General features: G+C 32.7%; 5 protein-coding genes across 12 annotated transcripts; 2 read left to right on the forward strand and 3 right to left on the reverse strand.

Annotated features, from left to right (window-relative positions):
* Positions 1-2079: 2079 nt before the first annotated feature.
* Positions 2080-34361, reverse strand: LOC134229395 (collagen alpha-1(XIII) chain-like). Of its 7 annotated transcripts, none has more exons than XM_062711137.1 (26): positions 33358-34359; positions 32726-32810; positions 21912-21928; positions 21784-21801; positions 19551-19577; positions 19377-19412; positions 19223-19285; positions 18812-18871; positions 18660-18689; positions 15202-15318; positions 14753-14779; positions 14633-14659; positions 13814-13900; positions 13045-13116; positions 10688-10801; positions 9904-9963; positions 6583-6672; positions 6302-6352; positions 6167-6199; positions 6008-6043; positions 5671-5706; positions 4683-4727; positions 4164-4226; positions 2947-3018; positions 2793-2837; positions 2081-2370 (listed from the first exon to the last, which is right to left on the reverse strand). In XM_062711137.1, exons 1-26 carry the CDS (start codon positions 33610-33612, stop codon positions 2233-2235), a joined length of 1704 nt encoding a protein of 567 aa, XP_062567121.1. In that variant the 5' UTR covers positions 33613-34359; the 3' UTR covers positions 2081-2232. The 7 variants fall into 7 exon arrangements, with proteins under 7 accessions (XP_062567126.1, XP_062567121.1, XP_062567124.1 ...); XM_062711138.1 differs by lacking the exon at positions 13814-13900 and adding an exon at positions 14151-14228 and having other exon boundaries at positions 2088-2370; positions 33358-34349; XM_062711142.1 differs by lacking the exon at positions 4164-4226 and having other exon boundaries at positions 2080-2370; positions 33358-34361.
* A 13569-nt stretch (positions 34362-47930) lies between these two features.
* On the forward strand, positions 47931-53424 carry LOC134229397 (ER lumen protein-retaining receptor 2). 2 transcript variants are annotated; one of them, XM_062711145.1, is made up of 5 exons: positions 47931-48109; positions 50851-51110; positions 51483-51735; positions 52115-52190; positions 52883-53424. In XM_062711145.1, exons 1-4 carry the CDS (start codon positions 48019-48021, stop codon positions 52183-52185), a joined length of 675 nt encoding a protein of 224 aa, XP_062567129.1. In that variant the 5' UTR covers positions 47931-48018; the 3' UTR covers positions 52186-52190; positions 52883-53424. The 2 variants fall into 2 exon arrangements, with proteins under 2 accessions (XP_062567129.1, XP_062567130.1); XM_062711146.1 differs by lacking the exon at positions 52115-52190 and having other exon boundaries at positions 47933-48109.
* Positions 53425-56152: 2728 nt separating this feature from the next.
* Positions 56153-78248, reverse strand: LOC134229399 (calcium uniporter protein, mitochondrial-like). Its single transcript, XM_062711148.1, has 7 exons — positions 78126-78248; positions 74047-74095; positions 69320-69499; positions 66769-66876; positions 61491-61651; positions 61116-61319; positions 56153-59019 (listed from the first exon to the last, which is right to left on the reverse strand). Exons 1-7 carry the CDS (start codon positions 78216-78218, stop codon positions 58822-58824), a joined length of 993 nt encoding a protein of 330 aa, XP_062567132.1. The 5' UTR covers positions 78219-78248; the 3' UTR covers positions 56153-58821.
* A 35-nt stretch (positions 78249-78283) lies between these two features.
* LOC134229398 (phenylalanine--tRNA ligase alpha subunit-like) lies at positions 78284-88641 on the forward strand. The gene is made up of 12 exons (XM_062711147.1): positions 78284-78421; positions 79854-79991; positions 81261-81362; positions 81987-82105; positions 82260-82352; positions 82708-82836; positions 83185-83300; positions 83934-84018; positions 85252-85351; positions 86166-86412; positions 87963-88077; positions 88447-88641. Exons 1-12 carry the CDS (start codon positions 78284-78286, stop codon positions 88550-88552), a joined length of 1488 nt encoding a protein of 495 aa, XP_062567131.1. The 3' UTR covers positions 88553-88641.
* Positions 88642-91532: 2891 nt separating this feature from the next.
* Positions 91533-101549, reverse strand: LOC134229400 (PDZ domain-containing protein GIPC1-like). Its single transcript, XM_062711149.1, has 5 exons — positions 101139-101549; positions 98071-98440; positions 97010-97110; positions 95200-95281; positions 91533-94503 (listed from the first exon to the last, which is right to left on the reverse strand). Exons 1-5 carry the CDS (start codon positions 101439-101441, stop codon positions 94316-94318), a joined length of 1044 nt encoding a protein of 347 aa, XP_062567133.1. The 5' UTR covers positions 101442-101549; the 3' UTR covers positions 91533-94315.
* Positions 101550-102133: the final 584 nt, after the last annotated feature.

Below are 102133 nucleotides of genomic sequence, written 5' to 3' on the forward strand. Positions count from 1 at the left end.
TTATGTTATTGAAGATGCGTGTTATATACAGGGGAAATGTTGGTTAAAATATGTACTTGTAAACAAGCGACTGTTTTGCATGCCTTCCTAAGTTTACTTTTAATTATCATTATGTAGTTAAGCTGCTAGTAAGATGGGATCAAAGACGTCTTTTCGACAATTATCCCACTTGTGACTGTAATAATTGCTCTTGTTTTGCTTGTTTTTAGAAAAATGAGTGACCTATGACATTCCAAGTACATTTCACACCCTCTGATATAATTTACTAACTACCGTATAACTGGTTTTTAATGCGGGTGCAAATTTTTGCGATTTAATCCTGAAATAGGTATATTTATTTTTTGCGATTTTAATTTTTGCGATTTTACTTTGACAATAAAGTCTATTTTTATTGAATTTTATAACAGACATTTTTTTTTTAAAGTCTATTTTTATTTTTTATTGAACAAACCAAAGCAATTTAAAATACAGGCACTGTTACAATCATTGCTTTTATCAATTAAGGAACTCAATAGGAAAAATGTCAAAATAGACCTTAATAGAATCTGTGCTAAGAATGTAATCATTCACAAAATACATTAAATATATAAGTATATCATTAACTTTCTTGTACATATATTTAGAATTCTTTCATGTTGAATACGATGTTAAAATAACCATATATCATAAATATGGAAAACAATCATATTTATATTAAAAACTAATGTCTATATATATATTTCTTTGAATATGAAATCTACAAATTTGAATTTCTTTGGTAAAATATATGTATGTATAAAATTTTATTTTGAATGTCTGAAATTAGTGGGATCCAATATAAAGAAATGAATTGAAAACAGTAATAAAATGTATTCATGTTTACTTTGAAAAAATGAAAATGATTTGTTAAAAACAGAAATACAAAATTATGATGATAGAACAATAATATTTTAAAAGTATCTGTAGTATATCGTGAAAATCCGGGTTTGATGGCTAACTATACTTCAGAGAGAGAGAGAGAGAGAGAGAGAGAGAGAGAGAGAGAGAGGGAGAGAGAGAGAGAGAGAGAATTCAAACAGATATAGAAAAAAAACATTTTTTTTTTGGTATCCTTGATTAAATTGCAAATGAATATATTAAAACAAATTGGCAGTTTTTTTTTTACATGCATTTACAAAGCGGGGATTCATGTTTTGAACTCAGAGTTTCAATTTTAAATCTGATAAATCGATTTCTCTTTTTGTCTGCGATAATAACAGGGTAAGTGAACATTTGTCAAAACAAAATTTTAAAAATATTTGAAAACATCTCAGGTGATATAACAATTGTTTACAATTACAATGAACCACAAATCGCCACTTTCTGACAGTGCGGTATTGATTTCCAAACATTCCGATTAATTTATAACAAATTTTAATTTTAAAACGAAATCTAATCTAACATAACTTAAACCAATAGGTAAGGATGTCAACTTCAATATGTAATAAATTAAAACCTTAACTGAATCACTTTTAGCAGTATATCTATATAAAATCAGAAACCATAGGTTGACTCATATGAAATATATTTAACATAAGTTTGACTTAGTGCCTAGCTTAGTTTGCTTTATGTTACGGTTTAAGACAACTTATGTGCCTTACAGGTTTATAATTATCAAAAGAAACCATTAAATCCAAAAACTTAGCAAGCTTTATGTTATTGAACACTGGTGAAGGTTCCAATACAAGCCGCGGAATAGCCAAACCGACAATTGTTGGTTTCATATAAATAAATCTTGAAATACAATGTAAGAACAAATAAATTTTGCATCTTTAGGAATTCGTTTTATTTTTAATTATCATTGCTGTTGATATAAGTATATTATATGTAAAATACGATGAAAACGTGCAATGGCATTATTTACATATATCCGGTATCTTGTGATTGATAATGAAAATTGGATTTTTTTGTATTTTTTTTAGAAAAATGATTAAGACTTATGAGAATTCCAAAAATAGCACACCCTCTAGAAAAATCCAGTTATACTATAGGTTCTTCGAAAAAAAAGCAATATTTACTTGAGAACGGTTTTGTGAGGTTCATAACAAAAAACATTTTTCTAAGTATTCACTGAAAACACTTCAAGCATTTCTGTAGAGCTATCCAGAATTTGTACATCTTACAATATTGACAACAAATCGTAATAAAGAGATGCCATGCAATACTTAAATGAATTATTATCAAAAGAAGATTTCAAAACAAGAAAATAAAGTCTTAGACTGTAGATTGGGTAACACCATGCACGGTTTTGTGGAGCATGCATGTTACCTTTGTATAATACTGAATACCACAACCAGGTAATGGGAGACCGTTCTCACCAACAGGACACGGGGCATCTAGACCTGGCATACCCTGACCATGCAAAACCATGACCAATTAGCATGTATATATGTCACAAATACAACTTTTGGGACACAACACAAAATGACAATAACAACAAAAATCGACAGATATTATGACAACAAACATAAAAAAAATATCACAGTAAGGTAGTTTTTAATATTTTATTTTCACAAATATCTATTCGCTTAAATATATATATTTTTTCCAACATGACTGTTTAAAGTTCAACATTTTATTTAAAAAAAACTGTAAATTTTAGTTATAAGACGAATATAGCCTATGAACTATTAATAGCAAAAACTGCTATACCTGGGTATTTATATTCAACTTTTAAATTTGACCTATACAATCATATATTTCAATATTCTTTCCTACGTAGATTATGCCTTTCTGAAATAATGTAAAGGAAATAGAAAATGACAAAATATTACCTGTATTCCTTTCATTCCTCGTTTGCCCCTTCTTCCCCTATCCCCCTAAATAATAGAATGCACACTGGGATTTTTTGTACAATGCAACAAATACGGGATTCAAAACATTAACAAGAAAACCTATCGAGCACATTCACGCGGTTATCGTTCCTACCTTTTCTCCTTTCTGACATGTACATGCAGCCTCACCCACCGTGTTCAGAGGCCCGGGGGGACCTGGCGGGCCCTGAAAAAAGGGGGTACAAAAATAATCATATTTGGATAAAAATCAATTATATACCGTATAACGGGTTTCCTGGCAGGTGTAAAATTTGGCGCAATTTATTTTAGCGGACACAGGGTTTCAACTCTTTGCAGATGAACACAAAGAAGAGAATAGAATATTTTAGCGATTAATATTTTAGCGGGCTACCATAAAAACGCCAAAATAAGCCAAAATTAGCACCCCGCTAAAATAACCTGCTATACGGTATTTTTTGCAGATATTTCACAGAGTAAAGATTTACAGATCAAAATGACAATTTTAATCACTTAATACTTGTAAACAGTCAAAATTCTTAGTTAGAAAATTTAAAAAATCGAATTGTAAGGATTCCTTTTCAAGTACAAATTAGTTAAAGATTAAACTTTGCCATGTATTTCTTGAACAGTAATTCATATTGTAGGATTAGTGATGCATATATATGTCGTAATAATAATACAGCATAAAAATAAATATAATTGTGTTGAAAGTTGCAAATAATAAAAAAAATATTTCTTCAGCCAATAAATCAATGATCTGTGCTTTTAAAGAATGCCAACAAAAACCTGGAAAAATAAAAAGATCATGCATATTAGCAAGCATATTAACCACACGTGAACTATGCATCACACAGTATTCAATACACTTGCACTGATCCTATACAGTTTTAAAATTTTAAAACATGTCAAAAGTCATTTTGGCTGAATTAAAAAAAAATATTAAATTATTATTTTATATTTTAAAGGTTTCAAACATTAAAAGATGTGATAATAAAAATGCTTTAATCAATTACAGTGGAGCTTTAGATCCATTTACTTGAGACAAACAGAAATGAAGTTATATAATTTGTATTATCTACTGCAATTAAGATACATTAATGTGTTCTGACTATTAATTCCAAATTAAAAAAAATTACCATATCAGTAAGAATTTTAAGAATTTGAAAACGTGCTGTAACTACTCAGTTTTAATGGTGCTTAAAATAAATTTGTCAATTCCATGCATGGTATCATCAAAGCGTTTTTAAAACAGTCAACCCTTGAAACATCGCATTTTCTCTCCTGTTAACAGAGATATTTGAATGCTGATGCATTAAGGATGGACTGTATCATCAAACTCAGAGAACTCACCATCGGGCCTTGTAGACCTCTATCACCAATCTCTCCTTTTTCCCCTTGTGGCCCAAATCGCCCCTATGTTAATCAATTACACATAAAATCTTACCATTACACACCTAACTGTTATAACTACATTTTATTGGAAGAGTACCTAAAGCAATCATTTTATTGCTAACTCTTATTAAGCCTTTTTCAGAATGGACTACGTTTCTAATAAATACTTGCATAGGATACTTGCAACTACAAGGATTTCTTCAGCTAGAACACGATGGAGGATTGAAGTTATTGAATAACATTCATTAAAGGTCCACGTGTTGCAGAGTCATTATACATAAACATGTATCATTTGACATCCACGTGTTTGTAGCAAAGGAACTACAACATCAAATTTTCTAGCCATTCAAAACATTGAAGCCATAAAGCAACAATGAAGCTGGGGCCCTTCTTAGCAATAAATTTTTACATAAACCTGTCAATGCATAAACCTACAATTTACTTTAAAACAATTGTCTTCAAACAGAGAGAACTTACTGGTAACCCCATTGGTCCCATCTGTCCATCCTCGCCCTTTTCTCCCTATGATGAACGAAAATGAAACATGAAAGAGAAGCAATAAAATTTAAAAATCTACAATCGAAAAATAAATACATCAGACTTTATTCAATTTCCAGAAATAAAAATATTCATTTTTGTTCTTTCAGACCAAATAAAAAAAATAAAATATTATCATTTGCAAATATTTTTCTTAGATGAACCTACTGAAGGGAATGTATGTTCAATTCTGTGTGAACTTATTTGGCGGTCAGAGGTCATATCGCTACCGAATCACTCGGCGAGATGATATCTTGTTTACATATATTTCTGTCTGGATTCGGAACTATCAAGTTAAAAGCGATGACAAAGAGAAATTATTGAACATAGAGATATTTTTCATTCAACAGATGTTCAATAGATTGTCGGTGTGAAGAACGTTTTAAATACTATGATTAAACTAAAATCGCACTTTAGTAAATTAAAACAGGAGATATCCCCGCTTTTGACTTCAGATATATTAAGATTTCATAAAATAGTATGATTGTTATCAGTAGGGAGCATTGTTCTTACATTATAAACAAAGAATTCGACTGCTGAACATCATTGTAAATATTCAAATGTTGGAGCGAGACGAACTTTCAAGACCAAACAACTTCTAAGTCATTGTGCATCACAACATAAAATACGGCGGCCCGATAGTGTGATAAATGCAGTTTTACTCGGAATTTATTCATCTTAAATGTACATATAAGTGATAAAGAACAATGTTAAAAAGTTAAGTGGGAAATGAACTGTTGGTACGTGATCAATCTACTGAGAAGCCCTTCGGGCTTAACAGGATTTGATCACGTGACTAAGTTCATTTCCCACAGAACTTTTTAACATTGTTGTTTATTTCTTAAATAAACTTCGTTATACCTATCGAAGACAATGACATCGATTTTAAAATGTTCATTATTGAATAGGAGATTACATTTCTACTTACCATTTCTCCTTTTGGACCCTCTGGACCTTTTTCACCCTAAAATTGAATAATTGAAAGAAATCTGTCATTCTTACAAACAAATTGCATTACATTGAATATACATGGGATTGAAATTGCATTTGAAGTGATAAATGATTGGTTTGGTTTTTTACTACTCTTTTGATGCTCACTCCTTCATGGCACCTGATCCCACCTCTGATGTTTTGGATGTCCATGTTTGCTCAGTGCTCCTATTTTGTATTGTTTTATGGACTTTTGATCTTGAATACTGTTCGTTATCTCTATCTGTTTCATGCTTTTATGCAAGTAGTTACAATGTAACAATAGTAAAGCCAACCTTTATCCCTGGTCTTCCCTGTAAACCTACTGGTCCCTGTAGTAAAATGGATAGTATTAAACATATTACACAATTACTTTTTATTGAAATTGAAAAATGTTTAAAATTAAGGGGTTTTTTTGTGTCGCCATGTGGTAAATATTAAATAAAGAATTAAACCTGTGGACCAGGGGGTCCTGGTGGTCCGGGAATCTGGAAAAAAGAAGAGAAGATTTGGATTTATGCTGAATTCAAAAATAAATTAACTTGGTTTAGAGTTGATGTTACACAAACACAACAAATGGAACAACTTACAACTCGAGTAACTCCTTTCAAGTCCGAGCTGTTTATTATGCTTGTATCCCCCTAAAATAAAAAAAATACATATATAGTTATATTACCATGACACATTTACATCCCGTTTCTCTTTTCCCTCTATCACAAAAAATTTACAAACATCATGTTTTAACGAGGCAGTTTTTTTTAATTCAAATTATTTTCAAATCAAGTCTAAGATAAGATTTTAATTAAGTTTCATTCTTCATTAGGTTAACCATAGTTTGAAAATGTCGTAACACATTATTGGCAGTGCTTACTGGTGGGCCCGGTAGTCCTGGGGGACCTATCTGTCCGTCACGTCCCGGGGGTCCCTCGGGACCCTGATCTCCCTTGTCGCCTTTCTCCCCCTAAAAATGGATAGTGTTTTATAACTTACTTCATTATTTATGGACAAAAAAATTCCAGAAATATATTTATTAATATCCTAGATAAAGCAATATATATTCGACAGTAATGTGACAATTACAAACAGTGCTCAAAAATTCAATTCAAGCAATAAACATTCTGAGCAGAACCAACAAGGGCATCTAAAATAGAGGAAGGATCAGGTGCCATAGAAGAGTAAGCATCCCCTAATCATCACGTCACACCTGTCCGCTGCATAATCCATTCCTTGCCACGATCGGATACACGGAAAATTTTGTGTAAAAAAAACAATAGTTAAATATTCATGAAAGGCGTCAGTCAACACTTGTCATATTATATTTAATTTATTGAACAAGGTCATTGTATTAGCCAGAGAATCTGCAAAAGGTTGTCTTTAAACGAGATATAGTTGACATCCTCGTATCATCAATAAATAAGGTAAAGATGACTGTGGTCCACCTAAAATAACTTATAATCGATACAAATCTGTACACAGACCATAAGCACGTACCCCCTGGAAATTCCAGAGGTAGTATAGGGCACCTTTTTGGAACTTACTTGTCAATAACTTGCCTTGATATAGAAATTGTTCGTATATGTAGAAGTAAGTCTTGCGTTTGAGGTAAACTCAGAGACATACACTCCCTATGCATATTTAATTATATAATGCGACATAAATAAGGAAAATTGAGATAGAAAAGTTGGTATGACTTTTATAATAAAGCCATCAATACCAAAATTATTTTACTCTGAAACATAACTGTTATTTTATAAAACGTCATCAATATATCTAAATGTTGAACGAAATGCCAGAGGAATATCTTTTCTTTACATTGAGACGTTCTTCACAATAAATTCTGCTTCATATGAAAACAAAAGCAGGTTTGTTAATAACAGATGTTATTAGTACCCATGGGAATCTCTAGATCTGATATCTCAAAAAACACATGGATAATGTCAATGAGAAACACAGCCTTGGAGTACTTGTACGTAGAATCAAAGTAATTACACAAAATAAATGTTTGAAGATGACCAAGGACAAAATATGCAAGTTCAAGAGTTCGATTTTTAGAAAGTATTTATTTATGATTTCAAAGTGAAATGGTTGTATTAAGTGTTGATACTATTGATGTTGGTAAAAATTGCTGATTTTAAATTTTCCTTAAAAATTTCTTAGAGTTTCAAGTACCTCTTGCACCTCTCAAAATATGTTGTTGTACATAAATCAATAAGTTTCCCCTTCAGTGTTGTTAATATTTAAGTAAGAAAAGAGATGTTTAGTATAACATAAACATAAACAAGAACCCACTTCTATGGCACGCCAAATTCACAAAAATCAGATAATCATAGTTTCACAATCGATAAACTAGGTTTATCGGTTGTAAACTATAGTTTACAAACCGTAAACTATAGTTAACAACGTTAATCTATATTTCACATCTGTAAACCATAGTTAACGCGATAATCTATGTTTCACAACCGTAAACAATACTTAACACCGAAAACAATCATTTGCGATTGCAAAATATAGATTATCTGATAAATACATTTTCACGATTTGTAAACTATAGTTTACAAACCGTTAACTATAGTTAACGATCTGATAAATATAGTTTCACGATTTGTGAAACTATGATTAACAACTCTTAACTATAGTTTACGATCGTAAATTATAGTTAACAGACGGAAATCTATGTTTATCAACAAAATCTATTGTTAACGCTTTATTACAGACAGATAAACTTAAATTAACATTCGTAAACTATAGTTAACAACCGTTAAATATAGTTTTACAGATGAAAACTATACTTAACGAATCGTTAACTATAGTTTACGGTTTGTAAACTATAGTTTACAGCCGATAAGCCTAGTTTATCAATTGTGAAACTATGATTATCTCATTTTTGTGAATTTGGCGTGCCATACACTTCGTTTGTAAGAGTTTTTACGACGTTTAGGAATTTAGCATAGATAAGGTTATTTCAGTTCATTTTAATTATTAGAAATTTTTGAAAATCAAATACAGCGTTATTTTATCCATTTCAATATTAATTAATATTCATAATTTGTGTAATATTAAGCTTCAAGTGTTAAATCAAACAGATATAGCTAAAAATAAAATTGAAGGATACAAATACCATATATAATGTTACAGAATTTTACGGTGAAAAACAATCGAAACAGATTTAGCAGATAATTCAACCTCTAATTACAATATAGCTCTACAATACTGTTTTCATAGATATAGAAAATGATACTTTCATTGAGATAGAATACTAGTATGTTCAATGGCGCAAACACTATCTAGAATGAGTACTTTGATTAATTTAAAGGGCGATATTTGTTAGGGTTAGGGTTATTTACGTGATGCATTCAATTCGACTTTCCTTATTTGAGTAGCAATATACATGTACCCCTACCACCTGAGTGTGGTTAGGTCTCCCATTTTCATGGTTTCTGAAGAGCATGTTCTATGTACGAACATTTTTTTTCTAAAGTTAAATTATTATAAAAACAGGATAATGATCAAGGTTATCATCAGTTTCATTTAAATACAATAGTTCGCAAATAGTCGATACAATGACCTTGTCAGCATATACAATTTATCATTACGTCGAATGCTGACTCAAGTTTTCTTTTTTTTTGGCCATTATTTACACACTCGATTGTCTACAGATTTTCCCATTTGCTCGATCATGACAAGTAGCACATGGCGGGTTAGACAGGTCGTCAGGGGATGCTCACTCCTTTATGACATCTGATTCAAATATATGATGTTTCTACAGGTCCGTGTTTGCTCTGTCCTCAATTTGTATTGTTTGAATGGAATTTTGAGCTTGATTACTGTTCATTATCTACATATTTCACTCTAGTCTTTCATTAAAATAGATATAATAAGACAAAGGCTTGTATTCTATTTACATGTACTATAAAATAAACTCCATCTGACAAGTCTAGATGAGAGACAAAAATCATCAAAATTTTACCAAGATGAAAAAAAAATATTGAAAGACTTCTCGAGAGTTATTAAAACTTAGAATGAGATTCCTAAACTTTATTAAGACGTCTTTCCCTCTTTTTGTCAGAAGAAATTTTTATATAGAAATATCATCTAGAAGCTTGATAACAATGATTGACCATGATATAAAATTAATTGTGGCATTGTTACAATTTCTACAATTAGAGGTCAAAAGGTCAGTTGTCATACTTACGGGAACTCCTCTGATGCCTGGTTTGCCATCTTTCCCAGGAATACCCAATCCTCGCTCGCCCTAACGTAATAAAGGAAACACGGATGTCAATTGCCCAAGTACAATATAGGTCAAAGGTAAGTCGTTTTTGTAAAGAATAATTGAGACTCATTTATGAAAACAACAAAAAACTCATCTTTCATCGCATATTCATATCTACATTTAATTTTTCTATATATTATAAATTAGGGTCTGGGAGCTAAAGAACAACATTTGTACGCAGTCACAACGCATTTGTATTGCAAATTTATTAGTTATTCAATGACAATCTAAGAAATCTCCTTTTTCTTCTACCCGCTGATGAAAACAAAATCGGGATTCCGCGGATTTAGAACTTCTTAGAAAATGAAGTGTGAAAATGTGCATCCATTTCTTCAAACATTGTTATTTCATTTCTAGAGTATCAAATATCAACTTTCTTATATATGGATACATTATATAAATATAGCCCTTTGATGAAATCAATCCATAAATATATCGACTTCAAAGAAAAGCTTATCGACCGAGTACGAAGTGAGTACAAGGTCGATATGCTTTTCTGAAAAGTCGATATATCTATGGATTGACCGAATTAAAGGGTTACATTTGTTATATCATTTTTCTACGGATATTGACAAAACAAAATTTGAAGATAATGGTAACTAAAAGTTTTTCTCTTGTCTTTTCTAACACATAGAGACTATCAAAATAAAATAAAATAAATATTGAAATTTAATTTTACTACGTAACAAAAAATACAGCCTACCTGTTCCCCTGGTGCCCCTTCATCACCTTTGGCACCTTTTTCACCCGGAAGTCCTCTTTTACCCAGAAGTCCCCGTGGCCCTGGTCTCCCAATACCTCGTTTTCCTCGTTTACCCTTATCGAGGAAAAAATATGATGTAGATTAAAGGATAGGTACGTTTTTAATTAAAACAATTCAACTTTTAAAAAAATTTTATTTGGAGATCACATAAAAAGATATTTTAAATCTTGCATTGAAGTTTTACAGAACCATGCTGCTTGAAGCAACTCGATCTTAATAATGTAACATCCATCCAAGTTAATAATATGTATGCTAGAAGCAATCATATTAATTCTTCCATTTCCATTAAAAGTTGGTATGTTCCCAATTGGGAAAGTAGAGTTATGAAATCATTAGAAATCAAAAACCTTTAATGTTGTTTTGATTACTATAAAGTAGGTTTTAAAACTGTTAATATTTAAATTATTTTTGTACATGCACAACTTCTTCATGCAAACAGATTTAATTGAAAAAATATGTTAATGGTAGTCTAACAACCATCTGAAACTGTATGATAAACGTGATGACTTAACTTTTCAATCGTCAACTTCCCTTACTTATGCAGCAATATACCTTCATCATCAGCATACGGCGTTTAGATCTCTCAGTTGATACGATAGACAAGGGCATGCACTACGTTTGAATAATTTCTAAAAACAAGTAAATTGGTTAGCAATTTACCTTTTTTAGAAATTTTCATTTAAAGTCATCCTTTCGTGAGTTCTAAGGTCGATAAAATTATGTTATCAGTAAATAGAATTTATCATTAACAATTATCAAATGCTGACTGTCGTTTTTCATACTAATTGTTAGGTCATTTTATGCAAACTGTCGACGGATTTTCCTGTTATTTCCCGATCATGTCAAGGAGCACAAGGCGGGTGTGATCGGTCGGCGAGGTGTGCTCACCCCTCCATGGCACCTGATTTCATCTGATATTTTGAGGTACGTGTTTGCTCTGCTCCAATCTTGTATTGTTTATTAGACATTTGAGCTTGAATACCATTCGTTATCTCCATACATTCCATCTATAAATACTATAATTTCGGATTCTCTTACTTCATACAAAGAAACTGTTACTAAACATTTTGATAAGACAGAACTACGTATAACTGCAACAAACCTTAGCAATGACAAAATAGGATGAGGAAGATCTATTTTTTAAAAAAAGCCGGCTTTATGTTATTGCATTTTCATGATTTTTGCAATCGTCCTCGAGAAAATATTTGCACCCAGAGAAGTATTGAAAAGAGCAAATGTTTCTTTAGACAACAAGAAGTAAAAAATATTATTTGCACAAAAGGAGATGGGTGAACATGTCGACAGATAAGCCCATAACGCGACAAACATTAAGGTGAAAAATTAAATCTCAATCTTATCAAAATTTTCCTTAATATTTCATATAACATTTAAGTATATTTCATGTAAAATCTCTACAACTTGCTCAAATCTCATGAAGTTTGAAGTTATTTGCATTTGAATTATTATACACACACGAAAGAGGACAAAACGAGTCATTTTTTTCACACTATAACACTATTTTTCGTTATAAGTGGTTCTTCTCTCCATTTTTTTGAAAGATAATCCTCAAAGTTTGCATAAAAACATACATATTTTGGTTTCCAAAATTATGGAGCAAAGACCCACTAAACCTTAAAAATATAATTTTATGACATATCTTTCGTATCTTTTAGAGAAATACTAGAAGTCCCTTAAGTCAATGGTCATATCACAAACACTTCATACTTCATTAGGACTTGTGTAGCGTAGTGGTTAGCGTGCTGGTCTCAAAAGAGAATACAGCTCAGGCTTTTTATTGCCAGGGTTCGAACCCAATGGATACCACATTATTTTTTTTATATCAAAGAATAAATTTTAACGAAAAATTTTCCTCAAAACTTTTTGTTTCTCATGATTTCATAAAAATCAATGATGAGAACTTTACTCTAAATACTAAATTCACAATTTGAATATGATTCTTATATATCTGAAGCTATTGGGCTTTCTGCACGCTAAGTTCACCCATCTCCTTTAATTTTTTTTCAACCTAAAGTTTTAAAATGTTGTTTCTATAAATGTTGATAGAGCTAAAATAAAGCAACTGTGTTCATCAGTTGATTGAAATACTCACTAAATATGAAACTCAACTTGTGCAACATCTTCAGTGATAGCTACAGAAAAACAAAACTACATGTATCTATAAACATAACACATGCCGAACATAAAACAACATGCAGACCACTGAACACTTTGTTTTTACTATTCATTCATGTTTTATTAGCAGGGTGTACATTCGCACCACTTTGATATTTCTTTACCTTTTTGCCGCGCCTCCCTCTGTCACCCTTTTGTCCTCTGACACCTGGTAATCCCGGTAGTCCTATTTCACCCTTCATGAGGAACAAATTCTTTGTTATATAGAGCTTGACATTTTTAATTGAGTAATTCTTTGATAGATTTGCAACTTTCAACAGCGCATTGTCAAAATGGTTATGCTATCTAGAGTATTATTTATTATTTGCCAATATATACTATTAATCTATATAGTATGAGATAAATGAACAATTTCAACAATTTTAGATTGTTAAACTTGGAAATACATGACTGCAAATACAAACCTTCTGCAAGCTGAAAAGATGTTAGTTGATGCAATATGTTAGTGGACTGCAGCAAATACATGAACATGCAGAAAAAGCAACTTTCAGTTTTCCCGCCACCAAGGATAGCCACCGAATACCTCCACTAATTGCCTCCTTCTTGAGCGCCGTCTGTTGGCACAGCCTCGATTTCGTGATCGTCTCTGACGTAATTGATCCTCGCCCTCATCCGAGTCAGGAGAGGATGGATCTCCCGATTTTACAGCACTTGACAACACCTCCATGCGACATGTTCTCGAATGGCGCTTAAGGCAGACAATTTTGAAAGTTAAGCAGCGTTATTTATTGATTATTTTGTATTTGCTGCAGTCACCTTGATTTTTTTTCAAATATTGCTGCATACACACAAGGTACAGTTTCTGCAGCGCAATCTTTCCAGTAAAAGCTGATTAGTAACCTATTGAGACCATCGCAGGATGATTAAGCTCACCCGTGGTCCTAAATCCCCTTTCTCGCCCTTTATATACCCTGCGGGATAACCCCTTGAATTGGGTACAGATAACATGAGACCAGCTACCTGAAATAAATTTCATTTTAACTGTACCTCAGTTCTTATATTTACGCCTTAGTTTGGCCCACAAACTATCAGACATGCATATAATGCGTCCCATCTCCATGCTTATGATCGAATCTAAATTCTTACAATTTAAGATTAACTATACCAATGCATTCTTTCTATCAAATTAAAACCTATCGGTCACACTGTCTTGACGCCAAGCAACTCAACATTTATGACGTCATGCAATTGCACATGCTCCGAGACTTACTTGCTGACCTTTAGGACCTGGAGGTCCTGGGTCGCCTCTACCGGGGAGACCTTGAACCCCATTCGATCCCTTTATACCCTATCATGAGGATATATTGGTTGGAAAGAAAGTATAAATACATGTAGGTAAGATATCCTACTTTAAAGATGTATTGGATGGAGAGAAAATATGAACTGAACTTCTCACATTAACTCTTCAATCAAATATCAGAAACTTACATAGGCCTTAGATATTTGCCATTTTTTATCATGACCCATGGTAAACCCTAATCAATTTTTAATTAATTTCATTTTAATGCATGTATTTATTTATAATTTAAAGGTTTTGGACTTTTTTTTTAGTAATTTAAGGATATCCTCCTTTTAAAGGATAATTTTCAAATCCTTGTAGAAAACGTTAAAATCAAAAATTCAAATTTTAAAATTTCCTTTTTTTAAGATAATCTATAAATTATAAGGCAAAATATTGCCAGTAATTCTTACCGGTACTCCCGGATTGCCAGGAACACCCTACGAAGGAAAAAATAAATGTCTACTTCAGTGGTTCTATTTCACAAAAGTACTGACTTAGATTTCATGTCATACACTCAATAATCTACTTACTCGATCGCCTTTAGGCCCAGGGGGTCCCTGTAACAAAGATACCCCAATATAGATTAATAGGGGAAATGGGTAAAAGTTATTCTAACCTGCTTAAGGAAAATGAAAATAAGGGGCACGATATTTGTTCATTACCTAATAAACATGCAAAAAAGTATAGACTTTAACAAATTTCTATACAGTTTTCATAGTTAAAAAAAAAAGAACTGAAATTTTAAGAACAGGTTTAATAGATTCTTTCTGAACTAATGAGAAAGGAAACAAACCAGAAAATAATATGCCTGATGCAGGATGAGACCATGCACTAAAAGGACAAACAGTTTTACACAGAGATAAAAAGGAAAAATCTTTATGTTCTTCTAAAATCATTTCAAACTTTAAAATGTTAGTGATGCACAGCATGACTTGAAAAAAAAGTTAAGGTTTTCTGCAAAACTTAAAAAATTATTTACCTGTGGTCCGGCTGGTCCAGGTAGGCCATCAAATCCGGGTAACCCTGTATCCCCTTTGGGTCCCGGTGCACCTGGATCGCCCTGCAACCCCTTGGAGCCCTTCTCCCCTGGTTCACCCTTAATATAGTTCATAAATATTTATTGGCCAAGACTCTGAGAGATTACAATAAAGTACTGTAATCCGTCTCTAAAGAATATGGAAGAATAGGGCCATGTATTTGGCCTTCATCTACTTTTTAATGATGACTGAGGGAAAAAATAATAAAATGGCTCTTATTAAGACTACTTCAAATGAGAACTGATTCTCAATATAAAATTACGGATAACAGATACATATTCATTTTTTTTAAATTTTAACTTAAACCACACAAACACATGCACATGAATACAGAACACAAAGTACATATAAACAGGCACCTATTTATCAAGTGTTAACTACCATAAACAGTTACAAGCTAATGCAATGTGCTCTATGAATTGTCCTTTCTTTTTACTTCTGTATACATGTACAGCTCTTAAGTGAAATCAAAAACAATTTTATATGGAGATACATGTACATGTATATGATTCTTGGTAAATTGGCTTCTATAGGCCAGCAATTTGCCTTTAGTAACTTTCATTGTTCGACTTTGAAATCAAAAGATTGCAGAATTCATGTCCAGAATATAAGCAAATAAAACTTTGAAACTTATTTTACATTTTCATCTGCAATATTTTCCAGTGACAAAAAAGAAATGACGATGTTGAAGAAAAATACATATATTTCCTACAAGAATGCGAAGAGATATCCTTATTATTGATGGTGTGAGCACTATAGACAAGGTTGTTTTACCGTACATCATAGGTTCTAAAAAAATAATGTTAAGCTAGAGTTATTGTTCCTGGCTGAGGAGCCTATTTCTTAATATACTATCATTGTTAAATATATCCCAATGAAATGTTTTAGAGGTTAGCAAACCAACCAATTAGATAGTTGAATCATTTAGGATATTAAACAGTACATACATGTACATACTAGTATATGGGTAATACATTTGATCATGTTAAGAACTGCCACAACTGAAAGTTTTCCAACACTACCTTGAGAATTTCGAGCTGCTGTTCTGCGTCCACTGGGGCGGAACTGGGTACACCCCTCGGTCCACGGTCACCCTTCAAGGAGGATCATGCTTCAGTCATGCATTCATGCAACAACATTATTTAATACCTAGTCATTCCACTAAATAATCAACATAATGCACTGTTTTACTCATAGATGCATGCAATATCAATCCATTCATGTTTTTTTTCTTTCTTTTTATTTGTCTACCCTTTACCCCATCCCACCACCACTCTTTAATTTCCGAAGATTGTTAGTGTTTATTAAAGGGGGTTCGTTTCACTCCTTATTTGTCTGTCTTTTATTTTAATTTTTAGTAGTTTATTTTATTACAGGAGTGGGGATATCCAAATCTTTAGCTATATGTTTTCATTTATATGTTTAGTGCTTTCCTCCTTTTTTCTACCCTTTTTTATTTCTTTTTTAAGAATAGAAAGTCTGACTCAGGTATTCTAATGGCCGGTTGCGTATCTCGGATTTAAACCTACGATCAATGATTCCGGGTTTAAATCCAAGTTTTCGCGTTGCACGCATGTAAGGATTGGCTGAGTACGGTTCAGAATTACGGTAAATTCTGAACCTGGTGTAGGGGTGGATTAAACCCAGCTTTACAACGTTTCCATGGATTTTTTTAATTGAATTTAATTTTTTGGGTAGAATATTTCAATAATTTGAAATATTACGATGTTGCTAAGGTGTTTTATGGTAATGATGATTGCATTGATAGATTTTGCAGTATTAAAAAAGCTATTCTACAAGAAAAATTTTATGGCAATATTGCATGTTGATTTTTCTTTTTGCACAAATTCTCAACAGCTGTTCAATGTGCCGTTTTAACACTGATGTAGCTGTAGTATAAAGTTTTGGAAGATACTTTTAAAATACATAAATGTACATAAACAGGAATTTTATAGAAACTTTCTAATATACCAAATTTAAATCAAATTAAAAATTTTAGATTTTCGTCAACAGCTTATGATACACATTCCAATAATTTCTAATAATGCCGAATTCCCTAGAGATAAAAAGTCTTTCGCTTATCTGGCTATCTACACGGCCGTAGGAACCGGGTCGGGGGAGGAAGGACATGTTCGTCCCCTATAATTTTGCCGCTGTATAAAATTCTCTAGAAAACATAGTATGTTTAATGTATTATAAGGTTTTTTTTCCATTTGATTTTAAACTAAAACTTTAGATTTATACATTGTTCCTTTATTATTTATATACATATATTGTGTTTTGGTATTGATTCCAAATCTTTATCCCTGTTTTCTTATGTTTTCAGTTTTTATGTTTGAGTTTCGATGAAAGATGCCGTGATTTCAATATATATCTTTGATTTTAATAAATATATCCTTTTAATGTTCAACCAGTTACTAGTGTATTAAAACTTGTTTTGAAATGCTGTAATATTAGGAAATCTTTTATCTTTCAACATCTTATATGAGTAAGTCAAGATTAGGTAAACCTTACTCAGTTTTATAGCGTGCAACAGCAATGCGACTTAGGTAAACCCGACTCAACTGGGGTTTAAACCCGGCTTACGTGATCTACGGATCAGCCACTGAGCTGTACTTATCTGAGCCATAGATACGCAACCGGCCATAAGTATAACAACGGCGAGACTGTAAAAGTATATGAGCGTGGAGATCTTGTATGTTAAGTTTACGTAACTTTGTGGTTTTAGATATTCACCACACATCACCAGAACTGATTATTTAACAGTTGTTTCCCAAACAACAGTTGTTTGTTGAATAAACAAACTTGTTATTTTGACTATGTTTTGTTTTTCCTTGATGTTTGAGTTTTCTCTCCAAATGATATCAAGTTCTCATGGATACCAAATAATTTCTAATGACTTGGTGTCTATATTACTTCTACAGGCATATGTTCTTAAAGATTGATTGTGCAAATAAGTAAAGATTTTTTCCTCCCATCATTTCGTTGTTTTGGATTATGTAAATTGGTAGTATTTCAACACTTTAATTGAAATTCAATTCTGAGGCAATATATGTGCTTTACTTTTTCATGCATTAAAGATGAATTGAACTTGGAAAAAAATTAAAATTGAAAAAAAAAATTGAACCTTACTAAAATTGAACTTAACATGGAAATATACAAAGCGATGTAATCCAATTGCATGCCTGTGGCAAGATTTGTTCATGCAAGAAGACATGTTTGACCAAAAGAAAAATTCCTGGGCAAGCGCAAATTACTGAGTATAAATTAAAATTAAATGTAATACACAACGCTGTAACGCAATCACACGTTTGTGGCAAAGTTTCTTCATGCAAGAAGACATGTTTGACCAAAAAGGAAAATTCTTGGGCATGCGCAAATTAACATGCAAGGTACCGACCTTTATTGTAATAACTTCATAAGACGCCCCCTAACAAAAACGGATATGTGAAAAAATAAGATTTTATTGACATTAGACATTTCAATTCTAATTTTGAAGAATTTCAGTGTCCGTTATATTCATTGCATTTTTTGTCACGTGATATTTGGTACCTTAAGGTCTACTATATTTCGGAACGTTTCGTCTTGGAATCGTATTGACCTTTTAACCCCCTGTAGAACAAAATTACATTGCAATAAATTTAATATAAAGTAGTACGATGTTGTGTTTTAAATGCATCAAAAGCATTTAGTGATTGGTTATAAATCCCTGCCGGGAACAGAAGTATTATATCAATTATACAATCCTTCAGGTTACAAGATACAGTGTAAATCAAAGGAAGATTAAAGATTCTGTGATAAAGCATCAATGCTACGAATTATCCTTAATATCAAATAAAAACACATCAACAAATAATCGAAATATCATATACATCTACATAAACATCTTATTCTGATTTGTCTTGAAATCGATCAAATTGCTATAAACTATGAATTTAGACTGAATTAGAGGTTTGTTTTCACCTTTGGTCCTGGTGCCCCGTCATATCCAGGTAAACCCTCATTTCCCTTGTCTCCTTTATCTCCCTGAAACACAATAAACGTGTAGTAATGTCGAGTAAAATATAAAGAAAAATATAGTTATTATTTCATATATTTAATTAAGAATTTGTCATACCTTTGGTCCTCTAGGACCCGGTTCACCAGTATTGCCCTGTGGTCAAAATTAACAATTATTAATGTTTTGTAAACTATAGTGTTGTGTTCAAATAAAATAATAGATAGATAATAATAATTTAAATACACACAATAAAACGCAAAATCAGAGACTAATCAGTACAGAGTTATCTACCTTTGGTCCTGTTTGCCCCATGGGACCCTGCAACATACAAGGAACCAATGATATTTAAGAAATTGTGATTTTATCTCATGTTAGTTGTACATGCAAACAATCTCTATGTTTAATTTAGCCAATTACATACATGTCCTAGAAATAAGAATAACCGAATTCAAATTGTATAACTTTTAAAAACTACTTATTAAAATAATAACAACTTTAATTTTCTTGAATGAAAAATATTGCCTTATCTTTTGCAGCCTTTCAAAACATAAGTTTATGCATTTACATAGCATCCATTAGGATTCATATTTACTAAGATACTAATGTTATATCTTCGGGTTAAAGATAATAAAAAAAAAATGCATTTGACAAATAAAAGAACAGAAAATCGTGCTTCTGGTTGTTAAGGAATTTGAAGTGGCCCAAAGAAAAATAAAACTGAGAACAGACTGTAGTCATAATTTCAAATTGATAAAACTTTCCAAATAATTTTGATAATCAAAATAAAATTTTCATCATATGTTTCAATTGAAGCGTTTTGCACAACTGCATTTTTTAGCTAATACATTGAATGAAACATGATATTATAAATCAAAATTTTGACTTAAGTTCTCAGTTCGTGGTGTTGGGACCTGAACTGATGAGAAGCATTTATTGTGAGATACATATATTAGATAAGTATTAAATAAGTGTGAGTTAAGTTTTAGTATTATCAGCGGGTATTTTTATGTTATTATTGTTTCTTCATCACAGTAACAAACTGAACATTCGAATTTGAAAAAAATATCGAACATAAAAATTATTTCAAGTACTCATAAAATCGAATATAAGATGGTGATTCGAAGTTAATATGCAATCATTTTTTCTCATTCTGCATTTGTGACATTTTTTTTCAAATCATGCAGGTTTTATTTGTGTCGAGTAACAGTATAATTATGTTGTGCTTTAAAATAAAATAATTTTGATGTAAAAGTCAAACGGACCGGAAACCCTGGGTAGCCGATATCACCTTTGGGTCCCTGAAAAATACATCCAAATAACTGCCTACTCAATCACTAAATCAATCAAATTAACAACTAATTCAAAATTAATTTCTTATTCAACCAAATCACTATAACAAGTGTATCGCAAATATAACTAATTACTAGTATTAATTCAACTAAATATCTAAAAACTAATTAAAAAATGAAGTTACTTAAGTTTAAATATTATTGAATAAAACTACAGACTAAACACGATGCAAAATCTCCATGTATTCTAATTCCTACATTTTAAGATCATGATATTTGTATAAATTTCTAGTTATTTTTCACGATTCAGTTGCAGTTAAAACTTCATTTATCCCATCTTGAGATACTGCATATGACTTATTTGTAGCTCTATCCCAGCAGATTAACATAAGTACATGTAGGTGCACTTTACTAAATTACCAATCGTTAAACAAATTGCAGAACTACTTTCCGCGATCTCTTTCTTTTAAATGGTTGTCTGTTTTATGTTCCATGCATTTGAAACAGAATAAAGACATTTGTCAAACTCTATGCGTCTTCATCTATACATCGTTATTCTTCATCAAACAGACACAATTGCAGTAGGCCAATCAGAGGTGCATTTATGCCATGTTAACTGCATCAGCAGCTGCCTGCAATAATGCGTTGAGAAACCACAGATCCACAAAATAGACATTTACACGTGTGCTACCCGAGGAAGAAAGAGCATACCCCCTTGGAGGGCTGACATGAAATGAATCTTAAAGCCCTCTTTTCGACATGGGAGGCATAAGCTTGAAAAAGGGAAAACTGTTAACTTTAAAAAATGTAAAATTTGCTTGATGGGAGTTGCCGTCTAGTTTTAGGAGAAATATGAGTAATTTGCACTAAGGAAATTACCTACAGACAGCCTTGAACTACAGTAATTATCTAGTCTTGTTGGTTATAATGAGCTAAAATACTACTATTAATTATGATGAATTAGTTTTAACCTACCTACGTGATAAGTGAAAGCAGGCATATCTTACAGATTGGCTTAAACATTTATTATAAATTATTAGATATATAAAGATTGTTATTCAGCATCCTTTAATATGAAAACCATTATTAAATAAAGTAGTTATATACCCTTTAAAAGAAAAGTAGAGGTGAGATAATAAAGCCAATTCCCTTCAGTAATATAAGTTAAAATTGTTAATTTTTATGATCATTGTAAATAAGAAAGAAGAAAAGATAATGTTGATTTTTAACAATACCGGAAACCCACTGTCCCCCTGAAACACATTATGACATGTACATTTGGTTTAAAGAAATACATTTTTCCAATTTTCTTTATTCATATTCATTTTTATCGAATTAAAAACCCATCAAAAACAATAGTTACCCTTTCGCCTTTTTGACCTGCAAAAGAAAATTTATCATTAGATTTTATGAATTTAATTATGTTTTTTAATTTATCTAAAAAAAAAATAAGTTCAGTAGTGCTATGTTGCAACCACTATTGAAATAACGACCACTATTGAAATAATCATATCAGTAGTGGTTGAGAGTGCATTTCAATAGCAAACATAGTTAGTAACCACTTTTGAAACACGACCACTATTGAAATAATTACATCAATAGTGGTTGAGAGTGCATTTCAATAACAGACATAGATATAAACCACTTTTGAAACACGACCACTATTGAAGCAATTATATCAAAAGTGGTTGAGAGTGCATTTCAATAACAAACATAGATATTAACCACTATTGAAATACGACCACTGTTGAAATAATTACTTCAATAATGGGTGAGAGAGCATTTCAATATGATAACCATAGGTTTCAACACTATTGAAATACGAACACTATTAAAATAATTCTCTAATTGTGGGGAAGAGTGCTTTTCAATATGATTACCATAGGTTTCAACCACTATTGAAATACGACCAGTATTGAAAGAAAAGTTTCACCGCGTAATTTTTAATTTTTTATCCAAATTTTAACAAAAATTGGATTATGGGTGAAAAATATATACATGTAGATTAATAATTAAAGTGTGTAAATTAATAAGGAAGGTCTACAATTTCTTTATATTCTAGCAATATATTTTTTGCATCATTTTCAATGAAATCAAACCAAAAAATATATACCAATCCAGGCATCCATATTTTGTTTGTATCATCTGTCCTTAAATGAAGATATAGATAGTTATTGAAATTATAATTTCAAAAGTGATTTAAATAATTATTTTGATAGTTGCTGATAATATTACAAAACTAAAACCATAATTTAATCCATATTGAAATCTTTATTTCAAAAGTGAACATTATTTCAATAGTGGTTGCAACCTATGTTTGTTATTGAAATTAATCTCACCCACTATTGAAATAATTATTTCAATAGTAGTCGTTGAAATAAAGTAAATGAATCATTGTCAATTTAACTGGATGAAAATCTACAAGGCATCTAAGTAAACAAATCAGTTGTGTCTTAAAGCATTGTTCTTCAGTTTTTGCAATGACGTCATGATCAAAGCTGACAAACTACACTATACTGAAATTTTGATGACTTTAACATAATGTTTTTGATAATATATATATACAAAAATAAAGATTTTATTCTGCGTCAACTTCCCGGTAAAAATAACTAGAGAATATACAAGAAAATATCTTCATCACCTGCATACGGAGTTTATATCTTTCAATTGATTCGATAGGCAAGAGCATGCTCTACGTATGAACAATTTCTAAAACGAGGTAAATTATTGACAAACAAGTTGATGGACAAAAATTTCATTTAGTTGACTAAAGTAATCATAAATTTCAGAAGTCACAAGTGTCTATGGTCCTTAACTGGTAATAAACACACGTATGACCTAAATTTAAGTCAGCCAATACAATTTATTTTAGCAAACATGAAGCGTGACGTTTTTCATACTAATTGTTTGTCCATTTGTTATTTATATATACTGAAATTTGACGAAAAAGTAGTGAAACTTTCAGAACGCAGTGATGATTATTTTTCCACTTTATTTCCCTGATGACTTTAATCATGACAAGGAGTACACGGCATGGGTGTGACAAGTCGGCATGGGATGACCTTGTCAGCCAATACAATTTATCTCAAATGCATGGCACTTATTGTTAGTCCATTATTTATACACTGAATTGACGACTGATTTTTCTGTTATTTCCCGATCATGACAAGGAGAACACGGCGGGTGTGACAGGTCGGCAGGGGATACTCAGTCCCCCATGTTTGCTCTGCTCCCATTATGCTCGTATCGTTTTAAGGACTTTTGATCTTGGATACTGTTCGTTATCTCCATATGTTTCACACATTTACATTTCCACAGACGTCACATTCATGAATGTCATCTTTATTGTAATGAAATCATAGGCATACAATAAGGAGATAATAATTAATAATTCAAATCAAAAGTCCTTTGAAACAAAAAAGAAAGGAAACACAACAAACAAGTGCCTCTTGTTACATCAGAGGTGGGATTATGTGCCATTTAGAAGTAAATATCTTCTATCGTCACGGGCTTCTTGTCATGACTGGACAAACGGGAAAATCCGTAAACAAATCAGTTTGTAAATAATGACCCTAGAATTGTAATGAAAGACATCAGTCAGCATTCGACTTAAGGAGAAATTATATTTGCTGACAAGGTCAATGTATTGACCATAAAACTTCCAAAATTTTGACTTTAAACGAGACTGTTGATATCCTTGTTTCATCAACATGTTTTTCAAAGGTCTTTCCTAGATTTAGAAACTATTCTTTATTAAGATCATGCTCTAAAAGTAGTGAATTTAGAAACTATTCTTTATCAAGATCATGCTCTAAAAGAAGTGAATTTAGAAATTATTCGTTATCAAGATCATGCTCTAAAAGTAGTGAATCATCTATGGGATATAAAGTCCATATGCAGGCGAAATGTGTATATGCTATTAAAATAAGAAAAGTTGACGATAGTAAGTTGAAACTAACATATGTATGATAATGTTTTGGTGTTAGGTTACCGTCTTTTTCAGGTAAAATGTCCAAAATATGAAACTGAGTGAATTAATAATACGTCTAAATTTGAGTTGAAGGCCAGAGCAAGAGTTTCTTATTTTCACGTACATGGTTTTGAATAAATTCTTATTCATGTGAAGACAAAGATAAAGTGCAAAGGATTAATGAAACTTGTTTGTTAAGCATTCTTCTATTTCGATCTAGAATGTATATTTCTGGATAAATACTTTATTACAAGACTTTATATATATTATATTGTCAAAACTTCTTTGAGATTAGTTTAAGAACGTTCCTTGCAAATTATATATAAAAATTCTAAAGTTTAGAGAACATTATGTGAAACAATATAAAGACTTTCTCTAAATTCCAGTTCCGCCTTTCTGACTGAAACACATATCTTCTTTATTAAGAAAGGGTTGGAACTCAAATGAACAGGAATTAACGGTATGCTTTCAAGTAAATTCCGACATTATTTTGTCAAATTTACAACACATTGTGTACGAATTGTATAGAATTTGTAAAACATGGTTTATTACACAAACATTCGTTTACATTGAATAAATATCAAATACCGGTACTTTTGCCTGTGAACTCCTGTTTTTCACATGCGTCCTTTTTGTTTCTCGGGTCTTTCATTTAAATCATATTTCGTTTGTTTTATAAATTTCTTGACATTCATATATTTTTTGATAAGTAACTGAAAGTAATTTTTGAAATTCAACGAATTAAAGTTATATAGGTAGTATTCAATACTTTTTTACTTCTAGAATTTAAGAAAAGGAATTCACACAAGTGAATAAAACTGGTTGTTGACAGTTAAATTGCCTTTATTCTAAACCTTTAAGCAATATATTCATCAATTTTACTGCTCCAAAATTTAGCAAAGATTCTTTGTAAATTTAGCGAAGAACACATATAACTTTAAATTTGTGAAAGTCTAGACAGAGTTCATATTAAGACTATCGCAGGTTTATTCGACTTCATTCACAAAATTGGGGAACATCATTTCTTCAATGAACAAATATCAAAAGCGCACGCGTCACGGTTCTTCCATTTTCGTTTTATCACGGGATTCTACGCCACGCGCACCTGTTGATGAGATTTTAAGGGGGAGTGTTTTTGCACTTGCTTCTGATGTAATAATCCATTGCTTCTGTGATCATAAATACGGAGAAGTGTATAAAAACAAAGATAGATAGAGTGTACTTAAACGTCCTACCCCATAATTACGTTGTGCTTCATTGTTAAATTATTACACCTTTGGACAAAAAATAGCTATGTTATCTTCAGCCGTTCTGGATCGCTCTGCTCTGTCTATCTCAAATGTTAGGCAAACATTCTTTGGGATACGCTGCGCATTCATTTGATATGCTGCGTTAGTTTGTCTGTTTCATTTGCCAGTGTAAAACATTAATATTTCATTTGACAATTTATGAGTTTCTATTACTAATCTAAATGTGCTATCCTATTTTTTTTTACACTAGACGAGGGCTTACCAAAGTTAATTGTCCAACTACTAGTAACTCAATTCAGGATCAGTAAACTATACTGAAAATGAAATAGAAGTACTAGTAAATAGAAGTACAAAAATAATATGGACTAAACTTGTTTTTCAAAGAATTTTATTGGTATAGTTAACTGTTTAAATCAAAAGACTTCACACTGTCTATGTATGAATCTTGTATATTTCAAAGTGAAAACCCACATTGTCAAATTTCATTAAAGGCTATCTACAGTGCATTTAATTCCAATCCCAGAAAACATGCAGTCTTTGTATTTATGTAATTGGGATCTACCACAGAACAATTTAAGATTTGGAGAAGATTTCGTCCAGACTCTCCATTTCCCGTATTTAATAAGACATATGTTGCCAGTATGTAAACTTTATTTCAATTGTTTTGAGCATGAACCAATCACGCGTAATAAGCAGTATTACTGAGGTTTATCTCGGAGTTAATTCTTCAGTCATGGTTTTTACTATTAGAAGGAGCTTCAGGACTTGCGATTTGAAAAACGTCTTCTTTCTTTGCCAAAGCAACGGAAAAAAATTATATATATTGTTAAAAGAACTTCAGAACTTTCTATGAAAACAAAATCTTTATTATAGAATATAATGGTCTTATTTTGTCTGGCTTATGACGCAAAGCTGATATTCAAAAGAAATTCATCTGTTACAATCTTTTTTTCCATACTAATTTTATTATTCTGCAAGCAAAAGTCGAATAGAGACAGCATGGTATTTACCTGTAGACAAGACTCGGATTCTAATAATACTGTTATTAAATTGTTTTAAATATTTGAACAAACTCTTTAACATCCGTTTGCTTGTCCATGTTATTGCAAAATAAATGTTTAACTTTCAAGATAAACAAGTAAATGAAACAAGAATACAAGAAATTTCGTATAAAAAATCATCATTTCTGACATAAGTTTTACTAACATACTAATTGTTCGACGAATTATTTCTTAATCATGACATGGACCGGTCGGCAGGGGATGTTCACTCCTCCATGGCACCTGATTCCACGTCTAATGTTTAAGAGGTCCGTGTTTGCTCTTCTCCTGATTTATATTTGTTTAACGGAATTTTGAGCTTGAATACTGGTCGTTATCTCCATATATATTGAGAGATATATCAGAACTGTGACATTAATAAATATACATTTATAATTTCTAATTAATATGCACTTTATGCTCACTACCCAAACTGAAGATATATATTTTTTTTTTCTTCTCTTATTTTTTTATGAACATAAAAAACTTAATTGCGAAAAAAAAACATTTCGAAAGTAGATATACGTTATAAAATGGTTTCAAACAAGATTTGCAAGCTTTGGTTATGAATAATCATGTTTGTGTCTTTAAAAATTATAAATGTATCTTAAGATTTGACCAACATAATTCTTAGAAATTCTTTTATGATATAAGTGTTTCAAAAATATATAATCTATTACTTAGTACTTAGAAAGGAATTTTAAAAAATCTTAATAGTTAACTGATATATCAGATGAAGCATGTATGAAAAAGACTTTGAAGAATTTCTAAGTTTTTTCATTCATAAATATTAAACGAAACGGCGAAGTGGGTTAAAAATAGAAACTTTAAATATCTTCTAAAACATTAAACTCTTAATTCTCTCGTCATCCCAAGAGATGGATGAGATATGTCATTCGACATTCTTTATGCGATTAAAGAAATTTCTTAGATGAAATTTCCAAATAACATAAATTGTTGCTGATGAAAAGTCAAATCGTTCCCTTGCTTTGATAAGGAAAGAAAAATAAACTTATAAGTGAATTTGCTTGTTTAAATATTCATGATTTCATTTTCCTATAATCGTTATCGTGCAAAGAAAAATAATCTTACTAGCTTAAAACGTCAATAAAATTATTTAACTTTTTCTAAATTTATATCCCTCGACAAAACTATTGAAAAAATATGAAATTATCAAATTCTCATTTGTAAAACAAAACATTTTCAACAAAACCTGTCAGCTTTCGAACAAGTATGTAGAAATAAGCAGCATCTTTAGATAATCTGCCGGTATCAATAAGACAAACTCGGCCATTCTTCCACGTATTCATCTGTCAGTATTCATTGTAATGCATGGACCTGTATTCGGTTACAAAACCAGAGCTCTCGTTATCAAGTTCTTGTCACAACATGGCGGTTCCTTGTTGATTATTGATACCAGAAGCAGTTTAGTGGTTTCTCATTAATCAAAATAGAATTCTCTTCGAACACGTTGAGAGGTGGTCCAGCGAGGCTACCACTGGTTTTACACCTTCATATCCCGATAAAAGCAACTTTAAATGAGACGTTGGCTTTCATTTTTGCTCTAGAGCGACAACAAACCCTGGTACTTTTTATCATGTATGCATTTAAGTTGTTTTTGTCAGACAAGTGTTTGACGTTGTTTTTTTTTCCATTTTTACTTCTGACCTTGTACGACCTTAAGGCGCGGAGCATACCCAAGGAATTCCAGGTTTTGATACTAAAAATGAATTATGATTGTTTTCTATTTATCAATAATGATGGTTACTTGTGAAGATTGCAAACCATGTATTGGCAAGAAATAGAAAAACAAAACAAAGATTATTATAGAAAGACCATCTGTTCTTCACACGGTGAATACATCGCATTTATTTCTAGGTGAAAGGTTAATGATTTTTATTGTTTATACGTTGAAGTTGTTTTGCCATTTTAAACAGCAAGTTGGTGTCAATTTAATTTACCCTACATACAGCTATAGGTTATAACGATACTCAGATATACCGACAATGTTTTATCAGTTAGCTAACTAGTTATTTTTATTCATATGTCAATCGATAAATTTCGATGAACTTGATATTATAAAAGACACCAGAGTCTCTGCCACATCTGTTCCATATTTGGATGTTTTGCTGTCTATAGACGACTAGGGCCGACTACCAACTAAACTGTATAACAAATGTGATGACTTCAACTTTTCTATCGTCAACTCTCCTTATCTATGTATTTTAATTCCACTTTCACCTGCTTACGGTTTAAGTTTGTGTCTCCAAGTTATTGGCTACTCAAGAGCTTGCTCTGAGAATGACCAACTTTTAAAACGAGGCAGGCTTTTCACTGATAAGTTGATGTTACAGGGATTTCAACAATCTCGTTTAATGTCAGTATTCATGAATGTTATGGTCAATATAATTATTGTGTTATTAAATATGGCCTACCATTATGTCGTACCGTATTCCCCATTTTCAAAAGTGAGTTATCTCCCCTCAAAATCGGAACTCTTCAACACTAGCATAACTTCCGCGGACTACATGTTACGATAATCCAACAAAATAGTAACTTACACGCTGTATTTAAAAATTTTAAAAGAAGGAAACGGTGTGCTTTTTTATAAGATAATAAATTATTTTATAAATCGTTTTAGCCCCCACCCCCTTTCTAGAAAGCTATACGAATTAGCCAGGCACGTAGCATCGTCTTTAAAAGTCGGGGGGGGGGGGGGGGGCAAGTTTGAAAAGAAATATTTTTTTTTACCTGGAAAAGTTGGCAAGCAAAGAAAAACCTTGCCCAAAGTTGAAAAAACTTATTTCAGTACCAGTTCCTTGGCATCCAATATACATTTCCCTTATATAACTTTACCGTAGTATAAACGTGTGTGTGTTAGATTTTAAACATTTTTTATTAGAAAAAATAATATTGGGAAAAAAGTGGGGGTGGGGCTAAACCCCTTGACCCCGCCCCCCCCCCCGCCCCCCTCCGTGCGTACAGGTACAGAGAATATGTAAATGGGTTGAACAGTTGCCTATCCATAGTTGTGAAAATTAAAAATTATTGATTTTTTAATTGTGAATTCAATAAAATTACGGTACATATATTTGTACATGTATGTCAGTTACAGGAGTCTCTCTCTCTCTCTCTCTCTCTCTCTCTCTCTCTCTCTCTCTCTCTCTCTCTCTCTCTCTCTCTCTCTCTCTGATTGTTTTTTACACACGTTGCAAAAAAAGAATAACTTATAAAAATAAATACATGTACTTACACTGAAAGGATTTTAAAAAAATAAATAACACTTGAGAAAAGATTGTTTTCAGTTAATTAACGAGAAATACGCTAGGAAATTATTGTATCAATTTCGTGTTTCTGCTCTCAATTCTCTATAAAACAAAATGTGTATTTTACGCATGGGAATATACATGTACATATGGTTGATCCTACACTAAAACTTTGATTAAATGCAGCTCAGACTTTATTAATATGTAACAAATATAATCGATGCTATTTTAAAGTCAAACATTGTTACATGAGCTGCACATGAGATTAAATTATTCATTTAGAATTCCATTCAAAGTTTTAATACTATATAGTGAATCAATTATTTTACAAATTTCTAGAAACACGGTTAATTCAAATGAATTAGGCCTTTAATTGTCACCAAATGTGTTCTTGTAAGTAAAAGTTCTATGTTATTACATACAATCGAGCAAAAACGCAGTTTTTTGGTATCGGTCGCGGAAGTACGAACTACTGCTGTATATATATGCAGCGTTTTCAGAGGTAAAACTGTAGATTGACATGTCATCAGTCTCCAAATAATTGCTAGAGATACAAAGAAAATATGGCTGCAGCAGACTAGATTAATTCGTAAAAACTTTATAACTAAAAATTTGTTCCGCACATTTTGTAAATAATGATGATGTTATCAAACATCCACTACCGAAAATTAGCTTTTTTTTTTTTTTTTTTTTTTTTAAATAGGTATATTCGAACTATGTATACGGCATTTTATCAGCCTTAATTTGTTTTTTTTTTGTAAAGGGGGGAATTTCACACACAGCACCTTATTATAGTACTACACAGATTAATACAAATCCAGAAAGAGACTATGAGTGGGCAATTTAAAAAAAATACGAATCAGTTAAGATTTCTTTTTATTCACAAACACAATAACATTTTTCGATATGACAGAGGCATACACCATGAACATGTTTACATCAAGAACGTCCGCGGAAGTGACTTTATTTATAGCGCATGCGTATTAAACACAGGAAAAGAGTTCCCTTCAGGGGAAATAACTCACCTTTTGAAAATGGGGAATATTGGCTGACTTGTTTCATGCCAATTGTACTTCTAGGCCTTTGTTTTTTAACTGAATATGACTACTGCATGATCAATAAATACGGCTTAAGGCGGTTAACAGGGGGTGGTCACTTCTCCTGGCACCTGATCCCACCTCTAGAATTTTTAGAAGTCTGTATTTTATGTCCTTTTCACATAATATTTGCATTGTTTATTGACTTTTTTTCTCGTTATTTTCACCTATTTTACAAGTATCATAAACAAAATTCTAAACGTAACAGAATAATCTCATTTATATGCCAAAAGGAAACTCAAAGAAAATGACATCAAAAGGGATGTTTAAAATCATTTAAAATACCCGTGCTTTAGTTACATGTGCTGATTTTATTGCAGACATTGAACGTCGTTTTTACAATAGAATGAACTGCAGGTGCTGTTGTGATAAGATCTCGTAAAATAAGATGAAGTAAACACAAATTACCGTCATCAAATTTGATACCTGTTTGAAAGAGGTTCATGTCTTGTTTATGGGCTACTAAGAGGTTGTAATGGTTTCTTATTACACTGTAGCAAAAGTTCAGAGTATTCAGACACGGTACTCAAAACCAGGGCCACCAACTACCCTCTCTCTCTCTCTCTCTGCGTATGTCTTGCAGACGCAAAACATCAACAATTTCTCAAAAAGCAAAAACAATATTTCGCACTTTTCCAAAATGAGTTTATTCAATTAGGAAAGCGGATTAAAAGTGCTTAAACCCTAAACACAGGAAGCGCATTTAATTAGTGTCTACAGACCTAATTAGACGTTCAAACTTCCCATTTTTTAAACAGGATAATCCACAACACAAGTTATCTTTGACATGCAGAACTCAAGCATGTCACGGTTCGACGACATTGAGGTTCTAGTTAGCGCGGGACACGTGAGGAGATGCTATCGCGCGCGTGGATCTGCTCGGTGGGGTCGATTATAAATATTATTAGTTAATAATAAACTGTTAGCTAAAAACTATCTTCTTCAATGTAATCGAATTGAAGAGGATCAGGATTTAAGTCGCAGTCAATATATTAGATTCGCAGTTCTTATCTCATAATACCAGTAGAGGCTAATTACTTTACGTAAACAAGATTCTTGTTGAGACAATCCAGATCATAGCGAACTTCACTTGAATTTGTATACATTCTAACGTCTACTTTTATCCTAACGTTGTTGACATTTTTCTTTCTTCATCTTTACGTCAAAATTACGCCACGTTTGAAATGAAGACATTGCCTACAATCTTGTCCTTGAAAATCTGAGTACATTTTGGTAATATTTAAAGGTTCCTTAAATCTAGGACTTTGAAAACTTATGTACCTTGTTATACAAATATCCATTGTACCTGGCAATGAATGAGCAGTTTCGTGACTTGATCGTGACAGAGAGAAGAGGTGTTAATGGCTGAGTCCCCTCAATTCTATCAGCAATTGCAAGATTGTGTACATATATAGACATGTAAAATATCGGTGTCATTTTTAAGTGTGGAAATGCTGCAAATAAGTTACCCAGTTTTAATTTATGGAACAACCAGACGTGTTTTGGTTGCAGCCTTGACCTCTAGCGTGCGTGGGTGGGTTAATTAGTACTCACCTCGACAGGTACATGACTGTCTTTTATATCGAGGTTGGGAATGCGTGTAGAAGTTGGGTAGCTGCGCCGTTACTAGTTGCAGTTTCTACAAAAATAAAATTTTAATTTTGATTAATTTAAATACACGTTTTCCTTTCCTTTTCTTGAAAGAACAACATACTGTATACGGTTTCTAAATCCTCAGACTATTTTGAGCTTAATCCTACGGAAATGGAATAAAATCAAAAACCACGATAATGCTTTTATATACAATTCAGAAATAGTAATTTACGTGTTGTTTTTTTTTTACTTGGATAATGCAGTATTGATATGGCAGGTATTTCGGACATTTCATTCTCAGCATAGGTCACTGTTGTGCGCTTTATAGATACATGATATTGGGCTCCAAGAGTCGGACACACAGGTATCCCGTATCGGAAAAACTCAAGTACTGGTAATTAACGTGATGTATATATCCATCAGTTATTGAGGATATATCTAAGCTTATATGTCTGCTGAAGAGATTCTTATCAGATTTACTCCACATCGCTTCAAACAAATTCTATACCGTCTCTTCGCGGTTACTGAACAAAATTTATTTCCTTGAAATTGCTTCAATGGAAATCAAGAAAAATCACTGCCATGATACGTACCTTGGAAACTTCCTCTTCAACTTTGCTAGAAATTATATTCTCTCTTTCAGATTTTAATAATTGTAAATCCACTTCAAGTTTGTCTACCCTTGACTGAAGGGAGATAACTGTATTCTGATAGGACACTAACGTCCATATTGTAAATCCAAGTAAAATCACCATAAGGGATATGGCAATCCCGGAAAACATCCAAAGAGAGCACCGCAGACATTTGTCTGTCTGTAGTCGTGTCCTCTCAGGTCTGCCTTTCTCCATGTTTATTCTTTAAGATTTGAAATCAAAGTCCTTTAGAATTTTTTTTCGAATGTCGCTAACTCATTTCAACAAAGGCTGTAAAATTACTCCACCACTTTGTAAATCCATGGAAGAGAAGTGTGTGATAATCCTGAATAAAAGCCACAATCTTTGAGAAGATGATTTGATAAAAAGCCCGTTTACTTGGGTCGCATGTTCCGGTCCTATACACACTGAATGAATTTTAACTCGGGATACAGGAATCGAATTTCACCGTTTTCTGACGATGTGTCGCACATTGTAAACATCTATTATATCCAGTCATATTAACTATCTCTTATTAAAATAATATAATGGGATTTCGATATAGTTCTACAAAAACTCCTAAGCTGCTATCCGCCGTGATAAAATAACACATGGTTTGGTCGAAAACACAGAAAGACGGCAATGTTCCAGCATAAGAATCTCAGAGAGCAATAGCGAGCCTGATACACAAAATATTTAACTTCCTCCTCGCTATCAGTTATCTTTTATTTTTTAAATCAAGATCTAAAAAAGCAAGCTGTGATACCTCCGATTTGACAACATTTCATTGATTTCATGTGGATGAGTAATGGCGGCATAATGGGACGATTGCGGCGCAAGTTTTGAGATATTTCGTGAAATTTATTGTTCTATATCATAACCATGCACACCAAAAACACTAGGAACATCTGTAACACGGGAATAAATTGTCAGAGCTGCCAACTGTGCAATTCACACAAAACACCTCAAGGTGCATTTGCAGTATTGTCGCTTTCCAATCCTTAATACCTCTAATCTGGCAGCATTTGATTCAGGTGCCAGGGTTCTATGAGAATGCGCCTTTGGACAGTATAAGAGTAGGTTAGCCAATTTCTCTTGGTCATGCATTCCAACAATTAAGCCAGAATGGGTTCAATGGTCGACAGAGGGATATAAAAAGAAATAAAATATTACAAATGTCAATTTATCAAAAAGTTTGTGAAAACAAGATGTGTTTGAGAAACACTTATGCCCCATATCTTCTTATGGTAGTTTACGGCGAAGGTTAAAGTTTCTCTCGTAGGCCTAAAAGTTAAACTTCGAAGTCAAAGTAAAAAAAAAAATGTTGATACTCGAAGAAAGGACTTGTGTCAATGAATATACCTTACAATTTGAAAACTCAAATGCAACAATCAATTGAAAGTTATAAACAACGGGTTTTTAGTAAGTCAAACTCCAAGGTAAAAGGGTCAAAATGACTTACCAAAAGAAAGGCCTTTTTAAATAAGAAATATACAAGTGAAAAAAGCCCTTGTACAAATTGTTCAAAAGTTACAGCCAAGATTTCTAAGTTATTCAAAAAGGAGGTAAAATCCCAAGTTCAAATTGGTATCCGAAGTAAGGTTTTGTCACAAGGAAGACACTTTTGAAAGCCCTAGTACTTACTGTTCAAAAATCGATAAAAGGTTAAAAACTTTTGCCATAACTTTAGACTATTATAAGTGCTTGGGCTTTCATACATTATTATTAATTGTGATAAGACCTTTCCTTGGATACAAATATTTTTTTTATGAACTCAATCTTAGATACTGGCCCATTTTTTTTCAAATAACTTTGGTCTTGATTTTTGAACAGTTAGTCCTGGGGCTTTCATATTTTGCATGTATATTTTTGTGTCAAAGAACTTCCTTAGGATTTTAACAATTTTGACTTTTTGACCTAAACCTTAGGGTTTGATTTACGTTTGAAATCCTTAACCTTGGTAATATCTTTTGAACAGTTGATAATATGGCTTTTGAAATTTCACATGTTTGTATCCCGAATCAAGATCTTCCTATGGATACTAGTTATTTAGCCATATGACTACACAGTGCGACCTTGGAGTTTGACCAACTTTTAAAAATATAACCATAACCTTACCTTTTAAATGGATGAAGCCTCGGCTTTCAATTTTTACGGGTATATTTACTGAGACGCATCCTTTCTTTGGATAAGAATATTATTGATCTTTGTCATTGACTTTGGAGTTTGACTTGCATTTGAGAAACTTAAATTTGAAATAAGCTGGGAGTATCAGTGTTTCACCACACATCTTGTTTATGTACCATGCCTATTTTGTAAAATGTAGTTTCCCTCTATTGGGTTCCATCTCGCTCCTTGGCTACTGGAATTTTTAAACTACCTGGAATAATTAGATAGCAATCAAAAGGGTTCCAAAAATTTCTGTTTTATTGCATGGAATCATGTTCTCATTGATCTAGTTTGTCTTACAAGTCTAATTAAAACTAAGTATGCCTTTATTATTTGCCTTTCCTTGTGATCTTAATGAAATTTTTTCTTATTCTTTTGTAAAAGGATTAAATCTAGAAACTTGTAGTTACACAATGAGAATTTTATTATGTGTTGTTCTTTAAGAAACATGAATGAATGAAATCTTGAAAGCGTCTCTTATTGAGCTAATTAAAAATTGTAACGTGGAAATTCTGTTATGTTTTTATACACTTAATTTAGTGTTTTATATCTTTTGATTCGTCGTAGATATAATGGCTTTCGTATTTTATGTTCCTTTCCTGTAACAAGGCAATATTTGGATACAACACATTTTACCATTTGATTTTGACACACTTTTGCAAAAATATTACCAAACTTTAACCTTGACCATTACTTTTGAACAGCTGTTGCAATGACTTTCATACTTCACATGTGCATTTATTGTGACAAGACCTAGCTATACCGTCAGGTATAAATATTTTTGACCTTTTGACATTGAACTCAGAGTTTGACCCATTAACCTTGGGCATAACTCTTGAACAGTAAGTATTATTAGTGCTTACGTACATGTATTTCATAGTAATATACCATGTGAAACCTCACTTTGGATACCAATTTTTAACAATTTTGACCTCTGAGATTTCATACTGAGTTGACAGGGTTCCTTTTTAAGTCAGTCGCAAGATTGGGTTGTTTTTTTTTATCGAACAAGATCTCAAAAGTTGCATGTTTCTGCTAGGGAAACTATTAACATTTTATTTACCGTTATGACCATTCATGACAATCTTTGACGTCACGGACAAACCTTTTTTTCCAAAATGATATATTGTTATTTAATCAATTTAATTAGATTGCTATTTGATATTTCAAAAATTATGCTCTGGGGAAATCTTTGAAAGTCAAAGTTACATAGGAAAGTAATTAGTCTGATGTCGTACTTTAATCTGAAATAGCAATAAAATGTGTATGTGAAATGTTGACGCCCCTGTCTGTACGCTCAATGTCAAGGTAAAAAATGTTCAAATGTAAGTCATACTACATGATCAAGAGTTCAAAAATATTGCTTTCAAGAAAAAAAGACGTATAACAATGTTTAAATATGTGACTTACGTATATTATGATAAATATGATAAAGAGTAAAGTTTTAAAATAAAATGTAGGTCATACTCATTTAAAATTTATGGCAAACGTTTACGTTATTCATAATACTAGTAGGTCAAAATCAAAGAACAAGGTTAAAAGGTAAAAAAATAAAAGAAAGATCTAGACAAGGGAATACACGGGTGAATTATAATAAAACATATGGAGATAACGAACTGTATTCAAGATCAAAAGTCCATAAAACAATACAAAATAGGAGCAGAGCAAACACGAACCTCCAAAACATCAGAGGTGGGATCAGGTGCCATGGAGGAGTGAGCATCCCCTGCCGTGTTCTCCTTGTCATGATCGGGAAACAACGGAAAAATCCGTCGTCAATTCTGTGTATAAATAATGGACTTACAATTAGTATGAATTTGACTCATTGGTAAGTTGTATATTTGCTGACAATGTCATTGTTACTTTTCATTATACTACTTTTCATTATACTACTTTTCTTTATACTACTTTTCTTTATACTACTTTTCATTATATGCTACTACTTTTTCGTCGTTATTTGTAGTCTCGATCATCCAGACGCTTGTCTATAACACAAATTCGCTGTTCCTAGACTGGCAGTACGAAATCGAGGATCAGACAGGCAAGCCAGTTTAGGTAGCATAACATTATTTCACTTGGGTTCACGTCAAATCATGGCAAAATAATCTCAGAATCTTCCCTTCCGATTCGGGCATTTTGATACGAGAATGGAGCTGAATTTTTTTATGAGATGAAAAACAACATGTAAACTTCCTGTATTGACCAGATTTATTAAAATTTAGTGCGTGCTGATTTTTCTATATACTGTAAAGAGTGGGGAGTGATTAGGCCCTGGACTAGATTTTCAAACACCTGCTCGACTTCGACCGAAACAAAAAAAATCAGTTAGGTCATTCAAAACATTACTTGAAAAATGCTGGCCCCGGGATCTTGAAACATCTTAGGCTTAAGTCGATCAAAATTTTTATTTTGTAATAAAATGTTGTAAAGTCAAGCACACCAGAATTAAAATATTTTTAATATTGTTTCACAGAGATGTTGTTATGTGCAAATGAAGATATAAATTCCATAATTAATAAAATTGTCGATTAAAAATTTGACTTAAGTCTTAGTTACCGGTATGTTTTTATGATTCTGGAGCCAGGAGTTTAAATTCAATGTTCTTTGTTCATTATTGTATACAATATTGTTTACGCATGGTCTCTTGAAGATATATTATCGATCGAAAGAAATTATATAACATATTATTTCTTTCCGCTTTTTGAATTTATGCAAACCACGTCAGACAAGCTTTTTAGGAAAGCTAATAATTGTAAAGATTTTAGTACCAAAAAAAAAATAGCCATCCAGCAAGGCATGCAAGTTTGTTTCGGTCGAAGTCGAGCAGGTGTTTGAAAATCTAGTCCAGGGCCTAATCACTCCCCACTCTTGACAGTATATAGAAAAATCAGCACTCACTAAATTTTAATAAATCTGGTCAATACAGGAAGTTTACATGTTGTCTTTCATCTCATAAAAATTCAGCTCCATTCTCGTATCAAAATGCCCGAAGGAGAAGATTCCGAGATTATTTTGCGTCAGCCATGATTTGACGTGAACCCAAGTGAAATACTGTTACGATACCTAGACTGGCTTGCCTGTCTGATCCTCGATTTCGTACTGCCAGTCTAGGAACAGCGAATTTGTGTTATAGACAAGCGTCTGGATGATCGAGACTACAAATAATGACTAAAAAGTAGTAGTATAAAGAAAAGTAGTATAAAGAAAAGTAGGATAAAGAAAAGTAGTATAATGACAAATACCATCATATAATGACAAAATACCATCATATAATGATAAAATACCATCATATAATGATAAAATACCATCATATAATGACAAAATACCATCATATAATGATAAAATACCATCATATAATGACAAAATACCATCATATAGTGATAAAATACCATCATATAATGATAAAATACCATCATATAATGAAAGTTCTCCACATAAAGCAGTTAAGGCGTTCCATAGTTTTTGTTCATACGTTGAGCATGCTCTTGCGTATCGAATCAACTGAGATATATAAACTTCGTATGCATATGATGAAAGTATATTCGTATATTCCTGCATAAGTAAGGGAAGTTGTAAAGTTAAAGTCATCACGTTTATCATAGAGTTTGGTTGTTAGATTACCATTAACGTCTTTTTCAAGTAAAATATCCAAATATGAAACAGATGTATCAGACTCTTTTATCTCAAGCTCACCGGGATATATTGAATCGACATAAGAATGGAAATGACCATTATTAGTTGACAATACGTCGTCGATGTATCTAAATGTCGAGTTGAAGGCCACAGCAAGTGTTTTCTTCTTTTGAAGTTTAAGATTTTTGGAAAAATTCTGCTGTACAAAAATAGGTCTGCTAAAAACGGGGCGCAATTGGAATCCATGGGAATTCCAATAGATTGTTGGAAGATCTGGTCTCGAAAAACCACATAGATATTGTCAATCATTAACTCGATCATCTTTTTACGGTCAACTTCAGAGTAATTGTGTGTACAATCAGAATGTTTTAAATTAATAACAAAATAATTTTGCAAATGACCAATGACAAGGAACAAGGTAAGTTAATTTTCGAGTTCCATTTTTATTGCCCTTGCTCTGGTCGTTTAAAAGTTAAGACCAAGTTTAGTTTGTCCAATTTTTGCAAAGTATGTCGAATTGCTAATATCCAAAGAAAAGTCATATCACAATGGAAACACGTGTGAAATATGAAAGGCCAAGTGCCAATCATTTGAAAATGGTTACATGTATACACAAAGTTTAAGTTTTTGCGGACAAACAGATTAACAGACATCAGACGGGTGGGCGGGCGGGCTAACGGACATAAAATTATTTGAGTGCAAAAAGTTATCTGTGGAGGATAAATTCGGCTATCATGGTTCAAAATAAATCGCTCCATAAGCTTGAAAAACACATTTGTCTCAGAATGGGTTAAAAGGAAAATTACAGAACGATCGAGAAGCATCCGAAAGATTGCGAGGCGATGAATGAGGTGTTAAGTTTATCAACATTTATTTAAACAGAAGGATTTAGAACATTCTGGGTAATAAAACAGTCGTAAAGTGATATTTTACATTTATTAGGTGAAAACGAATTTGAGCTTATGCAAGAGCCTGGCAAGGAACAGTAACTCCTGAAATGATAATTTATACTAATGGCATGGAAAATATATTTAAGGGTCTGACACTTTCTAATTGCAGCAATTTTTGTAAATACTAAATATGTAAGGCCCTTTAGAACTGCATGCTAAATCTGTACACTTTGCATCGTGTATAAATCACATTCGGTCGTCAAAGATATTTTGAGCAATTTCAGCAAGAAAAATTCTTTTTTTTTCGTTCGATTATTTCAAATTGCTACATAATTTGTTAGCAAATCTAAGTTGTTAACTTAAGTTGTTCTCCTGCAAGGGGAGATAATCAAGAAAGGTCGAAAATAGGGTGGAGCCGTTAGAAAAGTCCTATTCTGAGTCAGAAGAGGAAACTTCCTTTCTGACTACTGGTAGTATATGGCGTTGATTTTATATCGATCCCGATGCAAGTTAGGTCACTTCGTTTCGTACAGCGCTAACTCACGCCGACACCCACAAACATTCAAGATTGCGTTACTATATTATCCCTCCAACTCTGTTGCGAGAGGATAATAAACTTGAACCTTGGTCATAAGTTTTTAATGATAGGAATACTGTATAGGGGAAAATAACTCGCGGTGTTAATATTCGCTATATTCACGGTGTTAATAAATCCGTGAATTCAAGAAACAGTGAATAAATTTTCAATAATCTCCATATTTTATTTGGAAATTTGAGAATAGACTACGATAGGTTGATATACATATTCATGCAGTACAGTAGCCATTTCAGTAATTACGAGTAGTACTTGTCATTCAATTATTTTAATTATCACGCTTTACTTTAATTCAAATTGAGAAAAAATAGCCTGTATTTGTTAAAAGGCAGTTCAAATACTAATAGCCAATGCTACATGCTTTATCAATCAAAACACGTGGGTCATGGGTTTGGTTACCCGTGCGTAACTAATGTTATCACGTGTATTTGTTACCTGCATCATCATGCATATTAGTTTTTATTGACATTTTGGTTTTAAAAAATCATTCAATTAAATATCGAACTAAATGAAGATGTTGAAGGATATATTATTTCGTTGAACAACATAAACACATTTATTTCCGTCCAGTGGTTTTTCGCCGCGTTGTATTAAAGATCCTAAGTGCGCAAACATTCATAGTAATAGCATATACGAAAGTCATTTATCAAATAAATTTTATGACTAATTTATTTGTAAAGGACAATTAAGTCAACTTTTAGCGCACTTGTTTTAATTAATTATTTATTAAATCTAACAATTTTATATTAGCCTACCCCGTTTTTCGTGAAATAAAGACATAACGCTTATTAATGTTGTTTACATGTAGCTATTGCATGGATTACACGGATATAGACAAGTGAGGTAGCTTTTATCATAAACCATTTCCGCGAATTCAAGAAAACGCGATCGTATCAGATGAGAGAAAAACGTGAAAATTACAACCCTTGAAATTAATCCCCTATACAGTAATTGGAATTACAACTCTTGTATTATACAAGTGAATTCACAGTTTTAAAAAATGTGACAATTCCTTCCATTGGGTACCAACAATTTTGACCCTGTGTCCTAGACCTTGGAGGTTGAGACTTTAATAAACCATTGACTTTGCCTATAACTTTTTAAACGGTTGGTGCCAGGAAGTAGTATTTCGTATTTCACTGCTGCAATTCATACGGCAAAACCTTTCGTTGGATACCATCAACTCTAACGCTTTAGGAGTTTGACCCACTTTTAAACAACTTTAACCCTGGTCATAACTTTTGAACAGACGTTGCGAGGACGGTAATATCTCACATGTGTATTTCTTGTGGATTCTTTGGTACTCACTTACTTACTTATCCTCTCTGTGCCCCGGAGGACGCATGAGGCTGTTCAACAAAGAACGCCACTTACGGCGGTCACTGGCAACAAACTGCCCCTCCTTCCAACTGTTCCAGCCCAGTTCTTCCCTTTCTCTCTCAAGAGAGCGTTGCCAGGTGTTCTTTGGTCGTCCTCTTTGTCTCTTTCCCCCAGGGGCCATGTGAGAGCTGTTCTAACGTGTGAGTTATCTTCCCTTCGGAGGATGTGGCCTATCCACCTCCATCCTTTTCTTTTGATGGTGCTTGATAGAGGTATGGATCTTGTTCGTTCATATAGTTGTTGTTTAGTTATCTTTTCAGGCCAGTGCATTTTAAGGATCCTCCTTAGGCATTTTCGATGGAACGTATCAAGCTTTTCGTCATCTTATTCTGTTGTTCTCTTTAGTTCAGCTCAATACAGCAACACAGATAGAACATTTGTGTTGAAGATCTTAAGTTTGGTCTTTGTGCTGTATTGTTCTGAATTCCATACCTTGGCAAGGGATGCAAAGGCGGTCCTGGCTAAGCCTAGCCTTCTCCCAATATCTGCCTCAGTTCCTCCGGTTTTGTCCATTGTGACACTCAGGTAGAGAAATGTTTCAACCTCTTCTATTTCTTTATCATTCAACCTGATGACATCCTTCTTCTTCCCATTTATTCTCATGCTTTTTGTTTTTTCAACATTAATTTTTAGGCCTGTATATTCCGCAACATCATGTTATCTCCCGGTCTTTTCCTGCATGTCGCTGTGTTTGCTGGAAATAAGTGCAAGGTCGTCTGCATAATCCAGGTCTTCTAAAGTGGACATAAATTTCCAACGTATGCCTCTCTTCTTATTGTTGGCATTTCTCATTACCCAGTCTACCACAATAATGAACAGGAACCCAGACATAACACAACCTTGTCTCACTCCTGTCTGCACCAGTCTGTTGTTCTCCCGTTCTCTTTGACACAACTAGAACTTCCATCGTATAATTTCTTGATGATATCCACATACACGCCCGGAATTCCATACTGCTTTAGTATGTCCCACAGTTTCTCTCTTACTATGCTGTCAAAGGCTTTTTTAAAATCTATGAAACTTATGTACAGTGGTGATTGCCACTCTATAGATTGTTCTAAAATATTTCTTAGAATGTAAATCTGTTCTGATGTTCCTCTTCCTCTTCGATATGCAGCTTGCTCTGGTCTTAGTCTGTCCTCTAATCCATCTCTAATTCTCTCAATCACTATTCTGCAAAATACTTTAGATGGCACTGATAGTAGTGATATTAATCTATATTTGTCAAATATTGTCAGATCTCCTTTCTTAGGTACTTTGACGATGAGCGATCTCTTCCAGTCTGTTTGTACTTCTTGCTCACTGATGATTCTGTTGAATAAGTTTGTAAGCTTTGATGTTGAATATGTTACGTTCTCCTTTAGTAGCTCCGCATTGATGTTATCTATGCCAGGACTCTGTCCATTCTTCATTTTTTGGATTGCCTTTTAACCCTCCTCTCTTATTGGTGTTGTGTAAATTTCTTCAATTCTGTTCTCTTGGATGGTGCATCCTACAGGTAATTTTGTTGTTTCTGTTGGGATATTAAGGACCTCTTCAAAATGCTCTTTCCATCTCTCCAATATTTTTCCATCCTCAATGATTAGTTCACCATTCTTGGACCTTATGCCACTTGTCCTGTTTCTTTTTCTCCCGCAAAGCTGCTTGGTCAGTTGGTAAACTTCACTCAGACGGTTTGTATTTGCTGAATTCTCTGCTTGGTTTGCTACATCTTCCAGATTTTTCCTTTTATCAGCTCTTGCTCTTCTTTTCACTTCTTTGTCTCTTAATTTCCTTTATTCTCTCCGAATTCGATCTTCCCATTTCTTCAGTTAGTTTTCTTCTTTCATCTATGGCTCTGTTAGTTTCTGAAGTAAGCCAGTCTTTGTGCTTCCTTTTCTTCTGGCTCAGAATCTTTTCTGCTGTTTTATTACAAATGTATATGCTTCTTTTACAAGAGTCCATTTTTCATTGATTGTGTTTTCGTCATCAGCCAGTTGCTGAAATCTACTCCTTACATCTTCCTGTTGCTCTCCTTTAGCTTTAAGTTTCTGCAGAGCTTCATCTTTACTTTAGCCAGTACTACATGGTGATCTGAATTGGCATATCTGCACCACGCATAACCTTTACATCACATACAGACTTCTTGTATCTGCCATTCAACATTACATGGTCAATTTGGTTCCTGACTCTTACATTATGGGACTCCCATATAAGCTTGTGTATGTCAAGGTGCTTAAAGAGGGTTCCGCAGATGATTAAGTTATTAAGAGCACACATTTCCGCTAACCTCATGCCATTTTCATTCATAACCCCAATGCCCTCTTGTCCGATGACTCTTTCCCATCCTTCATTCGACTTTTGCATCTGCATCACCCATTACCATCAGTATGTCGTGTTTTGGCACTTTTGCAATCTCTCTTTGAAGCTGTTCATAGAAGGTGTCCTTGTCCGCTTCGCCTGCTTCGTTTATTGGGCTGTATAGTTGTACAGCTGTATGATTGTTAACTTAGCAAAGCGGGAGGAAAAAGTGTGCGCTGTAGATTCTGTCATTAACGGGATTCCATTCCATTACGATTTTTCGGCTTTTCCTGCTAAGTCCTAATCCTCTAAGATGTTCTTCAGCTCCAGAGTACAAGATGGTCTCTCCAGCGGCTGTCTTTAGTTCACCAAAGCCTGTCCATCTCACTTCGCTCAGTCCCATTATGTCCAACTTATATCTGTTAAACTCTCTTACGATGTTAGCTGTTTTTCCAATCTAGAACATTGTTCTTACGTTCCAACATCCGATCTTGGTGATATTTTTAGGTGTTGTTATGGATGGCGTCTGCGTTCTTTTCAGGTCGTGAGGGTCCTCTCAGCTTTTCCTAATTGTCGTAATTCTCTCGAATTCCCAATGAAGGTAATCCTCATCTGGAATCTCGCATCGCGCTTGCCCTTCCTTCAGTGGTACTAATTGTTGTAACGGTTTCCGTAATCAATTGTTTTTTATGACAGGAGGTGATTAGCCTCAAGTCTAACCTCCAAGTCTATGTCTGGGGGCCAACATAGTACATGTAGTTGCTAACGATCTCCTACTAAATCCGGATTGTAATCAGAGTTTTTTTCTCCTAGATGAGTTGCCGACCAAGGCTTTCGAGCCTCATCTTCCCGTGCGCCCTTTCGAAGTTAGCCTGGGGCTGAAATGTGCCCAGTATCCATCTGCTTCCACGTAGGGGCATCACATAGAACTTGATGTGGAGAGGCTATGTACTGGCAGGGGAAGACTTACAAATTGCTTCCCTTTTCGCATTGCTGCTAGCCAGCGGTGAGGGCTGAAAGCGAGAAGTGACAAGCACACAGACACCAACACCAACACACTAGACGCATCACACAACGTTTAGCAGACTGGATTCTTTGGTAGATCGTACTAACACTTTTAACCTTGACCTTAGTTTGGTCTTCTTTTAAGAAACTTCAACGCTCAGCCATTTCTTTGGAACACAGACCTGTGTTTGAGAACGGGAACCACCACACACCCCCAACCCCGATATAGAACCCTCGGACCTATTTGACTTTTTTCACATAAATTATAATCTATCCTATCAATTCAGAAAATTTGCTTAAACAAACATTTTATTAAAAAAAATTTCTGTCCCACTCTAGTTGATTTTTAAATATTTACATTTTCAATGTCTTTGTCCGAGATAAAATTACCAAATGTAAATGTACTTTATCTCCATCAATGTATTGGCGCAGTTCCAAAAAAAACCACGTTCAGGGCGGGACAAAATAGACAGAAGCAGGGCTTGGAGCACGTGGATTGGCGGAATCAAAGCATAAATTTATTATTTTTCAAAAAGATGATCAATCGATTGCTTGCCCATAAACGCCTTCGGCGTTTATGCAAATTATTGATTTTTGAAATCGAAAAATAAGACAGTTATTCCTTAAATATAGAATGCAGGGTAGATTTTATAAAACGTTTGTTTTAGGTAATTTTTTTTTAATTGTTTGAATAAATTTTATCAGAAATATGTCATTGAAAAATAATTTATGAGAAAAATGGCGAAAAGACCTAGGGGTTAATCCAAGGGGGAGGAGGAGGGGTGGGTTCTGTCTTGTGCTTTGGAACAGTTGATTTTAGAGTTATACCATATTTCACAACTGCATTCCTTGTGGCAAGGCCGTACTTTGGATACCAACCCTTTTGATATCATGACTTTGAATTGGAGTTTGATTGAGAAACTAACCTTCGCCTTGAATTGTCATGCGGAAGACTGTGTATCACAAAAACAACATGTTCACCTTTACAAATATTACAATTTTATATAGCCAATGCGAGTTATTTTCTGAATTTTTAACGTCTTACGAAAGACAACTCAAACGTATTCTGTAGCACATGCACTTTTTTCGAAAGTAAATTTTTAACCCGTAGTATATAGTACGGGTTAACAATTTATTTCCGAAACAAGTGTCTGTGTTCTGTAGTTAGTAATGCATTGTATTCCATGCTCATTCATTTAAAATCTTATGATAATTCGAATTTACATGTCATTGAGGTACAAATAAAAATAGACAATGAAAAGAAATAAATCATTTGTATACAGAGATTGTACTTTTCAAATTATGAAAAGTTGCGATGGGAAAGTTCATCTAAGTAATCTTGCTTTAACTGGCGATGACACAATCTGATACACAATCTGATAAAAATCAGATCCTCGATGCTCATTCTTTAACGATATGTCGGTAATACGAACCTCATAAGCGACATATCCTTTAAAAAGGAGCATATATAGGATCTTATTTTTATCAGATTAGCGATGACAGATTTTTTTTTAATACTTCAGTTTGTTTGTTTGAATTTAAAACAATCGAGCTATGGGCGATATCTTAGAATCATGTTGCAAATTTTGAATTTACCTCCCCTCTAGTAAATTCAAATTTTACAACATGATATTAGGTTACAATGTTGCTTTATTTTTTACTTTTGCTTATAAATGAATTCCTTTTTATACTCTTCTTCACCTAAGCGGGGATCACAAATTCTCTGAATTAACTTGTTTGTTTTTTTTTATTTTTATATTTTATTCATTTATTTATTTACTTATTCATTTTTTTAATTATTTTATCAATTACATGTATATATATATCTATTTTAGTTTATTACAATTCTATTGATATATTTATCTTAAACAATTATCTTAAATAAGACGACTGGGTATGTAGATATGGGTATGAGTGGCTTCTAGGCACGTATTAATGTTTCAAATCCATAATAAATAAGAATATTTTAAATTCCATAAAAAATGTGAATTTTATACTTCATAAAATTGGATTTGTTGAATTAAAGGCCAGTTTTCTTGATGAATATTAAGGCGTTTAAAAAAAGGATTTCCTACTAAAAGAATCTCATTTATTAAATAATTCCATATTTATAATACCTACTTAGCATGCTTAAAGGCATAATCAACATTGCTTGTTTTCTGGCATGTTGAAAAAAATACACATAAAATGAAAATGAATTATATGTGACTTTGAGATATTAATAAATAAACAAGGTTGTTCTCTTATAGGAAGATTTAGAAATATTAAGCTTGTGTGTATAAGGGTGCTAATGATTTTTTTTCTATGTTAATTGGACCATTGTTTAGCCAGAGGCTAAACACATCCTAGCTTCTGTCAGCATACATATAATTTTAACGTTATCATGGTTATCCACATTCAATATTTTAAAAATGAGATCATATTTTACAAGTCTTGAAAAATATTTTTTTGTGAAATTCTACTTTTTCTTATTTTCAAAAAAAAAGCGTTTTAGCTTTTCTCAGACTCTACATTTGCATCCCTGATAGCTCCACGTAACACCCGGAAGTTTATGAATCGGGATCGGTTTGCTCCAAATTACCCACAAAGCAGTTCGGGCCACGTCGCATTCGCCATAGTTCTTCAAACGTGTAAACACACATACCGGCGACTGACAGATATTCCCCTAAAATGAATATTTTCAGGTTAATCGGGGATATGTCCCATTTATTGGCAATAGTAATATTGCTGATCAAGATGTGGAAAACTCGTTCCGTAGCAGGTGAGTTGGTTTGTTTTGGAATTTGGCGTGCAAACTGCACAACTTCAGACTGGCACTGCCTGGCTTCTCAAACTGTGTGACAGAAGAGAACAATATGGAGTTTCAATGTAAAAAAAATAAAGTATCAGTTCTCGTAAATGTGTTTAGGTCAGCTGTATAAAGATGTTAGCATTATGCACAGTTCAGGAAATTCCTGTCATTTGAAGTGCGTCCATATTTGTTTAAAATATTGTAGTTCAGTTAGGTATTTGTTTTGTTAAGTAGGTATAACCAAACGCCTCCAATGTGTTTTAATAAAAGTGGATATATCCGATTGTAAAGCTTTTTGAATTTGACAGATTGTTATTGATGCAATTAGTTACACTGGGGGACATAATGAACAGATTTTTCCAATATTGACTGAGTCATCTGTTGAAAACTACTCCTTTTGTGTAGCTTTATTGGTTGTGAAGGGGAAATATATATTGAATTTGAAATTCTTCATAAAGGAAGAAAGTGTCGCATACCTTAGTTTTAAAATCTTTTAAAAACTTTTAAAAAGTTAAGGTGTAAAGGTATGTTTCTGTAGTCAAGCAATTAGAGTGAGTGCAATATTCAGTATTATTGCTGCCTGTCATGAGAAACCCTTTCTATACATTAACACTTTGAAGTTAGATCGGAATCTTCAAATTGCATGTAACTGTTTACAGTAGCTCAGTCGGTAGAGCGCTTTCTCCGTGATAGGAAGGTTGTGAGTTTGAATCTCAGTCGCGACTGACCTTGGTTTATAAAAAAATGGGTAACAACTGAGAGGCAAGTGAAGGTCAGAATTTGAAGCCCTACACGAGTATTTAGTCAAGGACCAACCTAGGGGGCGACTGAGGCGAAATAGTCGCTTTTTGGCTCCAAACTTCGCCGTAAATTATCATGAAAGCGAAGTTTAAGTCGCCTTAACATTTGCAATTCCTTTATTGAGAATCATTAAAAATCTATTAAGAAACATGGTAGAATCGTCAGTATTGTATAAATCTGGTTTTATTACTGATGAAATAAGCGAAACAGCAGGACACTTGCACCTGTTTTGCTACTGATGACCAAGCCATCAAATACTCTGTCGGAACTCCTCTAGATTTTACGCTTCCGTGTATGTAAAAGTCCATTGTTACAAGTTGTACACAACAAGACGCAAAACAGCTGGACAGCTATCGATGTCGTACCAAAGATGTTGGAGAAGATTTTAGATCTTTTTATTGTCAAATAATTCATTCATGCTGTGAATACAGACATATTTTTACTGTTAGGCTTATATTGTGGAGTTATTAACTGTCTAAGAAATTACACGTCTAATCATGCTAATACACACAGTCAAGTAGTTCGCATGGATACTACATGCAGTAGTGCATAAAAACTTTTTTTAGAAAAAGAGTTTAAGATTGAAAATAAATTTTGAAGAGAAAATAAAAAAAATATTACAATGAAAAGAGCCTGAAAATCTAAAATAATAAGAGAGAATATTAAAGTTAATTGTGCATACTATGCAAGAAATTAAAAAAAATTGATAAACAAGTTTATCAATAAGAAACTTATGATATTGTTGAATATTTTTGGGGTCAGATAATTTTATACTTTGTAATTGGAAAAATATTTTTTAAAAATTGTTTTAAAATTTTTTTTTCTCTTTTTAATTATTTTTGATATGATGTTAATACAGAAAGATTATTGAAATGTATTTATTAATAAGTTATAAACAATGAAATAATTTTATTTTTAAAAAGTTTAATAATTATGATTAATGTGCGCGGCACGCGCCAAGAAGTCTCCCTAAAATCCAAAACTTCTCCCTAAATTTCTCTGAGGGAGAAGTGAAGTCTCCCTAAATTTTTGGTCTAGGTTGGTCCCTGTTTAGTGATATCTTTTTATGAGTGATAAATTCTAGAATGGGACTAAGAACAACATACAACCAATCAATCAAATTGCATGGTATTATAAATGACATATATATTGTGGATAATGATTATGATGTCAAGTTGTAGTCAGCTGCATTTCAATTTATTTTAGTCTAGTAAAAAGTGCAAAAAATTATTAAGGAGCATTTTATTAACTATATATCTATAATTTCCATGAAAGAAAGGCTTTTTATAACCCCATGATTGAAAAGTGGGAGAGTATATACTGGTAGTGATGGGAATGTCTGTCCATCTGTCTGTACATTCATCTGTCGGTTATGCTTTGAAGTACCCATCTCTTTTCCACAACTCCTCTTTTTCCACTGAATGAAATTAAATGAGACTTTCACAGATTCTTTATAACATAATGACATTCTGCACCTCCTGTTTTACTTATTGATATGACACTTATTTCGGGTCTCCCATAGCAAAACATGGACTTTGCCATTAACCATGTCCATATGGGAGGTGAGGGTTATCATTTAGTGGGCTAATTTCTCACATTACCTCTAGTTTTTGTTACCTTTTAATTGTTTAATCTGAAAAAATAGTTAAGAATAAGACAGTCAGTCATGAAATTGCCATGCAATTCATGGAAGGTTATGAATACCAAGTGTAATCTGGAAGAAATCCTGTTGAACCATTCTTCAGAGTGAATTTTCTTTTTCTCCAGGCATTATCCTTAAAGCTTGCAGTGCTAAATTGTATGTGCTTTATGTCACTCACTGCAATAACTTCTCATATAAATCCCTGTAAGCATTTTCTACATCATGGTTTTTTCTATGCACTAATTTGTTGTTTTTATTTTCTTTATAGGAATATCAGGAAAGAGTCAGATTTTGTTTGCCTTAGTATTCACCACGAGATACCTAGATTTATTTACATCATTTGTGTCAATCTATAACACGTGTATGAAGGTTTTCTTCATCGCTGCTTCCTACTTCACTTTGTTCCTGATGTTCCACAAGTTCAAGGCCACATATGACAGTAACCACGATACTTTCCGTGTGGAGTTCCTGATCGTACCAGTTGGAGGTCTAGCCTTCCTTGTCAATCATGAGTTTGCTCCCTTGGAGGTACATTGCTTTGTTCACTCATTCAGAATGATCAGTGATTAACATTTGCAGGGAGGGTCAACCTTTACAGCTGTTTTAAAGTGCATTATCATATCTTAAAAACTAGATGAAGATGAAAATCTTCTCCCAAAAATTGACCAGTGCATTGTAACATTCATAGATTATCATTAAGCCACTAAATATTGATTATTACGTATCAGTAGTAAGAATATACTTTATATAGTATTAAGTAATATTGCAGTGATTTAAGACTTGAAAAACTGCATTGACTTCAGATTAAAGTTATCTACAACCAAACTACACAATGAAATTGCAATTTTGACTATTGTTTATTATTTTGACAACTTTCTATCGACCTTGGCTACATTGTAGATCTTGTGGACCTTCTCCATCTACCTGGAATCTGTGGCCATCCTTCCCCAGCTGTTCATGGTCAGTAAGACCGGCGAAGCGGAGACCATCACCAGCCACTACCTGTTCGCCCTGGGCTCGTACCGGGCTCTCTACCTCCTAAACTGGATTTACAGATACTATTTTGAAGGATTCTTTGACCTTATTGCTGTAGTAGCTGGGGTTGTGCAGACCATATTATATTGTGATTTCTTCTACTTGTATATAACTAAGGGTAGGTATTGATCCTAGGCCCATTTCTCCTTTGTGACCATGATGCTTCTTTGACCTATCGACAGTACTCTCGGTAATGTGTTCATGCTTACACATGGCCTTTATATGCCTTGATATGTTAGCAATGCATGTTGAATGAAATATTCAAAAAGTGATAAAAAATATTTCTGCTTTGCTTACCTGAGATTTATTATCCCATATTTAAACTTGAATACTTCAAAATATACATGTTTTTTTTACCCCGTGGAAGATTTCATAACAATTAATCAAATTAAAGTCTTATAATGGTATTAATACACACAAAATCATACAAGACTTGACATAGTACTAAGGCTTTTATATGTATATAAAGGTAGGTAAAGTACTTTTCTGACTTTCAGGAAAGGGCTCACTTCTGTTTACAAATAATGAGATCGTATTCAAGGACTCCGCGCCCCTGTTGGATGTGTAGATCAGGTACTCACACCATTTCTTGTGTGTATAGCTTATGATGGACCTTTTGTGCATGATTTAAAAACAACTGGTTTACATTCAGTTTAGGGGATAAAAATTGTACAATTAGACTAGGCTACTTATTTAATCCAAAACTCTCAAGATGCACAAAGAAATCGTGTGAATATCTTGTGTAATTTTACCTTCCATTTCTAAGAATGTAAAGCAGATGTTAGGAGCTTAAAATGGTGTGGGAATTTTATTTTTACTTCCATTTCCTTTTATTCATTTATTTAAACTTGTACAGCTTTGGTGATACATGCATAGTCAAACTTGTGTATAGGAAAAAATTGATTTCATTGGATCTATATACCAAAAGGACACTTTCTTTAGAAGAAATAGTTTTAGAAGATGATCTAGACAATCCTGCATCTCTACTTTCTGCTCTATCTCTTTGCTCAAATATTATTTCCTAAATTATTTCACATAGACTTCTCAAACTTTATTTCTATGAAACCTCGTGCATACTAATTGTACATGAAATAACTTAAAATTCCTCAGCATTTTTAATTTCTTTTCCTATGTGAGATGCTCTTAAAGCACGGTTTCCTATTATACACCTCATGACCTGTAAACGGAGAGGACAGATAAAAAAAATTATTGTACTCAACTTGCACATGATGCTGATACCCTATTTCTTCTTTCTTATTTTTCAGTGCTGAAAGGAAAGAAGATATCATTACCAGCTTAATGAACTAGTATGGGCTCTGGGTATAAACTATTTCTATGTTGGTCATCGTACAGGAAGCAAGAAGCAGGACATTTTGAGAGAGAAGTCAATGCCAAGTCATCAGAAATAACTCAAATGTCCGGCCATTATTCAGGTTACAAAAATTATGATAAGAAGACATATTGGCATTTTCTGCATTAAAAGCATAGTATGTGTATTGCATAGTTATCATACATCATTAATATATGTACATGTATGAAAGTGTTGGTTAAATGGGTTCAGTCGGTGTATGTTTGTTATTTTTGTACAAAAGTAAAACTAGTGAGGTCAAAATTCAATAAAAATGTCAAAAAATTCTAGATTGATTTTGGGAAATATGAGATAATTTGCCATTTAAAAGCTAGTCATAAGGTGCTTATCTCGATGTTGTCACTATTATTCTTTTCCAAAACCTCTAAAGAGCAGCAATGAAAGAGAAAAGAACTTTAATATTCTTATCATATTTGAAAAAGGTGAAGGTTATTTTTTTCTTCATATTTTTTTTCTTACTTCATTTTTGGTGCATTTTTTTTTTTTTGTAAACCTAGAAAGAAAAATCTGGTCCCTGTAGAAATGTGTATTATTTTTCATGTAGAGAAATCCTTTTATGCACAAAGTTCTAGATAATTGTCCATATGTTAAGAAAAATTAATTCTAGAAAACTGATTGTGTAAAACGTATGTCACCAGGGTTTGACTCAAAATTTTGATTTATAGGTACACTGTCGAATACAATTTTGTCAATTTGTCCATATATGTGAAGATACCTGAATCACCAGATAAACAAGACAATATAATTCCGGATGCTGAAGCATACGGTAATCTGAGGTTCCACTGTAAATGCACCTAAGGAGGATAATTTGTAAACAAGCCCTCCCTCTAATACATGGATTTCTTATGGATGTATTTCAGTAGTCTTTGTATAAAGCCTTGCAGCTTGGTACTATAGTGAGGAACTTCACAAACATTGTAAATACTTTTCCATGCTTATTTAATACTTAACAATTGTAATACTTGAATTAACTGTCAGATAAATCTAAAATCATGATGTACAAAGTGAACTTCATAACACCACTATTGGATACACTTCATTAAAAACTTTTTTTAATGTATTAAATACAGAATGAATATCTTACCAGGTATGATTCTAAGTCAGTAGATTTAATGTTGAGTCTGGCTCAAATGCAATCAATTCCTGGGAATATTGTATCAGATTATTTATGAATCTGTCATTATAATTTTGTAAATAAGCTTTTGCATTTAGAGAGCAGAGAGCATAGTGAATTGAGTGATAATTTGGCATCAGAAACCATTGTTAGGATGTGCTGTGTATGTCATATAGTCTTGTTCAAATGTTTTACAGTTTCAAATACATGTAAAATGTTTTGCTCTTTTAATTCTTTGTTTTATGAATGAAATTAAAATGGACAAAATTGGAAATAATACTTTACTCTTTTCTTTTTTAAAGTTTGTTTGCCTTTGTGGAAAATGTTTTATACTTCTGAATCAATGTTCAGAAAAGCTGCTTATGGTTGTGTTGCAGGAAAAGTAGCTGCTTTTATATATTAAAGGATCAAATTTGACACTTTTTCAGTAAAGCTGTATTAGAAAAGGGAGAAAGATAGAGTGCATTTTAACATCTCAGTCATTATTAGGGTTACAAAAGCCTTTTTTATCATCGTAGGATAAAAATATGAATTGGAACAAATACTGGAACAAATGCAGATTAAGAGTCGTATAACTGTAAATTCAGACTTCATGGTAATTTTAATACACTATTTTGTTCAGTTTCAGAGTTGATAAGAGTTATGTCCCTTCTTAGAGCAGTTGTATAACTAACGGAGAAGAATAAAATTTACACCTGGACTGGGATTCGAACCTGAAACCTCAGGATTACTAATCTGGTGCTCAAACCACAGAGATTTTGAGACCACTATCCACATTCTATATAATCTTAATCACCACATTCCTCCCTCCTTAAATATACTGTAAATCACTTTTTATCAAATGCAGTATGCTTGCGAAAAATTTTGCGTTTAATAGTATTCCTTAGGATTATATAGAGCAGTGACCACAATTCGTGAAAATTTTGTCTCGCTTATAAAGAATCAATGACACTTGCTAGCCGAAAATTTAGTGATTTACAGTAAAATAATCAAATGCAAGCAAAATTTTTTAGTCCTGAACAGGATTTTCACTTGCTAGCCAATATTCGGACAATGTAACCAGACAGAAGAAAATTTTAAACTGACCTAGCATTACCAGTCAGTTGCTCTAACCATTGAGCCTCCCAGCCCAACTTTGACATCAGCAGTCAATACAGCTCAAACTATATATATACAATATTATACAGTGACTGTTAAAAAGAATATTCCATCCATATGAAAAAAATTCAAACTTGATATTTCTTCCGTGTTCATGGTGGTTATCTTGCATTACCTTTGTTTACATTTTATTGCTTGTTGTTGTTATTATTGTTTGTTTGTATACAGCACTGACTTGTTCAACTACATTGTATTGTAAGTTTCTTTGGTGTCTTACTTTTCGGCATTAGAACAAGTATAACATTTATTTTTATATCTACTGAGTGCCGTATAGCATACATGTACATCAATCAACATAGCTGTCAATTGATTACAATGAACGTTGACTAATCAGGCCCTTTATATAGGGGTCCTCAGATAGAGTGAGAGTCCGATTGAAAATGGTGAACATATTCTGTTTGTGAATCATGTTCAGCTTTAAAGATGAGTTGACTGTCTACATCATAATGCAGTGATATTTAAAAATTTGAATGGTTTAAGGACAAGGCAAACACAATATGTTTTGATCTTAGGAAAACATAATTTGCTTGGATTACCAAAGCACTCCAAGTAAAATAGGGGATTGTGTGTGTGTTGTTTAACATCCCTCTCAAGAATTTCACTCATATGGAGATGCCACCACTTGCCGTTGGAGAGCTGCAAATTTTGTTGTATACTCTACACTCAGGGCCATTGAGCAGGGAGGGATCTTGTTCGTGCCAGGATATACTGCAACACGGGACCTCGGTTTATACAGGCTCATCCAAATGATCAGTCTCCATGTCCCACAGTGGGATTTGAACCCCCGACGTAAGGATCAACTCCTTACTTCGCAACTCTTGGAGCAGATGCTCTAACCAAAGCGCCACAAGGGCAACTAAAATTGGATTTTAAAATAATTAATCTAAACAAAGATTCATTGTTCAAAATTTTTAATATAAAAAGTCCTAACTGATACTTACACTTGAAGGACAAATAATAAGAGACACTAGTGTATATATAAAGAAATCTTTCTAGAATTACCCCAGGAAAATGTAAAGACATCACCATAGGGAATCAGGTGCATAAATATCTAACGAAAAATAATGATTATCACAAGTACTGTTTTCACCCCAATAACATCCCTGTACCAATAATCTCTGTAACTTCTCAGTCATATCTGAATAAAAGAAATGCTGCTTTTTTGTTCACATCAAAAGCAAGTATCTTCAAATAATTTTAAAGGGAGTAAAAATGATTCATGTTTACAAACATTTTAACACATTTTCTACTATTTAAACTTTTATTTTGAACTACAGTACATTGTCAAGGAAAATGCTCTCTGACTTAAATGCTCAATTCTTTCTGAATTTTGCTATTTTATTATATGTAATGGTATTTCAGATAAAAAACATAAAACTTTTTGGCCCTAAGATGTTGAAGTGCAAGTGGTCCTTACTGGGGTGAAAACAGGTCATCCCAACAAATGGTACAAACAGAAATAAATAATAACAAATGGTCTTGGTCTACTAGAAAAGAAAAATTAACGGAGCTAAAAATAAACCGGGGTAAGTCCTACATGATGTATTGCATAACAAGGAAAAAACTTACAATTAAGCAATAGGGACTCTCCCAAAGGAGGATCTACTGTATACATAAACTACGGGGACAGGAGATAAAGGGGTGTAGAAAAATATCTCATTTTGTATCACATTGTGTTGAATTCATTCACAATTGTGCAGATTCTGAAGTAATTGGTATTTGTGCATGTTAGGACTACTTTACAAAACCATTGCTACACTCGTCCACTGGTCATTAACTTGACCTACTTTTCACTTCCAAGAAATGCAAAATAATTTAAAACTTAATTCAGTTTTAAAGACTTATGCAGCATTACACTTCAGTAATATGATATTATGATATGTACTGCTATAGAGGTAAAGTGAGTTACAACTTTACAAATGTAGAAATAACCAAACAAAAATCATTCTGTGCTCATATAAAAACAGCTATGAAAGAACATTTCTTTAGTTATATATATCCCACCTACCTAAATAATCGATTATAATATGCAATAAAATTTTGTGTTTGTACCCTTACAGCAGTAAGTACATATTATATCATCTGAATTCATATTCTGGGTAAACAATTAACAATGCTAACAAGATATAAACTTAATATAAATACAATGTAAAGCAAGTTTTAAACTAAAACAAAATGGAAGCATGGAATAAATTTTACAGTATAAACAGATGGATAGCACTATATCATGGAAAAGGTTATAAAATCATAGGAAATGAATGAAAGTGAACTCTTATGTAACTTTACTTTCAAATGTACAATTTGTTTGTGACATTAATATATATACATGTATATTAAAACTTTGAAGTACAGAAATCTTAAAAATTGGAGGAACATTTTCCAGCTATTAACCTTACAGTCAAATCTTGGTGATGAAGTATTTATTGTAGCATCTAAGTAGAGAGTTTTTAAGCAATACATGTAAAAGAGGTTGAGAAAATTTCAATGAATCATTTTAGAAACAAACTAAAAGTTAAATTTATGAAATTCAGTGGCTTTGTAATAAATGCATTGAATCAAAACATGTGCACATTCTTATTTTAAATAATTTAATTCCTCTTCAATGTACAAATTAAACCAGTGTTTCTCCAAATCTTTCTGTCATTTGATCTTCTTGCCCTTCTACATTAATTAAGTGAAGACTTGCAATTTGTTTTTTGCAATTTGTTTTGTGTTGCTGGAGCTCCCTCACTGAATGCATAAATGTTTGAAAATCTAAGAAGCTCGAGTTATTTTAGTTATGATGTTTACAATGGTGGTAGGCAGTGAATTACTGTTGACAACTGTAACACAATCAGGGGCCATCAGTGGAAGGCGAAAACTTGACGAAAACTGATGGGACACAAAATGTTCTCACTGCATTAATATTGAGATTGTCTTCATTCAGCAGGCATTATCGAAATTCTTACCAATGTCTCTGTTCTCATTATAAATTTTAGAACTGGCCATCAAGTGACTAGTGAACAAAAATTGCACAGTGGCTGCCCAGACAGAACGCTACTGCTTCGTAATGACCTTATCATTGCCTACAATCTCTTATATTCAATTTTTTGTTCTTTAAACCTTGTGATTTTTTCTTGATTTGGGGATTTGATCTGACTTTGCTCACCAACTATAATAACCTTGAAAAACCAAGGTCTTTGGAAAAAAAAAATTACAAAAAGGGTTGATACTTTGACCTTGTTTTGCTGCATCTACTTTCTTTAACACTTTAGGGCTCAATAAATAAAATACTTCTTTCTGGTGGTAAACAACACAATAGGGTTTAGTTCTGTTCAGTGAAAGGACCTGGCGAGCATAATATTAACTTATTCAATATACTAGTAATTTGATTTTTTTTTGTAAGGATCCAATAAAAAATTGTTCAAATCTCAATAAATCTGTTAAGTTTATAGAGGGAAAAAAAGAGAAAGACTACAAGTTGTATACACCTATGTTAATTGAACAGACTAAATCTTAACCCAACCTAACCAATGCAATCTTCTAGTTAGTTAATGCCATGTTACTCTTGTACTAGAGAGTCTTCACTTCAGTGTTTTTGGTGGGTCCATCATTGGTACATGGAGCTGTAAGGGGTCTCTCAGCCGTTTGATATCATACTCAAGCTTAGCGGTGGCCTCCTTCAGTTCATTATATTTAGCTACATCGAGTCCTGTCTTCTTTGCGTTGCCGTGTACAGAGAGCAAGTGTTGTCGATCTTTTACCTCCACAAAGTTGTACTCCTACAAGTAAATGTTCCATATCAGGTTATTAGTTTATGAAGATCAGTTACATTACTCTAGATTTTGCAAGTTTTACAAAAGATTATGACTGGAATTTAGTGAGGTTTCCTGCTTAAGCAAGAATATTCTTTACAAACCAGCATTTACACTTAATTAAGTCATAGTGAGAGGCTCATGAGCTTCAGCATTCAAAATCACATTCAAGATAACCTTTGTTGATAAAACACAATCAACATAATTTTCAAATCTATAAATTGAACCTGTACATTTCTTGCAGATATTTTCTATGCAACTTTGACCCCCTAACCTCACACAAACCCTGTCCCTTGAACAATTTTTGCATTTCTAAGCTTTTGCAATTTTAGCATATTAGTATAAGAAACTAAGAGCCTATTTTGCTTTCTTTTTGTTTGTAATCGAAGATTTAGGGATAAAAAGTTTTTGCCCTGTCTGTTTGTCCACAAAAACTTTAACCTTTCTCATAACTGTTGATTGGTTGGAGCTATAGCTTTCATGTTTCACAAGTGCATTCCTTGTGACAAGACCTTCCTTTGGGTACCAATTTATTTGACCTATTGACCTTAAAGTTTGACCCACTTTGCAAAAAAAAATTCCAAACTTTAACCATGGTCATAACTTTTGAACAGTTGGTGGTGTAGATGTTTTTGGCCTTGACCTTAGAGTTTGATTCAATTTTTAAAAACTTTAACGTTTGCCTTAACTATTTACTTTTAGTTTTACGACTTTTATATTTCATAGATGTATTTCATGTGAAAAAGCCTACCTTTGGATACCAAAAACTTTGATCTTTTGACCTTGACTTTGGGGTTCGACCCATTTCTGAAAAACTTATATCTTTGCCATATTTTTGGAATAGTTGGTGCTAGTTCTTAAGATTTCAGATGTGAATTTCTTTTGACAAGACATTCTTCTGGGCACCATTTATTTTGATTCTTTGACCCTTCAGGCCTTTCAATTTGACCCACATCTTAAAAACTTTAACCTTGGACAAAACTTTCAAATATTTGGTGCTTTTTTTTTTTTTTTAATTTCACAAGTATACATTACTGTAAAATCACATATTTTCATGGGGTCAAATTTTTGAGGTTTGAGGGGAAAATATTGTTTTGTGGGGACTTGTTTTCATGGTTTGAGAATGTTACATGTAAGTAAAAAGCAAATGAAATTTTAAAATTTTGTGGTGGTCATAAATTTGTGGGTCTTTCCGTGCCTTAAAAACAATGAAAATTAATCCATCCCAGAAATTAGTTATTCACAGTTTTCATTGACAGAAGTCCTGTCTGGGTAACAACACATTTTTTGATCTTTTGACCTTGACCTTGGAACTTGACTTGCATTTTGAAAAAAAACTTAAACTTTTGCCATACGCTGCCATATGAGGACATCAGTGTTTCACAATATCTTGAATGGTTTCTTTAAAACTATGCAAAATGTATATTAAAGACAAGTGAGGTCAAAGTCACAGTAAGTGCAAGGTCAAAAGTTTATGATGCAGTTGAACAGCTCTTACTAATATGTATCAGCATATAAAGTTTGATTATAATTTCTTGAATAGTGTCTTTAAAAACTGAGCAAAATGGGAATGAAAGACAAGTGAGGTCAACGTTACATGTAAGTGCAAGGTCAAAAGTTTTTTGATGCAGTTGAATAGCTCTTACTAATATGTATCAGCATATTAAGTTTGATCATACTCTCTTGAATAGAGTCTTTAAAACTGAGCTAAACACTAATTTAAGGAAATTGAGGTCAAGGTCAGAGGAAATTGTAAAAAAAGGTGCAAGGTCAGTGTAGAAGGAAATGCTTCAAAACTGAGCTAAACACTAATTTAAGAAAACGGAGGTCAAAGGAAAGGTAAAGGTAAAAGAAAATGTTGATGCAGTTGAATATCTCTCATCAATAACTAACAGCCTAGGAAGTTTTATAAAAAATATCTTGAAGAGTTTCTTTGAAACTGATCTTTGAACTGAGCTAAATGCAAAGCAGCATGGAGGGACAGAAGGACAGAAGATGGACATGACAAAATCTGTATGCTCCAACTATTTTCATGGCAGGACATAATAAAAATCATTTGTCACCTGTTTAGTGAGAACAAAGTATGCAAACATGGCCATGGTTGTTCCATAGGTCACAAAGTACGTGACAGGTTCCATAATATCCCAGGAATAATCCCACCATGTCAGCCTGGCCAGGAACCCAAACTGTATCCCCATAGCAGCCAGACCCGCCCAGGATAAAATCTCTGTACGGCGCTTGGCCATGGCATTTAGTGTATCCATTTGCTGCAAAGATAAGTTTTACATAGTTAATTAAATTTTTGTCTTGGACTGTTATACATGTAATCTTTAAAAAATTAAGTTTCTCTTTCATATAATATCAGAGAAAAAGATATCACCAGTTTCTAAAAAATAAAGTACTGGTTAGTTAAGATATATAGTAATTAATCCAAGTACTTTTTCCATGGGAAGTAACTCTAGTTTGAGGTTTTCTAGTTTCTGCAGGAGTTCTTTCTCTTTCTCTATCTGATGTTGTTCGACATTCATTGTTGAGTAAAGATGAGCAATTAGGTTCTTGGCATCGGACAGCTCTTTTATATCTTCACTCGTTGCAGCTTCTGAAAAACAGAATTATTACTATTAGCACGGTCCTCTCTGATGATTTAATTACATTTCTGAATTCTCAATTATAATTTGTATGCGATTTTTTTTTTACATGGTTATACTTCAGCAGTGAATTATAGTCCAGGATTGCTCTAAATCTCCCAAGATTTCCAGGACAAAACTTTTTTCTATAAGTGAAGATTGAATAATTCAAACAATCAGTAAGGCAAAAGACATAAATGTATTACCTATAAGGACTTGACATCAAACAGTAGGCTGTCTTATTAGGAATGTTTCAAGTTTTTTATCAGCTTCCAAAAGTATGTGAAAAGTTCAAGTATCAACCCCTGATTAATTTTTAAAAGCCATACCTCATCAGTAATACACATATTTACATTTTACAAAAAGTGTTAATTTCAAATGTAAATATTGCACACAAAAAAATTGTATTCCCATCACCTGGTAAAATATTTATTGTTTGTTGAAATTTTTTCAGTACATTGTCTTTTTTAAAAAATTTCAAGGATGTTTTATTGTTATTCTTTATGCATGTTTTTCAAATGTTTACCCAGTATAAACTTTTTCTTCAATTAACATGCTTAAACATTTTCAATATTATGAAATTAATCACAAATTAACTTTATAATACATGGGTTTTTGAAGTAAGTTTTTCCATAATAAAGGTATGTATCAAACATGAATTATGAAATTTTTCTTCCAGTGAATTTAATCCCCAAATGACCTTGGGTCAGGGTGACACACCCTTGGGTCAAATCTTTGTGTGAATTAACAACCTACCAAGTTTATCCATAAGAAATATATCGACAGGACAAGAATTATGAATTTTTTCTTCCTGTGACCTTGAACTTCCCCAAATGATAAGGTCATGACACACCCTTAGGTCATGGACAATGTTTGTGTGAAATATATTCCATGATATGGACCAAACATGAATTATGAAATTTTTCTTCCAGTGACCTTGAACTTCCCCAAATGACCTTGGGTTAAGGTCATGTCACAAGGTCATGGGCAATGTTTGTGTGAAATGACAACCAGTTTATCCATAAGAAAGATATTGACCAAACATGAATTATGAAATTTTTCTTCCAGTGACCTTCTTTAATAAGTCAAGGTTAAAAATTTCATGGGCTATCTTTGTGTGAAATGACAACCTACCAAGTTTATCCATAGGAAAGATATGGAAAACGAATTATGAAATATGACCTGAAGTTCCCCAAATGACCTTGGGTCAAGGTCATGTATTTCATGGGCAATCTTTGTGTTGACAACCTACCAAGTTTATTCATAAGAAAGATATGGACCGGACACGAATTATGAAATTTTTCTTCCAGTGACCTTGAACTTCCCCAAATAACCTTGGGTCAAGGTCATGACACACCCTTAGGTCAACAATCTTTGTGTGAAATGAAAACCAATATATGAAATTAAACACAAATATTTTATTTGCAAATGACCTTGAAGTTCCCCAAATGACCTTGGGTATATACACCCTTCGGGCAATCTGTGTATAAGATTTGATCAGAAAGATATGGACCGAACATGATTGCACATCCCAATAAAACTCAAAAAATACCTTATTTCTTAAATAAAATACTTTATGCTGTATTAATTTGAAAAATGTAAAGATATTGATAATGGGATATATTTCTATTTCTTATTGGGGAAAGAAAATATCTGGTGACCTTATTTTCCATATGCTCGAATACCCCAGGTATATCAAGACCATAATTTATTTGTAGCTATAGGATCCAAAACTCATACTTTATTAACATTTTTTTTTTTACAGGTGAATCAATACAGCAAACATTGTGTGATATAACAATATAATCATAACAATACCCTGTATGTGTTGTATATAAATGCTAGAGTTGGCCTTGTAGTGGGATACTGGACAATAAATCAATTTATATTGGGACTCCCTGGGTATTTGATAAATGTCATGCAGATTACAGACTAGAAATGGCACAATCAACACTGCACTACTCTGATACTAGCTCTCAGGTAGGGTATAAATATTACATGACTTAAAATACACCACCAATTGATTCAAATATAGGAAAACGTGGTAGGCCATTATAACGCTAGCTGCTCTCGGCACTTCACAATACCCACCCACGCATTGCACCACAAACACTCAGATGACAGCTGCAGGGATCTGCCAGAATCTGCACTGTTAATTACACCTCTAAACAAAACGTACAGTATATAGCTAGTACTGATGAAGGCTGCTCTATAGCTTCACAATCAGGTCTTCATTAACAACACAGCATGTCTACATATATGAGACTGAGATGTGCACCCAATAACTGACCAAGTTTTCTAATTAATATATGTAAACATGTAGTACCATTAAGTTGTAGCTAGTATGTCTGCTGGTATGGCTAGTATGTTTGTTTTCCTTACAGAAGGCACAGTAGTCAACAGTACACTATTTAATCTTCCTATATACCAGAATAATTAAGGAAGTTTTAAATATGTATGCAATTTTTTTTTTCCTGTCAGAGGCATATGTGTCTTATATAATTTTCATAACAATATCAGTTTAAGAAGTAAAAATGTTAAACTATACATCTCACACAGCACTGATTATCGATCAGCTGAATTAATTCTAAATTAAAAGATGGAATATTAATGACAACAAGTAAAACCAATCTACTGGATATGATTTCAATTTCTCATGAACAACCTGCCCAGAAATGGTAGACAATGAAAAGTTTATTCTATTCTCAGCAGGAGTATGATGAGAGGCCTAAGTATTAAAATCCTGAGGTCATCGACCTTGGCTATCTGTAGAAACTGAAGGTCAGAAGGTCATCTGATGCCAGTACACCTGGCTGTATGCATCTTACATCTATCTCTCTCTCTCTCTCTGGATGTCAAATATGTCAAAGATAGAGGAGAGGGAATTTATTTAGCAGTGTAAAAAAAAATTGTCAAAGTTAGCATAAATCAAATATGTCTACTTGGTAGATTTTTACCCTACAAAATCTCTAGAATAATTAAAGCTTTTCATTTTTTAGAGGCCCCCAGACCCCTTGCCTAATTTTGGCGCCCCTTCTAACTCCAAATCCTGGATCTGCGCCTGTTTAGTGTAGAAACTTCCTTCTATAAGTTTGTATTCAAGAGTGCATTAGTAATTAAAAAATTCATTTTTTAAGGTGATATTTACTTGCCCATTATACACGTAAAGTGTTCCCTAAAAGTTTGATTAAATCAGCAGTTTATCATCAGCATGAATACACAAACATATCTGTATTTCTTCAGACTAAATGTTATCCTTTTTAAATCAGTATTCATATATCATATACATGTATAATTACTCTAGCAGCTAGGCTTCATGTTCCTTAGCTAAAAAGCTAAGTTCATGATTATGATACATGCATGAGAAGTCCATATTGACATTAATGTACAATGCATGTTTGCAACCAATATGGGTTCCACAGACGTCTAGACAAAAACAGAGAAGAAACAACAGATAAACATCAACAAGCCCTAGAACAAGGGGATACACTGGACTTACAACTAACTGAATTAATACTAAGACAGAAACAACTGATAAACATCTACATGTGTATAACAAAGGAATACATGAGACCTTACAACTGATTTCACACTGTATCTACTGGCTAATGGTACATCACTTGTAGTTAATGTATACTGCAGTAGTGCTAATGTATCACAAGGCCAGGGTAACAATTCTAATTATCACAATGCTTTAACTGTATTGTCTGATACCTATTATGAGGTATTCTCTCTAGTACATGCTTTGGCCTACACTCTCTACAGAGAATACAGATTAGTTTTTTAGCTTCCAGACAGCAATATAAAATGACCAGCTACATGTACAGCAACTCTATTGAATTTTAAGAAAACTTGACCCAAAATAAGAACACTCTTAACAGCTAGTATGCAGTTGATAAGCCAGGGAAAAGCAAAGCAATTTAAAGATCAAAGAAATTTTATGTGTAATCGCAATTTTTTTAACATGTAAAACTTCGACATTGTTGGTCATAAACAAAAAGGTGAGAAATGCCTTCCTTCAACATGCTTAAAAAACTGCCATTCTTCTAATTTTATTGGCCATGTAAGTCACAGGTAAAACTACATTTGTTCCTCCATGCTAAATACTGACAAGATTTAAAACAGTTGAAATTTGAGCTGGGGAAGACTTTAGAAAAGTGTTTAATTAAAGTCCTCTCTTGATCAATGGTTTAATCACACTTGATTTGGTTGTCATAAAGTGGTCTGGTAAAGTACAAAATCTCCATTCTTCTGTTGGTTTAACCTTTTCTTTGATATTGAATCAAGGACTATTGATGACATGGTGAAAACATACAAGTTATTTCATTTAAGTAACAGATATTGATCCTTTTATGAGAGAAATACTTTTAATGAAAGCCGCCAATGCTAGAAGCCTAGGTGTAATGACCACTAAACAGCTTGTACACGTCTAAACAAGCTGTGATACTTCATTAGAGGAAAACTGATCACCATCTGATGTCTCTGTTTATGGTCAATAATGAGATTTATAGCTCCAAGTCCTTGTCTGTTCAAATAGACATTTCTCAGAAAGCTTATTAAGCCCACATGGAAAACAGCAGATTACAATACCGTTGTTAATTACTCACTTGACATCACAGATCTATCTTTTTTAAAAGCTTAAACCATACTTAATAGGGATAATTCATTTGAAAATGCCCTAAAAGGAAATTTATAGGTTTTCTGAATGATTTCCCAAGCTTTGATTCCAAATTTCACCAACACTGCAAATTTTTAAAGGTATAATCAAATGACTTTTTGTACTTCACACACAGAATATGTTGTTCACATACAGTCAAACCTAATTATCCCCAACTCTGAGAAGGAAGAAAACTTCCAAGATATCTGACAATGTGAATTATCCAGGTTAAAATATTTTAATTAGAGAATGTGTTTGGAACATCCAAACCATTTTTGCATACCCATAATATTCCAGATATCAATGTTACAGATACCAAGGTTGAACTGTATATTTCTAATTTTTCATATAGGTCAAATCAGAACCTGGACATTTCCTTTGTAGTGCTTGAAAACAAACCCTGATGGAATATCAATAGCAGCTAGATCTTACCAAATCCTTCTGGAGCCTTTATGTCATACTCTGTGCTATTTATCACAAGTTTAAAGCTGTTCCTTAACAAAACATCTATAGTTGTGGATCGAGATATCCTGACACCATCTGTAAATAAAGATAATTTGTCTTGTAAAAAGATACCTAAAATGACATTAAATCCAATTTATAAACAATATTTTTGATTCCCTTTTTTCAACATTTTAAAAGGAAACAACATAGCCAATACGAACAGTCTGAAATGATGTCAATAGACACAATTACATAGAGGCCCATGGGCCATAATGCTCACCTGAATTACCTCAGCCTTAGTGTTGTTCATTATCAGATTTTTTTTCAAAAAAAAAATATTTCTCTTTATTCACATTATTGTCATTAAAAATGTTGTCATCATATTGTGGCCCATCCTAGCCCAAAAGATCATGGCCTTATCCAGTGTTTGAAGTAAGCTTGTGCCTAACCACCTAAAACACACAAATTTTGCCACAGGCAAACAGATTTGTAATTTACCAAAGTCTGTCTGGACATGTTAAATTTTTGATAATTTAAATTCCATAATTATTTGATCAATTTCTCTCAATTCATGGATTCAAAAGCAAAATAAAGATTTTTTTTCCATGTATATACATGTACCATGCACTGCATCAAATTTGATCCCAAATCTAATGTTAACCCTTACTTTCCTGGAGTCCAAACTGGGAAAAAATTAAATTCATACAACTTAGGAATACTTGCATATATTAAATATAATTTAGTAAGGCACTAAATTTTTTTTAATAACTTTGCAATACATTGAACAGAAAAGCCCACTTAAGCCTTTGCCTAAGGTGAGCTTTGAATTCTTCACATTTCTTAAAATCAATGTTAGTTATCTATTGAGATGAACCCCAGAAGTTTTACGTGTAGAAAATTGTAACTACAGCTACATTTGTAAATTTTATCTTCAAAAAGAATCCAACAAGCCATAAATTAACTATTAGTAAAGTATCTTATTTTTCATTACATATTGCCAGAGACATATTTCACATGCAGGGGTATTTCAAGCCTATGTCTACATATTTTCCCTTTTTTCTGACATCAAAAATGGCATTCTAATTTTTTTCAGAATTTCCTAGTGTTTGACACGGGTAGAAAGCTGAGTGGCATACTATAAGCTAATTCCCCAGACACTCACATGGTATGAAAGTGTGTTTGAAACACATACAACTGTATTATTGTTAATAAATAAACCCTTTACCGTCACATATCTAACACAGACTCTAGTACATATATAGGTTTGTAAATGTACTTGTCATTCAGGAAGGAAGGGACACTTAACACTGTGTTTGACGTAATTACTCATCATTCTGTATAAATACTTAGGTCATCTTGATACATGTACTACTTGTACTTTCTTAAGATTTTTCACTATTCTTAATTGTGAAAATCTTTCAACAAAAAACTTTATATCACGGAAGACAAATTACTGATTGGTTGTTTAACTATACAGGTTGTATAGAAGCCTTATTTTTAATAACTCATCAAAAGCACTTAAGTTTGGATATTTGTAGCTCATCATAACAAATAAAAATTGGATTTAACTTCCAACTCTGGGAAAATTAATTACAATTTTTAAAATTCTATATAATTATATGTACAATTTCTCTTTCTTTCAATACGCTCAACTTGTGATGGAATTTCCAATTCTTCTGATCATGTGAAATTTCAATCCCTTTGCAAGGTGGGAATTCACATCCCTCTACAAGGATGCCTGGGGTTTGAATTTCCCTCCATTCTGCATTATTCTGAAGATTTTCCTTATTTTTTGCAAAAGATGGAAATTTGATACCTTTAATGTAAAAATTCCCTCCCTTCTGTTAATGGAGAGAAGTTCCCTTCCTTTAGCAAGAAATGCAATTTTTCTGCCCTTTTTCTAAACTAAGAGAAAATTCCCTCCTTCTTGATAACTGAAACTTTTCCCATTCCTTTGCTACATTGGACCATCCCTTCCATTTTTGCTATAGCTTTAATCTTTTGCAGAATTTTATTGCTTTAGCAGAATTTACCTTTCCCTCTACAAGGTTGGACTTTCTTCTTTCCTGACTTTCCATTTGTATATACAGCTGCCCTATCAATTCCCTATGACTTACCATCAGTATATACAGCTGCCCTATCAACGCCCCCTGACTTACCATCAGTATATATGGCTGCCCTATCAATGCCCCCTGACTTACCACCAGTATACACAACTGCCCTATAAATGCCCCCTGAGTTATCATCAGTATATATGGCTGCCCAGTATCAATGCCCCCTGACTTACCATCAGTATATACAGCTGCCCTATCAATGCCCCCTGACTTACCATCAGTATATACAGCTGCCCTATCAATGCCCCCTGACTTACCATCAGTATATACAGCTGCCCTATCAATGCCCCCCGACTTACCATCAGTATATACAGCTGCCCTATCAATGCCCCCTGACTTACCATCAGTATATACAGCTGCCCTATCAATGCCCCCTGACTTACCATCAGTATATACAGCTGCCCTATCAATGCCCCCTGACTTACCATCAGTATACACAGCTGCCCTATCAATGCCCCCATCCTCCAGCATCATGTAGTGGAGAAGATCCCCCACTGTCTGGGAGACTGGTTTGAGGGTGAATTCACATTCCTCTCTCCTGGAAGGTAAAGGCACTGTAAACACTGACAAGCCATTCCTGACTTCTACTCTTGCTTCTGAAAAATCTGAAAAATGAAAATAGGAACTGTGTCCATGAAAATAAAGGAAAAAAACTAAAACTAAAAGGCTTATCACATTATCAACTCTAGTGCAACTGTAAAAATATAAATTAATACAGTAAATCATGCTTATAATGAAGTGCCAGGGTTGGGCAATTTTGCTTTGTAATTATCAAGCATATATCTGTCAATACTGTATAATAAAGTCAAAGAATGAAAATCACCCTATAAGCATCAATTCATTATAAATGTATAAACATGTTTCACCTTCCATTTTTTACTAAATATAAAGGTATCCTCCAAATTTTGATACTTTAAATTTTTTTTTTTGAAATTTCAATATTTTTTGCTTTGATACTCTGAACATACAATACCAGTACTCATTTCCCTTAGATTATACTCAAATCTATATGGTTTAAAAGTATACAAAGAAAAACACAGACTACATCTTATATTTATAATGACTTGACTGGACCACTGTAATGTGATGTAAGTGTATTACATATGCAGCTGTACATCTGGGTACCATTCAGAACCTTTAGCAGAAAGCAGCTTCAGTTAAATCAACTGGCTGGCTAGATGTAATGGATATAAGTATACATACATATATGTTACATGTATTAGTAAATACATTCAGAAATCTACTTGACTTGTTGAAAACCAATTTCCACCTACATAAAAAATGACTCTTGAGATCTTCAAGATCACTGTGATAATTTTTACACAATTTTTTTTACACAAAAAAAAGTTCCGTGTTTCTTTGACATAATGTTGTGCAATTAATTCTGCTCTTGGCATTTACTTCTCTTTTTCAAACAAGCCAAACCAAAACTGATGATGTCTTATGGATGCACATGCATTCTTAGTTGCAAAAAAAAAAATATTGAAATCCCATAAACGCATGTATTTTAGTCATAAAAGATTGGCTTCAGGCTATGTGATTTGTCTTCATGAGCATCTCATAAGAGACTATAAGATCAAATTCCCATCCATATAAAGAAGTCTACAGTTCTTATGCAGGATGTAATAATATTTCCCTAGAATACTACTTTATTTCTCCTGTGAGGGTTACTCAATCAATCCTTCCAACGGAAAACAAATTCAGCCAGTTTCCAATAACAATTCTTATATATAACCATGTTTACCAGAGAAAAGTTGATGATTTACAAAGCAAATTGGAAAACCACCACAAGGAATTAAAAAAACAAAAAGACTCGTCTTATCTTTGTTTATCTTAATAAAGTGAAAGGCTGCCTCATGAAAATTTTATAAATCTATGAATATTCATAAGAATATCGCAAGTTTATACAGTATATCAATCAAACATCTGATAGCCATGTGTTGGTTTGGCAAAATCTAAATATGGAAACATTACAAATGCTTTGACTGCAAATGCAAGCAAACAGTTATTTCAATGACAAAGTACACTTTTAGAAAAAAAAATATCTTTGATTATATCAAAACACTGTGGATGTAAAATCTAATCCTGACATGGGGATACTGTTATCTCAGAGTATTTGTCAATGTCAGACTTGGGCTCTGAGATTCTTCTAAGCTAGCTTAGGACATAGATAAAGTCAAATTTATAATGATTTCACGAACAAAATCATCCCTCCAATACCTATTATATCTGTATTGAAAATAATAAATACGTTCCCAGTGTGCTACATGAACCTCTCTCTCTCTCTCTCTCTCTCTCTCACACACACATAATAGAGGGGATAAATCAAATTTTAATCATGAAGGATATCTATCAAGATATATTGTTAACACGTTATACCTTACTGAAATGTTCTAAAAGCCATCTTTAAAAACTAAAGGATAGATTAATGCAAATGTATTTCTGCACTGTTAAATGATCACTGTTTAAAATGTTAAATGACCTACAATGTTAGCAAGAGACTATCAGTCAGAGAGAGATCAAACCAGATGATGTACCCGGTATATTCTTTAAAGATATATCCTATGGTACTATCTGATCATACAGTGTACAGATTAAAACAAGCTACAATGTAATAACAAATTGCCAGGGCAGGTAAATAATTTTTCTTCATTATAAACAGAATTCTTCATACCCATAAGGTTCACAATAGCAATATATTTCAAAGCCACAGAGAATGAGAATCACATGTTATAAGCATCAAATCTTTATAAACATGTTTGCATTCAGCATGTTTTATTGCATATTGTGCAATAAATTCAGCTGTCCAAAAGTGTCAGAAATGCTCATTGCTGCAGAAAACAATCAAGAATGAAGATGATGAAGCACTGAATAAGTACATGTATCATCTTTAATAAAAAGTCACAGAGCACCTGCTAATCAAATTTCGGAAATATGGCATGTTTGGTGGGAATTGAGCTTAATTTTGATGAAAATATTACAAACTAAGCCTAATAACTAATGAGAATAACAGATATTAATACAGACTTCAAACAGAAACTACAAAATTTGTGACAAATTACAATGAAAATACAGTACATACATGACTGATCAAAAGAAAGAGACTTTCACTTGAAAGGGAATTATATTTAAGCATTAACTTTCATTGGAAAATACAAAATTTATCGAAAATTACATTTATTACTTTAAAATTCATAAATATTCATATATATTAATAACAGAATATTAAGTACCTGGACTATATGTAAATACAACTTGACAGCATTTGGCCCACTGGGTATAAAAATCTGAATAATCTGATGATAGAGTTCATCTGAAGTCTAGCATATCAATATTAAATTGACAGACATGATAATGATAAGCCTATATAACTAGAGCTTGGGGCGAGGCTGCAGAAGAAATTATTGGCTGGCGTGAAGATCTGTTCTGTCATTTATATCTCCTCATTAGCCGGCTATCTGCTGACCCTTCACTTAGTTTCCAACTCTCTTATACATGCAGGGAGACTGAAGTATATATGGTCTAAATCTGAGAATAAAAACCTTAGGACATGGCCAAGATTAAAAGTCTTATACTAATGAAATATATGAGAACAAGAACCAAGACAAGTTATAGCTTTCTCAATATTAATATGGCAAATGGAAGGAATAAAGATAATTTTTTGCACCAAGTTAAGTGTGTGGCCTTTGTCTGTCTATATTAGTCATGGATCTAAATGTCAAAAAAAGTCTGACAAAATGCATTACTAGAGAAGAAAGAATTTACAGCTCAGAGCTGTATTGAAATAAAACAGAGCATTATCATTACATACATGTACTGCAGCTATTTTGTAAGAGGCTGCAGTGGAATGAGTAGTATTTTTTTATGTTTATTTGCTACATCATACAAATAATACAGACAAATACATTCTCTCGCTCTATCTCTCTCTGACAACAATTATTTAAGTATTTTCCAAAAATCTTTTGTATTAAAAAAAAATTAACAAAAAGTCGATAAGTTTCTCTACATAGATGTATGGAAATGATATTCCCTCCCAAAGTTCAAAGACACTAAACAACATAATTATCACCAAATATGTTGTCTACAATATTCTAACCATCATTAAGGACAAAAAACACTGGCCCCTGGAGACTGTAGATTAAGCCTTAGATCTCTAGCTTTGAAGAACAGACCAGTCGATAAAACTACAATCATAACCACAGAAACAGGCTTATTAAAAAGGCTATTCTTCAATACTTTGTCAATGGATATATATTTTTTGTGCCTATAATGCTCTTGATATGTTTGTTTTCACAGTGTTGTTCTGTTTGCTTGTTGATTTTTTCAAAAGCATATGGTTGAGTTACCCTAAATTCAGGAATACTTCTGACCAAGTCCATTTTTTATGTACGTTTTTTTAATTTATTGAAATTAATACAAAAATTTATTTGCTGACTTTACCTACATGCATTCAAATGACGAAATTCAATATGAAAAATTAAGAAGAGTATTAAGTCAAGGATCACATTTACTTGACATGATGTCATACAATGAAATCTGTCTGATCCTGATAACATAGCAATGGGAAACATTTTGCCAAGTTTAAGATCATCACTTGCACTTTTAAGGTGTTACTCAATAACCCAGATAATATCTGCAAAGAATATTTCTGTTTATGGCTTTTTAATGGCAAAAATGGATCCATTAAAACCACATAAACAAGAAAATAAAATATCAAGAGATATTGCATGGAAAACTAGGACTCTTTAGTGCTGCTGTATCAATCATTATCTTTCTGGTGAATTCTACTGTATTAGCTCTCTTATTTTTTGCATGAAAGTGATATGTTTACATTGACTAGATATTTAAACATTTAAATTAACAGCTCTCTTAATGAAAGCATCCATAACCCTGGGGATTCTGTAACCCAATATTGTTCTATTATTAAACACAGTAACTCTTCATCTGTTTTGTAATTCCAGTCTGAATGTGTATAATTGATCAGCCATGAATACCATGTAAATGTCACAGAAATTAAAATTTGATGAGAAACTAAAAATTTGTCAGTATTTTGAATAAACAGATCAAAAATTGTTATAAGATTATAATAGAATACAGGGTGATATAAATATGGCAGGATTAAGAACTTGAATGAAATGTTGATAATAATTACCTTTGGTTTGTGAGGTATAAAAACTACATGGACATACTAGGGCTTTAATCTGAAAAAAAGAGAAGATACATTTTAATTTACCAGTAAAATTAGTAGAGAGAGAGAGAGAATCAAGATCAAGACACAGAGAGAGAGAGAGAGAGAGTGAATTTTAAAAAATCATATTAATCATTACTCATTATAGATACATGTAACTGAAATCCTGTTCCGTGCTTAGAAGATATTTTTCATATTAATTCTGTCTCTCTGTTTTCACTTTGAAGTATGTATCAATTATGAAAACCTTTAAACATTCTGATCAATAACAAAATTATTCCCATTCATTGTTAGCATACAATGTAACACATTTTTCATATTGGACAGCAGGAGCATCATCAAGTGTACAGGAGAGCCAGATTGAATGATGCGATATGTTATAAATACCTATACAGAGCTGTTAGGTTGCTCTTACACATTCTTGTCACAACCAAAGTTTAATTAACAGCATTACAGACTTTTTCATAAGTTCCAAACATTTCAAGAGAGAGACACTAAAAAAATTGTGTATTGCATTTATGCAAACTCATTCGTATTCAACCCCTTTTCAATGTTTACAATGAAAGACCCTTTGTTGAATAGCTGTTTGTGTACGTCATATGAATAAATTCCAGAGTTAGTGTATTCGTTTTTAAGACATGGATGGATAGATTTAAATCAAGACTGTTTATAGTGGGCGGTGTAGGAGGCCTATATTGTAAAGTTCCTGGTTCACAAACATTAGATATCCTAACAGAAATATATGCACAGCTATAGTAGTCATGTCATCATTAGAATATTTCCTCGTTTTCATCATAGTAGCTCAATGTGATTTGAAAATATGAATTCATTTGATATTACCTGATGGTTGATAAATTCAACATTGCTTGCACATGAGGATAATAAATAAATATTACACCCAGTTTAATTCTGAAGTGTCATGGTGACATTTTAGATAATAGCTCTTAAACATTACCTTGTCTCAATAAGTGTTTTATCTGCAGTAATCTAGGAGAACATGGTAAAAATCTCTATTAACTAATGTGCTTTATTCCTTCATGACAATTCAAGACTCGAAGAATTTGAAGAACCACTGCAGCTATAATGTAATGACCTAAACAGACAATACCATTACAGACAAAAAAATTTAATGTTTCTAACATGTCTTTAATACAAAAATAGCTCAAACTACAATGAAGAACATTTTAACAAGTCAATACATTACAAGAACCTTTAAGTGAAAAGTGTGAAAGAGTTCAACAGAAAGTATAATGGATAATTCTTATTATTTTATCAGTATAAATGGCAAACAAAAGCATTCAGTATTTCAACTATGAATTTGAAAAACTCTTCCGGATATTGTGTACATGCTTGGGGTTTAATGAGTGAAGATTTCCTTGAAAAGCACTTTTAATTCTATAGTATAATTAATCATTTAGATTGATGTACCTTCATGTTTACAACAATTTGTCTTTGCACATGCAGATTAAAATGATATTTATTTAATTAGTTAGTATGAGTGTATATACCATGGAGTTACAGGAATCTAATAATATTTTAATGCCCTCTCACTTCCTTCAAATGATTAATAAAAATTTTCATTTAGCTCTCCATGCACACTTTTGTCTTTGACATTCAATTTCATTTTCTGAATTCAAATGGAAAGCAAGATCAAAGATTTCTCTTTCTCATCTTTATACAGTTGATAATGAGTTAATTATAGAACACATTATATCAACTTCCACATTACTACTGAGTTAATTATAGAACACATTATATCAACTTCCACAATACTACTGAGTTAATTATAGAACACTTTATATCAACTTCCACATTAACTACTTTATTCATGTTAAGTATTCATAATTTTGGAAAAGTACATTCATTTTTTATTATGTTGATAATTGACAAAATCACATATTTTTGTGGGATCAAATTTTCGTGGTTTGAGTAAAAACTCAATTGAAAAGAATTGTTGAGTAGTTATGTATGTAACATTTTATATTTCGTGGTGGACATGATTTCATGGGTCTCTTCATACCTCGAAAACAACGAAAATTAAACCCCCACAAAAATTTGTGATTTCACAGTATAACACTGAGTAAAAACCTATACTTGTCCATGTTTATAGGAACATCAATACATTGAAAAATGCGTACCATCACTCTCATAACTCAAAGCACCATTATTCAGATGAATGTTAATTCTAAATACGTAGAGTTAATACCAGGAGGAATTTAGATTTCAAACAAACCAAACTCACACCAACTATTGTACAGGGTTCGACACTAACTTTTTTACCTCGGTGGACCGCAGGTCCACTTGTCAAAAATTATTGGTGGACCTTCTCAATATCTGGTGGACCTTTTTAAACGTTGAATTAATGAATGAATCATTACACAAGGCATTAATTAAAACTATACTTTAATATATATCGATTCCAGTCAGACTTATAAATTATAAATCTAACCAGTCAACAGAATCAATTAGGGACTTAAGTCAGATTTTTTTTCAGAAATATTGTTAAACATACAAAAATATATATATTAATCTACAAACCAAAGAAATATTTTAATAATGATCATTAAGTTACAATGGTGAAAACCTGCATTTATTTCGCTTCCAAAAGTAGATTAAATTTAAAATTCCAATTATTAATTAATTTGTTCAAATATTAAACAAGTGAATTTTTTTATGTATCTATGGCTAGATTTTTTTTACTACGATGGAAAAACATAGGTACATGAATGTGTATTAATTTATAGTTATTTTCTAAATTTAGTATTTTTTCAAATAAGTAGTGATATAATGTATATCAAGAATAAAAATTAAACTGCAAATAATAGTTCAAAAATTTAAATTACACCTGTTTGAACATCTATTGAAAAAACAATGCATAAATGCAGCTGCAGTCAATTCTAATTGTCTCCAACAGTGTGCGTTCAGGCGTGAAGCTATTTCCTGTAATCCAGTAAATTTTCACACCTTTCTGTGCATTACGTAAACAGAGGAGAGGCTGGCCTGGCTAATTTGGCACAGATTTTTCATGCTTCTTATTCAAGGTCCGTGTTGAATGTTCCCGGTATTTAATGTATATTTATTTCTTGTAAAATAAAGGTATAGAGGAATTAATAATTTGAGCTATGGATTTTGATTTAAAGAAAAAAACCCTGGAATTTCACAGATTTTAAATACTGTGTTTAAATTTTAAGTGGACCGACGGTCCACCTACTCTAGAACATTTAGTGGACCTTCCAATTTTTTGGTGGACTCGGGCCGCCGGTCCACCGTTAGTGTCGAACCCTGTTGTAGCATTCATTAATTACTATAACTTTATGCAATTCAAATGTAGATGGCATTAGATGGTATTACAAGGAAGATCAAGATTCAATTTATTTTAAATTAATACCCTCTCAATTCCTTCAAATCAAAAAATTGAACTATTAATACTATATCTACAAGTTTAGAAATAGGCTCTTAATAGCTGATATGTTTAGATGCAAAAATGTTTTAAGCCTTATTCACCACAATTTTTTTCTTTTACACATAATTACATTTTATGAATTTAAATGGAAAGCAATTGTATGTATGCAAGTCTGACCTACTCATGCACCTACATAACATAAATTCTGGCTAATTTTTAAAAAGATTTTTTACCTAAATGGTGAATAGGGCTTAAAACATTTTTGCATCTAAACATATTGGCTATTAAGGGCCTATTTCTAAACTTGTAGATAAAGTATTAATAGTTAATTTTTTTTTTGTTTTTCTTTAATCTTTAATGCAAATTATAGAATAATAGAAAATCACTTGACACTCATTTAACACTAGAAATTCACTGTAGAAGTTATTCCGATCAAAAAATGTCTAAACTTTCCAGTGACAGACGTGTAACTCAAAAATTACTATGTGTGCTATCATACCTCATATCCACCCACGCCCAATGAGGGCATTACAGGTGTTTGTATACTTATGGATTTTGCAATGACATTAAGTGTGCTTTCCGTACGCTAGAACAAGGGTTCGTCAATATAAATTAATTCAGAGGTCATTAAAATACTTACTTGTTGCTTTCGGAATAAGTTTCTTGATATTAAACTTTGCATTGGCTGGTATAAGTCTTGCCTAACAACACACAGAAGTCTAGCTGAAGCCATCTTCTGTCCTGCTATGCACTCTTGATGGAATCCCACACCCGATCGAAATTTCACAACAACACAGCATGGCCGACTTGTCACAGGTCGTGCTGACAGAAGTGGACAAACAGGGCGAGATAGACACGGTGCAGCTTGCAAACTCCATTAAAGAAGATCATCAAAAGATTGTCGGTGCAGTGAAGAGTCTACAGTCTCTTGGTGATGTAAGATGTTCTAATATTTTATGTCAGTAATGATCATGATGCAACCTGACACCCCATATGTGATATTACACAGTATTAAGATTAATATTCACTTGTCTCATAACAGATTATATATCTTGTATAGATTTTGGTCAAAAAAATACATATCTTATAATTTACATAACATTGTTGATAGGGTTGTACTATTTTTTGTTGAAATGAAACCAATGTAGAGAAAATTCGGATTAGACCACGTTAGCGTGTTCTAGGCTCATAATCTGCAATAATTTTTTATTTTATGAAGTTTTACAATTGGTTAAATTTTCTGTCTGTGATATAGTAAATTTTGGTCACCGATATTTAACACCGGTTAACTTTCATTTCTTAAAGTTGCAGGTCGATTACTCAAAATTCCCCACTAGAGAGTTTAAATGTCACTAAATGCTCCAATTGTTTCAACTGTGCCATTGTTATATTTGGCATGATTTTTCCTGTTTATAGTAGAAATTCTTTTTACTCTTTCTTGTGTGGAACTTCTGATAATACCAGTCACCCACGTGGCGCAGTGGTTAAAGTGTCTGCTCTAGAGTGGCAAAGTAAGGAGTTGATCCTTATGTCGCGGGTTCGAATCCCACTGTGGGACATGGAGACCGGTCCCTCCGATGAGACTGTATAGTCTGAGGTCCTGTGTCATAGTAGGTGCTGGCACGAAAAAGTCCCTCCCTTCTCAATGGCCCTGAGTGGCGAGTTCAGGACAAAATTCGCAACCTTCCACTGGCAAGTGGTTACCGTACCAGTCGGCATCTCTATATGAGTGAAAAATTCTCAAGAGGGACGTTAAACAATATACAATCAATCAATCTGATAATACCATACTTGTCCGTCATTTACTAATGCTTAGATTACCTTAATGAAAAGGACTTTTAATCATTTACAGTCCGTAAGTCACACAGAATCTTAAAAAAAATGATTTACATGTAAAAGACAGTATACCACAAAATTATGAAAAAAAAAATGTATGCTGAACAATTATTTCATGAAAAAAAAAATAAATAAGGACTCTGTTAAAAGTCTGAAATAACTGTAGAATTTTTATGGTATGTTTGGTGGCACATTTATTTTATTTTCAATATATTAAGTTACTGTTCTCCTTTTTAACAAGAAATGGAAATTAAAGTTGTGCTATGTCACAGGTTGAAAATTAACCAAAATCACCAAGGGTGAATTGCATGTGGAGAAACCTTAAACTCTCCTTCAATCCCTTGCAATTTGTAAAATGTAGAATATTTATTTATACAAAATTTTATTCACATATTAAAGTGAATGGATTGGGCAGCAGGCAAATTCATCATATACTTTTTTTTATATATATATATACAATGTACAATATTTATCCAATGTATAATTTATGTTTCATAAATATTTTGGTAAGTTTTCTTTTTATTAAATCTAGATTGTCAAAGTTGAGCAGTACTCTACTAAACATTGGCAATTAACAGATGAAGGCAAAGATGTGGCAGCAAATGGGAGTTATGAGGCCAGGGTATACAATGCTGTCCCGTCTGAAGGCATTACCCAGGCTGAAATTATGGTATGTTTGATTTGAGAAGTAACCCTTCCTTTGTATGGATAAAATTTCAACAAAATTCATGTATCCTACCTTTTTAATATTAGATAAAAAGGAATAGTAATTTGTCATGCATAGTAACTTTAAGTAAAAGATGATGATTTTTGTTGAAAGGTTAAATTATGATTGAAAAAGTGAATGTATTTTTTTAAAGCAGAATTTACTGTGTGATACAAAAGATAAAATTGTTTTTGTAGCTTCTTCCTCATTCAGTAAAGAAATAGGTCAGCTTTCAAGTGTATACTATTTTGAATTTTACAAAAGTTAAAAATATTTTTTTGATAGGTCAAACTGATATAATCCTGTGCAGCTTTAATTTCTCTTCCTTTTTTGGATAAAAGATCATTGAACTTATTACTTTTAACAATTAGGAACTACATCTACAATAAGCATTTTTGTCTCTTTGAATTAATGTAGAAAAAAATAGCATCAGATTATATTATTATATCCTGAATTTCATTCATTCAGTCAAAGCTGAAGATGAAAAGTTGTATTTTGTCAAATTAATTAAACTTTGAATTAACTGAACTTTTTTTTCTAAATAAATCATATTGCATCTATTGTCAAACAACTTACAAGCCTATATATGTCTAAACAATAAGTACAAAGGTAAATAATTTCACATTTTATTAAAAGAGTTCTAGAAATGTTAAACCAACAATATGGTCCAATTTATTTTGAATAAGTTTATTTATAGTGTAAAGAAATGGTTCTATATTCCTCACTTCCTTGTTCTTTTTGGTGAAAGGGAAGGGGGGACAAGAATTTAAGGGAATAAGATGAGGAAGTCATACTCTCATCTGTATTGCTCCATTGTCAATGCATTGTCACACACCCATTTTGCAGTGTAACTATCCTGTTCATTGGTTTTCACATCCTCACCTGGGCATAACTGCCCTCTTGTTCATCCCTTTTCGTACTCTCATCTTTCATACTGTTGTCATCTCCTGTCCATGTATTTCACACCCTCATCTTTAATTGCTGCACCCTGACAATATTATTCCCTGTTGCTGAAACCCTTTATATTTTATTCCTTCATGGGGTAAACCACCTTTTCTTACTTCCCCCCCCCCCTTTATAAAGGAGTAAGTGAGTCTGTCTGTAAACCAGACATATATCATATTAATATAGATAAAAAGTCATTGTTTAATTTATAGGACAAATGATTATAAAATCTGACTTTTTACATAGTTAAGGCCAATATATGTTTACAGAAATTATTGAATATTACAGAAAAATGTTCCTAATGCCAAGATAGGATTCAGCAAAGCCATGCAGGCAGGTTGGATTTCCATGGATAAATCATGTGAGGGTGGACCAAAAGTTTTCAGAAAGGTTAGTGTGTAGTACATCCTTTGCATGTACAGCCTTATAAACCGCCACCTTTTGCATGTACCACATTTTTGTGTGTGATTGTTTCTATTTTTAATATTTTCATGTATATAAAAATATACTGATTGAAAATACTTCAAGTAATTTTTTTTAATGTACAATTTTAAAACAAAATGTGTAAAAATGTAAACAATCTGTAAAATTGTTTATGGGTCAGCAAACTTTCTTTTAATTCAATTTGTTAACAAAACAGAAATAAAACAAAATTAATAACAGTTCATGTTAAAAATGTTTCTTGTTTAATTAAAACAAGTGCTACAAGTCAAAATTTTGAATTTAAAAATCAATTCTCCTTTGAAATTGTGCGAAAATATGAATCGAATGGCAATAATTTGAGAATTGACTGTACCATGCATTTTTGTGTGTGATCTAAAATCAAATTTTACATGCTAGTTTTGTAAAAATGTAAACAATCTGTAAGTAGGTAACTTCTTTTTTCAATTTGTTCAAAACAGAAATAAAACAAATACAAAAATTTTACAGTCAAAATTTTTAATTTAAAAATGTCTTGATCTTAAATGAAATGCAAATTTTACAATTTTTACTGTGTCTTTATCTTAATTACAGAGTGAGAGCATTAAAGACACTGTTCAGGAGTGCATGTTGAAGTTTGCAGCTAATGACTCCAAAAGTGTCCCAGAAAACCAAAAATCAGACTTCAAGAAAAGGAAACTCATAACAGAAGTGTTAGTATCTGCTGTACCATGGAACATGTACCTTTAACCTGATTGTTTTGTAACAGAAGTTATTATTTTAACATTTACCAATAGATCTAGGATTTTGAAGAAATGCTCTAAAAAATCCTACATGTATTTTTATTTGTGATGTTTTTATTTGCAGAAAAGAAGTAGGCTATAAAGTGTCAAAGGGAGCTAATTTCACTCTGACTGTCAGCAAAGCAGAGGTGGATTTGACGCCTGAAATGATACAGAGGTACGGTAATATCTTTGAAATGAAAGCAAAGAAATGAAATTTATCACTCAGAAATTGACAAATAAACATGTTAAATACTAGTACCAGTAGATTATTCTTGAAAATGTTAAATGTTTCAAACTTCAATTAAATCAATATATCAAGATATATTTTTTGGTTTTTTACTGGTTAAATAAAATTGATATGAACAGAATTGCCCTTTGCATTAGTATGGTGGATGAGAAAAAAATAAATGGAGTTTACAGATAGTATACCTAAAGTTCATCATGGTTCTTATTGTGGAACAGGGCCTACATCTATAAAAGTTGATGTATTTTATTAATGGTTTGTGTGATCTGTGTGATTATGCTTGTAGTGGATCATGGAAAACTAAAACTTTTAAGGAGTACAACTTTGATGCCCTTGGGGTGCCCCCTCCGGCAGGTCACCTTCACCCTCTTCTCAAGGTCAGGGCACAGTACCGACAGATCTTCCTGGAAATGGGGTAAGTAGTTCTGAATGTGTGTTAGGTCAGTCATGTTTGTTCACAGCCATAGAGTTTTCATTTCCCAGTTAAGTGTTAAAATATTAACAAGGGATAGAAAAGATAGGCATTCCTCTAAAAGGAGCAAAAACAAAATTTTTATTAACTGGGTATTGCCATGCTTTTATGTGATTTGCTTTATGCTATAATTGACTATTTTATCATTTGGAAAATAATATTAACCTCAAAATTAAGTGTGTTTAGCCTTGTAAAATTTGTTGATTTTCATGTAAAATATGCAAATTTATCACTTCACATTCAATATTTTGATCCAGAAATGAGATTGAACGAAAATTTCTCTATTTTCAGTTTCACAGAAATGCCGACCCAGAATTTCGTCGAGAGCTGCTTCTGGAACTTTGACTCTCTGTTTCAGCCACAGCAACATCCAGCCAGGGACGCCCATGATACTTTCTTTATGTCTGGTGAGTAAAGCTACAGATAAATTTCAAAAACTTGCTATTCATGTCTTTACCTATTTAGCTTGGAATTTTTGTGTGAATCAGTATTCCTTTAGAATTTATGGCTTTCTTAAAAGTACTGTAGAAGTACTTTTTTCCGCGTGGTATTAATTTACGCTATGTACGCGGTCATAAATTTTCCGCGGAAATTTCTCCAAGCGTACTTAATGAAAATGTAAGGCATATAATGACAATCAAAAATCGAAAATAAAATACAGTGTACCATGTATACAGTATGTAGGCTCCATAAATTACTGTATAAGTAGAATTTTTAGCGAGGATTTAACTTTGGCATTATTAGCGAGGGTACTGACATCGCTAAAATTTAATATCGCTAAAATTTAACTGTATATTATTTGTAATAGCTTCTTTAGGTAGCATTTTAAAATCGCTATGATTACTTCTAGGTAAAAATAAAATACCAGATTTTAGGTCAAAATCGCTAAATTTGCGTCTCGCCAAAATTTCCACTTATACGGTATGATGTTAATAAAAAAGTTTGTCACAGTGATTTGTGAGAATAAAAAAAGTGTGCAAGTATGAAATATCTATTTATGAATCAAAAAATAAGTTTTTATGAATATTTGTTTTTCATAGAACCCAGAACTGCTCATGAATTTCCAATGGATTATTTGTATCATGTGAAAGAGATTCACTCTAATGGAGGTCACGGATCACAAGGGTAAGGCCACTGCTACAAAGGGAGGGGGACTGACAGAAATCAGGTCTGTAATATACTGCGAAAGAGGACGAGATTTTTGTTCAACGAAGTATTTTAGTTAAGCCATGGTGAGACAACTTGTACAATATAGGCTAAAAGGAACAGAGTTTTTCTTCATTCTCATTTTGTCATGCGTTGGAGCAGAATGGTTGTGAACTTAGTATCTCTGTCTCATGTCTTAGTTTGTCTGTTAGCAATATAGTGTTCAGGTCATGCCTTACACATTGTTAAATCTAAGATCATCAAATATTGTCAACTTTTGTATTTGGAGGGTGAGGGGGACATTATTCAAACATTCATGGCTTCATTTTAGAACTACCAGTATATTGTTATGGCCAGTTAAATACTGTAGAAGTACCTTTTTCCGTGTGGTATTAATTTACGCTATGTACACTGTCACAAGTTTTCTACGGAAATTTGTCTAAGCGTACTAAATAAAAATGTAAGGAATATAGTGACAGTCTAGAAAATCTGCGTAATTTTCTACCCGTGGATTAAACAGATTTTGAAATTCCGCGGAATTATGACTCCATGGAAAAAAGCAAGTCTACAGTATTTCCCATATCCTGTCTTACTCACTATGAAACTTAGTGCAATTCAGCATGGTCATTTGGTCATTTGTCAGATGCATCTTGGGGGATAGATCACAAGGATCTCATGTGAAAGTTAACAACTGAAAATACATATCCACCCTCAGGCCAGACACATGTACTAGCTCAGGATAGGCTTAACACACCCCCTTATGCAAAGCTGCCAACACTTACAATTTTATCGCAAGGCTTACAAAATAAGTGTCTTAAATATGTCTTACGATTTCTCTCTTTATTCTTCCATTTTCAGTTTATCTTGGTCAATGTTTGAAATACCGAAATTTTCAAAGATGGCCGTTTCCAGTTTCTACTATTATTATAAAATGTTCATAATCCTTGCAACACTTGCTTGTGTCGCCGTTTTTGTTTTAGAAGGTCGATTGCATTCATGTTTATGTTTTAAAACATGCCTCATATTGCTCTGAATGTTTGCCCATTTACAAAAAATCTTCAGCCAAAGGGGCCCTAGACAGCCCCTGGACCCCCCATCTTACTATTTTTTCATTTCAGAATGTTGGCAGCTCTGCCAATGGTCTACTTCATTAATTGCAGTGTGGGAAAAATGTCTAACTGAAAACATGAATTGTATATTTTTTCTTTGAAGGTATAAAATGGATTGGAAGATAGAGGAAGCTAAAAAGAACATACTAAGGACACATACAACAGCAAATACAGCTAGGATGTTATACCAGTTAGCTCAACAGGTATGTACTGCTACATAAACATTACAGCTAATGCCACTAGGATGCTGCACCAGTTAGCTCACCAAGTATGTACACAAACGTAACAGCAAATACAGCAAGGATGTTTCACCAGTTAGCTCACTAGGTATGTACAAAGACATTACAGCTAATACAGGTAGGATGTTTTACCTGTTAGCTCAGCAGGTGTGTTCATAAACACAAGAGCAAATACAGCTAGGATGTTATACCACTTAGCTCACCAGGTATGTACATAGACACAAGAGCAAATACGGCTAGGATGTTACTGACTTACTGTAGATCACTTAATTTTCGCGACACCTTATTTTCGCGAGATAGTCATTGACGCCTGATTAGCAAAACAAAATTTTTGCGAATTGTGGTTATTGCTCTTTATAATCTTTAGGAATACTATTATATACGAGAATTAAATTTTCGCGACCACACTGTCTCGCGTAATTACGCGAAAATAAAGTTCTCGCGAATAAAAAGTGATTTACAGTACATGTATACCAATTTGCTTGGCAAGTAAGGAATAAAGCTTCACACAATATGAACTGGATCCTGTACCAATAAAATAGACACACACTTGGCAGCCAAGGTTGTTTAAATCTTATATTTTTGAACCAATCAGAGAAAAAAATAATATTATACACAAGTATAGCCCTTTCTTGAGGTGGATCCATAGACATATCAACTTCACAGAAAAGCATATTGACCTAGCACTTCATGCTCAGTTGATATGCTTTTCTGTGATGATATGATTTACCTCATAAAAGGGCTATATTTGTATATCAAATAATTTCAATCTTTGCAGAAAGAGTTCAAGCCAGTGAAGTACTTTTCAATAGACCGAGTGTTCAGGAACGAGAATGTAGACGACACACATTTAGCGGAGTTCCACCAGATCGAGGGATCAGTCGCGGACTTTGGACTTACTCTGGGAGATCTCATGGGAATCATTCGGGAATTCTTCAAAAAGTTGGGCATCACTAAACTCCGCTTCAAACCAGCTTATAACCCGTACACTGAACCCAGCATGGAAGTCTTCAGTTATCATGAAGGTAAGTCACCGTATTATCAGCTATCAAAATGGTGACTCCATATCATCAAACTTGTACAGAACCCAGCATAGAAATTTTCAGGGACCATTAAATTATCCCCTTCCATCCCTCTCCCAAACAAAATTCTTCAGTGAAATTTTCAATTACAATGGAGGTAAGCCATCATTAGTGTTGGTTTTTTATACACCTGCTCCGAAGGAGAGGGGGGTATACTGTTTTACCCTTGTGTGTCTCTCCCTTCTTCTTACCGTCTAGCTGTCCATCCAGCTGTCTGTCTGTCCGTAACAAATTTTCGTCGCAGTTTTCTCAGCAACTACTCATCACAGATACTTGAAATTTTATCACAATCTTCTCTGAGGCATGCCATATATTGGGTCAATTTTTGTTTAAATCTGATGTCAACTTCCTGTTTATCCGTGCGACTGTCCGTTTCATGCATAACGAATTTTCGTTACGGTTTTCTCAGCAACTACTCATTGAATATGCTTGAAATTTTAACACAATCTTCTCTGAGGCATGCCATATGGTGGGATTTATTCTTGTTCAATTCCGATGTCAACTTCCTGTGCGTCTGTCTATTTCATCCATTTTTCATTCATAACAAATTTTTGTTACAGTTTTCTCAGCAACTACTCATAGCAGATGCTTGAAATTTTAATGCAATCTTCTCTGAGGAATGCCATATGGTGGGATTCATTTCTGTTCAAATCTGATGTCAACTTCTTGTTCGTCTGTACATCTGTCCATTTCATACTTGTTTCATGCATAACAAACTTTCATCACAGTTTTCTCAGCAACTACTCATAGCAGATGCTTGAAATTGTAAAACAATCTTCTCTTAGGCATGCCATATGATGGGATTCATTTTTGTTCAAATCTGATGTCAACTTCCTGTTTGGCCGTGTATCTGTCGGTTTCATACATGTTTCACACATAACAAATTTTTGTCACAGTTTTATACTCATTGCAGATGCTTGAATTTTAACACAATACATGCCATATGGTGGATTTATGCTCCGATGTCAACTTCCTTTTATTTCATCCATTTTTCATTCATAACAAATTTTTGTTACAGTTTTCCCAGCAAATGCTCATTGCATATGCTTGACATTTTAGCACACTCTTTCGTGAGGCATGCTATATGGTGGGATGAATTTTTGTTCAAATTTGATGTTAACTTCCTGTTTGTCAGTGCATTTGTCTGTTTCATAAATTAAAAAACAATTGTCATAGTTTTCTCAGCAACTACTCATGACAGATGCTTGAAATTTTAGTACATACTTTGATGATGCATGCAGTGAGGTGGGATTTATTTTTATATGAATCTGATGTCAAATTCCTATTTATCCGTGCATATACTCGTAACATTTATTAATATGATATTGTATATTCACATCAGAGCAGGGGTATTACTAGTGAGCATTGGCTCACAGATTTCTTGTTTTCAAAGGATATAAAGGAAAAAATTGCTTCTATGTGCCAAAACTAACTGAAAACAGATCCAGCACCCTCAGATAACTTTCCTCTGACTGGCTTATCTTATATTTCAGGTCTTAAGAAGTGGGTAGAAATTGGAAATTCTGGTATTTTCCGTCCAGAAATGCTGCTTCCAATGGGTCTGCCTGAAAATGTGTCTGTTATAGCCTGGGGATTATCTCTGGAAAGGTAAATTTGCATCATTTAAAACTGTTGTACAGTGGGGCATGCTTTTTCTTTTCTCTCTTCCAAAAAATGAAAGAATACCAAATTTTCAATGTTTAACTACATAATGTAAGTTTTTAGGACATTTTTGCTGAGAAATATATATTTGGTATCTCGATCAGTGATATCTCAATTACTGTGAATATGTCAAAGTTATTTGGAAGTCCTAACCACTTGTTCTTAAAGTATTGTACCTTCAGTATCTTGAATCATCAGATATCTTTTTTTCTCAGGCCCTTTGAGTTTGAAATGATGAGAGTTGACTGTAGCTACTACATTTCTTGTCGTAATCCATGCTTGCTTACAATAAATTCTTTTTTATGAATTTTACAGACCAACAATGATTAAGTACAAGATAGATGACATCAGGACTCTCATTGGACCAAAAGTGAACTTACAAATGGTCTACGACAACCCTATCTGTCTTCTGGACAACTAAACAGACTTTAAACCATCTTATCATTTGTACAAATGCAATACATTATTTATATAAAAAGATACAAAACCATATACATGTTCTGAGTGTAATGCACAGGTGTTGGTTTCTTAATTTAGGTACATGTGTAAGTGTATATTTGAAAAAAGAAAAAGCTGACTAGTTGTCATGAGTTAGAGGCTCAAAAGAGCTTTTCTAATCAGTTTGCCCAGAAAATGTATAATACATAATATCTATATACATTTGATTATGTGTACATGTATTTTAACTTTGAATATACCGGTATGTACAACGTAATATTAAACTTTTCACATATTCTGCAGAAACACTGGGCCAACAAACTTACAAGAAGGCATCTCAGGATGAAAGAAAATCAAACATATACAAATAGAAGAAATTCATTCTTCAAAGGGATATAATTAATTTTTCTTGCAAAAAGTTTCATGTAGCCAAAATTCAAGTACCTTCAAAACTTATCTTTAGGGCTACAGTAGAACACAGTTGGGAAGTTACCAGTATATTTCCACAAAGAAATGTATGCAAAGGAAAAATAATAATCAATTGTATAATAATATACATGTCAGCTAGGGTTAGTAAAAGCATCCCCAAATGTGTTGAATCGATCTTGAATATAGTCGACCCAAGGCTAGCTTTATTGGGACAAAAATTATACACAGATATATGTACTCAAACTTTCAAGTGAACACAAGTCTATGAAATTGTGACTTAATGTTGAAAATGTGTGCAAAAATTTACTATAAATACTAGAAAAAACAGTCAAATGGCACACATTAGGAGAATAGAATGATGTAGTAATTTTTTATACAAGGACATTAATTAGTGTTATGTCATTTGCATGGTGAAGGTATATATTCTTGTAAGTTTGTTTGTGTTATTATCTTTATCAAATTGAAATGGAAGCAATATGAGAAATGTATTCCCATAATGTGAGTCCTAGATTTTATGTATGCATGAACATAATTAAAAGTTGAAATCTCTACGAATTATCTTTTGAAGTCATTTGAGCTATCATTTTTATGCTCCCAGATCGATAGATCTGGGTCGCATATTGTTTTTGTCCTGTCTGTCTGCAAACTTCAACTTTCGCCATAACTTTTGAACCATTAAGGATAGAGATTTCATGTTTGGTATGCATACTCCACTAATTAAACTCTTTCAATTGACACCAAGGTCAATGAAATTATGTGAAAACTATATCAATTGTATATTAATATATATGCTGGGTTTTTCAGAAGTGCTAAATCATGAATATTTTATGGATCTAAGAGAAGAGGGAAATGCTAAAACATTTTTAGTGCAAATATAATTGCTCATTATATTTTTTAATCAATGAAACGAAGGCGCAGCCTAATAAAAAAAATTGTAAATATACAGACCAGACATGAATTATGAACTTCTGTCAGTGACCTTGAACTTGCATATATGATCTTCGTTCAAAATCATGACACACCCTTGCATGGTGAATCTTTGTGTGAAGTAGCATTGATGCATTCCATCTTTATCAAATTGATATGGAAGCAATAAGAGAAATTTATCTTTCAGTAACCTTGAACTTGCACTGATGACCTTGGGTCAAGGTCATGACACACCTTTAGGTCATAAAGAATCTTTGTGTGAAATAGGAACTTACCAAGTTTATCCATAAGAAAGATATGGATCAGACACGAATTATGAATTTTTTCTTCCAATGACCTTGAACTTCCCCAAATGACATTGACCCAAGGTCATTACACAACCTTAGGTCAGGAGCAATCTTTGTGCGAAATGAGAACCTACCAAGTTTATCCATAAGAAAGATAAGGACTGGACATGAATAATTAATTTTTTCTTTGAGTGACCTTGAACTTCCCCAAATGACCTTGGTTCAAGGTCATGACACACCCTTAGGTCAGTAGCAATCTTTGTTTGAAATGAGAACCTACCACGTTTAAGAAAGATATGGTCCGGACATGAATAATGAATTTTTTCTTTGAGTGACCTTGAACTTCCCCAAATGACCTTGGTTCAAGGTCATGACACACCCTTAGGTCATGAATAATCTTTGTGTGAAATGAGAACCTACCATGTGTATCCATAAGAAAGATATGGACCGGACATGAATAATGAAGTTTTTGTTCCAGTGACCATGAACTTCCCCAAATGACATTGGGTCAAGGTCATGACACACCCTTAGGTCAGTAGCAATCTTTGTGTGAAATGATCACACCATTTTTGACAGAGTTTATCCATAAGAAAAATTGGACCAGTTTCTGTTCACTTTTCACAGAGAGCTGCACACATTGAGATGGAATTTAGTATACAGATTAGTCCTATGAATATCCAGGTCAACTTTGTTTTGGGTATGATCACACCAAAATAGCTTTTTGTCTGAAAAATTTTACCTTCACCATCATTTTCTTTAGAGAGGTTGCACATGAGAGATGGAATTTATGTTACAGATAAGTAAGCTTTCTACTAATTAAGTTCTTTGGGTAAATGGCACCATTTTTGAGAGACTATGACCTTGACTGTGACCTTTATGCTAAAAATAGCCAGTTTGTGGGGGAGGGGGGGGGGGGCCATATCTATGTTTTAAAACATCTCATTTTAAAATTATCAATAATCTCTCTTTAAATAAATATGACACCAAGGTCAATGACCTTGTGACCTTGACTGTGACCTATATGATTAAAATAACCATTTTAAAACTTTATGCTGCTAGACACAGAGTGTTTCATAAACATATCTTGTTTTTAAATTTTCCAACATCTCTGTTTTAAATTTGAGATACTAAGAAGATACTAAGAAGATACATACTGGTATTCATTTAGTTTATACATGGCTCAACAAAGGGAAAAAAACACTCCCCCTTAATCAAAATAAATCAATGATACGGGGAGTATTTTTCTGCATTTTTAACTAACTAATTTCCCTGGCATTGATGTCATAAACAGTTTATTTCTTCAAATAAACAACAGATAAATCATCATTGAAAAGATTTATTATACACTGTGATGAACCAGCATCATCACATTTCATCATCACATTGCTTAAATAAATAAATTTCATCAAAATCATCATAAGACCTTCTAAATTCTAAAGGAAAATCTCTGTAAAATTCAGTCACAACCGGTATGAAGAATTGTGTTACAAATAGCTTGGTTCATGAAGTAAATATGAAGGGCTCTGCCATTTTTTTGTCCATATGCTTCATTTACATGACTGTAATTGATATTAAAGAATACAGTTGCAACAACATATTACCTTCCATTTTTCTTGAGTCAAAAATGAACTCTATACAGCATGGCTGGTTAAAAATTTTGAGTTATGAATCAAAAACTTGAAATAAAGTTGCTAATATCATTGTGCTTAACAGTGTATTTTCCTTCTCTGTCTGCCAGTCTGGCAATGCATGAAAAGGAAGAAGTAGTTAATATTTCCAGGGTGGGAAAAATTAATGTTTGTAGTCAAGTGAAACACAATCCGATGTACCCAGTTAAATTATAGCAGCAAACGTATTTATCTAGAAGTCTACATTTTCTAAGTTGCAAATTAAACTGCTCAAACAATAGAGCATTTTCAATAATTAAAACATTAAATGTATACAAGTATCAAGAAGATTTTGACAGTAAAAATCTTAAGTATTTGACATTTAACAAGCCAAACAACATGTATCAGTTGACATCAAATAGACATTATAAATGTACAGACTTAAAACAAAGGGTAGGGGATCGATTCATTTGTAGTCAAGGAAAAAATTATTTTGTTTGAGGTGAACAATCATAATAAACAATGGATGGTCATCAAAGACCAGAGCAATTTTTTTTTACATGGAAAATACAAGGATTCTGCACAACATAATTCAAAATACAATTTTTCCCTAGGAGAATTAACAGATAATTAACAAATAACACACAATTTTACTTCTTTCTGAACATAATTTATCAAAACTAGACTAGCAAAAGTGAGGGTGACATTGAATATTCTCATCCATTAAAAAAAAAAATCTTTCGATGAAATTTTTAAGTAAGCTGTTGTTGCAATATTAAAGCTATAAAAATCTCTAAGCACTGCAGGTATATTAAGATGGATTTCTTATCACAATGAATATGGTAATACTAACATCATGAACACAAGGTCACAGCTTCCTTCATTATCATTATCAAAGTCATTGAAACCAAAGTTTAAATACAACTTAAGTGGGAAAAAATTATTGTTAATTTTGAGTTATTTCACGATATGTTTTCAATGAACATGTCATACATGTATGATATGTGTATATTGTGTGTAATATATTGTGCTGTGATATGCCTTAAAACATGCTGCTACCAGTACCATAAGTTACTGTAGAAAAATCTGAAAAACACAACCCTTGAAGTTACTTAAGACTAAAAACGAGTGAAATTATTTCGTTTCAATCATATGCAGTTCTATCAATGGCACAAACATTAGTCTACTAAAAAATACATGTAGTTTTAAATTAAAGATATTACTAAATTAATTAAATTAAAGAGTTTATTAAACTAACTTAAAGCATTAGAATCACAATTTTAAAACATTAATTAAATATTGATTACTTTTTAAAAAGGACACCAACAGCCACTTTCATACAAGTTTAAAAATACACACCATATATAGTTTGTTCACAACTGGCATCAAATGAAAAAGAATTTAACTGAATTGATATTTCTATCAGTCATGAAATCAGTGATATACTATCAAGTTGCTTAAATCTAGCAAATTTGTTAAAAGTATAATGACAACTTTTTTTCAAATACTGTAAATGTATTACATTTGGCTGTGTATAAAAGCATCTGCCTCTAAATTAAGTTCATTGCAAATTGTCTTGTTTATATATATTCATAAAAACCATATTCAGAAAGCACCAATTCAAATACATGTATACGCTAACTTGGTCAGGAATCACTTTTCCGCCAAATATCATACACGCCAAATAAAATACATTTACGGTACTTAACCCTGATTGGCTGAGACAAAGTCCTCTCCGGGAAGCAATTGCTGATTTAGAAGCAAAATATTGTACTAAATAGGACATTGGAAATAGGTAACTATATAAAAATATGTTCAGTTGTAAGTAAAAATTTGTAATACATAGTATTTAAAAAGTGCCACTTGGTAAGCAAAGTGATTTACTGACGGTCAGACAATATTTTCTTCCTAATTTTATCAAATTTTTAAAAATTCATTTAATAATTCCAAATAACTTAAAATTTCTCAAAGACCATAGATATTTTACAACTTATTGCCCTTTTTAATGCATCTTTGTTTGGAAATTGAATTGAGCAATAAACAATGGACTCGTGACATTTTTCTTTTATAGAAACAAATACTAGAAACTTGTGTGTAACACACCAGGACTTATTCTTCTTTATCTTTTTATACAGAGCTTGAGATCATATAAATAACATATGATGTACATGTATTAATAATTAAATTAATTCATAACAATCAATAAAATATTTGCAAAAATATAACACAGGAATTAAATCATATGATAATCAACTTATTAATATAACAAGAAAATTTTCTAGGAATGCTTGACTATATCTGTTAAAAATATAATAATTTTCATAAAGATGAAATGGTGAAAAAGCACAGCTTTTTTAAAAGTAAAAATTTGCAATATAAAATGGTGATACGTTTTTGTATGACTGCATCACAAAATGACGAGGGAATGTAGACAGAAATTTATCACAACACGTTACCACAACTTTTGTACACGTATAGACCCAGGACGACATGTCTCTAAAACTGTTCGTTAAATTCCTGCACACCCTTTGTTAGTCGGCCACTCTTTGCATCAGAAATTGCACCCCAAAGGTCGAATACAAAATCGTCCGTGAAACCAAAGTCTTTAAGTTCCGAGTTGTCCACCGCCATGGCAAAATCACTTGGGTTATCTTTCTTGCTTCCTAACTCCCATATTGTTTGAGCTGTGGAGCAAAAATATCATTTACATCATTCATGAAATTACGCAAAAAAAAAATATTCACATAAAATATTGCATTTTACAATAAAGCTTCCAAGGCATTTATTTATCATCAATAATAATTTTTTAGCAATGAAATAAATTATGGAAGGGGGTGCTCTTCTATATATAGCAACGTTACTTTTTAAAGATTAATTTATAACTTTGTTATCATTCCACTTTAAGTTTGTTTTCAAGTTTACAGAAGTTGACTAGGATTTGGTATTGTTAAATAAGAATTTCAATGTTTACATAAATGTCATTCCAATGTTGAAAAATAACCCACAGGTAAATTTGAATTGTTTGTGAAATTAAAACCTGCAGTCTGGGGGTGTTTTGATTTGCAGTAGTTAAGGAGTTGTGAAACTTTATACAGGTAAACCTGAGGCTATAAATCTGACATGATATCACTGACAAAAAATTAACTTTTAATAAAAATAGCTAGAAAAAATAACCCTCACTTCTACTTTGAAAGTATTCTACCCATATACATTTATGATATACCCCTTGTAAGCAATTCACTCAAAACAACAATATATTTTTTGCTCTGAATAAGTAATTATGAGAACCTGTTTTGACTGGGTATATCAACATGTTTTAGAGGACATCTGTGTAGGTTTTGGCTACTTGACACTTCTTTGTTTGTATAGTGTAGACTTACCTAACTCTGTGTCATTGATTCCCATGAATGATTCCAACAAACCATTTACTTTGTCAACTGCCACATTCACTACATCATCAGGCTGAAAATACAAACATGGTGTCAGCTAACAATTCATACTTCAGCATCTTAAATCTCAACACCTGAAAATTCTTCAATTTTAATTCAATTATTTTTTTTTTTTTCAATAATTTGCTTGAATGAATAATTACAAAATAGCTTTTTTTTAATGCATATACAATAAATAACTAGTTTTTTTTTTTTTAATTTGTTTTAAAATATGTGAAAAACTATCAATTATGCATGTTTCTGGGGAGAGGGGTGTGTAGAGGGATTTTATACTTGACCAAAACCTTTAATAATCATATTATCAGGGGTTGACACTAACTTTTAAACCGTAGAAGCGGTTAGGCTTTTGCCTATACTTCATGGATATAGGAAGAAGGCTCAAATCCAAGCACTTCTGTCAACCTAGCCTATACATGTCTCTGTGTTGGGGAGAGGGGGAAATTTTGGGGAGATGCCAAATCCTGCATTCTAGCTGTATTTTGGGTAAAAATTATATGTCACCCTATGACTGTACCTTAGACATTTTTGTACAAAAAACATATATAATCATTTAGGGTAAGAACCTTTGAATTTTACAATTTTGACATACAAAAATAATAATTAAGATAATAAAACATATTTGAAAATACATTTAATAATTTTTGTACATTGTGTGTAAAATTATTTAAAACTTGTAAAATTTTTATTGGTGGAGTTGTTGTGTAACCCATTATAACAATTACCAGCAAGCCAATGTTTGCAATAGGAACTTGAATTTTTATTGTGGACTTGTGTCTACCAATACAAATTCTAACTGGCCCTCATCTTATGGTAGTAGACAGAACAGATTACACAAACAAGCTTGTTTTATATGTCTGTTTATCTCAAGCTTGTGTCCGTTATCAAAGATAGGCTGTCATAATAAACTAAAGGTCAAGACCCACCTATCAGTGAATCTACAAGTCAAGACTACTACTATGATGGCATATTATACAATCAGTCCCCTGGCTGACTGAAGCATTTTACTGCCTCCCTTAGAATAAAATATCTGAAACCTATATACTCCTGCCAATGAAAATTCTTATGTACTCCAGAAAAGTGACTTGATTCCATATAAAGCTGTCCAGAATGCTGCTTAGCTGTGTCTTTATTTGTCTGTGTCTAGTTTTTTTTTTCTACTGAGGAGTTTGTCAAAGGTCAACAAAAACCTATGTTTTTATCTTGGCCGATTAGTTAACCAGAATATGTTAGGTATGAATAAACAGTGTTATCGGCCTAGCTATGTATCACTCTCTATCTGTCGAGTACTAAGTTAGAAGACATTTCCTCCTGATGAAACGATTCGGTGTCGAGGGCTCTTTACACTGTGTATCCATACATTACCTAAGACCTGTTTAATTAGCCTTAATTATCACATTAATGTTAGCCTTCATTTCCTGCACTTCACATCTTCAGTGAAAATAAACTTTTGTGATTTTTTTTTTTTTGCTTATCAACTTAACATGCTGGTAACAAGAGATGCAATGTCTTATAATTTGCTAATGGTAGTGAAAGACATTTATCTACATGAATGAATGTGACACCTCAGTTTAGATATATGCATTTCATGTCACTGCTAAACTGTATAAAAGAAAAGAAAAAAAGTAAGAAATCAAATCTTACTGTATTGCATAAATTGATATACTAGTATGATCAACCAAAGATGTTCAAAGCCATCTATTGACAACAGTAGTGTACCATTTGTGTACAAAAGTAAACTCACAATTTCCACAGTGGCGGGCCCTGAGGATCGAAGTCGTAACGTCTGTTTGCCTGATCCTATGTTTCCACTTCCCTTTTTCCCGCTGGATTTCTCAACAAAAGCTACAAATAGAAAGGGGAATGTATTTCTCAAAGTATTTCTAACCCTACCGCGAAGTACTTACCGTTAACATTTTAAATTACCCTGGTATAATTTATCGAAAACAATAAAGATTTTTTACGAAATCACAACAATACAGGGACTATCTGGGGCAGAACAAGCAAGTCCACTGTAGGTTGAATTTTTGGTGACATCTGTACATAAAAAAACAACACAAACAACTTAGTGGCATACAACAAAAGGTTCCCATTCGCTGTTAATTTATGACTAATGACTAAAAGGGTTTTTTTTAGCACTAATCTGTTTTATCAATAAATTATATGATTGAATAAAGCTTATTAAGTATGTACAGTGTATTATTTTTCTTAAGTGTGAAAAATTAGTGATCTGTAAAAAAATCTTTTGATTGGAACATCTCTACATTATGAAAGCTCAAAATGTTTGAAAACGTTGTCTCTTTGAATCGCTTTGAAATATCTAAAGAAGATTAAACAAATCTTCTTTTTTTTCCTTTCGACTGTACTATTAAAGTAATCATATTTAAAATGAAAAGAGAACTGGATCCAATCACAATATAAAACACATGTTTTACCCATACTTGCTGCATGATCAGATAATAAAGCAAATAGCATCATATTTTTGATAAAATTGCATTGCTATTTCAAAACAAAAACTCAGCTAGGATTTTGTCAGATAATTAATATATATGTTTTAGAAATAAGGAATCATATTCTCTTAATACAATACATGTAATCACCAAAAATCCAACCACATGTTATTTACCAAAAAAGAATCAAACAGGAAGAATTTTCAAAATGTGGGTTGTTTTCAAAGCTAAATGATGCTGACCTACAAACTGCAAATTCACTTTTTTAAAAAATAAAATCTTAACGTGCACATATAAAAAGTTTAAAGTGGTAAAATATACAGGGACTTCATATTGACGTTAAAAACGTACTTACAGAAACCAGACTTCATGGGCTCCACAACACGAATGGTAAACGTAGTTCCTTTAGGAATCTCTTTCAACATCTTGGCCACCTCAAAATGCCTGCAGCCCACTAAACTTTTTCCATCAATTTTTTCTATATGATCACCCACTGAAATCAGTTCTTGTTTGTCCATTATACTGTCCTCTTTTATTCGTTTGATAAACGCGTACCCAGCTCCATTGTCCGTTATGGTCAGTCCTAATGCATCCTGGGACTTTGTCACCTCCATTTCTTTGGGACGACCTTTGATATGGGCAAATATAAAATCCTCCAAACCAATCTGTCCACCCAACAGTCTGGACATATCCACTTTGTGTGTATTCAATGTACAAAAGAGTATCTGAAATTATAATAAAGTCATAACTACTGGGTAGCTTAGGAACCTATTAAGCCGAAGTTTAGTTTACTATTCTAAAATACTCTATTACATTTACACACTTTTCAAAAATCTGATAGTATTCAACAAAACTATATACAGTTGAGCCACATTATTGAAGACATTATTAAATCAGTTCCCTTTGTGTTAGGAACTAAATTCTATCAACTTGTAACTTGCCAAACAACTTTCATTCTGGATGCATCATAATACAGAAAATTTTGATTGAGACTAAACCATCCTGTATTTACAGAACAGGAATTCCATTTTCTTGATTTTGGGTACAAGATAGAAGTATATTTCATCAGTAAAAAATTTAAAAAAAAAAAAAAAAAAAAAAAAACACCCATCAAACTAGGTTGATATTTGAAAGTCATTTGTTTATTATGAATTATACAGGGGCATGTTACCAACACTGTATAATGTGTTATGACTGATCAAATTTACTGTATAAATTTACCTGTACTAACAGAAAGACTTAATATAGCCCAATCTGTATCCATAATTAATCAACACCAAATTAACCTTAATTAATTCAACACACAAATGAAGTACTGATCAAGGACCCCAACAATCTGTGACAGTATCAGAAAACTGTCATCTGAGATATATCATAGATTTATCAAACCGAGAAGTGAAATACGAGGGAAAATTTTGACGATTTTTATCCAAATTTAAATCATTAACAGTTGGTTATATTGGGAGGAATGGCCAAAAAAATTAAAATGTATCTTTACATGTGCATAACCATGATGTACACAATTTAATATTAATAAAGATGAACTGTACGTATGAAACAAACATATTATAAATATGATGAGGTCACACAGAGGTTATAGTCAAGAAGTCCACATTCCATATTTATTCCTGTCCTTTTATTGTCAGTCAGTCTAAAGCATCAGGTTTCACATTTTTATAACGTTACCTATTAATCCAGTATTCATTGAATAGACAATCTCTGCTATCACCATAGAAACATATTGTGATGTATCCTCCATATTGATTTCATATCAGTTTTTTTTTTTTAAATATTCTCATTTCAAATGTACAAGTATATTATTACCTGTATGCTCTTATGACAACCTTATAAGTTAATTAACTGTTCAGGGGAAAAACTTGAAATTGTCTGGACCAAGTACAAGAATATCTACATTGTAGACCCTTAATTCTATTGAGACTTGTTGATCATTTGACATAATTCCTCCTCATATACAATTCAAAATCACATATTTTTTCTCTCGATTTTCTTAATTTTACTCTTGTTGAAACATTTCAAATATGTTTTTATTTTTTTTTCATTTTATCCTGACCCCTTTTATCTACCACACAGATTTTCTGGCTATACAGAAACCCCTCACTTAGATTTTTAGTTCAAATTTACAATCTGGGTCCCCACTGTTGCATAACATTTGTTGAAGTAATACTGAATCAATGTGTGAAAACACTATTTTCTAATCACATCTTATCACAATCATTACACATTTTATGATACTAGTAACAACTTTTGTCTAAAATCATGCTTCCAGTGGAAAAGTGTAAATTGTGCCAGCAATATTAAATGTCATGAAATTTTGAGAAAACAAACAGTATTTAAACTCAAAAGTCCATTCAAACAATACAAATCAGGAGCAGTCAGCAAACACAGACCTCTAAAACATCAGAGGTGGGATCAGGTGCCATGGAGGAGTGAGCATCCCCTCCTGACTGGTCACAACCACAGTGTGCTCCTTGTCATGACTAGGAAATTTTAGTGTGTAAATAGTTTAATTATGTTTAAATGGTCACTTTTTTTAATTGTGTGTTTTTACACATCAGTGTTTCACAATTTAAATTTTTTTGAATCATGTGGTACATACTGGTTTACTACCTCAATGCAAATTAGGATGAGAGATACCAGCATCTCAATATCATATCAATATCCATACCCCCTTCCCCCCTTAAAAAGACAAGTGAAACATGACATCGGTTGAAACTGATTTCAATTTTACATATCAGCTGGATAGTTGTCAATGAATACAAATGTCTGCCACTGTCAAAACAATAACAATAATAATTAATTACGCTTTGACTTTGATATTCAAACCAATAACCAACTGCTACTTTCAAGTTCAAATAATGGTCTATTAGTTACATGTATCATGACATTTTGAACTTAATTTTTGTGGTGGTCAGTCAGATTCAATCGACAGTGGCCGCCAGCTCAGTTGGTAGAGCACCTGACTGGAGATTCAGGGAACGCGGGTTTAAATCCCAGTCTGGTCCGCTGCATTTTCTCCTCTCCCATTACATTTAGTGCCAAGTGACAGGTGAGAAGCCGACCAAGGAAGAGCCTTGGTTGGGGTCTTTGGGGGCCAAAGACCTTTAGGGAGGGAGGAATGTGGCTGTCAGACAGCTCAGTTGGTAGAGCACCTGACCGGAGATTCAAGGGGCCCTAGTTGGAATCCCGATCTGGTCCTCTGCATTTTTTCTCCTCTCCCGTTACAACTTAACATATAAATGAGTTCTTGTAATGACATTAGTATAACATGGTATGTTTTCCACTTTTATGACAAACAGAAAATAGCTAAAATAAAGACCCATGACAATAACAATTAATGATGGCAAATACCTAAATTAAAATCCAATTACAAGTTGACAGTAAATAAAATACCATCTCACTTACTTCTGAAACAGGTAAATCATAGCAATCGGCTATTTTCTGGTATAATTCTTTCACATTGGTGAACCCAGAGATGATACCGGTTGGGCTCCCATGAGCCTGCTGACAGTGGAATACTAGCTTGGGACGGGGCGGCTGGGGAGGGGGGTCATTCTTCTGTACCGCCGGCTGTTGTTGCGTTGTGCCGTTCGTGTCAGGTGTGTTGTTCCCCTCCGCTGGGCGGGGTCCGTCATTTCCCGTAGAATTTTGTGAATATTCCACGAGATTATCTTTACTTTTGTTCTTTTTTCCGAATATTTTATGCATCCTTTTTAAGATAGAAGTCCAGAGTTCTCGGTAAAACCTTTACGATCACTACAAAATCACATAGATTCAGGTAACCCTTGGAATGATACACCTTGGGGTGAAAGCGGAAGTTAGATATATGGAGAATGAAATGTGGATTCCGATATCCGGTTAATGATTTTCAAGATTTTTTGAAAAGAAACGTTGGAATTGCATTATCTATCAAATTAATTTGGTTATTTTACAATTTTTTTTAGTGTTTTTAGCTTCAGTCACTTGGAATATACTTGGAATTCAGTTGATCAGCGCAACATTTTCGGATTTGAGATAGTACTCCCAAATGGTCCTCATTTACACCTACAAATTACCTATCCCTTTGATTGGCCCAAGTTAATCCCATTCGTTTTAATGAAAAAAGTCTGTCAAATATTTAAAGTAAACAAATCTGAGGGGAAATCCCACTATTTGGGTTCAAAGACTAATTATTAAGCCACTTTATTTATTTATTTATTTATTTATTTATTTATTTATTTATTTATTTATTTATTTATTTATTTATTTATTTATTTATTTATTTATTTATTTATTTATTTATTTATTTATTTTGTATTATATTTTTTAATTTGCGTTTTGATATAATTTAAGCTATCGGATGAATTTTTTTTTATTTGAACAATTGCATTTCTATGAAAACAAGGTCTATATAATAAATG

This window comes from Saccostrea cucullata, unplaced genomic scaffold, assembly GCF_032062105.1.
Source record: "Saccostrea cucullata isolate Sc308-1 unplaced genomic scaffold, CSIRO_AGI_Scuc_v1 ctg368, whole genome shotgun sequence".
Lineage (NCBI taxonomy): Eukaryota > Metazoa > Mollusca > Bivalvia > Ostreida > Ostreidae > Saccostrea > Saccostrea cuccullata.

Excerpts from the sequence above, each read along its gene's own strand:
- LOC134229399 (XM_062711148.1), bottom strand. The coding sequence starts at position 78,218 with ATGGCTTCAGCTAGACTTCTGTGTGTTGTTAGGCAAGACTTATACCAG. Across the intron at positions 74,096-78,125 it reads ACTTATTCCGAAAGCAACAA|ATTAAAGCCCTAGTATGTCC; the intron begins GTAAGTATTTTA and ends TCTTTTTTTCAG. Across the intron at positions 66,877-69,319 it reads GGCAGCTGTGTATACTGATG|ATGGTGTCAGGATATCTCGA; the intron begins GTAAGTCAGGGG and ends CTTTATTTACAG.
- LOC134229395 (XM_062711137.1), bottom strand. The coding sequence starts at position 33,612 with ATGGAGAAAGGCAGACCTGAGAGGACACGACTACAGACAGACAAATGT. Across the intron at positions 18,690-18,811 it reads GAAATATAGTAGACCTTAAG|GGGGCGTCTTATGAAGTTAT; the intron begins GTACCAAATATC and ends CGTTTTTGTTAG. Across the intron at positions 3,019-4,163 it reads GAGGTCTACAAGGCCCGATG|GGCCCGCCAGGTCCCCCCGG; the intron begins GTGAGTTCTCTG and ends CCCTTTTTTCAG.
- LOC134229398 (XM_062711147.1), top strand. The coding sequence starts at position 78,284 with ATGGCCGACTTGTCACAGGTCGTGCTGACAGAAGTGGACAAACAGGGC. Across the intron at positions 79,992-81,260 it reads TTACCCAGGCTGAAATTATG|AAAAATGTTCCTAATGCCAA; the intron begins GTATGTTTGATT and ends TGAATATTACAG. Across the intron at positions 88,078-88,446 it reads TGGGGATTATCTCTGGAAAG|ACCAACAATGATTAAGTACA; the intron begins GTAAATTTGCAT and ends TGAATTTTACAG.
- LOC134229397 (XM_062711145.1), top strand. The coding sequence starts at position 48,019 with ATGAATATTTTCAGGTTAATCGGGGATATGTCCCATTTATTGGCAATA. Across the intron at positions 48,110-50,850 it reads GAAAACTCGTTCCGTAGCAG|GAATATCAGGAAAGAGTCAG; the intron begins GTGAGTTGGTTT and ends TTTTCTTTATAG. Across the intron at positions 51,111-51,482 it reads ATGAGTTTGCTCCCTTGGAG|ATCTTGTGGACCTTCTCCAT; the intron begins GTACATTGCTTT and ends GCTACATTGTAG.
- LOC134229400 (XM_062711149.1), bottom strand. The coding sequence starts at position 101,441 with ATGCATAAAATATTCGGAAAAAAGAACAAAAGTAAAGATAATCTCGTG. Across the intron at positions 97,111-98,070 it reads GCCCATGAAGTCTGGTTTCT|CTTTTGTTGAGAAATCCAGC; the intron begins GTAAGTACGTTT and ends TTCTATTTGTAG. Across the intron at positions 94,504-95,199 it reads AATCAATGACACAGAGTTAG|CTCAAACAATATGGGAGTTA; the intron begins GTAAGTCTACAC and ends TTTGCTCCACAG.